The 126,957-nt window shown below is 44.9% G+C and overlaps 3 protein-coding genes and 1 non-coding gene across 5 annotated transcripts; 3 read left to right on the top strand and 1 right to left on the bottom strand.

Moving 5' to 3' along the window:
* Window positions 1-39,942: 39,942 nt before the first annotated feature.
* On the top strand, window positions 39,943-40,227 carry SMIM36 (small integral membrane protein 36). The gene has a single exon (XM_064728621.1). It carries the CDS (start codon window positions 39,943-39,945, stop codon window positions 40,225-40,227), a length of 285 nt encoding a protein of 94 aa, XP_064584691.1.
* MMD (monocyte to macrophage differentiation associated) lies at window positions 40,058-83,585 on the top strand. 2 transcript variants are annotated; one of them, XM_064728618.1, is made up of 7 exons: window positions 40,058-40,306; window positions 72,120-72,201; window positions 78,403-78,563; window positions 79,652-79,726; window positions 80,125-80,226; window positions 80,615-80,684; window positions 81,422-83,585. In XM_064728618.1, exons 1-7 carry the CDS (start codon window positions 40,266-40,268, stop codon window positions 81,620-81,622), a joined length of 732 nt encoding a protein of 243 aa, XP_064584688.1. In that variant the 5' UTR covers window positions 40,058-40,265; the 3' UTR covers window positions 81,623-83,585. The 2 variants fall into 2 exon arrangements, with proteins under 2 accessions (XP_064584688.1, XP_064584690.1); XM_064728620.1 differs by lacking the exon at window positions 40,058-40,306 and adding an exon at window positions 65,928-66,091.
* TRNAE-CUC (transfer RNA glutamic acid (anticodon CUC)) lies at window positions 62,532-62,603 on the top strand. The gene has a single exon. It is a non-coding gene; the product is annotated as a tRNA-Glu (tRNA).
* Window positions 83,586-90,934: 7,349 nt separating the features above from the next.
* Window positions 90,935-126,624, bottom strand: HLF (HLF transcription factor, PAR bZIP family member). The gene is made up of 4 exons (XM_064728460.1): window positions 126,308-126,624; window positions 124,771-125,106; window positions 97,921-98,141; window positions 90,935-95,038 (listed from the first exon to the last, which is right to left on the bottom strand). The coding sequence occupies exons 1-4, from the start codon at window positions 126,411-126,413 to the stop codon at window positions 94,823-94,825; spliced, it is 879 nt and encodes a 292-aa protein (XP_064584530.1). The 5' UTR covers window positions 126,414-126,624; the 3' UTR covers window positions 90,935-94,822.
* Between the last annotated feature and the right edge of the window lie 333 nt (window positions 126,625-126,957).

The raw sequence follows: 126,957 nt of genomic DNA, 5'->3' as shown, positions 1-126,957 counted from the left end.
ACTGTTTCTCTATAAACAGTTTTCTCCAGAAAGTCTAATGAAGTCTGGAAGTAAATTGTTTCCTAATCTGGAGCAAAAAGCAGTACAGCAGAAGTTTAATGAAATGCAGGCTTGAAGCAAAGCATCCTGTTGCCCCTTTCCCTTTTTATCCCCAAAGGCAGAACTGCTGAAGTGAGTAACTCATGTGAAAGATCATAAAGGTGGTCAAGTTATTGCTGATGTTTAAGCTCTTGCAAAATGAGCAACTAAATGCATGTAGGACCAACACCTCATTAGTTTTTTATAAGAAAAACCCCCAAAAACTTGGAGGGCAAGCTGTTCTTCCTCTGGCAAAACCCTCAAGTTCCTCCATTGCAGCAGCTGGGCCATGATAGGTGTGGTAGCCTCAGCTGCCACCAGCTCCAAGTGTTGTGAAAAACACAAACCATCGGTGTTGAGCTCAGCATTCACATCACAGTCACTGCTTTGCTCATCTCCTGCCCCTCTGGGAGCTGCCATCAGTGGGGCTGAGGTGGCTTTTCTGACATCAGTGGGGCTGAGGTGGCTTTTCTGAGCTGCCACCTCTTCCTCAGTGCAGCCTGGGCTGCCCCATGCCAAGCAGGACTAGAGGGACCACAGACACAGGCACAGAAAAGCGCAGTTGGTCTATAAAGTGACCAGAAGTGAAAGCATGAAGCCTGGAGCTCAGGATGGGACAGAAAAACCAGGGAGGATCCACAGGCCCATGTGTGTTTTGCTCACACTAGTGCTGAAGCAGAGATAAGTACTGCAGAGGAGGACTGAAGCACGTTGGCAACCAGCCTGGGGAGGCTTCTCTTCCCTGGCTGTGTGAAGGGCTTTGTTTCCCTCTGCACAAAGAGAGGACAGCCAGGAGCTCCACACTGAGCATTGCCACCCCAGAGCTGTGTCCCTGGAGTGGCTGAGGCCCTTCTGGCAGTGGCTTTGTGGCTCTGCAGAGGAATTAACTGGCCATGGGCTCATTTCCCGTGGGCCACCAACCAGGGACTCAATCAGATGGGATCAACTTTCACTCTGGTCTTTGGTCAGAATGGTCAATAAAAACCATTCCCCTGGTGGTGGTAAAACCAATTGTGCTTCTGTGGAACAATTACTACTCAACAGCCTTTGAAATACAACAGGCTCCTTGCAGAGCTACAGAATTTAAAAGTGACCCCAGAACTGGCCATTACTGAACAACAGGACTGCACAGGGACTGACAGCCAGACAATCCCCTGCCTGGAAAGTCACGTTCTACAACTGCCCTGCTTCCCAACATTTCTCCAAAACTTTGCTGTGTTTTTACAGGACCCAGCTCTCTTAATGCACTTGCTTTTGGTGTATTTTCTGTGTTCCAGCCATTGCCTGAGCCCACCCTTGTTACAGCTCTGAGCATCCCCTGGCTCTGAGTGATGGTGAGGGGGCTGCCCAGGGCTGCTGGCAGAGCTGCCTCCCCCAGGCCTTTGCACGGCACCAGCCGAGCAGGGACACAAATTTGGGATATTTTTGAGCGCCATCTACTGGAGTTTTATCTGTTTTCTAATTGCACAGTTTGAGTGTTTATATTCACACACCGATTCAATAATTTAACGCTCTGCGTTCAGATTTAGGAGAGATTTAAAATTGCAAAGAATGAGAAAGGAACCTGGTGCACCCACCACTGAGAGCATCCCTCAGCCTCACCACAACAAACACTTAGTTGTGCTCCTGTGGTTCTGGTAATCCTTCATTTCCTAGGATGACAGATGTATTCCAAATGCTGCAGTTACAGCTGGTCAGAAACTCCCAAGGGAATAGTCTTCCACTGGAAAACTATGATCTTGTTAAGTCAAAACATTTCACAGAAATGTAAACTTTATTGCTTATTCATTTTTACAGGAAGTTGTAATCATTGGATTACCACATTTAATTTTCAACTGCATTGTATTTAAAAAATCAGAAAGAGCAGGATAACATGAAAGATTTTCACTTTGCTGAAATGAAATATGCACAAGTATGAAAGCTCTGTACCTAAATCCATGCACAGATAAATTCCTGAGGCTGAGATTTTCATCCTTATTTAGGAAAATAAGAAAATAAGAATAACCTTGGAGCTCTTCATGCAATGAAATTCCAGACTGTGAAGAGCTCTGATCACTGAATTTTATTTCTCTATTCTACTTGGTTTTGAGAGAAAATAGCCTGACTTGGGAAATTTTTTCCCTCCATTTCTGTCCCACTGCTGATACCTTGCTAAACCCTAATTCTGCCGACGCACTCAGTTCAGCAAGACTGTTGGCAGTTCCAGCTTCCTGTAGCAAAGGCAAACCTTTTGTACTTTCTCCCTTTGGGCAGTTTTCTTTTTTCCCAGTAATAGGAGTGTGTGAGGCCTTTCCAGCTGGGAAATGCACGTTGCAGGCGGCAGGGCCAAGTGCACAAAGAGAAAGGAGGCTCGGGACAAGTTACGCCACCGACATCTGGCAGATCGATTTGACGTCTCTGTCACCTCCTCTGCTGGACAATGCTCTTATCCCCAGAGTGAAGCCTTTGTTAAACACTGGAACTCTGAAAATGTGACTGGCATCAGCTTTGCAGAGCACTTGGAGAGCTCTCATCTGTGCAGATCTGTATTTGAAAGAAATAAATGCTCTGCCAGTCTCCCCAGCTTCGTGTCCTCAATGAATATCAGGTTTTGGGGAGCCAGCCTCTGTTGCAGGAGGCCGCAGTGTGGTCACAGGGCAGCAGACCTCCAGCTGGGCTGAGGAATGATTTGGAGAGACTGAAGCACAGAAGGGCTTGGGGGAGGAGCTGCAGTCCCAGCTTGTTCTCCAAATAACTTGCAAAAGTGGCCAGTTTTGCCCAGGAGTTAGGGGGCTGCTCTTCAGACCCCAGCCCTGCTAGCCCCTGATGTTGACACACCACCTGTGGGGGATGGCTGCTATTTCCCTCTCACTCAGCCACTCTTTTTAGCTGCTTTTGGATGGGCTTTGTGCAGAGGGGTCATTTCATCACAGGGACAAGACTGATCAGGAGCTGTGTGAAGGACATCCTGCAAAGTGACTCTTCACTCTCTCCCCAGCTCAAAGGTGGCAGTGGGAGGGTTGTTCTGTGGGTATGACAGTGCTTGGGGATTTGGATTTAGTTTCTAGATCTCCCAGTCTTTGTGGGGTGTGTGGAACACAGCCCAGGTGGTGATTTTTGATCTGCCTTGCTGGTGAGTGGCTCACTGAGGTTGGCAAAGCCCTTCTGCATCCCCTGCACATCACAGACAGAATGAACAACAGTGTAAATTATATTAAGTAGTCTAAATAGATTTTTCTTTTTTTCCAACGAAGTTTAAATCCACCTTGAAACAAAGTTTTCCTTTTGGGCCATTGGAGCAGTTCAGCTGAACATAAGAGATGCTATTAAGCAATTTTTGGCAGGGAAGAGATTAAGTACCATGAAGCCTGAACCAAAAGCTTGCAGTTCAGCAACACACATAGCATGAAATCACATTCCTGAACATGTGAACTGTGTCATGGTCAGGACCCAGGGCCATCTGACAACTGCCTTGGGAAGTTTTATATTAAAGCCCCATAAAGCATTACAAGTGTCCTCAAGTGATGATGGAATGAGAGATTAGAGAGGGGCCTGTGGCAGAGCTGGCAGCTGCTAATGGAAGGCCTTGAAGTGTAGAAAAACACCCCAGGCTCCCCTCAGAGGAAGGACACGTGCTAGAACATCAGCTCATTTATAGGGTTTGTAAGTCTGTTTGTAAATGAACATGTACAGCCACAGAGTGGCCTCCTCCCCTGTGATACTGAACAACCTCCATGCCAGAAAAGGGAAAAACAAAAAGGAAAAAGCTGTGTTGGTTGTTTGAAGGGAAATGGTGATTGTGCACCCAAAAAGAGAACTCAGCTCCCATCTCTGAGTTTGCTCTTTGTTGTGGAAAATGGTTAAAGAAGACTCTATGTTTTAACAGCAGCTCTTAAATACTGGTTTATTTCCATCATCTTTTTTAATTTATGAAGCATGAATAGGCAACTTTCTCATGCATAGTCTGTGTTTGTATATGATATTTATATGAACCATATGTATTATACCATATGATGTTGGAACATTTTGGCAGTGTTTGTCAAATACAAGTTTGTGTCTCAGGTTTCTGGATAATTTAAAAATTTCCAAGATGGGCTTATTAGCTATACTTTCCATGAGACACTTTTTCCTAATGGATTAAGTTAATTTAGTTTGATTTTGTTTTGTCAGAGTTATTTTTACAGACAATATTTGTCTTTATTGTTTGTTTTTCACATCTGTTCAATTGAACTTATTAAACTTATACATATAAGCAGTCATCCTGTTATGCCTTACTCTTCACTAAAGTAGGTGATCTGTAAATATTAATTCTCAAAATTTAGAAATGTGCTCTGAGCAACACAGCTAAAAATTATATAATATAAATAAACTACTTTTTAAGAAAAGCACTTACTTTTTCCTTAATGCACCAAATTATGTCTTTGTCTCACTGGTGATAGTAACCCAACCTTCAGATTTCCATAAACCCAAGATTGTACTCACAGTTGTTTAAGTGTCGACAACTGCTTTTTAATTCTAAAAGGAGTTTAACTTCATAACAACATTATGGAACTGAGAAAAGAAATGTATCCCTATTCTCTAAATTAAAATAGAAAACAGAATCTGTCGCTGGATCTTTCCATGCTTTCTATACGTTGTACCCACAGTACATAAGGAAAGAAGGTTCATTTGCCACAAGCATGAAATGGCACTAGAGGCTGTTAAACCTGCTCAGTGTCAAGGAATTCAAGTTTCAGGTTTTTTTTCTTTCTGGTGAAAGACATTTGGTTTGGGGCCATCAATTAAGGCATCAAGAAATCCAGCAGAGCCACAGTTTGATTACAATCTAATCACATTGCAGGGGAACTGCACAGCAATCACACTTGTCATTGCACAACACAAAAGGTTGCTGTGAGCTGTCAATCTTCCTATCACCAACAGGAAACTCAACTTCCATGCTGTTTACAAGCCTCTCTTAGGAGCTTTTGGGCCTAAATCCTAAACAAACTTCCTCAATAATTGCCAGCAGAATAGCACAGCATGGAGACTTTACCACTGGAGGTCCATTATTCTTTCAATTGCCCTCTCACAGAGCCAGCCCTGGCGTCTTCAACACTTCTTTTGTTTGTTCCCATGCCAGAGGTTCTTGGTAGTATCACAATGAGCTGCAGAAGCAGCCTTTCCAAAAACTAGTATTTGAGTGCATCCAAAGAGCAGCAGTCAGCTCAGTATCCAATCCCCTTATTCCCTGGCCTACGTATTTGATTTGGAAATCACTGAATACATTTCTTGGGATAAAAGCCACAGAAGGAACTGGACTTTGGGACTTTCTGCTCTTGTTGTGGATTAAGCAAAGAATCCAGAGATGGGTAAGGCTGAGCTGGGTTCTGATGTTCTGCTGGACCAAACCTGAGCTAATGCACATCATTCCTGAACCAACCCCTGTGTATACCCTTGTACCCCTGCCCTTCAGTGACAGGGCAGAAGGATGCAATGAGGTGTCTTTCCAACCACTGTGCTTTGTCCAGTGAAGGCTTCACAGCTCTTGGTCTCTCTGATTAATTTCTGCTGCAGCCCAGGGAAAGGATTTGCACGCAATGAGAATATTTTTTCTAAGTTAAACCAAAATACACTCTTATTTCAAGGAAGGTTTGGAGGACAGCCATATACATTTTGAAATCCCTGGCCCAGAATTGAGCCATTAAAGCAGATATTGCAAGATGCAGGGCTTTTTACAAGGAGGGGAGGGAATGAATCTCTGGTTCATTTTGGGCCCTAAGAGTAATGTTTCATTACTTTCTTTCCAAAACAAAAGTGGAACTAATTGATTGCTTAAAGTTGCTTATTCAGGAACATTCCAATAACATCCCACCTTATGCTTTGGCTTCTGTTATGGCTTTTCCCTGAGCTCCTTACAGCAGGGTTCTGCCTTTTGCTGAGTTAACAAGAAGCTCTCCAGAGTATTGATCCTGGAGGCTACAAGAAAACTGTAAAAGGGGACCTGGACACAAGACACAGCACGCTTGAGACCTCAGCCAGACTGCTGGCTATTTGCCAGTCCTGTATTTCATGGTGAAGACTACAGAATCAGCACTCAGAATCCCACTGTGCCCATTGGAAAGGTCCTTCTACAATTCCCCATGAGAAAAATTCTCCTGGGCTTTTATTCACATGTCTATGTGTTAATGTGTACCTGTGTTTGTGTATAGATACATACAAATCTCAACCTTTAATGTTCTTTCCTTTAAGAAATCAAATAGTCTTTAAAAGTAATTTGTAATAAGAAGCATAACTTTCTTTGCACTTTAGAACTAGCAATTGATTAACTGCCTGTGGTGGGTTCAGTTTCAGAAGCCAGTTCAGTCCTTGATTGATTTCTAATGAGCCCAAGTGCTTTATTAATGTAATTTCAAGTCAGCCTGAACTCCCAGTAAGCTGAAGGCTCCTACTGATCCCAGTGGGATATGCAGGTTTGTGAGACTATGGTACCTTTAATTCTTGTTGACTGAAAGAGCTGTTTCTATAATTGTGTAGTGAACTAAGAAAAACAATGGGTTGTGAAGGATTGAGAAGGAAAGTCAGGAAAATGAAGGTGGGTTCTGTGGCTGGGCTGGTGTCTGTATCAGGTTTGCATGTTAATAGATCTGGAAGAATGTCACTGAGTATCTTGTTGCCTGGCCAAAGCAATTATTGGGTTTTTTTGTATTTATTAAACATCTTGGTGCACTTGGAGCTTGATTTCTAATTCAATTATCTACTGAAGAAGAGAAAAGCGGATTAGAAAATATGCTTTACCTACAGTGTGATGTTTTCTTTTATAAAGATAAGCATACAGGGCACTTAGCTTTTATGCTAAGTAATTTTTCCTATAGGATCCCTTATTTGCATAACAGGTTTTAGTTTTACATTTTAGTATCAGAAAGCCCAAATAATTCTGGTTTTCCCAGGGAACTGGTACCTGTAATGCACTGTGCTCTGGGCTGAGGAAGCCAATGTGTTGCTTATAAAATCTCCAAATTATTCTGTATCTTTGAAGTGTTCTGGGAGGATTACATCCTCCTCAGCCATACCTATACGTGGGAAAGAGAAATGTAACCAATTCCCCTGCTGACCTTTATCTTATTGTGTCTGTTTAAAACAGGAAAAGCGTGCCCATTGGCTCAGCTAATACCTTAAATAACTAAAAGACACCCTGCTATTCCCCATTCCTGACCACTTCCTTGCTTGTTTCCCTCCTGGCTAGCAGCAGCCTGTATATATATTGATATATGCATGCAAATTTTCAATGCCACCCAGGGCTTACCCAAGAAAACAAAACAATCTGTAGCTCTTCCAAATCCCTGTCTGAGACTCCTCACCTGGGTTCTGTTGGATACTTTTATTTACCTTATCGAGTTGTTCTCTTTTGATAAGACACTCTCTTGCTACCTTTTATTTTAAGCTAGATAGAAATATGTTTTATGTGTTTGGGTTTTTTTTTTAAATGTACATATATATAATCACTTCTGGACTTTTCCAGCATTATATGCAGAACTTCAGTGTAAACCTAGATTTATTAACCAAGTTGTGACCTTGAGCAGTGTTCTCAGTGTAAGGAAACTGGAAAGCTAAGGCAGCTAGTGGAGATCTTGAGGGAAAATATTGATGTTTTAGGTCTGTCCTTTTGAAGTAAAGGCCTATAGTGCCTTGATTGCTTACACCAACATACCTCCCACTTTCAAAGGTACTTTAATGTACATAAAAGACCTTTAAGGATTTAAAACTTAAAAAGAAAATATTTTTTTCTAAAGCCCTTTAGGAACCTGGTGCTGTTTTGAGCATCTGGATCCTCAAGCCCTTCTGTGAAATCTGCAGTTTGCCTGAGGGATCTGAGTGAAGAGGTAAAATGAGCTGAGCCTGGAACAGCTGAACATCCTGATGGATGGCTGGAGTTTATTCCAAAATGCTTAAGTCAGATGGTCTTTGGTCAATTCCTGGCACACCAGGGAGTAAATATGGTCACCTACAGGAACTGAATTGATAAGACCCACATGCCAATGGATCTGGGAGTCCCTGGCACAGCTTCTCAAAGAAGAGCTGGGGCAGATACTGAGTGCAGGGGCAGGGAGCAGCACTCCCTGTGCTTCATTAGCTGCCTTTGGTGCTCGTCCATTTGGCTCCTGTGGAGATCCAGCTGCTTTCCAGGGGTGAGCAGCTGCCTGGAGAGATGGAATGGCAGCTCCACTGCAGGAGCCTGCGCAGCTGGCTGTTACTGCAAATGGAAATGTTTGGGGTTTATTTATCAAGTGTGTTCGTGAGCAGACGAAAGGACAATTCCAGTTGTTTGTAGTGAGGCTTGAGCCCTGTTTACTGAGGAAGGGAGGGCTGAGCAGGGACTTGGTTATCACACAAAGCAGGCCAGGAGGGATGGCTGGAGCATTTGGTTTTGCCTTGGCTGATGGTTGTGGGGCTGTTCTGTGACTCCACAGGTGCTGTTGTACCTGTGCTTGTCTGCCCCAGGGTGTGGGGACAAATGCTGCCTCCAGGATGCTTTGCCTCCTCTTCCAAGGACAGCACCTGCAGGGAGTAGCTGGGGAAGGGCAGATGCCAAGCAAAAACAAAGCTTTTCCTATTTTCCACCCATAAAGAAGGTGAACCCAGCCCTTCATCCCTTCTTTTGCTGCATCTCCTCTCTCACTGCCCTCTTACAGGACTTGTCAGCCACCCCTTAACTACCACAGGCTGCAGAAGTGCTGGCCAACAGCAGCCCCTGAGCCTCCTGAGCTGCTGGCTCTCATGGCAGGGCCCAGGGTGGGTTTTGGCATGTCCCACAGAGCCTGGACCTCTCCTGAAGATGGTAGCAAACAATGTGTGTGGCTTGCCAGGCAAACATGTGGTGGAACTGCCATTATGAAACACAGGGTTTTGGGAAAGGAACTTACTTTCCAGAGTGACTGTTTGGGAGTGAGTCAGTAGATCAGCCCAGATGTGAGGCCAGTGGAAAGGAGAATCCTTCCATTTTTGGGTAAAATCTCAGTGCAATTCCTGTTAGAAATACCCAAAACTTGCAAAGGCACTTACAGAGCTACAGTCCCTGTGCTCTAAGGAAAGGCTGGGAAAAAAGTGATTGTGGAGTTAAAAAATCATCTGCCACCTTTACTACATGAAGGAAACATGGCAGGGGATGAAAGGAAGAGCTTTATTTGCTGTTGAAGATGTTAGATTCCATGTGGCAGACAACATCCAAAAATATGAAATCACTTCCAAAAAACACAGCTGTTCTGTGGGAGCTATGATTTCCATATGCCTGGGCTGTCTGAGAACATCTTGGTGGCAGTCTCGGGACAGGAATGTCGTCATGAGCACTGCTGAACTTTAGAGAGGACTGGATTGTTTTCCTGGTAGTGCCTGGTGACACTATTTTGTAACGCTAGCCTTTCGGAAAAAAGATATTCCCCGAATTAGCACATTACGAGCTCATTTAATGAATGTTCTGCCTCTCCGAGAGATTAAACCCACTGGGGTACTGCTCTAAGGCTTTTATTGGTTTGATTATCTGTAAAGTTACATTCTATCTTAGGCCTTTGGAAAACTGAAGAAATTGCTGGATGAAACCCTGGGAATGGGGTTGTGCCCCATCTTAGAGGGGTGTGTTACCCTCCCGAGGGATCATTGCTGTGGGAGGAACAATCTGCCTCTGCTGCAGAGCTACTGCAAGTCATTAGGGTTTGGCATTGTCTTTACCTTCTCCTGTGTGTTTTTGTAGCTGCACACTGGAATCTCACTCCGAGGTGGAAGGCAGTGTCCTCTTCCACTTGCAAGCTAAATTCTGTAATCACAACTTTCATGTTTTCTATAATTTGAAACAGGCCTGGTATTCGGGTAGGTAGAAAAAAAGTCCCCTTTAACTTTTGCAATAGAAGAGCAGTAGGATTTTTTGGTTAGAGACTTGGGTTAAAACAAATTTGTCAGCCACTGTTCTGAAAGATTGATTGATATCTCATAGATCCAGCTGCCTGTGAGGTCTGAGCAAACCCCAAAAGAGCCTAAGCACACTCTGTGTGTGGGAGAGGAGCTCTGCTGCTGTGCAATCACTTACGGCAGCTGACACGGGATATTCAGCCTTGGGCAAATAAATACACCCAAAATGAGTGACCTAGAGAGGTGAAGTGGCAGCTCTGGGGTGAAGGTGGTGAACCTGTTGGGATGGAGCACACACACTGCAGGGCTGGGGAGGAGCAGGGTTTGGGCTCTCTGGTGTCAGCAACGTGCGGGTCGAGAGGGCTTGGAAGGGGGAAGAATGGCCACAGTGTTCTCGTGGGGATGGAGCCAGCCCAATTTAATATGGTTTGCTAAACTGCTGACAAGCCTGGATAAACAAAGTTTGTGTGGACAGGTCTGAAGCTTAGAAGAGGTCGTTGACTTCAATTATGGTTCAGCAGAATAAAAATCTGAGCTGAAGAAAAATCTGAGCTGAAGAAAAATCTGAGCTAGGGGTACTGGAAAGGTTGAAGCTGGATGCTCCCAGCCCGGGGGGATATTTGGACTCTCTGGATGCCACAAAGCAGCTGTCCCTGCCTGCAGTGTCCATCAGGTCACAGCCCATGCTGGGCTGTCTGGGCTCTGTGCACTTCCCCTGGAGTTATGTGTGGGCAGGCAGGTAACACAGAAAATAACATTGCCCAGTAAACTTACAGTCACATCACCCAGCCACTCCTGAGTAATTTTGATGTAGTCCCTTCTGAGGGCAGGGCTTCAGAGGAAGCTTTTTGCAAGCACTGTGGGATGTTCTTTGATTTGCATCTACATACCAAATAGAAATGGTTTAAGTGTTCCGGAGCCATTAACAGCCATTTCAAACATTCCATTGGTGGACCAGGTCAGTTTTCTGACTGTGTTTAACTTGTCTCCATCCTCCCTTGTTCAGATCCTGTTTGTTAGCAAGGCCTCCAAGCTGCTGGGCTTGTATCAATATTCATATTTTTCCCTTCATGCAAACAATGGAGAATTTGAGCAAAAGCCCATCCAAGATCCTGGGAATTTCCTACAGAGTTCAAAGGACTTTGGAACTAGCTTATAAATTATCAAACTGTTTCAATTAGAAAAGTTATTTTATTAATGTAATCTGTGCAGGGCTAGGAACAACTTGCTTCACACAAATCCCTGAGCTGCTTCTGTTTTCTTGACTCCTCCTCAAGCTGCTAGAGAACTTTCCAGCATGGGATTAGCTTCTCAGAGAACAGCCTGTATCTAAATATTTTTATTTTTTAATTGTGGATTTGCCCCATCAGATCTAGAAACTGAAATGATTCCGAGAGGTGTGGACAGGGGTGTGCTGTGCTCTGCAGCCCCGAGTGCTGCGTGTTCAGTAGCAAGCCTTGGCTCACAAACTCCCCCAGCAGGAAGCTCATAATGAAAGAGTTATTGAGCAAGAAACAGAAAGATTTAAACTAAAGTCACTCCTGACTGAACAGCTGTCTTTGTTTTTAATTTGTGCTATCATGAAGGGATGGGGCAGTGGGGAGGCAGCTTTCCCTCCTCCTCACCGAGGCCATCCCTGACCTTCAGGTGCTTAATCACAGCCTTTTACTGCTCCCTTCTAACACTCCCCAATCTGCAGCATCTCTCTTCTAGAGAAATGCTTTAAAATTGTGATTAATTGTGAATTTAATTGCCATCCCCTCCCCTAAGAAAGCTAACCACAGCCAAAGCAGACAGAAGAAATGACTGGCCCTGGGAAGGCTGGAGATTGGAGCTCAGTGCTGGGAGGCAGAGCTGGAACCCAGAACAGAGAACTCCTCCTCACTTTCTTTGCTGATGAGAGTATATTTCTTGGAGGCAGAATGTGTGTGTCAGGATGGACAGGAAGGGTGGAAATCTGGTCCTGGAATTGTACTTTGCCAGCTCTTACCATGAATTAATTGCATTTGGCTTGCCCAGCAAGTACTCATTGCCTTGAGAAAATACAAATAGAATTTTGCAAGACTGGACTATCCCAGCCCCAGCTGTGACACTTCCTACCCAGCACTCCAGCAGAAATCTGTGCTCTACTCCCTTTTTTTTTTAAAGCACTAATGATTTTGCACTTGATGCATGCTGGTGCCACTGTCCCCATCCCTGACTTCTCTCATCTGCAGCATGCCTGATGCTGGCTGATTAACTCCTTCCCCTCCAGATCTGCCTGGGGTGTAAAGTTCATTAAAAGAAGCGTGGAGCTCTTTAACATGAAAGCCCCTCTCTTGGTGTTATGTGGATCATTAATGTTGCAGCTCATACCGAGTGCTGCTGCACTTCTCATATTCTCAGCATTGCCTTGAATTCCTGCCCTGCAGAAAGGTCAGCATTTCCCCACTGCTTGGCTGGGCAAAGGCTCCAAGTCTGCAGGCAGTGCCCAAAGCAGCTGCCTGCCCTCCCCAGGCTGGGAAGGGCATCCTGGCTCTGCTGCCCCTTGCAGATGATGACAGTTCAAGGAGGAGAAAAGAAATTCTTTCTATCTTGCATCAAAACTGGGTGGTAACTGTGTCTTCTCCCCACTGTACCCTGTACTACAAGTAGCTTCAAATAGAAAAGCTAAAAATCCCACCAAAAATCCAACAGAGGATTTTCAGACTGGTTTAGAAAAAGGAGAGGGAACTCTTCAGGCTTCAGGCTGGTAGAAATCCTTGGTTTATCAAAAGAATCAGAAAAGCTGTTGCTCCCCTTTGAGAGTCCTCTGTAGCTGGGAGTTGCTGCAGGCTCAAAGCTTCCCCTGCTCCTGCACTGGCATCTCTGCCCCAGAACAGCTCACCTGGGGCAGGGCTTTGGTTTCAGCAGCTCTCAGCTGGGAGCAGATTTCCTCAGTCCTCCTCATATCTGTGTGGCTTTCAGAAAATCTCATTTGAATGGGCATCTCCCAAAAAGCATGCATTACTTTGCTTCTCTTTGCCCCTTTTTTTCGAGGAATGGTGTTTAAAATGTACCTTTTCTGTTCAGGAAGACTTCTCCTTCCTCCTTTGTCTCTCAGACTCCCTTTTGATGCCCTGAATGCAGCAGTGCATGCTTGGCATGTAGTGCCTGCTCTTCAAATCCTTCATGCACATAGGCATTCCTATGGGATGCAGCATTCCCTCTGAGTTTTACACCTGGAAAATGTGGAAGACCCTTGAAAGTTAAACCCAGTAAGGGGGAAGTGCCTGTGCTCCCTCCTGTGCCACCCATATCTGATAAGAGATGATTTCTTGGCAGCCCCTGTGTCCCTGGGATTGCCTTCCAGAGCTTCCTCGGGAGCAAAACCAAAATCCAGGGACCAAAAGCAGAAAGGAGGGCAGAGCTGTGTCTGGCTAAGCAAACTTGGGCCATGGGGTCCCCAGGAGCTCAGACTTTCCTGCTGGGCAGGCTCCTGTAGAAGATAGGGGCTGAGGCCATGCTGTGTGTGACTCCTGACCCTGCTGTGTGACACCTGTGCTGCTGCCACACTCCAGCACTGTGGCTTTAACCTCTGATCTGGGTGACTTTTACTGTCCAGACTATCTGTTCTTGTCTCTAGAGGTCCTACAGTCTCCTGGGGCAGGTCTGTCCCCTCTTAATGTCTGTGCTCACATCCAGAGCCTTGAGCCTTCTTGCCTGACTCCCCCAGCCCCTCCAGAGTCCAGGCTGCTTCTATATAATAAATAAATCTCTTTTCTTTTGCCTCGAAAGGAAAAGGGCTGAGGGCTTCCTAAACCCAATTGGGCAAATTGTTTATTGTGCAGATTTCAATAAGGGTTTTGAAAAGGAAGTGGTCTGTAAGCCCTGATAAACATTGTGCAGTAGATAGCAGTGGGGAAGGGTTGTGGTTCCATCTGGATGTACACACAGCCCTGGGCCTCTCCTGGGTCTGTGAGAACAATGAATTATATATATCATGAGCTACAGGGCTGGCTCCTGGGCTGCTGACATCAAACCCCACAGCCACTGGTACCAGGGATGGGTTCTGGGCTGGCAGGACCTGTGTCTGACCTGGCACAGCAAGGATGGCAGCTCTGGTGGGCACGGGGCACACTCAGTGATGCTGTGGCTGGCTCACCCCAGACTCCTTAACTCTGTGAAAAAAGGTGAGCATTGAAAGGGGAATAACAACTACAGCCAAATGTTGGCCCCCCAGCCCAAGGTTGGATTGTGTCTCTTGCCCTGTTGCCTGTGCAGGCTCCCTCCTAGCACAGCCACAGCAGATTGGGGATCTTCGCTCACAGCCGACAAATCCTGAGGACAAGATTTTCTCTTTTTTGCCTGGCCAAGAACTGTTTACATAATTATGTGCTTGAAGAGTGGGGCTCCAAATAAAGACATGATTTTGGATATAAACACACATTATCTTCAGAGCATTAAAAACTCCCACAAAGTAACTTTCTAACTGTAATAGCTTGAGTTACTGTGTGTTTAGAGAATTAATAACCAGTGGAGGCAAGATGGCACAAGTGAAGTGAACAGGAAAAGTTCAGTATTAAAATTACATTTAATGTTTTCAACAAATAATTGCCCTTTTTTCTCTTGTTAAGAAGGATCATCAGACTTAGCATAGTGGTTATACTCTAGGACTAGTAGATGCTTCTTTCAGCAATTGTTTTTCTACCAAAACTGTAGGTAATTCCTTGCTTTAACAAGCATCTTAAAAGGAAAAAAAATCCCAACATTAAAAAAAAACAACTAGAACTGATGTGGCCAGAGCAGAAACTCATCTGGAAAATATATGAGAACCTCATAGGATGTTGACTTGTATTGGCTCTGAAGTCCTTTATGTAATAGTTTCACTCTTGTATTGAAAATTATACATCATCTGTATTCCAGAGGTTTTTTCCAAGTCTTTCTGGGGAAATCCCTGGATATTGGTCAAGTTCTCTTGACAGAGGAAGAGAAAATATTTAGTGTGCTAAGGTTTTGCTGGGATAGCTTAAACCATGAAGTGCCTGTTCCTGTAAACCCATATTAAAGTACTGCCCTTCACTGTGTGCAGCCCCATTAATTCTGGTGAAACAGAATGAGCAGAAATTACTCCTGTGAGTAAAGCTGGAGTTGGGCACAAGAGTTGCTTTTGGAGGAGGCTGAAGGTGTGTCTGGTGCAGCTGCAGAGGGTCACGGTGTGGATCACAATGAGCTCATAGGAAGCTCTGTAGTTTCTCTTGGTGCACATGAGAAGTGTTTGTTTAGGAGTGTCCTCTCCAGAGCTGGGGAGCCACAGAGGCAGAATGCTTAACTTGCATTTTGGAGGCAGAGCTGCAGCTCTCCTGGGGTAGGGCTGGGAGCTCTGCAATCAGCACTCCTGCCCTCAGCGTGATAGGAGAGGCGGAGGGGAAATGATTTTCCAAGTCACTCCTAGGAGCTCCCATTTCCATGTGAGAGAGGCAGGCTTGGCAGGTCCTGCTGCCAGAGCGTGGGCTGGAGCACAAAACCCCTCCTTGGCCTGTTCTGCACACAGGGGGTACTGGGGGGCTGCAGGGGCTGCTTTGAGGTAATGGGGGGCTGCAGGAGCTGCTTCGGGGTATAGCTTTTTCTCCTTCACAAGCCCAGTGTTCTGAGGATGCATCAGGACACTTCAGTGGAGCCCCACAGAAGCTGTCACAGTCCAGAGATGGGGCAGCTCAAGGGCCCAGCCAGCACAGTGAGAAATGCTCTGTTAAATGGGAGCATGGATGAGCGTCCTCTTGTTCAAGGAGCTCACAGGAAAGGCTGGAAGGGTTGGGGAGGCCATTTTACTGTCACAAATGGAAAAACAGGACTGAGAGACTGAACATGTTACTAGGGGGCAAAGGAAATTGTGGCCAAGTGGTTTCCATGTCCCTCCCTGAGTGCCAGCCCAGCAGTGTGGGCCCAGGGCAGCAGCAGAAGGAGCAGAGCTGTGCCAGGACCATGTCCCAAACGCCAGGGGTGGCTGCAGCCCCGCACAGTGTTTGTTGTGGGGTTGCTACTGGAGTCTGTGGTCCAAGGGAGTTTCTCAGGCATGTTGGTGAGTCATCTGATACAGGAGGAGCCTGAGACAGGAGCTCCACGTTGCCCTCACCCAGCAATGGATCCTGGCCGGTGGCTGCTATTTAAATCAGGAGCAGAAGTGTCAATGTATCTGTGACATTTTTTTCAAGATGGCTGAGGAGACCAGGAGCTGACAAATGATTCTTCCACTTCTCCTGGCTAATTTTGGATTAGCTGCATTTACAAACAGGTGCAGAAACATCCACAGGTCCCAAAATTCCTCAGTGTGTATCTCTGGGGTTTGCAGCACCCAAAGCTGCGGAGGGCAGAGCAGTGAGCTCAGGAGTGTGGGTGTTCCATCCTGTGCAGGTGTGTCACACATCATTGGGTGGGGTTTCAAATGCCACCTTGGCTGATCTTTACAAGGAAGCAAAGCACCTTCTGCCCTTTCTTGCTGTGAGCTGTGGATTTTGCTCAGTTTTGGCCTGGTGCTTTATGTCAAGGTGCCAAAGTGGGTTTGTGCTGGCCAGAGCAGCACAGCTCCCAGCACAGCCTGTGGGCCCAGAGGAGATGACCCTTGATACAGCCTGTGTCCTGCTGGGGGAAAGCTTGGTGTGGTGAAATGGATTTTACCATGATGACACATGTCCAGGAGCAGGAAATCTTCTGGTACAGACTCACAGGACCCTGTTGGTCTGTGTTTGCTGCCAGGAGAGAGGAGGCCAGCACGCACTGAGAGCTTGGCTGCCCCATCAGGTGAGGCCTGTGAGGCCTTGCCCCAGCATGGAGCAGGAGCGGAGCAAGCTTGGGGACATTCAGCTGCTCCCTCAGCCCTCTGCTGAGCTGTGTGTGTGAAAGGTGCCATAGCTGCAGCACTTTCTGAGAGCCTGGTTATCTCTGAGACATTTCCAAAGAAAATACTCGATTTCCCCAGCTTTGTGCTGGCACAACTTCTGTGGAAAGGGAAAATTAAAACAAACAGAGCTCCTTTTCAGAGGGCTTGCTGCAGACCACAGTGCTGTCCCATGCTGCTCACATGGCTGTCACTGAGGACCAGACAGCATTTACTGAATGGCTGCAATTTAACTTGGGGTTTTTCCCCACAAACTCTGTGCCAGTGCTTTCAATCCCTACCTGCTTGAGGGAAGAGGCAGTTTGGCTTCTTGGATATCCCTGAACCTCATCTCAAATCAATGAGAGAAACATCATTTCCTCAGGGATAAGCAGTCTGATAATTTTTCATCTTTTATCATGATTTCCATGGACCCTATTTTTTGGTAGTTTTTTAATGTTTTAATTTTAAGTTCCTATAGATCCACAGCACCTACAGTCTCTTCAGGTGTGTGAGCCCTTTCTCACCAGGGTAGGAGCCCTGAATAGCATCTCTTCCCCAGCATCCTCCCTGGGCTCCTGGTGCTCTTCTGTCCCTCAGCACATAGCACGAATTCAGTCCCTGAGTGAATGTCACCAGTGTAAATGGCAGGGGAAAGGTTCATCAGTGGCTCTTCTAAAGAAATGTAATTGGTGAAATGAGGCACTGTGAGGACACTACTAGAGGGTTATGCATGTGGTACTGAGGAAGGGCTGTTGGTCAGTCTGACCTCCTGTACCTCAGCTGTACATGTGTTTGGGGCAAGGCAAAAAGCACAAAATACTCTGCAATCAGGTCTAGCCTGAAGCCTCAAGATTTAATGTCAAAGGTGAGGATGTTGACTTCAGAATTTTGGGGTGAATACAATGCCTTTGACTAGCTTGTTTTCCATACTCCTCTACTGGGTATTGATTGAAGGAGTCTGAAGGAAGCCAGTGCCCTAAAATCAACATGCTGTCAAGTAACAGCACCATGAGAACAGAGCTCCTCAGAGCTGCTGCAGGCCTGGGCTGCCCTGGGAACTGTACAAGCCTAAGAAGTCAAAAGTATTGACCTGAATAAGAATGAGACCATTTTTGGCAGCTGAAATTTAATGTGGAGCCTGGATAAAAGACTTTCCAGTTCACTGGGCGTAAATGTGAATAACTTACTGTTTCTTGGCTGAAATCATGGTGTTAAGAGCAGGGAGCAGCATTACACAGCACACTTTTCAGTGCTGATTTCAATTTTGATACAGTCCCAGTGGGACTATAGAAAACTCTGCCCCATTATGTTTCAGAACAATGGGATCACTGCAAAAGAAAGACATCAAGTGTGAACGTGCCAAGCTGATTCCTTTCCAACCTCAGCTTGAGCAAAAACATTCAGGAGCAAACATCCACAGATCTTGAGGTGGGCAGAACCAATATTCAGATCTGTGTGGTGTGACTTTTTTTTGCCTTTCTTTACGTTTGTAACCTAATTTTTGCAAGGATGACACATGACTTTCTTGGCTTCTGAAATGCCATGAATGCCATGACACATCTGCCAGAGCCCTGAGCTGCTGTGTGAGCACTGAGTCCCTGCAGCACCTTGGGGAGGGGTTGTGGGCTGGAATACTGATCCACCAGGTCCTGTCTCCAGTTCTGACCACTGTTGTGAAGGTATAAATTAACTTTTAAAAGTTATAAATTATCTTTTAATGAAGATGTGCATTTATACCTCCATGGACTCTTTCTGTACTGATGTCTCACTGCCCTGGCTTCCAATAGCTGAGGTGTCACTCAGTGGTAGCTTTGTCACTAAAAGTCAGATTCCTCTTCCTGTATCCATTTTCAGAGAAGTTAACAGGGAACAAACAGGACATTATAGGAAGATGTTCAATAACACTTTTTAACTCACAGTTACTCACAACTCAGAGATTAAAAACTTTTAACTCACAGTTAAATTAAAAAATTTTAACTCACAGTTACTCGCAACTCACATTAAAATGTGTTCAATAACTCTGGGACAGGTACTGACAATCTCTGACAGCAAGAGAGAAACCAATGGGAAAGATGTAGAAGCTTTCTGAGTACAAGCCATCCTCACTGGATTATATCAGGAAGGTAATAAATGCTTTGGACTGGTGAAGCATTAGGGAGAAAGAACTGTTTAAACAGGGCAACATTGGCACAAGAACAAATGAGTGTAGGCTGGCCATAAATATTCTTGGTGGAATATTCTTGGAAGAAGGTCTCTCTAGCCATCAGAGAGTATTTCTTTCATTCAAGAAGTGTGGGAAAGGAACTGTTGGTTGGGGGTTTTGCCCCCCTAAGATGAAGTTTACTAGGTGGATATGAACAATTATGTCTGCAGTGCTGAGGATCCCTTCCTGAGCTGTGCCCCTATTTCAAAGGATAAAGGCAGATTTTTGTCAGTTAATTTTTATAAACAACTCCTTGTGCAGTTCCTTGAAAACCCAAATTATAGTAATTCCAGCTTTGAACAAAAGTCTTTAGATTTCCAATAAGTTTTTGAATCTATTCAGAAGAACTGAGAGCAGCAGCCAGAGAGTCATGTACAGCACATCTAGCAGAGCTCACTGGCATCATTCTGCACTTTGCTTTTCCAGTGTTAATACTAGCAAGTCATTGGAAACTGAAATTTGCAAAGAAAGCCATGTCAATAGACAATAAGCTGAGGGGGGAGAAGGTAGTAAATCTATCATGTCTATCTCTATGAACACAATTCACAGGTGTGTCCATGTGCCCCAGTGGTACTGGAATGACTCAACAGGAGGCACACAAGAGACAGCTGTCCCTGCTTGCTGCTCCCTTCTCCTCAGTGTTTGCAGAAGCTTCTTCCCTCAGCATCCTCCATGAGCTCCTCTCCTCACAGGAACAGCACCAAGCTCAGCAGACACATCTCAGAGTGCATGACTCTGTCTCTAGGTCACCTTGTGCTCCACATCCTCCTAGTTCAGGCCCAGGGACACGTCCACATCTCCCTCTGGACCAGCCTCTTTCTTTCTTGGCTTTTGTAACCCATAATTGGCTTCCGGGCTTTTGGCAGAGCAGTTGCTGAAGGGGTCTCCCAATGTTCCCTCTGTGCCTTGCCCTGCCTGCCCAGATAACAGCCCAGACATGGCTTGCACTTGTTTTTTCCTCAAAAGATGCCTTTGGACTTAGGCTAGAACAGGCCAGGACTTTGACAAAACTAGTCTTTCATGAGGAGGGGAAAAGTTTTCCACTTGCTGAAGCTGAACTTGTGTGCAGGAAAATGCTGTTTCCAACTAAACTTTCACTGTAGCTCTTTGATCCAGAATGGAATTTCTGGACAAAATTAAAGTTCACGTGAGGCCAGTTCTTTTGTTTTCTTTCCTCAAGATGTTTGGCTCCTTTGAACCCTTTGTTGCATCGTGGAGGCACCACTGTGCCTGGGGATGTCTCCTTCAATCTGCTCTCAGCTGCTTTTTCTCTTTCTTTGGCTGGCAGTTCTCATTCCTCTCATTGGGATGAGCTTACCTTCGTCTGAAATTTTCTTCATTCTCTAATTCTTCTAATCTCAGCTTTAGGAAGTACCTGCTTTAAGACAGGGTGAACAAATGGTTTGGAACAGAGGATGTGGAAACTAAAATGTCTTGAGGTAAAATCAAAGATTGCAGACTTCCACCCCAAATACCTCTCTGCTCCATCCTAAACAACTAAGGCTCAGTAGATTTTCCTCCTCTTTATCTCAGTAACATATTTGGAATTCCCATTAAAGTTCATAATTTCTCTGCATGTAGTCCAGCAGCATAATTATATCAACACCACACAACTATCTAAACTAAAATATCAGAAGTACACAAAGAATTATAAACAGGCAGGTTTAAATTAATTTAAGCAATCTCTACTCCAGATAACTGGATGTACAAGCCACTGCAAGCTTTCAGGAAGGCTGATACATTGGAAGATATTTTGGTGTGCCTTTACAATCAGATTTCTTCCCACAATGAGACCGATTTTACTTCAATTCCTGCCTCTTTGTATACTTTCTTGTAATGATAAATTACCCAGCCTTGGAGATGTTTACAGTTCTCAGTTCACTGAGGGTGGAACAGATGGCAGCACTCACATCTTCCAGTTGTTCTGAAAATGCTCTGACTGGCTGTGGGGAAACATTGTCAGGAGGGGATCTGTGCTAATAAATATTTTTAGGATGGAGATGGATTTTAATGAATTTTTGTAGCCATGTTCCCTCTTCCTCTCTCCTTTTATTTTCTTGCTTCTTTTTAAAAATTCTTTTTCCAAATGTGCTGAAAGAATAAACCAAAAGGCACTATACAAGCTATAAGCACATAAGGAAATGAGCCAGAAAGTGATAGGATAAGTCTGAGTTATTAAAATCAGGTCATACCCTGAAGGAGATTACAGCAAGATGAGCCAACATAAATATACACTATATTTCTGCATACGTCTTTGTTACCCTGGGTGGCCTGCAGTCAATTAACAGGGCAAGGAGAGAGAAGTAGAATACATGAGTGTTACAGGACCCTAATCCAGCTGGTTGGAATCCAGTTCTTATTAACCAACTAATTTATATTCCTTCTCTGAAGCAGAGGTTGATGTTAGTCTGCTGTGACTCTGGAGGAACAACTATAATTCTGTGTTTTACTGTTTTACTGACTTCAAGTCCCACAGCCATCAGCCCCTTCTCCTCCTCTCTTGTTGAACGTTCCTAATCCCCTAAATAACAAAGGGAGGTTTTCAGTGAAACAAGATAAGAAAAGCCATGTTAAATTAAATGCAAATCTTGCACAACCCATGTATTTTATGGATTTTCAGACCTTGATCCCTGGATAACCTATAAAGGAAGGCTTGCAAGGGTTTTGGAGGGAGATGCACAATGCTGGAAGACATTCATATATTGGCCACAAGTACAGAGAGTGTTATCTCTTAAGATGTAGAGCCAAATTCTGGTTTTCATTAAACTGGTGAAAATATGGAAAACACTTTTTGCAGTGCCATCACTCAAGATTTGCTCTTGATTTAATAAGAAACAGAATTGGTTCCAACATTGAGCCATCAGCCCACACAGAGTTAAGCTCTCTTGTTAGTCTGTGTTAATGAAGGTGTAAGCCTGAATTTTGCTTGGGGCAAAAATAAGGGCTGAACATGATCTCCTCTGTGTTTATCTTCTGATAAACTTTCCTCACAGGAAAACATTCTGAAAACTCCAAAGATGTTGCCCCTAATGTGGCACCTTTTAGCATCCTGTGGGAAGCAGGGTTGTTCAGCAGAGGAATAAACCAGGGATGCATCACCCTCTGCAAGGCTGTGTTCCACAGCAGCTCAGGGCTCTGGGAACAGCACCACTCACCCGGGCATGGCTGCCAGACCTTCTCCAGGAGGGACACTTCGCTTGTCCCAGGGCAGCTCCAGTTCAGGAGGGACTTCTCAGTTCAGGGATTTCAGAGTTTGCACCTGAGAGCAGCCTGAGGTGAGCATGTCCTGCAGGGGGGGGTTGGATGCTGACACAAACCAGGGCTGAAAGGGAGCAAAGTCTGCCTTCCCAGAGCGGGGGAAATGCCCTGCAAACATGGGTGTTTTATCTCAGCTTGTAAGTGCTGTGTGGGATGGGGCTGGGAGCTGCAGCCTGCAGGGTTCCCCTTGAAAGAGCAGGAATTACAGCTGTGATGAGAGGTGAAGGCTTCTTTCATCCTCCATTGCAAATGCCAGCATGTTGGCAGCACAGTTTCCTGTTTGAATCCTGGCAGATCTGGCAAAAGCTGTTTTAATGAGCCCAGTAGGAGTTTGGGGCCACAACAAGCCTCATGCACAAGGTGCAGCTCTGTTCTCCCAGGGAATTTGCTCTGCAGCACTGAGGGCTGGCTCTGGACAGGAGCAGGACAGTGGGCAAGGGGAGGCTCTGCACTCATCCTGCTCCATTCTGTGGCTGTGAAAATAAACAAACACGTGGGGTTGGGGGAGAACCCTCCAAAAACATCACTCCCTTGTTTTGCTTTGCCTATCACAAATCTAAACACAATATTTTCTCATTCTTGGGCCTGTATGAATTTTTGACAGTACAATTGGGGGCTGGAGCACATTGTCTGGAGGAGCTTTCCAAGGAAATCGAGAGTTTGGTCAGCAATTGTAAATATCCTCCCCTAATTGAGTTTGTTTGTTCTGCAGCGTGCACCGGCGTCATGGGCTGTGGGACACCCTGGCACCAGGTTACTGGTGGGAAAGATCCACTGCTCAGATAAGGATGGGAATAAACTCCACCCACAGAAATGCCACAGAAAAATCCGTGATTTATCCATTAATTGCTTTAAGGGGTGGTGAGAGTGAGCACAACAATGGGGTATTGACAATAAAGTGCCTCGTTGGCAGGAAAAGGGCTTTCCCCTTGCTCTGAGGCTTTAATGTGCTTGTTCTTGGAATTACAAAATGTTTGCAAGTCCTGCACTAGCTCAGGGATGCAGAATGAAAGACAAGCACCCAGCAAAGAAAGCAAATGCTGGAATCAGTGTTTCCTGCTTGGAATGAAGCAAAATGCTCTTCTTGCTGTGAAATGCATCCAGCACCACAGGCTGGGAGTCTGTTTGTCATGGAGTGACACCAGGGATTATTTAGGGGGCTTTAAGGTTCTTTTTGTGTCCTGCTTCTTATTGGTGATACCCTAAGTACTCAGCACATGGAAAAAAATCAGTTTGTGAGAGAAGAATATTTTCAAAACCCAGACATTTTCTAAAAATTGCCCATAAAGAGTAGCAGCAGCTGAGTTTCAGACAGCAGGGGCTGTGGGGAGAGCAGGTCTGGCTGCTCCCCCTTGGGGTGCCAAGGGAATGGAGAAACAGTTGGGAATACCTGAGACACAGTGACTGCTGGGGCTCAGACAAGAACAAGTGCTAAAAAAATTGCTTGAGCCTCTTTTAAGTCTTTTGAGAGATGTTCCTCAGTCACAGGTTTTCACTCCATTCTGTTCTCACACACTTCCATGATGCTCTACACTGTCTGCTGCAGAGGATGGGAAATTGAGGTATGGTTCAAGATGACAAAGATCCCAAAGGATCAAAATCCTCAGCAATGGACAAGTCTTGGGATTTAAGTGATCATGGGCCAGTTAGTGCTGCACTGCAGAAATCCAGGCTGAGCCCCCCTGCTTGGGCATTCCCAACAGCACCTCCTGCTTGTGCTGGCAGCATGGGATTGCTTTGCCTGTGGGAGAAAAGGAACTTCTTTCTGTGCTCTGTGTCTTCAGGTGCTTGCAGAAGATGTGGGTGCTGCAGGGCAGGGCATGCCTGGCAGCCAGCAAGGAGCCACCTGCCCCACACATGGCCAACCCATGGCAGCAAACCCCTCTCTGAAGGGTTTTCTTCCCACAATCCTATGTAAACAGTTCCCATGCTGATGAATACATTAACAAATCAAACCCAGCTTCAGCAGAGTCACTAGGGAGAGCCAGGAGGGATGCACCACGAGAAATATCCCTGAGGCTCTTGGAGCAAGTGCTGTGCCATCCCTTTGGGGCCATCAGGGTGCTCCTGCTCCCAGGGAAAGGATGTCAGGGCTTTGCATTAAGTCTGAAATGGCTTTTAAAGAGATTTGCTCCATTTCACCGTCAAGCAGGAGATAAACTTTTCAGTGCTACAGAAGTTGCCCTTTGCATGCAGTGGGTGTCAGGCTGCAGTTCAGTGCTAAGTCACACTGTTTCCACAACCAGGGCAAGAATAAATTGTGCTCAAGAGATGTTTACCTATTGGGAGCTAAATTTCAATGTACGGTCCCTTGCTGAAGAGTCAGACGTCCAAGTCTGTTCCCTATTACACAGCATGAACCTAGAATGCACAGCAGATGCTGCTCTCCAGTAAACCAGGTTATGCTGTGAAAGTGAAGTTGTTCCAAATTTGCCAAATTTATATAATTGAGAGCAGAATAGGGCCAGGCAGCTGAGCTGGCAGCAGTTGACTCAGTGCATCTTAACCAAGGAGGAGACTGTGAGCAACTGGCTGGGTGTTTGACAACCACTGGAAATGTTCTCCACAAGGTGACTGGAAGATGCTTCAGTCCTGTGGTTTCTTCAAAGCCCTCTAGAGAGACTTTGCTATGATGTCATGTACATGTGCTTGATCCCAAAACAGGGATGGGAACCTATGAAAGGGGAGCTGCAGAAAGCCCTGGAGCCATTGCCATGGGCAGGACTGGCTGGTGGGTTCCTGTGCTCAGTGAGCAAACGTGGAGACACCTGAGCTCCCAAAAGCTGCAGCATCCACAGGGTGGGCAGAGGCGCAGGACAGAGCCTGCTCTGCTCCCTGCAGCACTGGTGGGACTCTCACAAACAGGAAATAGATGCTGATGCAGATGTGATCCCATGGTGCTGTGCTGAGAGCAGATAGCTGAGGGCTGGGGGAGAAGAGGCTGGGCACGTTGTGTATCCACAGCTCCAGAGGCAGGGCTCTATTGTTCTGTGCTCTGCAGAGGCTGTTCCCTGGAGGATATCCTGTCTGGACAGCTCTGTGCCAGTCTGCTCCATGGTGGTGGAGGGGCTGGATGGCCAGCCTGGAAAGAATTCAATAATGCCTTGTAAAAGCAGAGATTTATCTGCAGCAGTGGTGAGCGAGCAGAGTCTGAGATTTTGCCCCTCTTGCTGGTTTCTATCAGTGTTCCCATTATCCCTCTCCTTGGACATTCCGACATGCTCCAGGCACTCACAGTGCCAGGTAAGTGTGCAAGGATGTTCCATTGTGTCCATCCTCAGTGTCTCCTTTGGGAACACGGCCCCAGAGGGAAGCACCCAACAGCAGCAGAGTGAGGAACCCCAGCCCAGGCTCTCCCTGAGCTCTGGTGCAGTTTGGAAAATGCTCTGGGAAGAGCTGTTTATTCCAATGGAACTGACTTGTGAATTCCCTAGCTCTGACTCACCTGCTCTGCCTTGCTGGATATGAAAAAAACCCAGAATATTTAGTGTATCATTTAAGCTAAATAACACACCAGTTGTTTTGGACATGGAATTCACAGAAGACAGGATGGTTTTGCTCCTGCTGGCTGCTTCCAAAAGCGGTTTCAAGGATGTGCTCTGCTGTGAGCCAGTGTGGCCCTCAGAGAGAGCAGCTGGTGGGACTCTGGGCAATCTGAGCTCCTTGCTATTCCTCTAAGTCATCCCTTTGACTCTGGTGCTGCCATTTGTACCATGAGGGGCTCTGGGGGTTCCCAGTTTGGAAGTGATGGTTGAGATGGGATGGGTTGGGATGGGATGGGACAGGCCCTTGTGGGGTAGCAGCAACCAGACTCTTCCCATCAGCTCTCTGTAAACACAGGCAATAGTTTCTCATGCATCTTTTTCCAGTGAAAAGTACAGATTTGTAGATATTAGGATGTTTCTGAGCCTATGTTGTATTTTGCTGAAGCTTTTGTTTACATTTTCAGATTTTCCTCTAAGAATAACTTCAATGACCTCTTCTGACATTCTCAAAACTAAGGTGATGCCCCATCTTAGAACAGAGGTGGAAATAGTTCAAGCTCTTCCTCCAAATGAGAAATAAACTGTAAAAAAAATTAAAAATTGGAACCTCAAAAATGTGAAAAAAAAATTATTTGGAGCTATGTTTTCAGTCAATCAAAAATAAAATTTCAATCTTGCCTCCTCTTTTCAAGTGGAGATGCTGAAACTGCCAGGATGGAGCTGCTGTGGCTGTTGGTGCCAGCAATGCCTCTGGGATGGGAAGGGGAGGGATGAGCCCTGCCATCTGCAGTTTAAGCCTTGTTTTGTCACTCAGGTCACCAGGACAGTGCCCACCACACCATCCCATCTGTCAGCTGTAGAGCTGCAGTCAGCTGCAGGGATTTTGGACCAAGGGCAGCAATTTATCTGCCTTTCCACACCTTCCCAAGTCAGTGCTCATTAAACCCGAGTGACCTGAGCCTGCTCTGTGAGCTGGACTCTGGTTCCTGAGCAATGCCAGGGCAGTTGGAGAGGATTGCTGTATTTGCAGTTATAAACCACAGCCCGGAGCTGAGCTGCCCCACCAGAACTTTCCTTGTGGCTCCTTCCCTCTCCCATCCAGAAAAACAGATGGCCACAGCCCTCCCCTGCACTGCAGAGTAGCACCACAAATTACACAGGGGTGTGAGTGGGGAAGCCAGGCTTGTTCAGCTTCCAGATTTTACAAGAATTGTCAAGAATTTATCTTAGACTTCCCACAGAAGTCTAAAAATCCATTATTTGCTGCAGTTTGGCAAAAGGAGAGAGGAAGGGGCACATGGGCCAGGGCTGTGATCTTCCCCTGGGGCTGCAGCAACAAGGATGTTGCTCCCACAAAAGTTATAAAAGAAACTGCCGGTTTCAGCACTTCATTTGGCTTCAAGTTCCTTTGGAATTGGCTTCTCTGTTTTTTAATGAGCTGAGAAGACTTGAGGTCTTCTGCACCCAGGCTTGACACTCACCAGAAATGCAGCTCTTATTTGTTGTAAGCATCATGAACAAATGAAAGATTTTAAGTTCCCAGTTGGGGAATTTGATGGTGCAGAGCCGCAGGACCACGGGGACAGTGCTGGGGATGGCCACTTCTGTGGTCTGAGGAGCAAGGGGACATCTCCTCCCAGCTGGTGTGGCCAGGGCACCCCAGGGCTCAGGGCTGTGAGCAGGATGCTGCAGGGCTGACTCATCTGGCAGCTGGACACGGCCCCTGAGTCACACCCGCTGCACCTCAGGGTGCATCCCTGCCCCTGCAGCCTTTGATGGGAGCCATGGGTAGCATTCCTTGGAAAATGCTTCTTCCTAATTAAATCAAAGGAAAAGCATCACTTCAGTCAGTACCTCAATTAGCAGGAGAAGCAGACTCTGAGCACAAGAATATCAGCTCCTTTCTGGAGGGGGACAGTGAGCTCTGCTCCATGCAACCAGAAGTTTCCAAAAGGCATTGAGTGTGGCAAGTGGCAGGAGGAAACTGGTCCCTAAAATTACATCAGTATAGCTTAGAGATGACCAGAGAGGAGCATCCAAGCTCAGCTTCTTCTCACACAGCAGCTCCTCAGGACAGGACTGCCACAGAAGTGTGGTCAGGGAGGGTAATTTGGGACCTGTGCTCTGTCCCAGGGGCCATCCAAGACATTCATCAAAATCCCAGGGCTTCCAATTGGCTTTTGAAGAGATTGCAGACAAGTAAATATGCTAATTCACTAATTCAGCACTTAAGCACATACTTGAAGCTAGACAGCTTTTTAAGTGCCTTTATGAGTGGGAGCCAAGACCACGAGGGAACACAGCAGGTCCGATCATTCTTCCCTGGCCTGAAATCAACAACGACTTCAGCACATCCAAGGCAACAGCCATCTTCGGATTCCTGCTCTTCCTTCCCCTCCCATGTGAGCCAGAGCCACCAAATTCACTGCACTTGTCACTGCTGGTGCTGGTGGCACGTGTCTGCAGCCTGGCCCTGTCACCCTGCATTTACCCATGCCATTGAATGAATGCATTCATGGATACAGAAAGGAGGGAGTGACACATCTCAGTGAGAAGATGAAAAGAACATTTTCCTCTTGGATATTTAATTATCAATTATTGGTTTCATTGAGAAGAACCTGAACTTTTTCCTTCTCAGGCTCTTGACTCGGTGATTTTTTAAGTGATGATTTATTTTGCACAGCAGCTGCTGGGAGGCAGCAGAGCTGTGAACCCTGCCATAAATCCAGTCCATCTATGGTCCCCAGTTATGAAAACAGAAAAAAAAATAAATAATATGCTGGCTGCTTCATTGGCTCCATTTTCCTTCATTTGAGGCAGTTTCCTTGTACAGTTGAGTGAAGCCTCCCAGGGAGATGGCTGCAGAAAGAGGAGCTGTGCATTAACTGAGATCAGCTCAGATCCTGACACTGTGTTTGGTGAGCAGGAGAAGTGGAACAATTCATTGCCAGCCAGTAGAAAAACAACCCTCTCCATGCTTTTTCCAGAGAGACAGACACATTGTAGGACACGGTGGCATGTGAGCCCTGCCAGAGCTGGTGTGGGTTGTGTGGCTGTCTCCTGGCCGGCTGGAAAAGTCACTTGCAATATGTCTGTCTGTGAGGATGTGTAAATTTTGGCAGGGAAGACAGCTTGGTCTCATTCTCAGCCCTGATTCAAATGAAATGATGTTATTTCCTACTCTGCTGGAATCCCTCTCATTACCACTGGTAAAATACTCTTAACTGTTGGTGCTCAGGCTGTATTTTCTGTGTGAATCTGGGAACTCAGAGCAGCCCCTCCACCCACCCTGGGCTGAGAGAGGCCCTACCTGCTGTTCTTATCAGACTGCAATTACATGAACATCTTGATGGCTGAATTTAGGATTTCCTGATAATAAAAGTGTGGTGATGTTAATGGATTTGTGATCAGGAGATGGGATCTGATTTCCTGTATATTTCCCACTTGTTTCTGCATGTCCTGGGAACAGAATCCCAGGCTGGTGGTGCTGTGGGACAGTCCCTGCTGACACGGGCAGTGCTGCAGGGACATTTTGTCCTGTGCTCCTTGACAGGGCAGGGCTCGTCCTTCATGAGCCTCTCTTCATCCTCTGGCTACACCAGGCAGGCTACACCTCTGCAATAGGATGGGCTGAGAAGCAGATGTGACTTTCAAAAACATAATCAGCACTTTAGACTCAGCCTACACATGGGTATTGTTTGGGGTTACAGTGAGGGGTGTGCTTGAGGCAGGGCAGCTGCACTGGATTTTATTCTGGGCTCAGGAGGACACCAGACCCACTTTGGTGAAATCCATGAACCTTGTTGCAGGATCAATGCCAAAGAGAAACACCAACAGGTCTGAGGCTGCCATGCTAACAGCCACTGTCATCTGCTCAGGAACAAATGTTTAGCACAGAATACATAGTTTTTATGTGTGTGCATGGAATTACCAAAAACAAAACCATCCATTTTTCCTTTTTTGACATTTCCAAATGTTTTTGCTGCCTAATTTGCTGCAAAGTGCTGGTGCTGCAAGTTCAGTCTCTCTGGGGTTAAAAGGAATGAGTGCCTTGCACAGGCTGTTGTACTCTCAGTTTGTGGTTGTTGAGTTCAGCATTTTTGGTGTATGTGTTTGAAAGAGTGATTCACTCATTTTTGCTTAGGGCAATCTCAATTTCAGCCAGGAGCAGGCCAAGGAGAATATGGGTTTGGTTTTGCAAAACCTCATCTGTGACTTTTAATTTGCTAATCCAAACCCAGAACTAAAGGGTGGCTGAGGTCCAGCTTGCAATTTATCTAAAATGATTGAAAACCAAAGCTGAGGTTTGAGAATGTGGATATTCTTTTAACCCTCTCTTGCTCCATCATTTTGTCTTCTCTTTGAAAAAAGAATAAGCAGGAGACAATCTAAATGACCATCAAACACTAGAAAACTTCTGATGGCTTCTTTTTTGATGACATGCCCTTTTCCTGGTGATTTATTTCCAGCTGGCTTCAGTCTTGCAGAGCTCAGGGAGATATAACTTCTGAGAGTCTCAGCCTGGAGCAGATATGCATCCAGAGCAACACAGGGGTGCTGGGTCTGTGGTGCTGGTACTGTTTTCTTCTTGGCTCTTCTCAAGGAAGAGCCTGGGCTGTCCCAGGGGACAGGAGGGAGCACTCCTAATCCAAGCCTGCAGCCTCTCCCCAGCCCTGCCCCTGATAAACACAGGATGTAATTGGGCAAAGGGACATTGTCCTGTTTTGTGCCTGGGAAAACAAGGCTGAGAGGCAGGAACAGAGTGCCCAAGGGGACGTGGCAGAGCCAAATCCCCAGTTCAGGCCTTCTGGCTCTTTCTTTTGGTCTCAGGGCCACAGTTTGGAGGGGCTGGAAGGGAAGGCTGTGATTTCATCCCTGGCAGTGGCAGGGGAGCAGCAGTGTGTCCTTTACCCTCCCACACAGGCAGGCAAAGCACAGTGTGATCCTGCTGCGTGTGCTCCCTCCTCTCCTGGGCACACTCCTGCTGAGCAGAGCCCTCTGTGCAGCCATCCCCATGGCAGGGAGCAGCTCAAACAAAAGGGTTCCTGTCACAGGATTTTATTTCAGCTTTCCAAGAGCCTCCCAAACACAGAGCTGCAGTGTCTGCGAGGGAGCAGGAATTGAACATCTGGTAAAGGTTAGGGTCAAACATATAAATGGGGGAAGCACAGCACATTTCATTAAAATACCCAATCTGTGACGTCAATTAAACTGATCAAGCCCTTCTGCCTTGCAGTTAGGGAACCATTAACTTTATCCAGTGAAGAGTGTTTATATGGAAAATATGAGGCCAGGAAGTCTCTCCTGATTGTGATATTGAGGCTATCAAAGGAGCTCGCTCTCCCTTTTTTATTTTTAATCTCTACATGTTGCTTTTCCACCCTGTTACAGTAAGAGCAGCCTCTTGCCTGGCCCCTGTGGGGTGACATTCACCATCCCCTCTCCAGCCAAGCTGCTGCTGCTGCCTTCTGCCTCTCCCGGGCTCAGATGCCACAGGAGCCTGTGCAGCCACTCTCCCTGGTCCCTTTTGCACAGAGCTGTGCCAGGCAGCTTCCTACCACACGTGCACAGCTTGGCCACTGTCCAAAGTACCCTTGGAAGTATTAAGACTAGGTTTAGGAGAGTAATAAAAAAATTAGCTTCCATGGGAACAAAATTTCTGTCCTTGCAGTTGTTTAAAATGCAAGATACTCTGTCTGCACGGGCATAAAATGTCAGTGATTGATGTATGACACCCCAATGGGCTCACAGACAATTGGAGTTGTGGGGTTTGCATATATAAAATGAAAGAGTTAATGTTTTTTTCTAGTAATTCTGGTTCATTGAAAGCCTGTTCAGTTCCTGCCAGGCAAGTAGAAATCTTGATCTCTGTGCTCCAGGAACAAAAGGAAGCTGCCATTGAGGACAGGGTCTGGTTCTTGGAAATCTGACCAAGGGTAAAACTGGCAGCATTTGTTGTGTGCCCAGGGAAACCTGCCCCTCTCAGCTCCCCAGCATTATTGCCCTGCAGCCCTGCTGTGCTGAGCTTGGGCTGCCCTGGTACCCTCAGTCAGGCTGGGATTTCACCCTCACAGGGGCTGTGTTCAAACACAGTCCATGGCTGTGCTGGGAGCTGCTCTGCTCTGCATCCATCCATCCATGGCTGTGCTGGGAGCTGCTCTGCCCTGCATCCATCCATGGCTGTGCTGGGAGCTCCTCTGCTCTGCATCCATCCATCCATGGCTGTGCTGGGAGCTTCTCTGCCCTGCATCCATCCATGGCTGTGCTGGGAGCTGAGCTCCTCTGCTCTGCATCCATCCATGGCTGTGCTGGGAGCTGCTCTGCCCTGCATCCATCCATGCTTGCTGGAGCTTCTCTTCCTGCATCCATCATCCTGGCTGGGAGCTTCTCTGCCCTGCATCCATCCATCTCAGGTTTTGATCTTCTACCCTTCTATCCTCCTTGGTTTTTCTGATGGCTGCCTATCAAGAAGGAGTTTTTATCCCTTATCTTAAATCCTGGGTATGTATTTTTGTTGTTGAAGTCTTTTCACAGAATCTCAGAATTAACTAGGTTGGAAAAGACCTTTAAGATCATCTAGTCCAACCTATGACCTAAAATATTCAGATTTCCTGAAATTCTCTTTCTTTACAGAGATAATCAAATCTCAGCCACCTTGCACACCTTGGCAGTGCTTGTCATGGGTCAAGTTAGCCTTGGTTTTCCTGCAGAAAAGCCTCCAAATCAAACTCCCTCATTGGAGAAGGGGTCTCCCTGCAAGTGGGTTTTTTTCTTTCTTTCTTCTTTTTAAATTTGAAAGAGCTTTTGTTTAAATTCTGACCAAGCCCTTTGCTTTCTGTGACCTGATCTCAGGCAAACCAGCTGGGAAAACAAAAGAGCTGTAAAAGCTGCAAAACACATAAAGTATGGACAAAACCATGAGGAAAAAATGGTTTTCTTGCCATGCAGCTGGGTGGTCCACATGGAACCGGGGAATTGACTGAGTCTTGTGAAACTTAACACACCTCTGAGCACAAATACCTTCTGTACAGGATCAGGCACCTCATTCACCTCCTGTTACACCCCCAGATTTTCCTAAAGGCATGTGGTGCTGCTTTAAAACTCTGCCCTTTGTGAAGCTGAAGGACAAGTACAGGAGGACAGGTACCAATGTCCACCTGAGCTGTGAGAATTGGTGTCTTCTTAGGAAATTTCAGCACTGGATCTGAAAAACACACTTTGGTGTGAATCCAGCCCAAAGGAATGGCTTTGTTCTGTCAATCCCTGAAGGCAGCACCCTCAGGATTGAGTGAGTATTGCCATGGAAGACTCAGGGGTGTAAAACCCTTTAAATCCTTGCACTGCCAGACACACTTATAGAGGTGAGCTGTTCCCTTCCTTGCTGAGGAGCTGTCTGTGTCTGCTGGGGGTTTCTTGCACCTTTGTGGTCCAGGGAGTCAGGACTGATGTTAGGCCTGGGATAACACATGTGGGTCACTCCAGACCTCTGTGTGTCTCTCTCGAAACATCACCAAGGGCAGATGGGCAGCTCCTCTCCCCTCACTGCAGCTTGAACATCCATTTAACAGGACAAGGCACAAACCTCATTTTCAAAAACAAGTTTGTGAACGTCTTGAGGTCGTGATCCAGGATGGGTCAGCCAATGTGCTGTGTTTAAAAAGCATTACGGTATTCAAAATGAAATAATTTTTCTCCTTTGAATCATGGCAGTTAACTGAAGTGCTTCCAGACCAGAGCCAACTGTTTGTAATTGGATATTAAATTTGTTTTGTGTAGTTTAGCACTGAGTCTCCATGTTGTCTGAGCAAGAAAAACCAAAATAAATTTTAAAATCTTTCAAAGTCAAAAGGATTTGCCAAGCCTGCGAATATTATTTTGTACTCTAATTAGCTGATTTGTCAGAATAAGAATGAAAACAACTCTTGGCTGCACTCAGTTTATTGAGGTGTTGCCCAAACCAGGGCAGTGCTGATGGGGGGTTCCCACTGGTGACTGTCAGGAGGCTCAGCCTGCCCTGCCCAGGTGTGAACTGAAGTGTGGGCAGGGAAGGGGAGGTTGGCATGGCCCAGTCTCATATGACACAAAGCTTTCATTTTGTGTTGGCTGCAGCTGCTGGGCTGCTGGAAAATGTCATTGACTCATGGCCAGAGATGGCACATTGCTGACAGTCTGACCAGAACACCTCTGTCCCTAGGGATTATTGATCATTTGAGCATAGCTGTGACAAGAACTGCTGAACATTTGCCAAAAGACAGGTTTGTTAAATTAAACTGAAAATAGATGTCCCTGTACAGTGAGGCACTCAGCCCAAGAGCATAAATTGTTGTATCACCCTCCCTTTTCACAGGGTGACACAAATGGTGGTTTAAAGCTTAAACTTTTAACATTTCCTCTTTGGCCACTTTTGCTGCATAAGCTTCTAAAAGTGTTGGAACTGTTCTCAAAATATCATGTATTTATGTCAATTTTGCTGCTTATTTGTCCTCAGTGAGTGACTCAAGGTATAGTTAAATGCTTACCAGATAGGTAGGTAGTTACTTACCTGGGAGCATGAAGTAATTTCATTACCATGTGCATCAAGTTGCCCATTTGTGTGGAGATTGTCAAACCAGGGCCTCAGCAGTCACATGGAGACAGGAAACTCGTGATTCTTCAGCAAATCATTTAAAACCCTAAGCAGTGCCTGCTTTCAGAACAGAACTGTATTTTAGCAGAGTTCACACAGGTCTGTAGAGCATTTCAGGGGTTTTGGCCAGCTGGGCTCAGCTCATTTCACCTTGTGCTTGTGAACATTTTCATGGGCACCTTCACAGCATCCTGCCTTCCCCTTCGGCTCAGGCCTTTTTGGATAGCCTGGACTTGAGTTCAATTTGGATACACTGGACCAAGATTTCACTCAGAGAGGCTGAAATACATGGAATGCATTCACAAGAGCAGAGAGAAACCAGAATGCTGAGACAAGTAATAACAAGATGTCCAATGAATGACATGAAAACTTGACTGAAGCTAAGCCTAAAGATACACACAGAGCCAGCAGACAGATGGGAACCACAGAGGAAGCCAGGAGGGAACAGTGAAGAGATGATAGGACAGTGGCCAGGAAAGAACAATGCAAAAATTATTTGGATTAAATTTGTAGCAGAAAACCAAGTCTGGCGCCAGGAAAGAAACCTGAGGAATATGGCAGGACACTGCAGTGCAACTGCTGGGTCTGGACAAGAGGGAGAGCCCAAGTGTCAGAAGGAGGAGATCAGAGGCCTAAATGTCTCCACAACAGGAGGACAGAGTTCCTGCCTGGTCAGAGGGAAAATCTCCCAGGAAAGGCCCTTGCTGCAGGCTGGAGTCCTGCTGCTGTCCAAAGGAACACAGAGTAACTGGCGGGTGTGGAGGGAGCAGAGACAAAACAAAAATTCCTGCTGGTAAACAGAGTGGAAGTGGGTGAGGCAGGGGACAGGAGTGACATCAGTTATTTATGGCTGTTTGTGTCCCCATATCTTTTATCTCCCAAGGAAGGCAGAGGCTCTGTCGTCAGGGGCCGGCTGTCCCCGCCCGAGGGCAGCAGGGACAGGGACCATGTCCCTGGGATGGAGCTGGAGCACAATGACCCTGTGCAGGGATGGGATGGCAGCTTGGGGTGTTGGAATGGGGACAGTCTGCTGTCACATCCAGCCTTTCCCTGGGGGCAAATGAACCAACTCACAGAAATGTGTGTTGCTGTGAAGAAGGAAAACCAGAGGTGACAGCGAGAACGCGGTTTGAGCACAGTGGGGATGGAGCAGTTCAAGGAGCCCATCTCTACTCAACAAAACACTTTGGGATGTGCCCACTTGGGCATCAAACAAGTCCTGCTGCCTTGACTGAGGTTTAGGTAGAAGCTTTTTCTCTTTTTCTGAATCAAGCCAATGCTGTAAAAACTTTGCAAACTTGAAATGAGGGAGAGCAAAGCCAGTCTTGCTCTATTTTTCATATTTGTTCCCAGAGGCTTGTTGACAAAATTGTGATCTGTACTGTTACAAAAGAACTCTGGGACAGAATTATTTGAATAGAGAGCTATAAGTGATAAAAATCTGTTTATACCACAACATCTCCAGCCAAATGATTGACGTATACATTTCTGTCCTTCCATTGATGTAACTTTTCAATTTCCTGTTGGTGTCTAAGCTTGATTTATTTTTCCATTTATTTGGGTTTTACAAAGAGCACTAAAGAGCTTGGCACTTGGGGCTCTTTTTTTTTTCAGTTCAACCCTCTTAGTTCTCGATCACTTCATTGTTTCTGCAAACAATGAAAAAGAGAGATGGAAAGAACAGCTGAGAAAAGCTGGGTTGCTCACCAGGTGTCTGACTGGTATTCAAGTATCCTCTTTTGAGGGAGGCCTGTATTCCCTGAAAAAAAAAAAAAACACAACAAAACCAAAATTAATTAACAGTCACAATCAGTTCATAGCCCCTGTTCAGCTAAACACACACACCTGGGCAGAGCCCTGTGTGCACCTTAACCCATCCCTGCTCAGCAAGGCATCTCAGCATGGACTTCAGGGCCAGGGAAAGAAGGGAAGTTTATCCTTGAAGTCATTTGTGCAGCTCCAAGTCAGAGCAATGGAAAGGACAGGATAGTTTATATGGAGTAATTTTGAGTTTGATAGAAAACTCAGTGGGGTAAGCAAAATGGTTTCATTGAATTTGGTGCAAGCATGTCTACATCATTAATTTTATATCTGCATCCTCTTGATGAGCTCTTGAGTTATGGGACACAAGACAAATCAAGCAAACAGCCCAGCTACAGAAAAATTGAAATCCAGTTTGAGTCAGCTTTGCCCATTCCAGGACACCTGCATCCAATATCAAGCATTTCAGACAGAGAAATATTCCCTGTGCCCTGGGTTTCACATTTTCACTGCTCTTTGCTGCTGCAGAGATGGAACACAGAACAAATGAAGCTGTAAATAGGAAGGAGTTTAACCACTGTGACAACACTTCCCGGAGCGGGCACGGCGGGGCCTGCGCTCCCCCTGCAGGCGCCGGCACAGCGCTGGCACCAGCGAGCAGAGGAGGTTAAAGGCAGAGCGGAGTGGTAAAAGCAGAAGATGTTAAAGAGCAAAAGAGGTTAAAAGCAGAGGTTTCCCTTCTGGCAGGCGCTGTCGGCTCTCTCGGGGCGTTCGGACCACTGTTGGTGCCCCGGTGCCACCTGCCGGGCCCGGCCGGCTCCGCGAGGCTCCATCAGGAGAGCAACAGCTCCTACGTGTGGCCGGCCGGGATCAGGGCTGGGAGCTCTGGGAGCTTCAAACCCGAGCTGGAAAAGCCTGCAGGGAAAAGCAGCGAACCCGGCCGGAAAGTCGCGCTGTCACCTTGTTCATTTTGGGTTCTGTGAGTTCAGGTCTGTGGTGCTGCCGGCTGCTGTCTGTGCCTCACCTTCTGTTATTTTTTTCTGGTGAATTTCAGCTTCCTTTCCCTAAACTTCTCAGATCTATTGCATTATTCTTGCTCTAGGGAAATACATAGGCAATAGGAGACAGGGGAGAGTAGGGGAAGGGGTCAGGTGCTTCTCGACCCTGGCAGGGTTTGTGCGTGACCTCAGAAGCCTGGGCTACACAGACACACACACACCCTCATGTAAGGCCCCTCTCACTCAGCCTGCCCTGCTCAAACTGGCATTTGGGCACCCCAAGGGCTCAGTGGCTCTGCCCTTGGTGGCTGCACATGAGTGGGTAACAGATTTGCTTTCCCTGGATATGCTCTGGGCACTCGGTTTGGACTGTAGGTACTGGGGTAACTGTGGCTCCTGATCACACCAGGTTTCTTCCTGTGGTCCTGGAATCTCTGCAATTTCCCTCTTAAATTATGACTTGTATGAGGAAGGCAATGGGCTGGGCAGCTGCCTGTAACCTCTAAGTGTCCACCTTTCCTGTCCTGAGCAGCAGGGACTTGGCAGGACAAGGTGTTATGCTGGTGTTGTCCTTTCTGACACTCCATCTCAGCCTGTTCACTCTTCTGTCAGCATATGCTGCTATTGCTGCCATCCCTGTTCCCATCTTTCTCACTGCTGCTGGATTGAAGTGATTTCTTTTTGAAGGGCTGTTTTTTAGCAATGACACCATGGTTAAGTCAATCAGGGCAGGCAGTGGTGACTCTCCCCTGGCTGGAATGGGCTCAGCCGTGCCAGCGCTTCCCACAGCACACAAGGCTCTGCTGCCACCTCAGCCTTCAGCTCAGGAGCACAAGGAGGGGAAATGATCTTGGCTTCCATGTGTCTGAGTCTAGCAGAGCCTGAATATTCTGCTCTGGGCATCCCTCTGATGCCTCGTGTGCTGGTCACCCTCCTGAGCTTCAGTCCTCCAGCCAAAAGTGCCTGTGGAGCAGCCCTGAGCTGCTCTGCAGAGATGGCACAGCAGGGACCTAGTGCTGAACTCCTCTCTGGGGTCAGACAATGGAGTTTCCTGCAGACTGATTTATCCTCTTCAGCCATTGCCTGCAACTCCTCTGCAACTTGTGCTGTTGTTGCTCTCCAAATAGAGCTTTTATAGCTCCCTCCTAACAGAACCTTTTTGTAAAATCTTTTTTTCTTTCTGATTGTAGGGAGGTTCTTTGCTGTTTCACTAACATCCAAGACAGAGCCTTTGTTATGATTTCTTTCCTATTCTATTCTTAGCTAGCCTTCTGAGGAAATCCTTTCTTCTATTCTTTTATTATAGTTTTAATGTAATATATATCATAAAATAATAAATCAAGCCTTCTGAAACATAGAGTCAAATCCTTGTCTCTTCCCTCAACCTGAGACCCCCGTGAACACTGTCACAACATCTGACAGCCAAACGCTGAGCCTCAGACCCAGCATGTGGTGTGTGACAGGCATAGAAGAGCAGGGACACACAAATGTGCATCCTGGGTGCCATGGGGCTCCCTCCCTCTGCCAAAGGTGCCACTGGCAGTGCCAGCCTCTGGTACAAACTTCTCCTCAGCTAAAGAGCCGTCAGAGAGGGCAGATGGTGGGTGGGGGATGCAGCCCTGTTGACCTCACGGCGAGTGCCATGTGTGAGGCCCGGGCGGCAGGATGGCCCCATGACATATTTCTTACAGCTTAGACGCGCCAGATCGGATCCTGCTGACACGTAAAGCCCTTTTCCACAGCTCTGCCACTGCTCAGAGCTGGGACAGCCTAATCTCTTCCTAAAGACTCCTGTGCTGTAACCAAAACCTTGGGGTTTTGCATGGAGAGGTGAATGTGCTGATGTCTGTGGTGCTCCTGGCACCATCCCTTTGTGCTGCCTCCCTGGTGTCCTGGACCTCTCTGCCTTCCACCAGCCGGGGTGGTCTCTCTCCAAGCACTGTGTGGGTGACAAGTGGCAGCTCTCTATGTCCCTAGTCCCTTGTCAGCTTCAGAGACATAAATCTGGAAGGTGCAAAAGGCACTTGAAGGGTTTGTGGTCAGGAGTCTGGCGCTGCTGCCAGGCACTCACAGACTTTGCCCTCTTCCCAGCCGAGGTTCCACACAGGAGAAAGAAATTGGCAGCCCCCTGGCTGCAGAAATGCTGCAGTTTTGTTGTACCCTCTCACACGTGGGAGACTCAAATGAGACAGAGCAACCTGTGGGAAGCAGGATCCTACAGAGGGATTTGTGCAAGGACTGGCTGGGCAGTGTGTGACAGCAGTGTGACGTGTCCTTGTAATACTGACAGTGACCTGGGCAATAAACATCTTTAATTCACTTTAAAACACTGCTGTAGCACAAGCCCAGGGCAGAAAGAATTTAGTCAAAATCAGGATCAGGCTTGTGAGATTTTGAGAAAAGTTACCTTGCAAATAACTTCCTAATTATTTCTGTATTCATTTACTAATTACACAACTCAGTTTTTTTCAGCCCATGAGTCCAAACTCACCTGAGGAAGGGAGGCTCTGCAAAATGCCCTTAGAGAAAACCCAGTTTGGTACCTGCCCACCAAGGAAAAAGGTGGTCCCTGGGGAAGGGGCATGTTTTCCTATCAATATAGCAATCAAATTTAGCTTCTGCCACTGTAGGCAACGTGGCATTAAAAGAAGGAGCTTAAGTTATTAAACTGAGCTGCTTTAATCGTCCCGTTCGGGGAAATCCATTGCTACAGGAGACCTGAGGATTAGTGTATTTTTACCACAAAGCCAATACATCTATTCTGATCAGTTAGCACTTGCTCATTCGTGCATATGAAACTTCATTCTCCAGGTTTGCCCTCTCTAGTATGGGTCCAAATGGATTTTTATTTGGAGATTGACCCCGTTACCTTGAATCTCATCATTCTGGTATCTAGCTATGTCATTCTGCTTCTGGTTTTCCTGATCTCCTGCGTGCTCTATGACTGCAGAGGGAAGGATCCCAGCAAGGAATATGCTCCCGAGGTCCCTGCAGACAGCCAGCCCCCGATCCGGCTGGTGGTGATGCAGCAGGGCTCCCCTGGCACTCGCTGGGCAAAGGGGCTCGTCTCTGCCTACGAGAACCCTGCTGATCTGCCTGGGAAAAGGACTACAGTGGTGTGAGGGACCCTGCCTGCAGCTCCAGCCCCTGCCTCTCTGCTATGTTTACTCCCCGTGTGCAGAAGGATCGCGGGATCCCCAGGTACGTTCAGATTTATTTGATGTGGTGCCATTGCTCAGGGGACCATTTAGTGTTGAGCTGTGCTCTGCATCGATATGAGCTCACAGTTCTGCCTGCCAGCCATAAAGAGACTAATTTCCATTTCTGCTGCTGCCTTGCAGCCCACTGGCAGCCGGCAGCAGTGACGCTGTTATCCCCTCAGGCTCTGATGAGGGGCCTTGGTTTAATCTTGAGTTGTGCCCAGTGCAGTTATTTTGGCAGGGACACAGTGTTGTGTACCCCAATGGGCTGAGCTCTGCTGCCCCACAGCCTTGGCACATCTTCCTCAGTCGTGCAAATGACCTTGGAAGGCTGTTCCCACCTCCCCAGGGAGAGCAGAAACACCGAGGGTTTTCAAAGGATGGGGATTGTGCCTTTCCTGTGGAAGCCAGCTGCTGCTCCCATCAGAATTCAACACTTCCCATGTTGGCTGTGTGCTCCTCTGAGGGCAGTGCCAAGCCTGTCTTGGCACTTATTTTCTGTAGGTAGAACACAAGCTCTGCTCTTAGGGAGCCGAGCAGCCCTTGCCCTGCACAGATCCCCTGGCAGGGTACAGTGCTATTCTTCCTGGAAAAGCTGAGTGCAATGCCTCCTGCCCAAGGGGAAGTGGGAACTGAGGTGAATTCACCAGTAATGTGAAACGTGTGTCACCACTGTCCACTGGAACAGGAATTTCTGACCCCACATTTCTGATTTTAGTGTCCATCTCCACGTGTCTGACCCTGCTTCTTGCCCTGAGCCTTTCTTCAGCTCTATCAGGTTCCTGCTGGACCACATCAAGGCTGGACCACATTGTATCTCCAGTAAATCAAATACTATCTGCATCAAGTCCTGCTATTCTCATGATTCCAGAGCTATAAGCTAAAGGCGTTTTTGGTTAACAAGTTTCTTCTGCATCTTGCTGGTTTTCTGCCTCTCAGTGCTCCAGGGGATATTTAACACTAGGTTGTTTTGTCCCTCTAAATAGTGCTCAAGTTCCTATATGTGATATTATTTAAGTGGCGGATTTTAGCTGGGTATTAAGGGAAAATTAGCACTGGACCCAGACTGTTGCAGGTGCCTGTCCCAGAGGCTATTTTACATCATGTTAATGTGAAGTTCCCACAGAGTCCTACAGAAAGCTTTAGTAAATACAGTGAGATTTATTACCTGTGTCAGGTGTCATGGATGACTCACTGGATGCAGTGGTCCCAATGTCTTCAGGACAGGCATTTTAAATACTTCCAGAAATAAACTGCAGTGAATTTGAACCACAATTGAACAAAACTGTTGCCTGGATTGCATGATTTGTACTCCAGCTGGGTAGGAACAGTCTGCCTGTGCTACATCCCCAGACATGCTGGGGGTTTCTGAATCAGCCACAGAGCATCCTGGCTCTGGCAAAGAAATCTCAAGAGTACCTTTTATTTAACTGTATTTTAAGAAAAGGAGCCAGAATGGTTAGTGGTTTTTCTTTTGGTTTCTAAATTCTTGTGGGTGAACCCTGGCTTTGTTTTCAAGGCTTTTTCATGGATATGCCTGGTTTGGGAAGGAAGCCTGAATTGGAAGGAAGGTTTCTGATGGGTGGGTTTAAACTGGAGTAAAACCCTTGATGATGAAACTGCTAAATCAGAAGTTGGTGCCATGATCCTCTTCCATGTATCATGCTGAAATAACTCTGTTGAATGTTTTCTTTTGGTTATTTAGCACTGGAAAAGTGCAATTCGTTGCAGCTGCTTTGGCAAAATGTGGCAGTGACTGAGCTGCTTGTATGCTGTGGCTGCTGTCACCCACCCAGGGTGGGTTATCTCTCCTTGGGCTCTCCCATCTGCCTTCCCTTCAGCCTCTAAGCTCTTTAAAGCTTTTTGTGTGTCCATGTATCATTTAACATTCCAGGAGCCTCCTTGGTGATAAGGGATCCCTGGCATTGGAGAACAGAAATAATAACCTTTGTTAATAAGACCTTGGGAGAGGTCTTGAGGGACTAAAAAGAGCTCAAAAATATCGCAAAGAGCATGGCACAGCTCGTGTGACACCAAATGCCACAGTGCCAGCAAATAAGCTGTGGTTCTTTGCTGAAGGTCATGCAAATAATGTAATGACACCATGTCACCATTTCATTGCCACTGTGTTTGTTTCTGTAGGTAAAACAAACTTGCAAGGCTGTGTTAATAAATACTTTTAGATAGCTGAAATGCTCCAGATATGGAGTTTTGTGTGCATTAACCACAGATCCCTGGCTCCTTGAAGCTTGATGGCAAAGCTGCTGATTTTGGCAGGGTAATTTTTCTGGCTTAAGCTTTAGGAAGTTGTGCCTGGGGAGGCTGCAGGCACAGGAGCAGTTTCCATTGTTCTCTCATGAGGACATTTGTCAGCTGTGATAGTTGGTGGACTCTGATCCAAAACGTGGAGGTAAAAGCAGCAAATGATACTTTCCTTCTGATAGCAGAAAGGTAAACAAAGGGCAAATCCCTTTCTGGAAAATGAAAAACTAAAGTGCATCAGGACTTTGTCTTCCCAACAGGAATAAAATGGCTTTCTTATATACTAAATAAATATTGGAGTAATTTGTCTTACTAGGCCAATATTGGAGTATTGTTTATACTAGAGCAGGATTAGGATATTATTAGTGGGAGAGAGTCCTTGAGTGTGTAACGAGAATTCCAAGTAATCAAGGCCCTGTGAGTGAAATTACTGCTTTGGGGAGGTCTCTGCTGCCACGCTTTACTTAATGACTGTGTCAAGATTAATACATGCAAATGGGCTTTTATCAGGCCAGGCTTGCCAGAAATCAGCCTTGAAGCTGTGTTCCTTGGAGTGCTTGCAGTCCTCTGCCATGCCATTGGCATCACTGTGAGAAAACAGGGATGAGAACTCCCACAGCAGGGCTGCTGTTTGCATAAATTGTGTGTAAGATGTGAATCCCTTGCTGGAATTCACACAGTACAAACCATCCTGGACCAGAGGAGCTCTGCAGGGACTGAGCTATCCCTTTGGGACACCTGCAGCATCTTCCAAGCCCTGTCCACGAGGGGAAGCACCAGGATGTGGCTGGGGATCCATGGATTCAGGGAAAGAGCCCCTGAACCTGACTCTTCCATCCCTGCTCAGTTGAGGATGGGTTTGTGCCTTGCTTAATCCTGCCCGTGCCTATGGAGACGTGCTTTGCCCAGAGGATTAGACAGGATTTTAAGGCCAGGATATCCAGCACAGAAATCCTGTCCTGCAGCAGGTGCCCTTTGCAAATGAGTGAGATGAGGGTAAAATTGTATTAACATTTATTCATAAACAACATGAGTGACAAGGATTTAGGAAATATGCTCTATTCCCAATTCTGCCCTTGGATTATGGGGCATCCCTGGGCAGCTCTTGTCCCCTCTGTGCTTTGCTCCATGTGTCTCTGGTTAGTTTTCTCTGCTCTTCTGCCCTCTGCACTGAGATTTCTCTCTTCTGAGTCATTTTTGCAGTTCATAAGGGGGTTATCGCTACAAAACTGGCACACAGGGGCTGCACTTGAATTTCAGCCCATGGACCAGGAGAACAAAATCAAATATTGTCCCACAACAATGCAGATGGGTCAGAGAAGTCGCTGAACAAGCCACATTAAATCTGGGCAAACCCTGGGCACAGCCTTTCAACACCTGCTTTGGTGAGCTGTGGTCACCTTGGCACCCTGATATCTGTAGCTCTGTGATTTGAAGTGAACTCAGGGGTGCTGGGAGGATTTATTGCTGTTGTGCAGGAAGCAGGAATTCAGTCTGCACTGGCTCTCTTACAATTGGCTTAGTGTGCTTTAAGAGTCACAAATTACTGCTTCTGTAAAGCCTTTATTAAAGGGTTTTACAGAAACAACAGGAAAAAAAGATTTCCAGAGTTCTCCAATATTAATTCAAGTCAAACATGTCATTAAATTCACTGAAAATTCATCTTTCATGTGAGGTTGTTCCACTGTAAACATACTGTCTAAGCCTTTAGATTTCTTTCTAAAATCCCTAATAAGCCACTACATATGAGTAGAGGATTAGTCCAGACAGACTAACCCATATTTGCCAGGAAGAATTCCTTCCCATGCAGTGATTGTTTTGAATTTGAAAAGGGGTTAATCTTGTCTCATTTTTTTTTATCAGCACATTTTTTATCCTCTGATAGTGCTGAGTGTAGAAGCACAGTGACATGTCCCAGTCAAACCCCTTGGCTGTAAGAACTTGAGAATAATTTTTACTGCCTAGAACTGCACCACCTTGAGTCATCAGTCATTCAGCTTGTGTGATGTTGGTGCTTTGGTGGCAATGCCAGGAGGTAAGAATTGGTGTTGGGAGTTTAATTGGAAATACTGTTCTTCCAACCATAAGCCAGTGCTGCTTTGGGGAGCCCATTTGTCATCTTTTAGAGGTTTCAAACCCCACAGCCCCAAGTGTCCTGAGCTCCCTGTGTACCTTTGCTATGGCAAAGCACTGCCCTCGTGTCCTGGCCCTGCTCCAGCCCAAATGACTTTGTGGCTCTGACTCCCCGTGCAGGGTCTGTTCTGCCAGGTGGGCTCTGGGGGTTGAGCTGGATCCCCATGTCCTGCTGGGGTCCCTGAGGGGCTCCTGCATGAGATGACAGCTGGAGCCTCAGCAAGGGTGGGGTGTGAGCAGCATGGGAGGCATGTACGTGTGCTGGAGTCTGCTGGTGGCTGCTGCCCCCAGAGAAAGCAGGTGGGCTCCTGGGGCAGCTCTCAGGGCTCTGAGGTGAAGGTCTGGCTCTTCATGCTACAGTGGGTGGTGGAAAGCTAAATTAATTGTTTATAAATAAATTGCTCTGACATCCACAGCAAAAAGCTATCTGAATTAACTAGAGAAAATCATAGCAGAATGATAAAAACCAGAAAAATCTGAACAGATGCCTTCTCAAGCTTCTGTTCTGCTCCTGCTTTAGTTTCCTTACTTCCTCCTCACATATGCTGGTTTCCTTGGAGACACTGCTCCTTGGTATCCCTGTCTAACACTGACACTGTTTGACATTCATGTTTCAAAGAGGCATTTCCACCCCAATGTGACAAATCAGGGGCAGTTTTTGGAGGCAGATCCTTGTCACAAGGCATCTGAATCCAGAATCTGATGCTTCAGCCCTGGCTGGGGATGGGTCAGTCTCATCTCAGATCTGCAGCAGATGCTCTGTGTGGGCAATGAAGCTGTGCCCTAGTTTCTCCATCTGTTAATGTCAGTAATAATTGTTACACAAGTGGGGTGTAGGGTTGATTTAATTAATATTTATGAAGGAACATGAGATCCTTTCACGGGTGGTGCTATGGAGAAATTGTTAATTATGAATGATTATATATTTGTGTCTCTTCCTGAATGCCTAGAAGACTTGGACATATTGTTTAAACACTCTCATTTTGCACTCCTTCAGTATTTGAAGCTGATTGGGCCCACGGTATAGCTCTTTATTACTCTAAAAATACACTGAATTTAACTGCTATTGACTTCTTCATGAGCAAGGAATATAGGCTTAGTATCCACCTTTATTTGTAATAATTATATTGCCTAAGTAATCAATATCCTTTTATCACTTCATTATGTAATATTCTGCGCATTCTATTTTTATCTCTGCCACTTCTTTCATGGAAAATAAATATACAAATTCAGCTCAATTCTAGGGCTAAACCTTTCAAGAAAGAGGAGGGCAGGGAGGGATTGGGCATATCCACCTTTGCCTTCTTCAAATGACAAACCCCCTGAATTTCTGAGAGATTAATGGGAGTTGTCTTAAGTTTATTGCTGGAAACTGGGCACACATAAAGGTAATATAATGAGCATAAAAGGTGGATTGAAAAAATCCAGTAGTAGCAGCAGATGATTTAATGTCTGTAGGTGCTCTGTCCATTGGGTACAGCCACTGCACCTCATACCCTCCCCAACAACAACCAAAAAAAGACAATACTTGATGGAGGGATATTAATAGTGCTTATTACAGGTGATTTCTTTCCCATTCTCTGCATTCCTCCTGTTTCAGAAGCGTTTTAAGCACAGATTTGACGTAAGTCACACTTGTTTCCTCAAAAAGCGGAAACCCACCCTTTTTCCTTCCAAAAGAAGAGCAGACAAGCAGCAGCCTGGGCTTGCTGAAGGACAAACACTGCACCTGCCCTGAGCCTGAAGGACATGTCCCTTAGTGAGACAGAATCTTCCCCAGTTCCTGCTGTGCCCCGCGGGGAGCAGTGCAGGGCTGTGCTTTGCTCTCTGCAGGGTTCACAGCAACGCTTCCTTTCAATCATTTCTCATCAGCCACCAGCAGCTCTGCAATTTCCAGCCCTCCAGGCAAAGCAGGCAGGTCACCAGGGCAGGGGAGGTGTTGTGAGCCCAGGGACGCTGCAGGGAAAGAAAAGCTTTTTTACTGAGATGGGAATGGTATTTTATCACTTTTCATGGCTTTTGTTTTAGACCAGGTTTACACTGGAAGCAGGGTGGTTTAATAATGGGTGGGTGTTTTTATTACTAGCAAAAACTCCGATGCTGACATGATTACACCAGCAAAAAGTAATTTGACAATAAGCCTTATTTTCCTTGCTGAAGCAATGTGTACTAACTTGGCAGATAATCTCATTAATTAATTGAAGCTCTATTTACAGTTGATGGAGAGAGACAGCTTGTTAGGGGCACGCCATCTTTTCTAGTGCAGACAAGGCTCTGGAAAGCTGCATTTTTATTTATGTACACATGCTGAATTGAAAATCGGGGCATCGCTTGTAAAGCCAAGTGTTCAATCCCTGGAGAAATGAATAGAAGGCAAATCTTTGGCATCAGGAGGCTCCCTGTTTGTTTTGGGAAGGAAAACTGGCAGGGATCCCAATGCTAACTCTGAACATCTGAGGAAAAGGCTGCTGGAAAGAATTATGTCGTGACGCAGACAGGGGAAAGCCAGGAAATTTGAAGCCAGGACAGAGACTCCTACCTTAACTCATTCTGGCATGGAAAAAAATCATTGTGAAGTATTAACACCACAGCTTTGGGATGTATATTTACTAAAGGTGCTGGTGTTTGAGTTCCCTGGGAGGAGGGAGGTTTTCAGCAATTCTTGGTGGTAGAGATTAGAGAACTGCTGGGACAGGTGGGAGTGTTGAGCCATGACTGGAGGAGGAGATAGGGATCATCATTGTCACATCCATGTCTTTTTGTAGCTGCCTTGGCAGGGTTTTTGGCCTGGGAGGGGACATGCTGCTCCCCCATTATTGCCTCTGGAGAGCTGAAGGGACAAAGGACCCTTTTTGTTTCCCCTCCAGCCAACTCTGGAGGTCATGAGATGCCGGGGCTTCCCTCCTCTTGTGAATCTGTGCTCTCAGTATTGCAAAAGTCCATCTGTTTGTTGGGGTGACAGTTCAACTGCCATTGGGAGAGTGTGAGATATTATCATGGGCTGGTTAATGGGAAACTGTTTTGCAGATGGACTCGCTGCTCTTCCCCTTTTGCAAACAGAAAATGCTTTGCCTTCTTCAGCTGCTGAAGGTGAACCTGTGCTTTTATTTTGTTGCCTGTTTGCTCGTCATGTACAGGGAAAAGAGAGGATGCCCCAATGTGGGACAGAGCTCCCAGAGGGGAGGGCAGTCATGTTTGAGGCAAGAAGGCAAAGAGAGGTCCCACACCAGCAGGGAGGTGGGTGATGGTGCTGTTTAAACTTCCCCCAAGGTGGCCAAAGCCTGGCCCACAGGGCACAGCTTCAAAGCACAGTCGTGCTGTAGGGCTGCCTTTTCCTGTTTTGTTTAACAGCTGCTAGGGAGGAGATGACCATGTTTTTTCTGTGCCCTCTCTGCTGGGAAGCATTCAGGGTAATCTGGAGTCGCAGATGTTACAGAGGCCAGATCATTTCCATTTTTTTTGAGCAGAAGAAGCCAAGGCATACTTATTGGATGAAATGGATGAAGGCAAAAGGCTCAAGCCCAGGCTGTGCTCTCATCACATGAGGGTGAAGCACCTCTTTTTGTTTCTATACACAGCAAACTTTTGCCCTTACCTGGACTGGAGCAGGGCCAGCCTTTTGCTGTGAGTTCTTTCCAGGCATGTGTGCAGCAGCACTCACCTGCCTGCAATGAGCAGGGTACCCTTGGATCTCCAGGTACTTCCCATCCTGTGCAGATGGCTGGAAGAGGAAGCTGGGTCTCAGCAGCTCCCTGCCCATCCTCAGAGGCCAGTTCCCCCAGGATGGGCACCAGGACCTGGCTGGATGGCAGGAATGCCTGTCCTGAGCAGGGCCAGGTGGGATGTGTGCCACCAGTGTGTAACAGTGCTGTCAGCATGGGCAGCTCCTGTCACTGCATCCTGGCAGTGCAGAGCTCAAGAGCATCCTCTTGGGTCAGAAGCATTTTGCCACTCTTTGACTGAAGTGCCAGCCAGTCAGATTAGCTGTGCTCCTACAGGGCACAGCTTTTCTGTCTTAGCAGATAAACCTCTGCTGGCCAGATCACAGCGTCTCAAACCCCCAGCACAACCTGCCAGAAGGCACCGAGGGCTCAGAGCAGCCCTGAGTTCAAAGGGGCACTTTGGGCTAAGAACTCCCAGTGAGCCTGATCATGACTTCAACCTGGGAGATGGGGACAGCAAGTGCCCCAGATGACCAGAGCAGGGCAAGGCTGCAGAGAGATAATTGGGTTTGTAGGTGCAGCCCTGGCTGCTGGCACAGCACAGGCTGCTCCTGTGTGTGGTACAGTCAGGAAACACTTTAATGTTTGGATTTTAAAAATGGAACCATCATAATGTGTGTCTCCTAATAAAAGATAATAAAATATGCAATAGCAACCCTATTGGCTTCTGTGGTTGCTAGCCCCATGTTAATGTATAGTGCACACAGCTCCACATGCTGAGACCTGTCTTTGTGCACATAATTACAGGTTCTTGCATAAAGAACCTGTAATTGCTGCAGGTGCTTCTATTTTAACCCTGTACTACAATGTCTTAAATTCAATACAGAAGTCACCCCAGCTCAATTCTCAATCTTCACCTCATCTTGGGTCACTCCTTGTCTCCAGAAGCTCAAGAGACAGGGCAGGTTGTTTGACATTGACATGCACCTGCTGTCCTAAGCATCAGCTTTACAAAAAGCACATTCTGGGATGCAGGTGCAGCACATGATGTGCACTTGGTGTCTCCCAACAAACCAGTGGTCTTTCCATGCTCCAGTTTTTGGATTTGCAGGGGCCACATTCTGTTGCTCAGGATGGGATGTGACCCTGGACAGGTCTGAAGCCCATGTGCTGTGCTCTGTTCTCCCTGTCCCTGCTGCAGGCAGGAGCTCACTCAAGGCAATTCAACAGGATTTCAGTGGAAATACCTGAGGGTGACACGAGTGCAACTGTAATGCAGGAGAGGGGCCCAAATCTGCACAGGTACAACCGTGATTTCTATTTGGCTGTCACATCAGATGTGCTGCCCCCCAGCTTTCTGCCATTCCACCCTGCTTTCAGATCCAGCTGCTCTCTTACCGTTGGTTTTCACACATTTTGTCACACTTTGCACAATGTGACCACTAATTGTGCAGCTAATTAACTGTTAAAAGACAGTATCTTGGTGTTCAGATCCAACCCATGGATCTGAGCAAAGCTTTCCTGAGGGACAAAGGCACCTACAGCTCTGACCACCCCAAACTTGTTCATTAGAGCTGCACCTGGGAGATTCAGCTCCTCCCTTTCTTTTCCCTTTGAGGGCCTCAAGCAATGTTTTTTGCTTAGTTGGACGTCAGGATGCCTTTTAGTGGACAGATGGCATTTTTCAAGTGAAGATGGGATTAATAAAATCAAATATTTGTTTCAATTTGAACAAAAGTAATTTGTCTGATCAGACTGTCGTCCTCTGGCATCTATCCATGGAAATAAAAACCACAAAGCAACAAGCAACAGCTCTGGATTTTACACTGGAGTGCCTCCCTAGGAGACTGAGTGTCCTGTTCAGCACAGATTTCACTGGGATCCCAGGGCTTGCTTTCTTTACTTGAGGTTTGGTGCAACAGCAAAAAATTTCTGCTTCGTTTCTTTTGAGGACTGTAGAACATTCTTTGAGTAACTGAATCTTCAGAACTGGGGTTCTGTGAATGTGTCCCCAGAAAACCTCCTGTGCAGAGGGGATGTGTGACACCACTGATCCAGCCAGGACCAGCTGCTCCAAACCAGACCCTTGTTTTTGTCAGCCCAAGACCCCATTTCAGACAGACCTGTGTACAAGCTATAAATCATCAGGTCTTTTGTTTCACTCCCTTTTGTATAATGGCAGTCCTACTTTCCTTTGACAGTGCAGTAATTTAGAATTTGATGGTGGTTTAATGAAAATCCTGCAGTTCTTCTCCCTGGAATTTGAGAATCGACATTACAAAGAAGTCCTTCCTTGACCTTTCCCTCTTGGCCACTCCTGGAAATTAAAGTGTCTTCATTTTAATGAGTTCAGAGGATTAGGGAGTTGCAAGAAAAGAAAAATCAACTTCAAAAATACCTAACCTCCTCTTGTGAATATGTCAGGACATGTTTTCAGATGCAGAGCTCTTACCTGAACAGGCTTGTTCTCTCCTCATTCTGTGGCTTCTCCAGCTGAGCTGTTTCCTGGCTCCAGCCTGTGCTTGATGATGCAAGGCCATGTTGACTTTGCATGAGGTTTGCTGCAATGTATAGAGCAGATTTGTAAATCTCCCCAGCCTTTGCTCCCCTGTCTGTCCCTCCTGCAGTCCAGTCCAGCTGGCAAACCAGGGCTGACCTGCCTCTGTCTGTGTGTATAAATACATATAAGACTGTATATAATGCATAAGAATATATCATTATATAGGATGCAATATAAAAACATCTCTGCAAGGCTTCAGGAGCTGTGTCTAACCTGGCAGGGCCATCCTAGAAGTGAAGTGGAAGAAAATGAACCAAATAGAAATGGTTAAGAATGGGAAGAGTTCAGGAAATGCTGGGCTTGGGGCTCTCCCCTTCTTGGCCGTGTGGGTCTGAACGGAACCCGGGGAAGGTTTGAAATTTGGGACATGTGGAGACAGAGCCCAGCAGCTGCAGCACTCACCCTGGATGGGAATGGGACAGGACTGCTGCCTTAGAGCCAGACTGATGCTGCTCTGGGAGTGGTTTGGGACTATGTACCCACAGGAGTTTGTAAATGAAAATAAAATATTTGTCAGCAGTTGATGAAACTCAGCTGTATTTTTTTTTTTTAGCAAAAAGCTTCAAAACTGTCCAGGCATCTTGTTGTCTTTCAGGGTATTGAAAAATTTCTTTCTGTTACCCTTTTTGTTGGGTGAGATGATTTCTTCCAGAACCAGTGTTATGAGGTCAATCAGATTTCAAGCCCAAGCTCATGGCTATGGAATTGCTCCTCTTTTACCTACGTGAGTGCCAGATTAAATATTCAGTTTGCTTTCACAGCCAAAGGAGAGGGTTGGGTACCTCCAGAGGAAATTCAGCTCCCACGTGTATTTTGTTTCCCCTGAGGTAAGAAGACATTTCATTTGGGTTCAGTGAAAAAACCACAGGTTTGGTATCTACTGTGCATTTTGGGTTTGTGGTCCTGTAGGTGGTGTAAGCACAGCTGTGGAAGATCCTCTGCAGCTCCATGCCTTAGAACAAGTTTGCTGTGTGAAAAAATAGAATTTGTATAGGTTTGAAAGCTGTATAAATAATAGTGTTTTCCTAGTACTACACCAGGGCTATCTTGCATACATATTTATTTAGTAGTAAGACCAAAAGCTTGGAAGAGAACTGTGTTTGCAAAGGGCTGTGATGGCAAAGGTTTCCTTCCCATGCCCATGTGCAGCACAAAATGGAAGCAGATATATAATGGAAAGTATGTGGGAAAGGTAATTTATTCTATCAATGTCAAATACCCACACAAACCAGTCTGGCTTGATATTTATATTTGCAGAGTTTATTAGCATAAAATAAAAAAATAAACCATAGTGAACATAAAATAAACCACACTGCCATATGGGAAGAGTGTCACCAAAGCTGTTCTTGCTGCTGCTTCAGTGCATTTATCCAACACCGGATAAATGTGTTTTTATCACTCCCAGACCTGCACTGAACAGTTTGGCTTTGAGGTGAGTCAAGGAGGAAATGACAGGGATTGTTGGTTGGGAAATCAGGGTAAAATCTGGATCAGCCATATGTAAACATGGACATGGTTATGTGAAGGATGAATGTGCAAACAGAAAATACCCTCAGGCCTTAAATCATGAGAGTCTTGTAGTGATGCTGCCCCAGGCCAGCATTGCTCTGCAGGGCAGGACCTGCCATCAGCCAAGGGCTTCTTTGATTGAGGATGGCTTTTTCCTACACTGGTTTTAGCCCATTTTTTAATAAAAAAAAGAGATGAGCTTCACTGCCTTACCTGCAGGATAGCAGAAGACAGGGCTCACTCCTTCAATGCTGCCTCAAGTTCCAGTATAAGCAAAGTGACTGCAATTTCCTTGATCCCAAAAGAAAAATTTGCTATAGCTGATGGTCTCAGTTCTCCCTGTGGCCTCTCTAGGGAGCTGGGAGGTATTTTTCAAGTGGAATGGTTAGTGGATACCAGCTTTGGCACTATAAATGAGGAAAGCAGCTGCAGTTTTTGCAGTCAGGTGAGTCCTGAGCCTGAGCACAGTCATGCCCGAGTAGGGGCCTGGTGCTGTGCTCACCTGGCTGTGGCACAGAACAAATTAGACATGCCCCATCTCCCCAGGGATTTTACAGCTGTGGAGCTGAGGCTCATTAATCATCCTGCCATCAAAACAAACCCTCCTCCTGTGCTGAGGACAGAGCTCTGCTCAGAGCTGCACTCAGAGCTGCAATAACAGGGGCTGTGTGAGGTCAGGGTGGAGGTGAGCTGGCACAGCTCCCTGGGCAGGCATGCAGAGTGGCTGCCACATTCCCACAGGCTTAGCTCAGGCTGTGGCCCCTGTTAGCTTGTCCATTTTTGACAACAAATACAAGTAGCTTTGCCACCTCCTCTGTGAGACTGCCAGCAGAAGGATGGGCTTTGTCCCATTCCCCTCCAAGCTGGGAACTGTGCAGAAATTCCCAGCTGGAGCAGACACAAATTCATGATGCTGTTCTCCAGCCCTCCTCCAGCAACCCCTTGCTGCAGTGGGTAAATTGTGATCAAAGCAGAGACTCTGAGCTGCTTGGCTTGGGTTTTCACATTTAGGGATAAAAAGCAGGATTTGGGATGTAAAGCTATGCAGCTAATCAGCTGGAATAAAGGTCCAGAGAGCATCCCTGGCTGCACTGGAGGCAGAGCTCCCAAGAAAGGCTGAGGATGTGCCCTCCAAGCCAGTCAGAACAGCTGGATCACTCCTGCCAGGCTGTGTTCAGTCTCGAGGACAGGACTGCTTTTGGAGGCAGCCACATTCATCACCCACAGCAAACTTTAATGAACAGCCAATCTTTTTTGGCAGCTTTTTATTGCAGGGAGGGCAGAGGGTTTATGTGAACTGGATTTGTGAAGGCAGTTGTACAAATATTTGTTCTCTGCTCCTTAGCAGCAAAGGGATGAGTACAAACAACATACCCATTTAAGGTCCCACTCACTTGTTACAAAAGAATTAATCCAGTTTTGGTTGTGTTATGGGCCTCCAGCTTGGTCTGCAGGTTGTGTAAGGTGTAGCTCAGCCCCATTCCATAGCCTGGAACAGAAAGTCATGACAGAGCAATGCTGCAAGGATGGAAATCCTCCTGCACAGGGATGGAAATCCTCCTGCACAGGGAAGAGCTTTGGCCTGGGAAGTGGCTGTAAAAAGAGCACCTTTGGGATCTCCAGTCAGTGGAGACAACACCATCTATAGCTCAGGTTTTCCCAAGCATCCATCTGCTCCCTGGGAAGGCAGGATCAAGCCATGGTTGTTTACTCAGTGAGGCAGCTCCCTCCTGCAGGCACTGCAGCAGGTGATTTGTTCTTACTGTAGGGACAGAAAATTCTAAAGACAAAAAGAATCACAGAAAAATTTTAGCATTCAGTGCCCAGGTTAGATTAGGGCTGGTCTGTAAATGACTGAGGATCAGATCAGATTATCAAGACTTGTGTAAGACCTGTCCCTCCCAGCTTGGATTAAACCCTATCCCACACATGGAAAATGAAATACTGTGTAGCTACTCCCAAAGTGAACATAGTCCATTCAATTGTGTGATTCTTCCCACAGGAAAAATACTGCTTGATTATGGCATTAAATAGTGTGCAATATTAGACAGAGAGAGGCTAAGACGGACTTGACTTGAATTCTGGTGCTCCCTAATATTAAGATCTTTGATTTTGAAAATTCAATGCTGCTCTTTTATAAGTGGAGAGATTTTGTGCTTAAAAGTGTTTAATTTTAAACCCCTCCTTATGCTGAAGAGAATCGGTCTCTGCTGTGACTATAGAAAAACTGTGAGAAAAAGAGCAGTTTGAACAAACTACCTTGGATTATTCCAAAACCATTCAGCCTTGATTCCCTTTAGTGATCTCATACTGGTCTTTTACCATCACTGTAATTTGATATTAATATTTTTTAATTAAAGTGCAGGAACATTTCTGGCAGTTGTTTTTGGTAGGTTCCCATTAATATCTACTTAACTGGAGACAGAAAGAGTTGAGCACACATTTAATTATGGAGATGTCTGCATGACAGCATAAAATCTCAAATGAAAAAGAAACACTTTTAATATGAATAATCATCAGACTTAAAAATCTCAGTCATCTTTAAATAGCAATATATTGATGGCTAAAAGCAGCACTAATGTGTCATGCACTATACAGCCTGGAGTTGAACAACCATTTATTTTAACCTTCCATGTTGCAGGAGCTGCAAGTGAGGCACAGCCCATTGCTCAGTTTGTGTGGGATTAATGTCACCATCCAAAAGTTGAGCCTTTGCTCCCCTCAGAACTCAAGAACAAAAGGGAAGAGATTAACTCCTCTAGAGTATCTCCTCTCCTCTGTTAAGGGGCATCTTTCCTCAAAGGAAGCATTCTCCTTTTTGTCTCTAATAGCACTAAGGAGCTTTTAAATGGCTAATGTTAGTGCAAATGTACCCAGTACAGGTCTACTGCCAAAATCTGGGAATTTTGGACTTTTCCACTGAAAAACTGAAAATTTATAAATTTTGGATAGTGACTTTTGTCATTTTGACTAAACCTCCACAGAGGTTTTTCCGGTGCCAGGTTGCTAATAGCTTTGGGGTTGTTTTCTAGAATTAAGCAAAATGCTATTACAAGACTCCTGCAAAGTTCCAAAGAATTGGAGGCAGTTCAGAAACCACCATTCCTACTTCTGTCAGATGTGAGGCTGTTTGAAATGAGCCTTGGGCAGTTGGTAGCAGCAGGACAGGGCACAGATGCCACCACGCTGGTTTGTCTGGGACACTGCAGCCCTACGCCCTCCCCAGCCCCACTCTCACACCAGGGCTGCATCTTGCCCTGTCATTTATAAAACTGATCCTGCTGAAACCATACAGAAAGGAGGAGAGTGCTGTGACCCCAGGCAGGAGGAACAGCAGGAGCACAGCACAGAATTCCTGGGCTTTGATCCCCTGCCAGCACCATGGCCCCAGCGCTGGGGAAGCGACTGAGGAAACAGAGATTGAAGGCATGGCCTTCCTCCAAGGCTCTGGGTTCTGCTCCCAAAAATGTGGCCTTGCAATTTGGCCCCCACAAGCAACAGATAAGAGGTTGTAACACCCAGTGCAGCAGAACAAGGTTAGGCCCTGGTGAGGCTCCCCACTCCCCTCTGTGGGCAACCAGAAGCAGCTCAGGCGTTACAGCCCCTGGGAAGGAACAGTTTCTGGAAAAACATGATCTGTGCCCACAAAAATCTCTATTTCAGCTCTTCATCAGGGGCATTCTCTGTTTATTTCTTGATTTTGTTCAACCAGCCTCTCCTTACAAATACTGCACTGAGCCTCAAGACCCAGGAATCTGGAGGACAGGAATTTGCTGTCTGAGGAATTTTAAAAACATATTGAGGGACTTCTGTGCCCCCTCTGGATTGTTGTTCACCCGATCGCTTACCAAATGGCTCCTAAAAACTTCCCAAGTATTAGGGATTTTTTTCCCCTTTAGTCCTTCCAGCAATTATGTGAGGGGTCAGAGTCTCATTTGTGTGAATCCAATTCCTCAGTAATATCACTGGAATGCTGTAGACTTTCATCCACCACAGCAGAAAGAGAAGTCAGGTCAGAGTCTGTCTGAAAATTCATCTCTTCCATCGAAGATAACACAATTTATAACTCATTTATAACTCAAGGACAGACAGAACTAAGTGGATGGTGGATGCGAGGCCTCACAAAGCTTGCTAGCAGCAGTAACACTTGTTTTGCAATCACTGTTTGGAGCAGAGTAGATAAATTTGCACTGAAATCAAACTTCTTGATGTCTCTGTTTCTTGCAAGTCTTCTGACCTCTCAGCAACTTGGCCTGGCCATCAGCAACTAAATGATATATCCCAAGAGTTCCCTGCTGTTCAGAAGGGACATGGTGAAACAGAACTCCCTTTACTCTTTGTAACACACCATAACCAAGAAACAGAACATTTTGACTTTTGTCCTTAAATAACAGTCTGCAGAAACACTGCAGAAAGTCTCTAAACTTATCAGGGGAATTGGAAGTTAGACAATCACTCAGATCCTCTTGTCCCTGCCAGGCACTCTGCTCCCTCTTCCCAAGGCTAACAAGCCTTATTCAGACTGGGAGATATAGTAGGGACAGTGTGTCTGATGTTTGCTGGGCTATATTAAAGAACATGTTCGTTTTGCTTCTGAATGATATTTCTAAACATTTGCAAGCAAGAGAGAAAAATGGATTCATATTTTATTAAGTCTGTTTACAAAACCTAGAAGACCTGAGGCAGCGCTATGCGTTGGAATACAGATGTTTTCTCCCTCTCCAAATGCATTTAGGAAACCTAAAATAAACAACACTGAGCGGTTGTCAGCTAGCTGGCTGGAAGGGCAGGGTGAGTGCACAGGCCCTGCCAGCAGGGCTGAGCTCCTGTGCAGATGATGCTTCATGACCTGCACAGGGCACTCAGGCACCTCTTCAGTTTCACTGACTTACACTCACCTTGATCTTTCTCTCCTATATTTGGGTTTTTTTTTTTTAGTATTGAGAGAACTAAGTATCATTTTAAACTGAGAGACTATCCAACCAGAGTAAAATTTCAACCATTTAACAACTGACAAGAAATCAATGTTTCCTTTTGCTAAATATGTTTAAAATCTCTAAGCAGTCCAAGTGGGATGTAGGAATCATTTCCTCTCAGATGACAAATGACAGGCTAAATTCCACCCACTCTGTTCACTCTGGCCTGACCTAGGGCTGATAGGAAACAATGAGCGTCTTTCCGTTAACTTAAATGGATTTTGTGTCAGCCCCATTAGGTAACAGCTTATTTCCCTTCATTGACTGTGAAGTCAAAGATGAGGAATTAAGAGTGATTGGCACACTAAGAGTGGACGGCAGACATTCACAGAGCAAAATCCCAGTGATGGGGAGAAGAAAGGAGGGGAAAAGATTTTGTGTACGGATGTTATAAACATCAGTTAAAGATGCTCCACTCTGTACCAGGATTCAAACAAAGAACTGCTTTATTTTGGCTTTGGTACAAGGGTGAACATTTTTCATTTACTTCTGTTAAAGAATTTGAGGATATATTAAAATATTGGGTCCAAAGAGAAATAATTTAGTTCTGCATGGATAACACATGCTAAAAAAATCTTCAGAAGCCTCCACTTCTGGGTGCTAAAATCCTATATCTGAGGGAGGGCAAAAATGGTCTTTTTTTTCCCCCAAGAATGGGGTACAGCTGGGGCTTTTCTTTGCAGGCCACGGAGGATGGGGTGAGAGACCTCATCTCCTAGGATCTAATGACACTGAGAGGATATACTGTTACAATAGAGTAATTCTTTATTCTCTCTTGTAGACTTCCTAAATGCAGGCTACAACACAGATCCTCATGACTCTTATCCCTTTGGTTTAAGAAACTGAATTGTGATTTTTCAGGTGTTCTCCAGTCTGAAGCTGAAGGCAATGGCAGCTGCTTAGCTCCTGAGTCAGGTTGTCCTGATTTGGCCTTTCATATAAAATTCTCTTTATGAGTGAATTTTACCTTTAATAACTCGCTCTTTGCCTGTCAGCCAAGATTCCATACTGATTTCTGCTAGAGAAACTGATAGATGTTCCAAGGGCTGTGGGCCACCATCTTTTTTATGGTACAATTATTAAAAGCCAAACCCTTCTCACATTTTTTATTTCTAAAAAAGCCTTGAAATCTGGCACCTTTATGACTAAAGCCTCCCAAAGGAAGCACTACAGAATCAATATCTGAAAGCAGGATGCTTCTGCATTTTTTGAAGTAAAAGTTCTCTGCAGTCATTAACAGACTTGATTCATCTGATGACTCAGAATTTGTGCAGCTGGTCCAAGGCCATTTCAGAGACTGAAAAGTGCTGCTTTTCTCTCCTTCTCTAAAAAAGTGATCTTTTCTCAGTTACATGAAGAAGCACCTCCTGCCCTCGTGTCAACTTCATTTAAGCAGAAGGTTATATTCAGAACATACGACAGTAAGGAATTTGATAGAAAAGATGAATTAATATAAAATTTGACCTTCATCGGTTTTCCCAATAAGCATTTTGAAATCTTTGAAATGTCCTTTTGTTTACTGGAAATGCAATACATGGTAGGATTATTGCAATAGACAGGCCAAATAGAAGAACAGACTGTGAAGATAGAACAAATAGAACAGACTGCAAAATAATGTTTCTCCATTATTTAACTGTAATTAAATTTCATTAGTCACATAGATAATCATATTATAATTTCATGTTTGTCACATGTTTTTGGGAGCTTCATGCTTATTGATTTGAAGTTCCTGAATCAGATACATTCTCTTTACATCTTGGTTCAAGTTTTTTAAACAATCAGAGCTTACATTTTCTGTGATGCATTTAGGTTTTATTTTCGTTATAAAACTCCAGTCTCACACCAGATTTTAAATGTTAATAATTCAGCCATTGGTTTTGAAGGGGTTCTATGGCTCCATTCACTGATGATTTAAATAGTCAATTTTCAATCATGACTCTCTTTTGAGAGTTTATAGCTGTGCTATTCCCTTCCCATTAAATGCTGTCACAGTAAAGATTCCTATCGACTGGAAGTACTTCGATTTTATTCCCCATGGTAACTGTTTATTATCCTCACAAAATCTTGTGGGTTTGTGGGACATGAAAAATACACTTTCCTCAGAAATAGTGACAAAAGAGAAACCTTCAGCAGAATTTGACATTTCATTATCCAGAATAATGTAATCTAATACAAGGCCCATCCCTCTAAAATCCCTTGTTTCACTTGCAAGTCTTTCTACAATGTGAGTAGCAATGCTGTAATCCCATTTCAGGTTTAGTGCTGGCAGCAAGAGCTGGGACATCAGGTAAATGTTTACATTTCAACATTTCCTGCTGTAAGTGGCTGTCTATGTCAAGGAGCAAGCTTTTCTTCGATACCTGTGTCACCCTGGAAAAGTTGTCCAGGCCAGAACTAATTCCATTAGTGCTTGGAAAGCTATTTATAAGCCTGCCTTCAGTGGGATGACCTTATTAATTAGATTGGGGGAAGGCTGAGGGAGGGAGAGACGCTCATTTCACAAGACTATTGACATGCATTTCCAGAAGCAATGCCTCTCCTTCACACTATGCTCAAAAAGACTGTCAAATAAAAGCAGAAATCTGGGTCAGTTTGCAGCAAGGAAAAAAAAAGCTATATCCATGCTGTCTGCAGGACACAAAGCATAAACTTTTCACAGGGTAGTTCTGCTGCCATATGTCCTTGAACATGCTAACAAAGCCCAAACCCTGTATTCCCTAAATCCAAAAACAGGAAAGAGCTTTACCACTAAAGCTTCTAAATCAAACCTTTCTCAAACCACCACCTTCCTCCATTATCATGCACATCCCTAAGACAAGAAGGCTAAATCCTCATATTCTGTTTGTTCTGAAGTCAAAAGAAAGCAGAAGAGTACTTTTCTCCCCTTTATTTACCCCACATGCTTGATTTACTCTCCAGTTTAGATTGAGAGTGGGTTCGGAGTTTCACGTGCCAAACCCATTTCCTGTGCCCCACTAAGGCTGTGCTGCTCTGCTCCCTCCCCACTGCATTTAACTGGCTCCCTGAGCCATGGTGTCCTGCTCTCTGCCCCTGAAGCCAGCCCATCACACTGCCAGCTCCAAAAAGTGAGCAGCTGGGAGCATGAGCCGTGTCTTGTCACTGATACATCCATGTTGGCAACTGAGGAACTGCTGCTCTGTTATCTGTTTAACCAATCAGGGGACTGGTTATTGTGCAGGCTTGCAATAAGAACTCATCTGTGCAAAGCAGCCAAAAGAAACTCAGCTTTTGTGCAGGATGTTTACTTTTATCAATATAACCTCCTGACAGAATCTCATTCACCTCTGGCATCCCAGTGGCAATTCCATTTTTCATCTTGGGTGGGGAAAAGGAAGTTTTCAGAGCCTGCCTATTCATTTGATGGATTTGTACAACCCAGGACAATTTTGCAATGCAGGGAAAACTACAGACCCTGTTTCTGTGTCCCTCTTTGCATAATCCTATACAGATAGTCAATGTCTCTTTCAGAATTCAGTATGTCTTTATGTGACAGTTTAATGCTCATCAAACTCCTCCACCTCCAGACAAGCAGACAGTGCTTGTGAAGGGTGGGCAGGAGATTGTACATGGGCACAATTTGACCTAAAAATAATAAGGGCGAACCACACAGCTCATGTACTCCTGAGTGTCAAGAATTGTAATGAGTAACAGATTTGCTATGCAAACACCTATGTGGTACCAAATGGGTGCCTGCTGGGTATCAGACTGGGATTGCCTGGTTCATTTTGGAAACCCATTTTACAAATACCTTACAGAACTAAAGTCTCTTTGTCCCATGAAAAAATAATAGGTTAAATGTCTTATTAATCAACCCTTGGCTGTTCATGTTCAGCATGTTGCTCCTTCCAAGCACACTACATGACTGGGCCCCAAAACAGGGATGCATTCAGTAAGAAAAGTTCTTTCATCCTTCTTGTAACCCTGACTCATTTATTAAAATGCATTTCTGGCTGAGTGCACAATGACATATTTCTAGTCTTAAGAACATTTAAAATCAAAACTACTTAAGGTATTTGAAGGATCTGGTTTTCCTTACTTTGTAAATATGAGTAACCAAACTAACATGGTTTTTGCTTCCTTAATCTTGTATACTGAATGCCAATTTTTAGGATTTAGACTTAATGGTTCCTTGGTCCATAATTAGGGCTTTATTTTATTGCCATGTTTTTAGAGCACTCTGATTCATTCTATCATCAAAAACAATTACAGAGATGAGTTCAACAAGAGTCACTGGTACTAAAAATATGTTATTGGTCAGGACTGCTCTAACAATACCTGTGCTGAGTAATTTAGTGCTCTCCTTAATAAACACTGACTTCCAGTAAAAAATCTTTCAGTTTCATCACCACTGTCATGATGGTTGGGGCATTCTTACCCTGGTTCCACTCAGCCAAGCTTCATGATATGAATGTTCTTGTTTTCATTCAAAGTAAACAAGTCTGAACAGTATTTATTTTTTTTACTGTATCTTGAATTTGTTTATCTTTGATGCTCCAGCAACAGGAAGTTACACTGGTTTCAGATCTGTGTCTACAGAACAAAGGTGGAAAAACAGGCTTTGAAAAGTGTAAGGAGAATGTCATGGTTTGACCAGGAAGAAGTGGGAATTCTGGGAAGCTGTGGTCAAACCAATGAAGGTTTTGGGTTTCATACTGACACCTGGTGTAGCCAGTGGGGTTTGGACACACCTCCGAGAATACACAGGGGTTAAAAGCAGGGCACTGCCCTGGCACTTCCTCTTTGGACCTCGTCGGGCGAGGAGTTCAGATCTCTCCCCCGTCCGGCCCGCTGCTGCTGGGCGGGGGAGGGGCCAGCCATGCGGTAGGCCTGGGGCCTGGACAGAGGTGGTGTTGAGGGGGCTTCGAGGATGGAAGGGTGGGGGAGCCCCAAGAGACATCGGGCAGCCAGCCCCCCCCCTCCCCCCCCCAGGAGAGCAGCCAGCGAGAAGGGGGAGGAAGACTGCCCGGCCGCAGCGGCAGCGTGTGGGCAGCATGCGTGGGAGCCGTTCCGGGACCGACAGACAGAGACTGAAAACTTTTAACCCTTTCTTGCATGATTGGGGCCTTACAATCATGGGGCCTTACAATCAGGAGGATTGGGACCTCCCTGGTGGTCTAGTGGTTAGGATTCGGCGCTCTCACCGCCGCGGCCCGGGTTCGATTCCCGGTCAGGGAACCAAAAAATGTCATGGTTTGAGCCTGGCACAGAGCCAGTGCCCCCATGAAAATGCCTCACCCTGGTGTCTGCTGTGAGATGTGACCAGGAATAAGCAAAACAGGCTCTAACTTAAACATAAAGACCACTTTATTACTTAAACTACAGGGAAATAGGGAGAGACTATAAAGAAAAGAAAAAAAATTGAAAACCTTACAAAACCACTTTTCCTCCTCCCCACTCCCTGACTTTCCCAATCCAATACATTCTCTCAAAAATACCAACTGCCCAGCCCGGCACGACACTTTAGTATACTCAAACTGCAGTTCATGAAGAGGAAAAGGAGTCCTTCTTGTTCCATAGGCTTCTGGAAACACACTGAAATCCCGGATGCTTCCTTGTCACTTCGGCACCGCCCGGAAAGTCCATTTGCCGCTTGTGACATGTTCCTTCCATGCTCAGTGCTCTCACCACCGAGACATGGCCAGAGCTGCTTTTAGGGTGGTCTTTCAAGGATGCCTTGTCTCACTCCAAAAAGGCACAGTCTCTGCTTTTGGGACAACTGTCCCCCCCATATTTTTCCAACCCCCTGGGGCCGGGGGGTCCTCACAAATGAACCCTCCTGGTTTTGAGGCACTGCCTCCCCTAAATGCAGTCTGTGTCACAGGAACAACTGAGTCCATGGCTACAAGAAAAAGTCCAGCCAAAAGGCCACTCCAAATCATCTCTCCCCATCCAATCATCTCCACAATCTCCGAGCCAAGTCATCTCATCTCTCATCTCCCTTCTTATTCAGCTTCGAGGAGGATTAGCATTTTTGTAAGGCCCCAATCATGCAAGAAAGGGTTAAAAGTTTTCAGTCTCTGTCTGTCGGTCCCGGAACGGCTCCCACGCATGCTGCCCACACGCTGCCGCTGCGGCCGGGCAGTCTTCCTCCCCCTTCTCGCTGGCTGCTCTCCTGGGGGGGGGAGGGGGGGGCTGGCTGCCCGATGTCTCTTGGGGCTCCCCCACCCTTCCATCCTCGAAGCCCCCTCAACACCATCTCTGTCCAGGCCCCAGGCCTTACCGCATGGCTGGCCCCTCCCCCGCCCAGCAGCAGCGGGCCGGACGGGGGAGAGATCTGAACTCCTCGCCCGACGAGGTCCAAAGAGGAAGTGCCAGGGCAGTGCCCTGCTTTTAACCCCTGTGTATTCTCGGAGGTGTGTCCAAACCCCACTGGCTACACCAGTGTCAGTATGAACCCAAACCTTCATTGGTTTGACCACGCTTCCAGAATTACCACTTCTTCTGTCAAAATGACAGAGAAGAACTCTGACACATTTGTGAGTCTAGATCAAATGTCCAAGGCAGCAGGGAAGGAAATTAAAACGACAGTGGCTTGGGAGAAGGCAGAAGAAAGAGTCAAAGAGGAGCAGAGGGAATGAGAGGAGATGGAGACAAGATGCAACACCTCTATGTGTACCTTTGAAGGTGTCAGTGCACTGTTTTTACAGGAGTCAGCCCAGTTTTTTGCCAGAACCACAAAGCAGCCAGCCTTCCAGTCATGGTGTACACATCACATGTTCCAGAACATTTCTACAACCTGAAAGTGCAAATTACTGGGGAGTTACAGAGGAATGCAAGGATGGGTGTGTGGTACTGAGCAGGAAGGCAGCTGCATCACCACAAGCCCTACCTCAATATAAAGCCAGGACAGTGCTGGCACTTCAGCTGTTGAAATGCAGCTGTGTGCAGGTCTGGGCTCTTCAGCAGCGTCCTCAAACTTTGCTCCTTTTGAATTAACAGATAACATAGGCAATATGAAACTTTATTACCAGTGACACTGCAAAATCAGATGACAGATTATACCAACATATTAACAGTGATACCTCACTGAAATTAATGGCAGTATTTCTCAGGGAACTAGCTTGGCTCTGCATTTCAGGAGCTCTCCTTTCCAGCATCAAGCTCTGCCCTCCTTTTTCAGAAAAGCTGAGCAGCTGTCTGCAAAAGTCTTCTGGCCCAGCCTCACCTGTCCTAGCACAACCAAGCCCCTGTTGGAGAACAAAATCTGCAATTTGTATCAGAAGAGCTTATTCTTTACTGGAACTACAGAAGCTGAGGGGCAAGTCTTGCCATGGCAGTTTACAAAACTGTTACCACCTAATCCTTTGCTCACTGCTGGCACCAGGGAACAGCTGGTAAAGGGAGAGAGCCATGAACAGTCAGATTGAGCCTGACATGCAGCCAAGCCATGACGCTGATACTTCCTTGTGCTGGAGGTGGTTACCTGGCAGAGGTGACACGTTCAGCTTGGGAGATGACTTACAAACCATGGCACAGCTGCCAGCAGATCCTGTCTGCATCAGTCCTACCACAAAAGATGTTGACACTGAGTATGGTTTATTTGTCTAAACCCGTGCATGGCTTTGGTGTGCCTCTACTAATCGCTTTTGTTGAGGGCTGGAACTGTTCAAAATCCCCCTGTAAACAAGATATTAGATTAGAAAAATAGCATAAATAGAATTCTAATAATAATAATATTCTCCTAATTCATGCCCTGTTTGTATTGTACAAGGCAACGCCACGTTCGCCTTACAGAAATAAGCTTGACATGATCCCTTCACTCAGTGAAATAACCCTTGCTTGGCAAAGTTAGGTTTGAGTAGGTAAGATTAGGGCACAGAGACGGGAACCCGCCAGCCAGTTTCTCTCTGCCAAACAGTCTGGCCACTGTAACCCCGATTTGGAGTGGAGTTAATAATCCCACGTGCAGGTTTATGTGACAGCAAAGCCACGGCGTTTTCTGTGCTCTCCTGTGCCACGCCGGGATGGACCCCACGGGCGGGTGGGTGAAGTCACCCGGGTCAGTCCGTGCCGAATCCGTCGCAGAAAGGCTCCCACAGCTCCCACACTGGGAAGAGGAAGCGTGCTGCCACCGCCAAGCCCTCCTCTCTGCTGAACGAGCTGAGACAATGGCGATTAAACCGCTGTCCCCAGCAGCGCCCCGGGGCTGCTCCATCCCCTGCGAGGCCGCGGGACGAGCTGCAGCCGGGCCCCGGGCACCGCCAGCCCCGGCCCCGCCGCGGCCGCTGCCTCCCACTGCTGCCCGGAGCCCCGGCCCAGCCGGGCCACCCTCGGGAGCCAGGCCGCGGCTCCCGCTCCCACCAGGGCGCTCCTCCAGCCCCATTCCCCGCTCCCACCGCGGGGCTCCCCCGGCCCCGTTCCGCGGTGCGCCGGCCCCACCTCGCAGCGGCGATGCCGCGGAAGCCCGCGCCGGGCCGGGCCGGCTCCTCCCGCGCTCGGCGGCGGGGCCGGGCCGCGGTGGGCGGGCCGGGGCGGGGGCTGCGCGGAGCCAGGGCCGGTTAAAGCGGCCGCCGCCCGCCCGGCCCCGCGCTCAGCTCGCCCGGCGCCCGCCGTCCTGCGCGCCGCGGCCGCGCGCTCGCCAATGCGGGCCCGGAGCCCGGCCCGAGCCGCCCGTAGCCCCCCGGCCCGACCCCCAGCCCCGGACCCATGCGGCGGTTCCGGAGGTGAGATCGCCGCGACCCCCGGCGGGGATGGGATCCTCTTTCCTGCCCGGGGCGCTCCCCGCGGGATGGAACCCCCGGGCGGGGTGAGGGGTGGATGGGGGAGCCGAGGTTTTCTCTCCGGTGCCGGGTGGGGAGGGCATCGAGGTCCCGGGGGCGCGAGTGGGCGGGGGTGAGGAGGGTCTTTTGTTTGTGTTTGTTTGTTCATCGCCGCTGTTCAGTGGGCGAGGGTTCGCGCATCCGGCCCTGTGTCACAGCCGCGCATCGCGGCGCTCCCGCGGGGCCCGACCTGTGGCTCCTGGGCCGGGCTGGGTCAGCGCCCGCCGGCCCCGTGTGGCCCCGCGGGGCCATGGAGCTCCTTGTTCTGCTGCCTTCGAGGGCGCATTGAGTATCATGGAATCGCAGAATGCTCCGGGTTGGAAGCGCCTTAAAGCTCATCTCGTTCCAGCTCTCTGCCATGGGCAGGGATACCTTGCATTAGACCAGGTTCCTCCAAGCCCTGTCCAACTTGGGCTTGTGTGCTTCCAGGGACGGGACAGCCGCAGCTTTTCTCTGACAGGGCCTCAGCACCCTCACAGGGAAGAATTACTTCCTAGTATCCAATCTAAATCAATGCTTTTTTAGCTTGAAAATCAGCCTTCATTCAGCTTTAAGATGCTGCTCATGTTCACGGGGAGGTTGATCGGGTAACTGCAATCGTGGTTCTTGGATAAGCATCTGTGGGCTTGGGTTCCTCATTGTGCCCGTGCCAGGCCAGTAACTGTTGATGGACAGCCCGTCCTGGGTGAGGCCGGTTGCACAGGGCTTCCCTGGCCAGCTACCTGCCATGGGCCTGCCTTGCTCTCCTTTCATCAGCTTGCTCCAAGAACTGAAACCTAAGTATTAAAAGAGAAATAAAACTGAAAGAGAAAAATATTAATGCGGTTGGACGCTGTTTCTGTGCTAGCTCACACCTCGGCTGGCTGGTCCCTTGCCCCTGAGCTCAGATGTGCTGCAGCACCTGGGGTGACTTGTGATTGCTGCCCACTCTTTGCTTGAATTGCTGCCTTTCATACTTGCCAGAAGGCTGGGGAGGCTTTGGGGAGGTCAGTGGGATGCACAGACACTTTTTTCCATGACACAATCTATGTGTGATAGCAGAGTTGTTTGTGGGTTCTCAGAGTATTGCAGATTTCCTTTTATCTTTAGTATCGTGCTGTAAGTACATGAACCTTCACACAGCGTGGGATTTCACTGATATTTCCAAATAAGGGAACTGCTTCTGCACTGATCTGAATTATTTCTGTGCCTCAGATGTTGAGAGATAGTAAAGATTATGTGAGCAGTTACAAACCACAGCTAGATACTGTCAAATCCAGGAAGGAAGGTGCCTACTGTGGAGGAAGATGGGTCTACTTTTAACTGAATGAATTTGGTCAAAGCCAAATTTGGTCCAAGCAAGCTTTTAATAAATCGTTTTGTTTCTCTTCAAAATCTAATCTGAATGGTCATCAGATCTGTTCTGACCTGCTGTATTTTTTTTTTTTTGTTTTCCTCTTGAAAACAAAGAGCTTAGGTAACATCCTAGGTACTGAAGCATATATTTAGATAATGAAGCAATTTTTAACCCCATTTGATTTATGCTCCTGCCGGTTTTGTGGAGTTACGCCCACGTTGTTGCAGTTTCTCATATGCTGTTATTTGTGGCTTATTAGGTCTAAATGGCTTCTCTTGCTGCTGGAAAGCACAAAGAAAGAAAGGCACAAAAAGAGGGAATGTGCTTTTAAGCTGGTGAAAGGAAGTATGAGGTCTTTTGAGCTGAATAAAGGAAAAATACTTCCTGAAAAGACTAAAAAATTCAGATATTTGAGGCCATTATCGGTGCTTGCTGTTTTTACTGACAATTTGCTTTATGCTTAAAACAATAATTCATTCAGCAGATGGGAATCATCAATAGGGCAAGATTTTATTTTCCCTTCTGCAGTCTGGGGTCTAAGCTTGTTGTAATGCCAGACAAATGTCATACAGATATGTGCAATGGATTTGGGGTTTTGTAATTTATTTTTCTAAGCTGGCTTTGCATGCAGAGACAAAGCATTAAGAGCCCTCGGACTTTCCTTCTGCTTTGTCTCTGAGATACTATCTTCTCTTAATTCTGGAATCTCTGGGAAACATACAGCATCTGTTCCTTGGAAATGAATAGGGGCTTGAGATTAGGGTCTGTCACACAGGATGGATCAGTCTGTATGTTTAGAATTTAAAATATTTAAAGTATTTCAAGATCAAAGATCAAGTAGCATGAAGGGAGGGGTGTGAGTTTCTTCCCTCTTGTTTTAAATTGCTGTATCTCTCTCTCAGTACCTTTTGTCTGCTTATATTGGGAGTATGTCCATCAAAAGTTGTTTGTTTGCTATGAAATTCTGAGTCTTGAACTTCCTTGGTCTTGAGCAGGTTCTGAGCATTGAGAATTTAAATTGTGAAAAGGAACTCACAGCTCAGTTCAGTGTGAAAGCATTCTGCTCTCCTGGCTGGCTACAAGCCTTTCTCAGTCTCTTAATTTCAGAAATTTCTTACTCTGGTATTGAAGGCATTAATATTTTATCTTGGATATCTTGGATTGTCAATATCTTAAATGGACAAGTACTTGTGCATCCTTGTGAGATGTGCTGCATATCTTCTGATTAAATGATTCTGGTTTCACTAGATCTGCTAGTAAAAAATACATTAGAGATTTGCTAGAGAATCAAAAAGGCTTCAATTAAAGACATTTCCTGTAAACTGTAGCCCAGTTCAGTGGGGCATTGTCAGTCTGTCCTGCATTTGATAATAACCTTAATGACTGTGTTACAGAGAGCCTTTGTTTAGGAGTGAACAGCATCTGAATGCTCTTTACTGAGCTTCCACTTTTAGGAAGGTGAGATTATAATTCCCACAATTATCTTTTACAGAAGAGGCAAACGTGACCTGTAGATAGGAGGAAGAGCAATGTCCCTGTGCTGCTGTATTCACAAGGCAGGAAACAAACATCCATTGTTGGTGGTGGCATGGGGTTTGTTTGCTTATTTATTTATCTTTAAGAAAGAGCAGAGCTGTTTTGCCTCTAGAATGTGAATAAACAACCACATTCTTCTGCCTTTGTGTTGCAATATCATATGTGTCTATAACTGCAGGAGTATATGACTGGCTTTAACTGTGTGTGTCAGAATAATTTTCCTGATTTTGAGGAGCACATCAGTAAAATCACAGAGCAGCTCTTTTCAAAATCCACATCTGTTTCTTAAGACATTAAGCCTAAACTGTCAGGCTGGAAATGAAACGAACTCGTGAGAAGCTCTGGCTGGCATTTTTGCCCTTCCAGCCACCTCGTCAATGATCCTTCCTCTGAAGTTGTTCCTGATAACATTTATAAATAGTTAATGATCAAAAGGCAAGGAGGAATAATTCAAAGTTTGCTTTACTAAGACTGCTGCCTGTGAGTAGTGACCTGAGCAGATGTTCCCAGGGTGTGCAGCCTGTTGGATGGAGGCAATCCCTCTCAGGAGGGAGCGGTGCAGGTCTGTCAGGTGTGCAGCAGAGTTGGTGCTGGGGCATTTCTGTGAGGAGAGGTAAAACTGAGCCCTTCCCCTCCTGCCAAAACACACCGGGGGTGTTGTGTTATTGGTGTAAACACTGAGGTGAAGGGGATGGGTGAGGTGGTGCTGATGCTGGAGCTCTGGTACAGAGGATTTGCATCATTCCTGTGCTGCCACAAACAAAACAGGGAAAAAGCCCAGCTCTGTGTGTAGGTAACAGAGCAAGGATAGGTTGGTTACTGTCGTTGTGTTCTGTTCTACAGCTAATAAATGTCTTTAAATTAGTGACAGTAAGAGGTCCTCATTTCTAAAGTGTTAGTGCATAATTCTAAAATCTAACATTACCTCTAGATCCAATGTGATTGCTTTAGAAAGATGCAGTGTATTTCCTACTGAAAAAAAGGGGGAAAAAATTAAAAGTAGGCTAATGTTGGATAATAGAAGATCCCATTAGGAGGCATCAATTATTTATAGATTTGTATATGATAATAGTATCGAACATAGAAATTTGGAGCACCAGAAATTATAAAGCTGCTGCAGAGTATAAAATTATTCCTTTTGGTTCTTCAGGTTTGAGTTTGACTTTTTAAATTTTTTTTTACTTCTTGAGAGACTTCCAAGGTACCACCACAGAGAAAAGCAATAATATTCTAGATGTGATAAGTGAAAAGTTTCCCATGACTTTGAATTTATGGAGTTGGACAAGGGCAGTCCAAGCCTGGCCACTCACTGAGCCAACAGATGCTTTTATTTTTAAACATTTTCCTGACTTGGAAGCAGAACTGAGCAAACTGAATGTTCCATCTTTAGAGGATACAGAGATGGTGTTCAGCAGCTGTTGAAGACATACAAGCACTGGCAATAAAGTAATTTTCCAAATATTCTGCAAGCCTTTGTGATGACAGTGTCATTGTCTTCTTGGAGAGGAGAACAAGGTGCCATTTCTCACTGACAAAAGAATTGCCATTTTTAACCATACATTAACTCCTGCAGGGTTATTAATGTGCTAACAACCATTTATGTTCTGTGTCTGTGAATTAAATCCACATTTTTCTTAGCCTTTGTATTAGTACCAATGAAACTGTTTCTTGAAATTGCCATGGTTTGGGAAGGGAGGGATCATGACACTGTTATTTTCCCAATGCTGCTACATTTTCATCTATCAGTTTAGAAAAAATGGTTCCCAAGTCACTTAATAAATCAGTCAAGAAAACCAAGTGAAATATTCCAGAAATCTGGTACTGCTTATGCCAACTGTAACATTTGGGTTGGATTTTTTTTTTTTAGTTGTTTGTTTGTTTTCTCCTGTTTTGAGGTTGGGCAGTATTTTATAGATGTCATAAAAATAAGACTCATTTTGATTTAAACCAGGGGGACATGGGGAAGGACCAAAGTTTGTCTAACAAGCTTTTTGTATAAATCCAGGTAACAAAGCTGCTCTTGGTTCTGAGTATACAAACATGGTCTTTATTTCTTGTGAAGCTGTTCCTGGCTGCTTGGATACCTGACTGATTGTCAGTGCATAGTTTTAGAAAAATCTGGAGTAAACTGGAATTATTGGTGAAAGATAATCACTTTTGTAGGACACTCAGCAGTGCTGGGATAACAGACTGGAGCTGGAGAAATTCACAGCTTTCATTTGACTGTTGCATATAGGTGTGTGCTGTCTTTTACAGGTGTTCCTGCAGAGATTTAAGTTGTTGAGTTTCACAGGAAACAGCTCAAGTGTTTGGGTTTTTTAATACACTTAAAACGTTTGCATTGGCAAATTCTTCCAAAACTTTCTAGGGTTTCATCATATTCTATTCAGCTTGCATGGACTGCATTTGATGTGCTTGTTTGTTTGTTAGAATGTTTGAAAATTCCTAGATAAAAAGATGGAATGTCTGTGGCAAACATCTTGAAATGTTTCCTCTGACCATTAGAGTCTCCTTTCATCATGCCCATGTAGGAGATGTTTGGATCTCAGTTACAGACATAGGATTAAAAAATGAGCCACCTCATGCTCCAGAGATGCAAATACTGCTTGCTATAGGAGTCAAAAATCAGTGTTCAAGTGCTCCAAAATGGAATATTGCTGCAGGTTCAAGAACTTCTTAAAACAAGAAGCTATGATGACAGCTATGATGAACTCCATATTTCAAGAATAATTTGAGTTCTTGCCATGTAATTTAAATAGGAAATGTTTCATTCTTCCTCTGACCAAACTGTCAGAAAAGAGAGTGTCTGACTGCTTTGTGAACTCCTGATTAAAGAGTTTATCATCCTGCATCAGGCAGTCACAGGAATTTATTTAACATGTGTGTCTGGTAAGAGACTTTACTTGGGAGAACTTGCAATTCAAATCACAGTTACTTTGAACATGTCTGTACTTAAAATTTTTAACACTACCAAGTTTGGAAGTATTCCTTCATTTCCTTCATGACACTCAGAGAGATGTTTTAGTAACTTTCCTGAAAGTATTCTTAATTATTCCACAGGTTCATGAACCACCCAGCCCCAGCCAACAGCCGCTACAAACCCACTTGCTATGAACATGCTGCTAACTGTTACACACATGCAGTAAGTACACTTCTGCCTTCTTTAACCAGATTTTCAATAAATTTTTGTCTGTTTGGATTGCTAAATGCTTACCTTTGCCTTGCTGTGTTCATATCTACAGCCTCTCTCTGGTTTTGTGCATATAAGCATTAACTGTAACAGTTCAGAAAATTAGATGTTTGGTAATATTCTGAATCTCTTAGAGCTCCAGACACTTCACAAGATTCATTTTCACCAGTGTTACAGATCTTTAACTTGATATTTTCCCTCTGTTCCAGTCAAAGGATGCCTGCAGTAAAGGGGATATAGGCCACTACTAGTCAGCCTGCAAGGTGGATTTTCCAGGTCTGCCCTGACATAATATTGTGCAAATTGTAAACTGGAAGTAAAAGAAAGATTTATCCGTGTGAGAAATGGGAAGGCCTCATCAGACTGTCTGTGGGGCAACAAGAGCTGGAATGTTTTAATCAATCCTGATACCTACTGACTCTTCAAGAAATCTGCTGTTTTGCAAGAGACCCTGATAATGCTGACAGCCCTTCTGAAATTTCAAGCTTTCCTTATTTTTGTAATGTAAGGACTTATTCTAGAATTGAATATATGGTATTCACATAAAGAAGAACAAAAGCAGTCCCCTTTGATTTTTTTTTTTTCTTTTAGTAATTAGGAAGTTTAATTTGCTGTCTGGCACTTTGAAAAGGACTTAAAAATGTGTTTGTTTGCTTTTTAAGATAGCATTTGCCCTTTTACAAAATCAGCTTGTGTGTCTCCTCAACCCCTCAGCTCCAAACATCTGAAGTATGTTTGACTTTGTCCTCAGTCTCTTATCTCCAGTGTGTCTGAGTGAGCTGCAGATAGGAAAGCTCAAAGTGGTGCCCAGGACTCTTCAGTTGTTAAGGAGCTCTGTTCTTAAGGATCCCTTGTGTGTATTTCATAAATAACCAACATACAGCTCCGTGGTGCTGGTAAAAGCAGAATCACCTTGGTTTTGCATGTGGACATAAAGTTGACTGAAGCTTCTGTGTTCTTAAGCCAAAGGTCTCATGTACAGCATTATGTAAATATATGCTTGTTTGCCTAGGGAATGAAGCAACGTTCTGTTAGTTAACACAAATACGTAGTTTATCTCATAATCCTTGTGCAAATCTTGTTTACTCTGGCCAAAAAGTTAGATTTCAAAATATCTGGCAGATGTTGCTGTGCTCCTAAGCAATTTCAGCTTTCACCTAGTTGAAAACCAGGCATGATTTACTCCTGCCTGTTAGCAGGACGTGACAGCCAGGGTGGATCAGTGTTTTCTGGTAGGCTGCAGTTTGTGCTGGAGCTCTCTGGTTACTTTCTGAGCAATCTACCTGCTAAAACCTACAATAAACTGTTAAAATAAATATGCCGTATTTTTTCATCAGTATTTAAAGTCTTGAAATGGGAGTCTAAGCTGGGAGAGCACAGAAAAGCTAGGGGGGATGTTTTCATCTCCGTTGTGTTGCAGACTTACTAAATGTTAGATGGTCAAGTGGCTGAGTCTTTGCTGCTAGATTGCAATGCAAGTTTTCTATTAGACATTGATAATTCTATAGAACAGAATCCAACAATGGTTCTCCAATATATTTTTATTCCAAACTTTTATGAATGAATTCCTGAATTCATAATTCAGGAAGCAGTCAACTTCTACTTTGAGTGTGGCTGTACTTCTCAATAGGTATCCCATCTGGTTTTGAACTTAAAAATACACAGGAATCAGTTTATGGCAGCTGCTTAATAAAAAACAAGCAACAAAAAAATAAGGACAAAGGATGGTATAGAATCCCAGGTACAACCTTTTGGTACAAGACTTAAAAGGTAGTAAGGTATCTTCACATTTCTTACTTGTAAGGCTATTTTAAATGTCTTGCTTTTTTTTTTTTTTTTTAAGCTTTAAATGAAGCGTTGACTTGCCTTCAGACACTGGGAGAGGAATGGCAGCAAAGTAGTTGAAAATAGACAGAAAAACTGTTCTCTGTGTTCAACAGGAAGGAAACAGTGCATGAGAAAAGCAGGGGTTGTGAGAATTGGAGGGGAGAGATGACTTTCATAACAAAGCTTTCTGGTGTATGTAAGGTTTATCAGACCTTGTTGTGTTAAAACCTCAGGATTTAGACATGCCTTGCTTTATACTACTTTAAATGTTTCTTCTAACTGCCTTAAAAGGAGTAACTATTCTTAAAATTAGTTATAATCTGTATTCCAGGTTGGGTTAGTGAAGTGCATGGAAGAACAGAAGTAGTATAAATATTTAAAAAGTGAGACTTGGAGCATTTAGGCGGCCATTTGAGCAGGGAAGAAGGGGTGATCAAAATTTCAGAAGGACTCTTCTGATGAAAATGTCTCCATTCCCACTGATTGGTATAAGCAGTTTCTCTGTTCTCTGTGAGTTGCACAACCCAAGTTGCTTGTGGGCCTCTCACTCTGTTACTGGTCTCCTAAAATAAGGGGAAAATTGCAAAGTTGGGAGAGATGGTAACAGGAGTGCACTCATGGAGCAGGCAGCTGGGGATGGGCACAGCCCTTCATGGGTCCCTCTAAGTGTCACATTTTTTGGGGTCAGGGCTGGCAGCTTTGTTGCTGTTTCTGCTGCCTTCCTTTCCAAAAAGGAACTGCATGGACCATTTTTGTGCCCTCAGTGTTTCCCTCCCAGTGAGAGGCTCGTGAGATTGCAGCAGTGACACCAACACTGCTGCAGTGGCTCGTGCATGAAAAGTTGTTGCTGCCTGCATGATGTGCAAGGAGAACAACTTCATTTTCCAGGGATGTTAGATACAAAAGCAAAACTTCCAACAGGTTTTTAAAGCTGTCTGTGACAGAGATTATTTGGAGAAATATGGAAAGAATGCAGGTAAAATGCTGACCAGTGGAGCAGTATCCTAAGCAGCCCCAGACAGGTGGAAGGCACTGGGTGTTTTGCTGTAAGTTGGTAACCAGAGAGTGTCATTTCACTCAAGTGACCCTGATCAGGTTCACAGCTTATTGTGTCAGCCTCTTCCCTTGTGCCTTAAGGGTTTTTACTTGCTGTGACAGCAGGGTTTGTGGTAGTTGGTTTCCCAAAATGCACCACACAGAGATTGTGCTGAAAACTATTCTGACAGATTACCACCTGTAGATGTAAATGAACATATTTTAATCCTTTATCGTCCTCCTTATTGCAAAGAGCTTTTAACTTCATTCTCTTATTTTGTTCTGACATTTTTCTAGAAAGCTTAGGAAACTGTTGCCTTCTCTCCTGTTCTGCAGATCTTCCTTCCAGCCCCACTTCTGATGCAGCCAGGATTAATCACGGTGCTAAAATTAGTAAATTTGCACATCACAGCTCTGGGTTTGCTCACAGTACATTAAGTTACTGGGTTTGATGATATTCACTTGGAAGACTTGCACTCCATGATGAAATAAGCAAAGATTTTGTGACTTGTAGCTGGAGGTTTTTTTCAAGGAATATTGGCAACTAAGAAATGCTTTGTCATGCTGTAAAATGACACAGCACAATCCCACTCATTCTGTTAGTTCTGATTCTCTGACTGCTTTTTTGGTGAACTCCCCACCTTTTTAAAGAAGTGATTAATGGCTTTTCCATTCTGAAAACTGGAGATTAAAATGCAGTTCTTGTGCTTGTGATTTTTTTCAAATGAACGTGGGAAAATTTGCCTTTTTTTGTGAGCTGAAGTTTCATATTTCTTTTGTAAGATGGGTAAAGCCCATTGTACCATATATTACCTGTTATGACATTGCCATCTGAAGAACTTTAATCGAGTTGGCTGGAGCAGCAGTGTATCACTTCTGGAATTTGTATTTAATCTAGCTATTTTTGGCCATAAAAAAAAAGAGTAATAAAACTTCTCTTGTTTTGTCTGACTGTTCCCATGGTGCCTACCAAGCATGGAGAGGAAAATGGTTCCAAAAAGAATACTTAGAAAAAACAATCAGTCCTTTTCATGGAATACAGTGCTCTTCCCTGTGAGAGATAGAATTGTTCTTTAAAGCAGGACAAGGCAAAAAGGGGATTAAAGTCTTCATTCATGTGCTGTACTCTTGATTCTGAAGGTGCAAATAAAGAGGTGATCATAGAGTTGCTTCTTTGTTTTAACTGTATCACTTTGTACACAATAATTACTGGAACGAGTGATTGACACTGAATTTTGTTTTGGCCCATTTGGGCATCCCATGTCACAGCTTAGCTTGTGAAATATTTATTTGAGGAGATTAATGAAAAGCTGGGGTCTCTGTAAGAAAGGTGGGTTATTCTGTGGATCTAAAGCCCAAAGAGGGCTCTTTTCCTGTGAAGTGGTCTCTGTCAGAGTCCCTGAGCAGCTCATGCCTAGGCTGTTACAGGGAATTAGTAGGAATTTGCTGTTTTACCTGGTATTTATAGGTATTTAATCTCTGAAACCTTTTAGTGCTCTGTCAAGTTTAGTCAAAACTAGAATTTGCACCAAAATTGGGAAGGAATCTGAGGGTGCAGTGGGACTGTACAGCTTAGAGCCATGGCTACACCTCCATTTCTGGGGCTATGTGTCCTCCTGTCCCCTGCAAAAACAAAATGAAACAATTGTCACATCTCATCAGTTCCTGGCTGTGCCAGGGGCTCCAGCCACACTTCATTCACACTGTGTCTCATGTGTGGAGAGCAGGAGTGGCTGATCTCCTGAGCAGTGACACATTTCAACCTTCCCTGAATTTGGGGGCTATCCAGGATGTGTGCAGGAAATTTAGGGTTGATGATAAACGGGAAGCCAGGCTAGCAGACTGTTTCTGGCCTTAAAGTGCACCAGGTCAACTTCCATAGCTCCATTACAAAGCTCAGGAAGTGTTTTCACCTCCAGTCCCAATGCTGTGAATGTATCAATGCCATGCTTTTAATTTCCATTTGGCACAAATACACTGAATTTTGCAAAACATAAGGAAATTGAATAGTAATGAAGCTACAGCTGATATACTTCAAAGTCAGAAGGAAATTGTTATTCTCAGATCCATTCATGTTATTGTTGTTCTCAGATCCATTCAGTTTGCTCTGCATCCTCTGCACTGAGCAGAACCTCGATTTCCTCTGGTCTGTAATTAGATAAAGGACAGATAGGTCAGGCTAGACTAGAACTCTGCAGTCTGAGCTATCAGACCTGTAATGCAAAGTGGCCAGATTTGTTTAAACATTGCTTGTTCCTGGCTTTATTGTTTAACATATGAGACTTGGGTTAAATGACCAAGAATTTAACCCTAAGGAGCTTATTTGCAATTCAAGGGAGCAAATTAGCATTTTAGACATGCTGTAGGGCCTGGAAGAGAATTTGTGCAGTGTTTGTAAAAATTAGAAGGCTGACTTGATAGTGGATGGAGATGGGTAGAAATAGCTGAGTCAGTGAGCTCTCTTCTTCAAATACTTGTTGGATTTAGGGTGTTTTTTAGGGTTTTTGGTTTGTTTTTTTTTTTCTCCTTCTCTCTCTCTTCTTTTTGCCTTTTCCTGAAGGAGATAGAGGTACATCAGGTATTTTATTCTGGAAGGGAGTTTGGTTTTAAATGTATGCATTTAAAGCCTGCATCACTTCTTGGATGCTTCATGCAAGCATAATTTTATAATGATGTTTGAACAGGGCCTGTTTTGGAGGAAGTGAATTAGAAATGCTTTGAGAGGGAGGTGGGAAGGAAAACAGAGTTGGATATGCTGCATTAGAAGAACATCTTTGTGCATTAAAAATCTATTCATGAGAGAAGTTTGCAGCTAATTTATTAATGGTAGCTTAAACCCAAGTTCTGCAAAACTATTGCTTAATTCTTGCAACTGTACTTTGCTAAATGCTTTGTTTTTTTCATTTGGGATTTGAGTTTATTTTGGTCTATCTTGTGCTCTGTGTCTATGCACAAGATGTGGCTTAAATTGAAGCCTAGCGTAAGATCAATTTGGTTTTAAAACATGAAGCTGTATGTGAAAATAAAACCTGCTAATATTTAGAAAATTAGACAAAAGAATTTGCTGTCATGGCTAGAGGAGTTGGTAACCCTCCCTGGTACCATGGGGGGAGAAATTTAGTAAAACCAGACATAGCTTTATGCCTGAGACATTGATGAATTTCTGGTGCTGTCGTGTCAACTTAAAACTAAATGACAAAGCTCTGGCTGGGGCTGAGCTCTCTGCCTGCTGGTGCTGCTCTGTGGGTGGCACCACGGCACAAAGCTGACAATGTCCTTTTGTTGTGGCAGCTCCTGATCGTCCCTGCCATCGTGGGCAGCGCCCTCCTGCACCGGCTCTCGGACGACCGCTGGGAGAAGATCACGGCATGGATGTACGGCGTGGGGCTCTGCGCCCTCTTCATCGTCTCCACCGTCTTCCACATCGTCTCCTGGAAGAAGAGTCACCTAAGGTAGCAGCAGAGAGTGCTGCCCTTCCTTGTTTGCCCTTTGTGCTTCTCAGTCAAACCAATTTTACAGCAGGTCGGAGTGGTACTTTGTACTGAACCATGGTAAAAACACCTGTGGGATTCGCGTTCTCTGAACCTGAGAGAAGCAGAGAAAAGAATGATCAAAACAAATCTTATCACTCGCTGTGCCTGTGTTGTGCCAAAGTAGAATGCAATATGGAGGTTGTTTGCCCAAAGTGATGGTGTTTTGTTTCCTTGGCCTGTCAGGGCCAGGTGTGTGTGTGTGTGTGTCAGGACTGTCAGCTGACAGCCACGGGATTCTGGGTGCTTGTGCAGATTCAGTTTAATACAATGCAATAGAATATAGAATAATATAGTATAATAAAGTAATTAATTAACCTTCTGATATCAGTGGGGTCAGATGCATAATTTCTCCCTGCCACAGGGGTTGCCTTGGTTCCTATAAACACCCTTGATTTTTTTGGAAGGAATAGTGAACCAAGCTCATGTACCAGTGAACTTGAATGTCTGCTGCCTTGTCACAAAGAAAATGTGTTTTGGTAGCCCTAGTGGCTCTTAATCCAGAAGCAGAATGAGAAAAACATAATGTAGGTGGTTGATGGATAATATCTGATTGCAGATGTGAAGACACTGTGTGGGACTGTGGCATGCTCAAGTGCTTTGAGGAGCACAGCTTTTGCCAGTGCCCAGCTAACCAGCAGGAAACCTCCTTGGGACCAAGGCAGCAATAGCAGAACTGACATAGGATTTATTATTTTAATTTTATTTTATTTATCCATCCCTTGTAAGACTCCCTAAATAATTCTGGGCCATAAATTGGATATAGCCAGTAGTCAGTAAATAGTAACAGTGTCTGGATTAGGCAGGGATGCAAGGTGGGGGTGGAGAAGGGGAGAGGACTGGAGAAGTGCTCAGCTCTTACGTGTCTCAGTTCCTCCACATGGTTGTAAGCGGGATGGAGGTGATGGTATTTTCCCCAGAGTAATTCCAAAGCATGTCAGGAAAGTGAGGTGATGCAAAAATCTTCCCAAAATGTGTCATGGTGACCTGTTCTGTCTCTCTGTCCCTAGGACAATGGAGCATTGCTTTCACATGTGTGACAGAATGATGATCTATGTCTTCATTGCATCATCCTACGCACCATGGTAAGAAATGGGCACCACAGCTGCAGAATCAAAGCTTTTCCAAAGTAAGGAGTTCATCATTGCAGCTTTCCAAAATCTATTCATGGCTTCTTGGATGCAACTGAGCACATTATGTGTTGTGACAGACATTGCAATGTCCTTTCCTGGGCCTTGCTGAGCAGAAAGTGATGCTAGGAAACATCAGAAAGTAGTTTATTTATACTCCACATACCTCAGTTCATGCTTTCCAGCCATCAATGCAAGCACCTTCTGCCTTCCTGTGGGTAGAATGTCCCAGTGTTTGTTCCCTCATCATTCTGTAGTTAAAGCTCTGAGTATTTATTTGTTTTTATTAACCCCCACTGCTATTGTGTTAGTTTACTCATCACTTTTGTCTCTTGGAACCTTTATGCCTCCAGGTTAAATCTCCGTGAGCTGGGACCTCTGGCATCTCACATGAGATGGTTTATCTGGCTGATGGCTGCTGGAGGAACCCTTTATGTATTTCTCTACCATGAAAAGTAAGAATTTTTCTTTGCATTTAACTTTAAACTGAAAATTATCATCAGAGAACAAGACCAATCTTTTTTTGTTTTGGAGATGAGCTACCAAGGTTCTCATCAAACATGAAAATTTAAGTTGCCTGAGTGTTTTATTCTCACTGGTACTTACTGCAAGTGAAAGTGTCTGGGCAGTATTTAGGGAAGGTATTGCCTGCAACTCTACAATGCAGAGATAAATGCTAGTTTTAATTTTGTCATAAAACACTATAACCTATCTATCTGCATGAAAGCTTTTTTTGTAATGATCCAATACCAACAGATAATTTAAAATATTCATTTTTGCTGTTGAAGGAAATGTTCACCCTTTTGTACACCACCTTAAATTGCTCAAATCATTCCTTTTTAGGCATAAGATCGTTGAACTCTTTTTCTATTTAGCGATGGGATTTTCTCCTGCTCTGGTAGTGACATCCATGGTAAGGAATGTGACTATTAACAGTGCAAACAAACAAAACTTGCCTTTTATAACCAGCTTAAATTCCAGTGCAGCTCTTTCCTCTGCAGAGATGTTCATTTTAGTACACTATACTTATAAATGTTCTTGGCAGAGCAACCAAATACAACCTGTCATAGTTTGGATTTATAGTTCACATTTCAGTGAAATGCTGCCTTGTTTTGTTCAATCTGGGCTGCATTGTGTAGATAAAGAGAGCCTGGGTTTCTTGGTGCATCTGAAAAGCATCCTACTCCAAACTGTTTTATAGTTACACATTTTAAATAATGTTGATTAACCATCTCTGCTGCTAATATAAATGTGACACATTTTCAGGTTAGTGCCTTAACTGGCTGTGTCAAAGTCTTGCTGGGAGGAGCTGCATTAAACTCACACTTCACAGAGTAATGTGGTTTTCTTTGTCTCCATGATTGTCTGTTCTGCTGATGAAGCAAACCATCAATCTTGTTTTAGTTCTTGAGTTGTCCCAGTATAAGTTCTCTAGTGCTATGGGGACATGGTATATGAGCACATTATTGTGCATTTCACAAAGTGTAATATAAATACACTGCATTTCTCACTTGTCCATCTGTCCCAACCAAACATTTTCAGAGTTGTCACAGCCAGCTCCCTTTGCCTGGGGGAGGAAAGCTCTGTGTATTCTGTCCATAAATACTCTTTGCCCCCTTTACAGCCTGACCTGTGCTTGTTCCCTGGCAGAGCAACACGGAGGGGCTGCAGGAGGTGGCCTGGGGAGGTTTGATCTATTGCCTGGGCGTGGTGTTCTTCAAGAGTGATGGAGTGATCCCCTTTGCCCACGCCATCTGGCACCTCTTCGTGGCCACAGCAGCTGCTGTCCATTACTATGCCATTTGGAAGTACCTTTACAGAAGTCCTGCAGACATCATCCGTCACTTATGAGATCTTAGAAAAAAAAAATAATTAATCTGCACTTGGCCTCTGTAGCAGTATTATTTGACTTAAAGAATTGGGGGGAATTGGAAAAATTGCACAGCAAAACTGCACTGACTTTGGTAGTTCTGTGAACACAATTACTGTGAACTGATGTTTGTGTCCTGCCATTTCCCATCACATGGCAAGTGCTGTAAATAACCAAGATACTGTACTGCAGTAACCAAGAGTCCATTCCACGTTAGCAGAACTGGCTACCTGATGTTTACAAACAAATTTTGTATGCTAGTTTGATTTTACAGTTTTTAACTACGTGAATTTTTCTAAATTAGTGATTCTAATAGTGAAGTCAGTGCAATAGTGGAAATGTAATGCTCTTGACATGAAATTGGTTTCTATCACCTTTCCACGAGTCATTTCTTAAACATGAATCAGAGACAACTAATCTACTTTTACCACCCATTATCTTGGTATAATGTGACTTTTATAGAAACTTTTCTGTGTTTTTTGTAAAGTTTAAAAGTACATTTATTGAACTGAAGACACACAACTGTCATCTATGCAGTTATTCATGTTGCAAACTCTTGCAAGAAATGGTTACATTCCACACCCTGTTCCGAGGAGCAAACATTGTACCTCTTCTGAAGTTTGTGTTGCAGCTGTAATTGTAATAACCACTTTTACAAACTAAAACCTAAATGTGATCCTGCCGAGTTCTAACATGGCAGCATTCTGCTCATTTCCAGTACCACTGAACCAGACCTTAAGCTGGCTTTCTTTGTGATGAAGAGCTGAGGTGATTTTTCTCCTCCAAGTTCCCAGCTTGTCCCCATGCTGCCCAGGGTGGGGGCTGATGGGGAATGTCCCCCATCCCCGCCAGGGCCCCTCATTTCCCCAGCCCCTGTACACACACACACACACACACACACGTGGCACTGAGACCTGGGGTTCCAAAGGGGCTTAAACTGACTGGGCCCACCAGGTTTGGTGGGGTGGTTCTGCTGGGAAACCCAGGTGGAAGCAGCAGGCAGAGCAGTGCTGAGCTCCTGAGCTCAGGGACCTTCACAGGCACAGCTGGGAGGATGTGGTAAGTGTCACTTGTCATCTGGGGCTTCACACAGAGCCTGGCTGGGCTTTGTCACTGTCTGTCTGTCCAGGAAATCCAGCTGTGGTAGCAAGGCATGGTTGTAGGATGTGCTCAGGTGACCAGTGTAGAAGAGTCATTGTAATCCTGTTTGTCCAATAATTGTATCCTGTCCCACTACGTAATGAATGTCTTATATTAAGATTGACTTTATCCTTTTTCTAATTTAGTCAGTTTTACATGTCAGTATTTAAAAACAAAACCAAAATGTGTTGCCTTTTTCAGATTTTGTTCTGGATATTGCCTGTCTGCAAACAATAAATAGCAAGATAGGGATGTTTCAAAGGTCCTGTTTCACTCAGATTTGCCAGAGGGCCACAGTTTTACAATATTAACATTTGTATAGGGAATTTACCAGAGGGACAAACTTTAAATTCAAGACATTGAAGAATTGCTCTGTGGTGGTAGCAGGTGATCAGAGAGGTGGCAGCACCACAGCAAACTCAAACTGCCCCAAAAGAGAGCAAAGGGAACAGCTGGGCAGGTGATTCTGCCACAACAGTCTTGCAGATCTGGATGCCTCAGTTTTTTAACATTGTGTCTATTTTAATATTTTCCACTTTTTGTGAGTCCATATATTTTGTTGAAATGCAGTACTGCTAAAACCACTAAAATACATGTAAAGGTTTTTTGTAGTCGAAAGTTAAACTATTGCTTGAATATGTTTGTTTTAATTTTAAGTTAATTTTTCATGGCATTTGCTTTTCGGAGTGTTTGAAATGGTTTTTAAAGTTTCAATTCGCCAAAAACATTTTGAATTACTGTATTCTAGTCAATATGATATTGAATGTACTAGACTAACAATAAACATTTGGTGCAATTTGGAAACTCTTGTTTTCCTGGTGGTTGTTTTTTTCCCTCTCCATCATTTGGGCAGGGCAGTCAGAGACTGACACTGTGGCCACTCCTGACAAAAGGGATCCTGAGTTGAACCTTAGGACCCTCATGTCTGCTCAGCCAATGCTTTAAAAACACTAAGACTGTAATCCAAAATACTCAATTTTTACTATGGAAAAGATATATTTCTGTCTAAATTTTGGTAAATAGTTAGAACTTGCTTTTCCCTTTTGCTGTTCTGGGATATAAGAATATATTGGATTTTTTTTTTCAGCTTAGAACATTGAAATACATAATTTTGCTCTTATCCCTGGAGGAGTATCATTGCATAAAATATAGACAAGCTGAACTAAAAACGTGTTTCTGTCTGGAAAGCAAGCATATCAATTAGTCTTTTCTTTTTTCCCTCCATCTAATTGGAGCTCTTGAGGCTGATTCCTCTCAGGAGTAAGGATAGTGCTTTTTCCAGTAATGCATGCTGCAGAACAGAGATGGGATTTCTTTGTCTTCCCAAGGCAAATGTTTTTAAAAGCATTTGCTTCTGTATTTTCTATGCCTCTAGGTTTTAAAAGTGCAACAAGTAGGCTGAATCTAAATAAAGCAGAGATAGCAAACATTTCAGAAGATGTCTGGGATGCAGCAGGTACTTTGAATACTGCATATATTCTTAGATCATGTTTTTATAACACAATATCCTGTGCATAAAAAAATAATTCTATTAAATGAAGGGCTGCCTTTAAGTATTTACATTAGACTGGTTGTTTGAATCGTATTGGTTTAAAATAAACAGTGAGGAATGCCCAAAGACAATATTAATTTTTCTTCCTGTTAACAAAAAGAGATCTAAAGGTAGGTGGGCTCCTGTTCCAATCCTGTCTGCTCCACATTCCTCTGAATTATTTGTGATTATGATAAGAATCTCCCAGTTCTGGGTGAGGAAGTCCTTTCCAAGGAGGCTTGAGTGGCCTTGTGGGTCCCTTCCAACTCAGGATATTCTGTAAAATGCACATTCCTGGGGCTGGAATGAGCAAGTTAAAGAGAAGATATTATTTTTCATAGTTTTTTTTTTCTTGCTTAAATGCCCCTCCTGCTCAGAACCTCTACACAATTCTTTACTTGGGTCTGGTGTGTTCAGCCACGAGATGTCCCTGAAGGCCAAGGCTGTCATGGTCACATCATGTGCTTGACTAAATCTTTTCTCCATGCTTTGCTATTTTTAAAGAGCACAGGATGTTGGGCTGTGCTGCTGATTGCTTTCACCCATCAATAGGTGCCATAAGGTTAAAGCTAAAAATAGTTGACAAAAGAGTGATCAGGATGGCACAGCAGAGCTGCCTGCAGGGTGTGGGTGCTCTCTGCCTTCCCCTTCTCAGCCGTGCCATTGACCACTGTGCTCCTCCATCCTGCTGCTTGGGGGTGTTTCAGTCATCATTTGTCTGAAAAAATTCACCAGCCACTCTCAGAGGGAAGGGAATGGACATGAGACACCTGAGATTTCTCAGCAGAACAGATCTCTCTGAGAGCACATGAGCTTCATTAGCCAGTGATGTGACTTAGGTTATGAAACTGGCCTCTCTGCCAGCCTTTTGCAACAGGATTTTGGTTCCCCAGCTTATCCTGGCTCTTGGAAGTGTTGGGATGCCTTTACCTCGGCATTGCCAGCACTGCCCAAGTGGCACAAGCAGCAGTGGGGTGGTGTCACTGTCCTGGGGCTGAACACCCAATTCAGCACAGAGCTGGACACACAGAGGAGCTCCACTCACAGGTCAAAGCCCCAGGGAGAGCAGGGCTCTCTTGGTAAAAGTTTTCAGATTCCTCTTTGGGTGGTGTTTTGGCTCTGAGCTGGGTGTCCATCGCTGGGTTGTTTCCAGCCCAGGCACACTCCTGCTGTCTGTGCCGTGCAGGAAGGGTGGCAGTGCTTGTTTCCCTTGCAGAAGCAGGGTGCTGCCTCCTGAGGATAAGCTGGGGAACCAAAATCCTGTTGCAAAAGGCTGGCACAGAGGCCAGTTTCATAACCTAAGTCACATCACTGGCTAATGAAGCTCATGTGCTCTCACAGGGATCTGGTCTGTGTTGCTCAGCAGCCCCAGCCCTGCTGGCATGGATTTGAGTGCCCAAATCCTCTAGGTACCTTTACAAATCTCCCTTAAATTTTCAGAGGTGCAAAGCTGTTGGTAGAGACTGAATGAGTGGCTTTAGCTGCAGCAGGCACCTCCTCACTGTCGGGTGGGTGGCCCAGATGTGTGACCAGATGTGGCATGTGGCTCCTGTGACACAGCCAGCGGCACTGAGCCATTCTCCAGCAGGACATTCAGAGCAGCCCACGGGATGTTTGGATGGAGAGCAGCAATTATTCTGGATGTTGAAACACTGAAACCCAACCCACAACACCCACTGAACATGGGGAACCTGTGGCACTGTTGGATTCAGCCAGCAAGGATTTTGTAGCATCTTAAATGCTGGAGGATTGAACATTGTTGCTGTGGGAAATCAACTGTCTTCTTTAATCAAAACCCATGAACATGGGAAGCTCAGGATTGGTCCAGGAGGGAAAGATTAAATTTTTTTTTAATATGTGTCTTAATATATGAGTATGTTTGAATGGAAACAGCTTTTGTCTTGAAGCTGATGCTGAGCAGCTTAATCTGCCTTCTGCTCAAACACTGAAAATAAAGATTGAAGGGACTGTGAGATATTTTTAACCCCTCCTCTGCCTGCAGGCAGGATGGGCTCTGCCTGTCAGTCCTGACAGGCTTGTTCTAAAAAGCCTCTAATAATGGGGATTTCACAATCCTCCCAGGCAGTTTATTTCGATGTTTCACCTGCTGCCCTTTTAATTTTGGGTTTTTTTCTGGCTGCCCAAGCACTGTTTTCTTTGCTGTACTTTAAGCTTGTTACTCCTTGTCCTGTGTGCAGCAGCTCAGAGAAGAGCCCTGCCAGGCAGGTTTTCTGTAGCTGCAGACTCACTTCTTCCCTTGCTTCCTTCTGCCCTGGACTTCAACAAACTCAGTCCCTTCAATCTTGCCCCGGTGTCTGACAGGGGCTCGGGCAGGGCGGTGGCACTGCTGGGGTGACACTGGCACTGTGTGACTGACACTGTGTGACACTGGCACTGTGGGACACTGATACTGTGAGACACTGGCACTGTTAGCGTTCAAAACCACATAATCATGGGGGATTATATGCAGTGCTTTTTATTAGAGCTCTGGGAATTGGGGTATATTCAACCCAAATCTGATTCCGACCATACATCCGAAACGATCATGTTTTATACTCTATGATTATACAACTTTCATGTTAATTATTAAACTTATATTGTTCTATTGCATACATAAATTTAGCCCCTCTCTGAATTTCCAGCATAGTTTCTCATTATTCTTCTTATGGTTATATAATAATTACATTTAATTACTAAACAATAAACATGTCTAACAATTATATAATTTATCATACTGCAGTTGATCTGGGAAAGCACAAAGCCTAACATTTTAGATTCTATCTTTAACTTTTTCCAGGGGTCCACTATCAACACTGTGTGTGACTGACACTGTGTGACACTGTGTGACACGGACACTGTGTGTGACTGACACTGTGTGTCACCGACACTGTGTGACACTGGCACTGTGTGACACGGACACTGTGTGTGACTGACGCTGTGTGTCACCGACACTGTGTGACACGGACACTCTGTGACACTGACACTGTGTGTCACTGACACTGTGTGACACCGACACTGTGTGTCACTGACACTGTGTGACACGGACACTGTTTGACACCGACACTGTGTGTGACTGACACTGTGTCACTGGCACTGTGTGACACTGGCACTGTGTGTGTCACTGACACCGTGTTGTCCCACCGGGGCTCAGATCTCCCCGGGTCCCACCTGCAGCGGCTGCAGCGAGGCGGGAGGATCAGGAACACCCGAGGGAGGATGCGGGGATGCTCCAGAGGAAAAGCCGGCGCTGCTTTGGAGCAATCCCAGCGCTCGGAGCCGCTCTCGGCTCTTGTGTGACCTCTGCTGTTGGCTCGGAGGGACTCTCAACATTCCCACCATGGATCTCTCCCATTCCCCACCCACTTTTGCATTTAGGAGCGATTACATATTTTAAAAAATCCCAATACGCCGCGGAAACGCACCGGTCACAGTCACAACGACAAATCCTATTTATTCCCCTTAAATGCAATATCAAGGATTCGTTTTTTGCCATCCGGATTTGCCGTGGGTATGGCTGTGTCTTTATTCGGCTCCGGATTAATTTCTTTTAAGCAGCTGGGCAAGGGTGATAGAGGATTTAAAGCATCTCAAAGATTCCTAAGTTCTCACAGGTTCCATGAAAATTGGGACTGGGGTGAAAGGAGTTAAAAAGAAACAGCAAAGCCAGACTAAGGCTGGGGCTGTGCCCGGCCAAGGGAACACCTCAGGACTTTCCCCGTTTTTTGGTTTTCTGGTTTTGTGGGGGTTTTTTTTGTTTATTGGTTTTTTGGGTTTTTTTTTTTTTTTTTTTTTTTTTAATAATGGATTTTCTGGGATAGTTATCCATTCTGGATAATAAATCCATGCATGACCCCAGAGATGTTAAATCCGCCAAATTTACCCTGAAGTCAAAGCAGGTGGGTTGAAACAAAAGCAAAAGCACTGGGACCCCAAAGTGGCAAAAACTCTGGAAAAGTACTCCAAATAAACACTTGGCTCCTCATAAAGATGTGTTTGGGATGTGCCTCCTGGGCTTGGGGTGGAGAGGAGATGGTTTATTTTAAATATTTACATATTAAAGTATATTTATGCTACTAACTATGCTGCATTAATAGTACCCCTTAAATTTTCTCTGAATATGTAAACGTGTACTAAAAAATACCTCATAATATATGAAAATCTGGTCATACAAAGTAAACAAGAAATAAAACATCTCCAAAAAATGTGTTTTATGTATCATCTGTTCTATACTTACTATAAAAATGTAATAATAAGGCTGCTAAAAGCACACACAGAGGCAGTCAAGTAGGTCTTGTGCGTTTCTGCATTATAACAACTATATTTTGTACATAATAAATAACATATATGGCAAATATAATCTTTGTAGCAATAAAATGTGGATACAAAAAGCTCTAAATCCATGTTAATGAAGAAAATGCTGTTGAGTTGGCAGTGTGAAATATAATTATTAAATGTCTCTAGTTGTGTGCATGTAAAGATAAATGTGCACAAACACCTAGACAGAGTGAGTGTGTGTATTAGAAGAAACGCATGCCATGTCCCATATAACATTTATTAATCTTCATCATAATAAAATCTACTTTATATATTTTTGAAAAAAAATCAAAAATGTAAATCTAGCCTTTAAAACAATATGAAAATATGAATTTTAACCTTTAAATCACATCGTTTTATACACGTGTCTCTGGGTGAAAATAAATCCCTTTTGTTTAAACCTGTGCTGAGTGTGTACATGGAAACCTCAGTATGTACACAGGGGCTGAGCACGAGAGCCACAGGAAGCGTTTCAGGGTTATTAAAACACATCTTGGTGCACAACATATACTTTATTTTTAAACTCAGATCTTTACCTGTTAATGATGGCAATTTTTAGAAGAATCTTCATGCAAAAATATTAGAAACCTTTTTTAATTTTTTTCCATATGCTATATGGAAATAAAAATTAAATTTCTGACTAGACAGAAATTCTGAGAGGGAGTGCACATGTGTGTGTATACATACGTGTGTGTGCATAATATAGAATGTGCAGTAAAATCAGACTTTTACAGTAATAAAATACATAATTTGGAATATAAAAATATTAACCTAGATTATTAAATTCTGCTAAGTATGCTGTATGAAAATATAACAGAGTTTATATCAGTGTATACAACAGTATATGGACATACTACATATATATATTTACATATATATATGTAGAGTGTATATATACATATAGATCTATATATTTTTATGTATATAAACTCTCTCTCTCTATATATATATATACACAGTTTATAGACACCCAGAGCTACATGGGCACACTGGTGAGTGTGTACATATATTAGGACATCTCTTATGCATAATTCAGACCTAACAATAAAATATTTTTGTGTATTAAAAAGTTTTATTCAAGTAGTAAATTGTGGCAGCCTAAATGAGATACAGTTATTAAACTAGTAAATATATAAAACATAGAGAGAAAGAGCTACAAGGATGTGTGTGCCCACGCTGAGTTTGTGTATTGTAGCAATATCAGTTTGTGCATAACATATATGGCAAAACCATCCTTTATAACAATCAATATGTATTTTTTAAAAAGTTATAAAGGTTTATTAATAAAATAAGTGCTGTTAAATGTTCTCTATGAAAGTATAATTAGCCAGTGCATACTCTATGGATGCACAGAGATGAATGTGCTTGTGTAGGTGCATGTATGTGTGGCTATTGGATCTAATACACTCTCTGTCTCATTAAAAACTTTTGTATTAATAAAGCTTATTGATATATTTATAAAGGTGTACAAAAGTAGGAAGCTAAAAGCAATTATTATAAACATGGCATAAGAAAATGAAATTTTAGTTTATATATTTATAAATTTATATACACACATATCTTTAATGTGGGTATTAAAATATACTAATTTATATTACAGCTATATATTTAAAACTAAGGAAAGCATGCACACAGAGGGGAGACTGAGTCAGTGTATTATTAAAACATACATTTTGTGCACAACAGGCACTGTGTATTTAAAATGCAGACTTTTATAGGTAGGTGTGCCTATATATCATGCTCTATACCCTGCTATAAATATACAAATACATATGCACACATGTTTAATAACCTGTATACAGGAAGGGTTAGTCCTGAATTATAGTTTTTCTCTCTCAGGCTGTATCTTTATATAAACTAGATATCTAAAAGCCTGTCGTATGTTATGTGGTCCATATAAAATATTACCTATAATGGAGAGTAAAATTAATAAGTTATGTTGCATACTACAATAAAAAGTTCTCCTTGATATGCAGCATTTTTATGAATTTACTGTATGAATTTACAGTGAATTAAAACACGATCACATCTCATAATATATAAAGTGTATAATGTATACATGGAAATGGTGCTTCCACTGTACCACTTTATTACTTTTATATATAAATATAAAATATTTTTGTTAAAATAGTAAACAGTACTAATTATGGTATAATTTGAATTATTTAATCTCCTGTAAATGCACATTTGCTGTGGTTATACCCAACCCTGGTGGCAGCTGGGATCCATCCCCTGGTGGGACAGACCAGAGGATGGGGGAGATAAATTCCCTCCCAAAAGCCCTGATACACCAAAACAAGCACACAGCTGAGAGAAGAAAAATTTAAAAGTTTATTAAACATTAAGAATAACAGACAAAAAAAAAAAGATTTGGGCTGAACAGCATACAGGATGCAAACCATTTCTTGTCATACAGATAATTTGATCTATTTGTTAAACTTGTATTTAATTCTGTCTTGTGGTGTTGCCAGAAATACGATGGTTGATCACATATAAGTTTTAATATAATTTTCTTTTCTTCACATAAAAAAGTCAACAAAATAAAAATAAACTGCACATCTCTATTGTAAAATTACCTGCAAAAATAATTTTAAAGCAATAATTGGGGGTATTACAAACCCACAGAGGCAAGATATTCAAATGAGAGGGGTCTGAACTGATCCCATCCCTGGTGCTTGCTCCGGCTCCTCCCCTGCATTCTGAATTTCTTGCTTTTGTGGATTCAAGTCAGAAATTATTTCCATGGTGCTTGGTTTAGTGACTTCACCCCCCCTCCTCTGCCACGGGCTTTCCACAGAGAGCCCCAAGGTGCTCGGATGCACAAATCCATCTCAGTCCCACTGATTTCTAGAGGGCATTCTTTTGTAAAAAGAAAAAATCCACTTCTAAGGTTCAGCAAAAAATGAAAGAGAAGACAAGCATTTTACCAATGCTTATAGTGTAATAGAGGTCAGTGAATTATTTAGATAAGCTATTAATTATTCTGCAAATATATATATTTCTATTTTTATAAAATTACAATTTCTTATACCTAAAAGCTCCTTCATGAGCAACGAAGCCATCAGAGGTGTGATGAGCCCAGCTGAGCTGTCCTTGGGGACTGAAAAATGAGCTGAACTTCCCCTTATTTATTTTCATTGTTATTTCAGGGAGACAACCCGGATAGTGAACTTGGGGATTTTCCAAATTTTAAGCCCACACATTCTGCCTTTTTTTTTTAATTTTTTTCCCAGGTGAGCTTTTCAGAGCAGCCAGAGTGCCCAAGTCCCACGGGAACTGGGGAGAGCCCAAGCCCCACGGGCTCCTCAGAAATTCCCCATCCCAGAGGAGAGGCTGTGGCAGCTGTGACACTGCAGGGCTGGGATGGGACAGTGAGGAGGCACCAAGGTGGCTCTGGGACAGCTGGGCAAGGCAGAGCCAGGAACCTTGTGCCTCAATAAACCTGACATCCAGCCTTCAACCGCTTCCCACCCCTTCCCTGCCCTAAGAAACAAAAGAATTCTCTTTTTCCTTTCCCAAGCTGCCATTTGCTCGTTACACAAAGTTTTGTGGTCACAACCCGCCCTAGCAGTGGCACCAGTGACCTCGCCCTGCTCTTGGGGCAAAATTCCCCTTTGTGGGGGTGACTGGAGCCTGCTGCAGTTTGCTGTGTGCTCACCTTCCCTTTCCAGAGGGAACACCAGGGCCATTCCCAAGGGGCTGCAGCAGAGACCCACCTGTGCCAGACCCTCCTGACCCTTCAGTGCCTCCTGCTGACCCTCAGGGGATCACTCACTGCCTTTCAGACCTTCTGCAGCACACGGAAACTCCATTTGCTGCACAAATGGGCAAGCACTGCACCTTACAGGACACCAACAAGCCAGGTATGTTTGTGGAAAAATACTGGAGAAATGCCATCCATGCAAGGGTGCTGTAATGCTGACCAAAATGCTGAGCTCTCTGCAGCCATCTCCTCCTGAAGCATGAATAATGATTTAATGGAATGAACAACGTTTGTGTTTGAAAATAAAGTCAGAACGCTTAGAAAACTGAGAGCAAAACGTAGCACCATATTTTCCTCACGTTACTAACTGTATGCAGTACACAGAGCTGTGTACAGGATCTGAGCTGTTTATAACAAAAAAATTCAGCTGGAAACAGATTCTAGCAGCAGCAGCAGACTGGAAATTACGATGAGTGGTTTTGTGTTATATATTATTTTTCTGCCATTACAAAATGTTGTAATGTCCAATCAATAGTTGACTAAAATCCATGTTGTGCTTTGTCCCTGTTAAACAGTTTCTTTATGTGTTTCTGATGAAAAATAAAAAAAAGTCTCTCTTTTTCAGTAATATGGAAAATCCTGGAAAGCCATATTACTTCCATAAAAATTTAATTTAAAGCACAGAACATGCCAGTGTGCCAGGCTTAAAATTATGGATTTAAAAAAAAAAGAAGAAAACGACAACCAACAAACCCCTAAGCATTTCCTTTCTATACAATAATGGAGAATATATATCTTTGCTATATATTTTAAACATGGAATAGCTTTTTCTTTTTGCTATATATATGTCTTTCAAAATACATTGTCAGTATTTGTACTTGAAAAATACTGTACAAAACGAACATACTATAATTATTCTGTATAAACTTTATACATTTTATAATATCTATCCTTTTGGTCTAGAGTAAACACTTAGATTGATCGGATTAACCACAGTATATGACAACACCATCCCCCTCTGAAATACACCAGTGTCTCTTACATTCATTTTTCAGAAGTCCACTTTATATTAGAACATACATGTTCAAAAGCAGTTTAAAACAATGAAGTTCAGAACCATCAGTTCATGTCACACTCAAAACAACAATCACTAAGAAAAAATGGGCTTTGCAAACCAGTGACTTCTTCTAACTGAATAAAAGTGATTTTTTTTTTAAACAGCAAGATATAATCCACAGAAAATATATTACAAAACGTGGGAAAAAACCAACTGAATTTAGGTATTTATTCAACTTTTAATCACAAAATGGAGTAACTAACTGAAAACAGAAAAGCCCCTCTGATTTCAACATCAGACCTGATTTGACGCTATTGAATTTTGTTCTCATTTTCAACCAACGATCCTGCTCCTCACACGTGCGCTCCCCCACGGCAGGGACACACCAGCATGGCAACGTGTCCCAGCTCATGGGAACGTGTCTGGGACTTTTGGGAACTCCTTGTTAAAGACATGGAGGCTGCTGTTGGGTAGGGAACCACCCCACGTCCACGGGGAACATCCGGGCAGCATGCACGCAGGATTATTGCTTCAGGTACAGGCAGTGCAAGGAACACACTCTGTGCTCTACCAACAACTCCTACCTACCTACCTGGGGTCCGTGGAGAGAAAAGGAACCTTAGCAGCTACAGAGAAGCCATTATGGGATCTATCATGAGTATAGCTAAACTCAGTCTAACAGCACTTTTTAAATCTGAAGACAATTATTACCAAAACTTAAAAATACAACGAAAGCGATCTATAAATTAATAGTTCTGCAGTGTAGTACTAAATTATTATTTGTGCACTTTATTAGCATGTTAACTCTTCTGATTAGACAGACTTAAAACGATAGCTTGTTACTCTCGAAAAAAAACTGAGATCTACCTTTTTTTTCTTTTTTCTTTTTTTTTTTCTTTTTTTTTTTTGTAATTTATGCTGGGATCTTTCCAAGTAAATCAGGAGGATGGAACTGATTACGAGAACATAAAACCCCTACTCTGAAGCAGCACTGAAGGAAAAAAAAAAAATATATATATAATAAAAAGCTTACTATGGCGGTTCTCAACAGTCCAGGTAAAAATGTGGCACCCTTTGAAGAGGGCTGATAAAAATGGGAAGTGCTGAGATGCGCACGCACACGCACAGCCACGCACATGCACACCCACAGACACAGACCTGGGCACACACGTGTGCACACACACACACGCAGGGACACATACACGCAAACAAAAAGAAAAAAAAAAAAACAAAAAAACCAACGTTAAGTCAGTTTTGTTTCTGCTTCTGGTAAAGTGCTGAAGACAGAAAGGTTGGTTTGGGTGCGGTGCTATCAAACAGGAAACACATTGTCCATCTAGTCAAATGCCAACCCGCAACAAAGAAAAAAAAAAGAAAAAAAGAAAAGAAAAAAGGGAAAAAAAACCCCGAAACACCCCACCTCCCCCACCTGGGATTTACAGGGGGCCGTGCCGAGCTTCGTACTTGGCCAGGACGTTCTTGCACTTGCCCAGCTCTTTCCGCAGGTCGGCCACCTCCTGGCGCAGGGCCGAGTTCTCCTTCTCCAGGAAGGAGGCGCGGATGGCGATCTGGTTCTCCTTCAGCCGCCGCGCGTCCCGCGAGCGCTTCGCCGCCATGTTGTTCTTTCTGCGCCGGGCCCAGTATTTGTCATCCTGCTCGTGAGACACACAGAGAGGCAAACAAAGGTGTTACACTTGGCTAGAGGCAGAGCTGCCCACCGGGAGCCGCTCCGGAGCGCGGTGGCCGCGGCGTCGCCCGTGGCACGGCGGGACCGGAGTTACGGCTTTGTGTGGCACAATCCGCCCTGGCAGCGCAGGTGCCCTCACATGCTTCTGTCAAAATGTTTACACTAACCCCCTCATCCTCCTGACGGGGAATTCCTCCCAGGAAAAGTGAAGCAATGTTCCGGAGGTACAATCCATCTCCCATCTAGGCTGACCTAGTTAGCGCATCCACCTCCGTGTGCCGTGACTCACCCTGAACAGCGGCTGCAGCAGCACCAAGTTACCTCTGGCCCTGCTCAGCGCTGCCAGCCAACACCTGGTCCACTCTCTGTGTTGCTATCACCCATTTCATCCACTGCTCTGCTCTTTTTTAATGTTCAAAGCACTCTACAGAGCCCCAAAATGTTCCTGTCTGCACCACTGTCGCCACAAGAGGATTCCTTGGCACAGTGATCATGGCTGTTCTGGGACCAACCACAGAGATTAGTGCAATAGGCTTTGGCTGTGGAAAAAAAAAACATTGGACAGAAATAGGTCCACTACTCCCTGAGGTTTCATAAGCTAACACATTTCCAAAGTGTTATCCCTGAAGACTTGCCTCTGGATTACCTTCCTGCATTGGTGTATCAAAGACTCGAAGTAAGGACTGAATTTCACCTGATTTTTCCACTCTTCCAATGAAGTGGCCTTCAGCAAAATGGCAGTTTTCATGTTGCTTCGTAACTGAATTAAGTTCTAGAATTTTGGAACAACTCAGGAAATACAAAGCAGGTAGAATCTCTTGTGAAAAGCGAAATTCTGTCCCTGCAGAGTATAAGTGATGCAGCCACTCAACCCTCAAACTCTGCCTGGCCAAGTCACAGAGTACAAACTCCCTCTTTCTCCATCCTAACATGCTTCCATTTCCCCGTGCAGCTCCCAAGGACCAGGGCAGGACACCCAGCTGCTCCTCTGCTGCACTGAGCAAACATCCATCACTCCTGGGTCCTTGTGGCCAGCCTAATCCTGCTGCTCTGCACCTTCTGCTGCTGCACAAGGCACAGCAGGAGCAAAACAACTGCTGGCAGGAGGGCTCTTGAACTGCTTTCTATCAGTTTGGCTCAATAAAGAGTGCAGGAATGCTGATCTGGAGCCAGCATTATCTCTAAATGGCTCTTCACCTGTACGTAGATGGGCCCCAGCAAAATCCTCCAAAAAAACAAGCATGGAGCAAAAAGCTGTGACCCAAATCTTGTTTATAATTTCCCATCTCAATTCACTCCATAAAAATCAGCTTTAAGCAATTTATTAGTGTGCCACCTAGGCTTCATCCCTCTTTATTTTAACAAATTGCTATAGCAAATCCCTTAATCCAGGCCTGAAAGAGGTAAGGCTGGCATTTCCAAATCACATGCAGCCCAGAGACGATTGACTGCTCTAATCTGCTTACCCTCCCCCAAAACCCAGAGGCTCCACATGCCAGGGCAGGAGCAGCACTTGGGTCAAGCACTCTGAAACAAGTCAAGGGCAAGTGATGGGATGATCCTGAGGGAATGAGAGACCCTGAGCTCCTGCTTCACTCCTGTGCTGCACTGCTGGGCTCCACCTCTGGCCAACAGCTTGCCAAAAGCTTGCTTTGATGAATAAGGGCACCTGGGAGACGTGACAAAGGGAGAAACTCCAGCCATTCCTGCAGCAATACCTCTCCTTTGGGCACTGCACCCCAACAGGGCATCACAGGCAGCAGAACCTGCCCAGGTAAGCAACGAGGTGCAGGCAAAGCTTTGAAAGGAAAGCTGAGTGACAGCAACCTGAACACGACTGCAATTGTGATTTCTGTGCTTTTAACTCGCACCACAGCATGCTTAGGGATAAAAATAGCTTCTTTCCCTAATGCTATCAATCTGGTGCAAACACATGGCATCCCAGGCTCCCTGCACATGCAGCCAGGGATTCCCACTGCCTCCAACAGGCTCTCAGGCTGCGTCCCTTGGGGGCAGTAGCAACAGCAGAATGAAATTCTGCCCTGACTGCCTCTGATAAGAGATCCTCTTGGAAAGCACATACCAGGAACACAACTTTGCAAATAATATTCAGAGTGTTTGATAACCTGGGTCAGTTGATTAATTTTCTTGCTATCTTCATGCACTTTGCTCTTCACATCTCAGAAGCAGTGAGTGGCACAGACTCTTTCTTCTAAAATATTGATGTCATGTTGTATTTTACATATTGTATTAAAACACACCTCTCAGCAGAAAAATTCTGTTTTCTTCTGTTTTCCTACCACTTGTCTAGATTCTTTCACCTGGATTAGTGAATATATATTAGTGAAATAGCTTTTACTATAGTGCTCTCATTCATTATTAAACACAGAACTACAGAAACTTCCCAATAAGACACAATATACTTCAGTATGTTATCAGGGTCCTCCATTCTCCTTGAAGGATTCACAGCCTGTGCTGAATAGACAGAGGATGAAGAAAAAGGAAACATGAATAGAGACAGGATGAAGAAAAAGGAAACATGATCAGGCTGTTTCATAAGTGGGAAATATGGGACAAAGCAAGCTTGTCCAAGGTCAAGCAGGAAGTTTCTGGCATACAAAGGAAATGAATACTGAGCTCATGAATTTCAACTGTTGCATAACTAATAAGGGACATCCTCCCTTCAGTCTCATCCAGAACCCTGAACACTTTTATTCTACAGCAAACTCAGATTTACACGGAAAGATTTCCCTTACATGACAAAACAGATTCATGTTCCAAATCTGTACCTCAGTGAGCAATGTCAGAGACCCTGCAGGAATCACCTCGTCACCAGCTCCCAATTACCTTCAGGTCATCTGGGATGAAGACTTTGCGAGCTTTCTTAATCATGGGCTGGGGTTTCAGCTCCTCCTCGGAGAACTTGCGCTTGCGAGGATCGAACATCTCCTGGCCAGGAATGCTGGACAGAGCAAGATCTGCAGGGTCAGGCTCGTAGCCCACAGGAACTTGGATAGTCTCAGGATCAATGGGGCTTGGTGTGTTCCGGTTTGCTGGCAAGATCTGACCTGCAGAAATACAGGACAAATACAGCTGGGTTAGGAAAATATGGTAATTGTAGCAAAGGGTTCTAGAAGATCTCTAGATATTTTACTAGCAGTAATTATTTCAGCTTTCCCTTCAGATTTGGTATCTATGCTTACTAAATATTAGGTTGTCCATTCTGCAAGGTGCATATTCTGACCCAGACGTGCTCATGGCCTTTATTTTCAGAATCTGTTCCTAACTCTGGTTGCTAATCTTGGATTCCAATGTAACATGACTGAATCCAACACTGAGCTGCACTGGACTGCAGGCAGAAGATATATTGCTCCAACCTGAGCCACTTCATTAGGATCCCATCCTCAGGAACAGATCAGAAGTTCTGTCATTTAGTTCAGATCTATCAGCACGCTGTAACCCCTCACAGTTATACCTCTGAGGGGATGTTTATTCTACAATCAAACAATGTACTGTACACGCCACGAATAGCATCTTATAAAAATGTACTTTTAGCTGTGCTGAAGCACTCCAAGGAGACAGCTATTTATTCTTTATTAAATCCTACCAGGGATATTCTAAAAGACAGTGAAGGAAACCAGTGATATGGAAGGCTACAATGATTCCTTAAAGATGCTCTGCAAAAATTAAAAAGACACTTATCGATGTTGCATTTCTCTTTTATGGTATATAAAATCTAATACAAAGGAGCATATCCCCAGAAAATGAGTGATATACCTCCCATTTTTCTCTTTTTGATTTTAGATAAAGCCTTCAAGATCCTACAGCACCAATTTGGGCACCATTCCCACTAAAAATCCAATTTAAAATCTCAACCAAAGGCTCCAAAAATAGGATCCTGAAGTCAGCTGCCTAAACATGGACTATCCCCGGGGGCAGAATTTTCAGAAGTTTTCACATGCCTCAGAAGTAGAAGCCTCACAGACTTCAGAGGGAGGCCTTCTGATTGAAGCAGATATTCTTTTATCATTTTGGCTATTTGCTAATTCACTTTGACTTTAGCAATATGACGGCTTTCATGATAACTACAAAAACATCCTGTGGCTGTGTAACGTTTCCTTACTTGTGCCCATGTCTGCAATATTTAGGGTGTAAAACAGTAAACATTACATGCCATTTCTAATTCCAAGGCCAGCATTAACAATGTAGTTTTTATTTTAATAATATGGGAACTGCACGGAAAACGCACCGGGGGAATTGCACCGCGCAGGGCTTGCTAAGGGAGAGCTTTTGTAACTCTAATATAAGAGCTGATAAAATCAGCTTCCAGGAAAGGCTGGTGAGGGCTAGGGAGAGGAGAAAAGGAGGATCAAAGTTACCAAAATATAGATGGAGAGGAGAGGGAGTGCGAGGGAAGGATGCTGCTGCTGCTCGCACGGTGCCGCTGCGGAGCGCTGCCGCCCCGGCTGGGCTGGGAACGGCGCTGCGCTGTGCCCCGTTAATGCAGCCGGGAACCGGGGTGCCAGGGCCGCTCCCGGGGCTAGCAACGTGCCGTTTCCAGGTGTCACCCCGTTAGAACAGCGGGGGACCGGGGTGCCAGCTCTGCTCCCCGCTCCCGGGGCTGGGAATGGGGCTGCGCTGTGCCCCGTTAATGCAGGCGGGAACCGGCGGTGCCAGGGCCACTCCCGGGGCTACGAACGTGCCGTTTCCAGCGGTCACCCCGTTAATGCAGCCGGGAACCGGGGTGCCAGGGCTGCTCCCCGCTCTCGGGGCCAGGAACGTGCCGTTTCCAGCTGTCACCCCGTTAGTACAGCCAGAAAGCGGCAGCGGCCTTTCCCCGGCCTGCCGGGCGCGTTCCCGGCGCAGCGCTCCGCGATAACCGGGACAGCCGCGGGGAGGGAGGCTCGGCCCGCACGGCTCTGGCCCCGAGCGGCTTCCCCCACGCTTCATCCCTCCTGGAGACGGCGGAGTGCGGGCCTGAATCACCTCCCCGCCCGCTGTCACCTCCCCGCCCGGGTCACCTCCTGTCCAGGGACGCGCACCCGGCCGTGGGGCCGATCCATCGCTGATGGATGGATGGGCTGCCACGGGCTCCTTTCAAGGACGAAACACAGGAAAATCTGCTGCTCCGGAGCAGCCAGGAATTCCTTAATGCAGACAAATACACAGATGGATGCACCTACAAATGGTGCACTTTCTGTAATACTGATAAAAATGAAGCAAGACACGAGCTCTGAGCACTTTTATAATATTTCTGGTGAGCCTGCAGGGTGTTTCTAAAAGTAAAATGGATTGTGAAATCTGGCCCAGCTTTCTAATTGTCCCACGTATTTAAATATTGCTAAAGTTCTTGATATACAGGATCAGTTTGCATATTATCATTTATCCATAACGTGCCATATTACACAATTACATGAGCTCTGTAGACACTGGCCGCAAGAAATTTTACAGTATCACCCTAAAAACAGGGCAAAAATGCTCCTTTTAGACATGGGAAATCGAGGCATTGCATTTTAGCAACACAAGAGCAAAACAAAGAGCGATGCACCTCCACAGCGGTCCGGGAGAAGACACGGCAGGCAAGGTCCTGCCTTGCTCCCTCCACGCACACATTTCCTCTCCCCTGCTTTAGGAAGCTCTCACAACTACAGACCTGGCCCTTCAGGTCCAAGATGTTCCAGTGCCAGTGAGAGGCTCGTTCAAAGGGAATGCTGTTCACCAAAGCCTGAACAAACCATGTGTCTGAACACCATCATGAGGAGCCCCAAGAGTGCAGCCCTGTGAGATCTCCTACACCCACATGGCACACACACCTCTGCCAGTCTCTGTTCCATCATGCTCCTGCAAACGATCAGCAATTCCGTCAAGAACAACAGACTTAACAAGGGTACCTCAAGCCCCAGGCAGAAAAACCAGAAACGCTTTGTCCAGCATTTTACATTGGGCAACTCCTGGCACCCAGGACCTTTTTATTTATTCTATCAAGTTTCGCCAATAGTGCAAGCCAGGAACCTGTCTTCGTTAGTTTGCTGGCCAGGGGCCATGACATCTCTGCGGTGCTGTCACAATCCAAGGGGACAGCGTGGGCTGCGCTGGCCCTGGCTCCGCTGTCGCTGCGGGAGCGCAGAGCGCGGCCTCGCCTCACATCGCTCCCCGGGCTCCTCTCCCCGCCTGTGCGCGGCACTTTCGCTCCGCATCCTCCTGCCAAATTTGTTCGGGCTGTTATTTTTATGCGCCGAATTCCTCGCAATCAGAGGTAGGTCAAATAAGCACAGCAATCTGAATGTCATGTGCCCAGCAGCCGACTAATCCTTGCATCAGCAAGTTTCCCAGCTGTCACAACAGCCACAAAGGGCTGCTCGGAGGCTCTGATGCACAAGGAATCGGCCAAGGAGGAAACCCACGCTGCAAGGTGAGGCCCCTCAGTGCCCAGCACGGGAGCCAGATGCCTCTGCCAGGCTCTGCATTATTTAAACACTCTGTGCTCACAAACAGCGGCCAAATTTTCACAACAGTGAAGTGGCTGGACTGTTTAATGTGCTTAAGCTTTGTTCTCAATGGGGGATGATGACTGCCAAGTGTTTTGGAAAGAACTTAGCCCCTCTATTTAAGTTGCTGAAATGAGAACTCTTGAGCATTAAGCTCTTTTGGAAATCCAGCTGCAGAGCTCCACGGTGGTGGTGGTGGTGGAAGCGAGCCGGGAACAATTGTTAATGGAAACTTCCCCTCATACCACCCTAGTGATGTGTCTCAACCATGGCCTGGAGAGACCACAACTGTGTCAACACTGGCCTTTTGTCTGGAGCCTTTCCCACTTATAGAGCTCCACTCAAGCAAGGAGGAGAATGCCAGGACAGACACAGCTCCAGGTGTCTCCTGGCAAAGGGACCAGCAGGTTTTGACAACCCCAGCAATTCTGCTGCCCTAACATCTTGCCCTTGCTAACGCTTTTGGTGTTTCTCTGGCAGATATTAGCATAGTGGAAAATTTTCCATAAAAAAGGACTTGAAAGAAAGTTTGCTGTTCTAATCCTTTCAGTCGTCGTCCTCCTCCTCCCAGCAGAGACTGCCAGTGAGAAGTCCAATGTAATGGCAATATTTTCAGTGTGATTCCTTTTTCAGAGAGAAGTGGACTGAGGCCATTCCCTTGTGTCATCTACGTGACCAGACTGCTGGTAAAAAAAAAAATAGAAGCTTTAAATTCCTTGCAATAATTAAAATTCCCCGTTCAAAAGTACAGCAGCATTTTTGTATACCTACAAAACCTCAAATGCTGATCTGGTATCATAGGGAGTTCAATCACCACATCCTGACTCTTAATTTCCCCTTTTTGAAACATCCCACCTACCAGCTGTGCCCAGGAGAGTGAGGACGGAAATAACCTCTTCAGCTGCACTACTGCTTGGCAGACTTCTTATCTGTACTGCGAGAGATCCCTGGTAAATTATGTGGAACACAATTCTGAATCATTCAACTCCCATAGAAATGTGTCTGATTTTCAGAAAATCTCCCTTCTCACAGCCCTTCTACACTCCTCATCAGCTCAACAGCTGGCTGGAGAACAGCACCGAGAGGAAGAAAAGGGAGTGAAAATGTTCTAATCAAAATATTTTTCCCTATTTTTTACACACATTGGAGGGAAATAAAAAGAGGAGTTTCCTACTCAATTTATTAGCAGCCCAGAGATAAAACATGTGTTTGCTAATCATTTTTCTTTATATAAACGGAAGGCACATTGTGTGTGTCAGTCAGGCTCTGCAGCACAGTGGTTAAACTGACAGATAATCCTCACCCAGAGCTACTCCAGAGCCCTCCCTGTATGTTTTCCAAGCCATCTATCCCCTTGGCAGCTGGCCAGCTATTTGGGATGTTCCCTTACTCCAAATCACAGCCTGTCCTGGACTGATCTGTCATCCAGCTCTGCATTAACTCCTTCAGCCTCCTGAAGTTCTCTCACTGCAGAACCCACAGCAAGAGCTCAGGGATCACGACAGGCAAAAATCCCCACAGGAGGTAAAGTAAAAGGGGCATTCTGGAGGTCAGGATTTATCTAAGGGCAGCACCATGTCATGCAATCATTCCTCACCTACAATATTATAAGCAACATTTTATCTATCCTATCTTGTTCTATGTAATTTCCCTGCTATTAGGATTGTAGTTGTTTTCCAGAAACCAAACAATTTAGGTGGATAGGACTAAAGCCACACACTGGAATCCTCCTACCCTCAAATGGAAGGACAAACCAAACCACTCTCTGCCTTGGGATGAAGAAGACACTTCACCTCTGGGTGTGTTTATGCAAGCAATTACAGGAGCTTTATTTTCTTCCCAAGCAACAGGAGATCTGTGTATTTTGACCAGAGTTCCAAGCTGGCATGGACATTCCCCTATTCCTTATCTTACACAAACTCGATTCTGCTGAACATGGGGTGACTGCAAACACTTCCTGCAGAAAGAAGGATCTCAACTCAGTGCAACCACAACATAATTCGCTGCTTTTAACACACGCTATAGGACTGGTACACAAAAGGGTTTATAAAATGTGTACTTTTTGAAGATATCAGCATTGTTTATAAACCTTGTGCATTTAATTATGAAAGAATTGTCATCTCCCCTCTCAGCATTGTGTGCCTCCTGCTCCAGGCCTCTACAGGACTGGGAGTCTTATTAAGACTGTCTAACACTTCCCATTAGAGGATGTAGTCTTCAGTTCCTTCAGCCTTCGCCAGATTTCAACCATTCTGTTTGGATTTCTTGTGCGCCAACTGCTTCTGCCAAAATGGTTCTACAGTTTCCCGAAAAAGGTTCCACAAAAAATACTTTGTTTTGAACCTGTTAAAAATTTCTGGCAGACTTCTCACTGCAGTGAGCTAGTGGCCTGTGCACTGGAAGAGAGGGCAGCCCCTGGGTCAGTGTTACTTCAGAGAACCACACAACAGTTTAGATTGGAAAAGCCCTCCAAGATCATCGAGTCTAAGCATAAACCCAGCACTGCCAACTCCACCACGAAACTATGACTTCAGTGCCACATCTCCATGTTTTTTAAAAACCTCCAGAGCTGTGATGCAACCACTTTTCTGGGCAACGTGTTCCAGCTGCGGGCATGCTCAGGCTGGAGGAGAAGGGGAGGATTTCATCGAGTGATTGGGACTCAAAGCTGAGAAGGGGGTGAGGAGGAGAGGAAGGTGAGGATGGCAGACTGGCAGATGAGAGGGAGAGAGCCTGGAAGGGGAAGGCTGTTCCAGCAAAGGCTGTGGTGAATGCACTCACTAGAAGAGCACTGTTGAAGGAAGCAGGGCAGGATGAGCCTGTGCTGATGGTACAAACACAGCCCCAGATTCCCTCCAGTGCCAGATTCTCTTCAACAAACAAAACACTGGCAAACCTCCCTGTCCTCCTTCAGCTCCTTACAGCAAGGGCCAGTTGTCATCCTCTACTCAGTCCCACCAGCAGGACACTGTGGGGTGCTGTCAGATCCATTTCTACTCATTTCCAATGTGCCTGTTGTGAGAGTGGGACATGAGAAAGTCTAGGTTGTCTTTTCAATTTGTTTTTAAAATTAAGTGCAAGAGCTGTGTCAGAAGTACAGTCATGGTTGCAACAATATTCCAAGTTTCACATACTACCTTCACCTGGATTTTCTCTTCTTTAAGGAGACACTTTCAGCCATTTTGATTTACTCAAATAAATCCATATAACATGTGCCATAAATTATTCCAACTTCCTTTAGAGAAACAATTTCAGGAGTTCCCTCCAGCACTGACAACCACTGCATCTGTGTGCTTCAGAAACAGCTTCTTCCCCACAAGACTCCATGAAAGAAGGGGCAACACTCACCCTTGCAGATGAAGCAGTACAGATATTTTAAATCAAATTATCATTCTCTCAGGTTAGCAAATATTGTAGGCATTGGCTGCATTTCAAATAGGACTCTCACGGGCTTCTGCAGCTGTGGGGCACAGGGGAGAGCCACCCAAGGTGTCACACTGGGCTCCTCACAGAAAGGGATGCAAACACATGGTGCGACACATCCACAAAATCAAATTAATTGCTCATAATTCTGCTGAAACTTTACGCAAAGTCCAGCCTCTCCAGACAAAATCCTTTGGTCCTTCCCGCCAGATTTTCCCTTCTTCTCCTGCTGTTCCCTGCATCCTCTCACATCTGCAGTAAATGAGGTCAAGATCCAAGATCCTACAGACAACCACTTCCTTCCTGAAATGGCCCAGATTCAGCCCAGAGCTGCTCTGAGCGCTGCAGGCAAAATGGGAGAAGGGGGAAGAAGAGGATATAATGTAATTAAAGCCTGCATTTCCAAGGGACAGGCTCTGCTGTCCAAGGCTGCACACGTGCCCTTCAGTCGTGTGCCTGCAGATCTTCGAGGGACTCACTGGCAAGCCCTGCCCGTGGTTACCATGGAGTGCCTGGAATACACTTTGCCTGCTGGCCCAGCAATGTTCTGCCCTTCAAAACAATAAACAAACAAATAGGAGGCACCAGCAGGTAAAATCAGCCACTAACATCTCCTGGAGTTCAGACTCCTGTCTTCTGTAAGACCCAAACTCTGAAAGCCTCCTCGGATTCAGCCAGCACTGATGAGCTCAACGAGGCCTCATCTCTGAAAACAACCAGGAAATCCAATTTTTATTCCTTTCCAAACTACCCCTGCAAGATGCCTGACAGGAGCTGCTCCTGCTCTGAACAACTCCCTTGCAGAATGGCTACGAGGAGGGTTTGATTCTGCTCCCAGGACACCCAACAGGGATTTTAAAATTCTTGAAATCATGAATTGATAAAATCTTGAAAGCATGAAATCCACAGCGTTCCTAAATACCTTTCTGATTTTTCTGTAGGATGCAGCCTTCCTTACAAAGATCAGCCAAGATGGAATTCAGTGGGGACAGGGCCTGAAGAAGAGCTGCAGGGAAGAACATTCACACTGGTATTTAATTTTAATTTACACTGGGCTTAGAAGCATGTCTCAGTTCAAGATGCTTATGTTCTCTGGTATCTTGGAGCTTCTTGACATCCTTTGGCATATTTTTGTTACCTGGTAATTCACATACAGCAAGATTCCTCAAGAAGTACAGTAATTCTTTTCTTAAAGGGAAGATTCCAGAGAAGCATCAGAATTGTCAACCTGCTCTGAAGGAGACAAAACCACCTAATTTCCTTTCCTTGGACAATTATGTACCCAACTTTAATAAACCAGCAGATTTGAGACAGAGCCCCTGGTTTAGGTAACAGCCTCATATAGCACAGAATCACAGAGGTTGGAAAAGATCTCCAAGACCATCCAGCCAAACCTGTGCCCAATCCCCACCTTGCCAGCAGTGCAGAGCACTGAGTGCCACATCCAGGCCTTCCTTGGACACCTCCAGGCTCTGGGACTCCAAACCTCCCTGGGCAGCCCCTTCCAATGCTAAACCACCCTCTCAAAGCAGAAACTCTCCTGGAATCCAGCAAGAACCTCCCCTGGTGTGGCTTGAGGCTGTTTGCTCTTGCCTTGCCCCTTGTTCCCTGGGAGACCCTTGCCATCCACAAATGTGCCCTCATGAGGAATTCTGCTCAAAACAAAGACAACACTTGTCCCCAGGATGTGTCTGTGCCACTGCCAATGCGCTTTTCAACGCTGCAGACCAAGTCAGTCCCTCTCCCATTGTTGTGTTTATTTGTCTATCTAGGACAGCACGCTCTCAGTAAACAGGTCTTGCAGAGAGCCCTCCTGTAGCTCTGACAGCACATGCCACCCATGACTCATGGATCTATTACCCAGTTCTGGTACCCAAGCCCTGCCTGCCTGGGTGTGTTATCAAAACACAGCCAAGGGAGATTTCAGCTGGCATGGAAAGGCCACGTGAAACAGGTACATTTCCTCTGCCTCCCAATCAGCAGCTAATGGGGAGCCTGAGAGACAGACAACAGATGCTATCAGCAGCACTGGAATACATCCCTGAAGGAAAAGAGGTCACTGGGCAGAGTTACAGAACTTGAAAATCTCCTCTTCTCTTTTGATCTGCTCCGTGCACACAAATCTGAACTATCTGTTGCAGTCACTTCTTACTTTTTTTACATTTTACATTTCACTAAAACAAAGCACACTTTTTATGTGACAATTTATTGAGGGTGATTTGTATAAAATAATCACGTTTTAAGAATTAGAGCTGCCAGAATGGGAACACACTGTTCCCATAATCTAAGGAAGGCTGAGTACATTTTATTTTCTCTCTGCCTTAAATTAGGATCCCCTAATATGTTTTGGGAGAAAAAAATTCCAAACAAACAGCAAAACCCGAAAAATTATACTTGGTTTGTTACAGCCCAACAACTGCAGAAGTCTAACTTGCTTTTATATATATACTACTTTATTGCCAAGGAGCCCACATAATGTCTGTGTGGTTGTAGATTTTTCTCTATTGATGCATTAATCTCAATTTTTAAGCCATACAGATGCATCAGCCTGGGTAGCCTGAAAAAGGGGGGCAGAGGAAGGAAGGCAACACGAAGCCACTTAGGGAAAATTCCAGGAAAACAGGCTGTTGAATATTGACACTACCCCTGTGTCTGCAAATACTTCTTTACTGCAGCTGCATAAGCCAGGTTTTGGTGCACTTCATACACAGGAAAATCAGGTAGCTTCAAAAAGCAGGCCTAATTAAAAGATATTACAGCACTGAACACTGGGCACTGATAAATTCACTTCTAAATGTGAGGGAGTCACTGAGCACCAGAAAATGGCAAGAAATGCTTTGCTGAGGAGCCTCCAATCCCAAAGTAATGCCTGCAGAGACTTCTGTGCCTCATAACAGCTCTCACATGGACCAGTCAGCTCAACATGCACCAAAACCTTCCCAGAGGCAGTGAAAAAGGCTGGTGATGGAATATCCCTTGAAGAAATCCTGGAATTCTGGTACTTACATTCCTTCTTGTGACCTCCTCTGCAAACTGCCCACAGCCCTGAACTAGGCCTCTGAACACACTACTATGCATGTCCTCAATGCAACAGGCATGCTGAACCTATGAAGATTGTGATCGATGTCAAAAATGAAATTAAAATGCCCCAAGACACAAAAATCAAAGCTCCCTTCATTTATTGTGCAGTGCATTTACTGTGATGCCTTCAGGAGGCATGTCAGCAAAAGGGATCCATATGAGATTGCCCTTTCTTCTAAACACTCTTCCCCCAATCCACAAGTAATACAGATTTTACTCCTGCTTTCACACACAGCATAGCTCTCCACTGCCAATTAATGACAAAAAAATCCCAATTAATATGTTAAATCAATACATTTTTAAAATTTCAATATATTAAAAATAATATATTTTAATGTAACCTTAAGGCCAGCATGCACTGGCAAATCATTGATCAGTTCTCTGCATACAGGAGCTTTTAAACATGGGAGTTGGCATTTTATAAACACAGAGGGATGGAGAACCACTATTTTAAGCTTATTTGGGAGGGGGGAAGTGCCCTTATCCCTGAGGCTTTCTATGTCTAAAACATTTAACAATTCACATTAAACACAGCAGTGCTTTACAAGCTGAGGTGCACAGAAGCAAACTGACTGCTTGCCTTCCTTTTTACACTGGGGGCTGTCCCACTGTCTGCAGAGACAGCACAGGCCTTACAGCATTCTGTGATCTGGGGCTTTTGGGAGATTTGGGGGGAGGACAGGACAAAATCCTTCATGGTCTTTCCCTCCTATTTCCAGGTCACCTGCAGAGTTCCCATGGTGTGCCCCTGCCCAGCACAGGATGGGGTCTGCAGGAGTTGGCCATGTGGAAAAAGGTGATTATTCTGTGTCCACATGGAAGGAGAAGCACTGGACAGCTGGAAAGCACTGCAGGCTGAGGGCAGCAGCAATTCATAGGCTTGGAAAATTATGTGGGCTTTACCTTTTACACTCCTGTTAACTCTGATTTTCATGAAGTAGGTGGTGTTGCTACAGCAACTGTCGTATCACATCATTTCTGCTGTCTCTGTCATAAGGATCATCTTATTTTATCTTAAACTCAGATATGCAGCTTTTCTTCAGCTATTCTAAAGCCCTCTGTATTTTGGATATGAAAAAATTATACAAAATAGAGCTGTGTCATATAAATGTGGTTCTTTTGGTTTTTTTAATGTAGCAAAGGTTATGGAACATTTTTATTTGTTCTCCTTTTACAAATGCATAAGGAATAAAGAAAATGGCACTGGCAGATTTATGGTGCTCCAGATTTTCAGAAATAAATTAAGATAAAGTCTCACAATGAAGATGTTTCATGCCACCTTTAATGTTCTCTCTACAGAAGCTAACCCTGTGCTCCTGTGCACCTCAGCAGAAGCAACTCATCTATTCACAGGTGAAAACATTTTGTTTCCTCATGCCCAGGCTATTTGTGCACCTGCATTCCACAGAACTCACACCCAGCTCAGATGCTGCTGCCCACCCACAACACAACCCCAGCCCTCACCTGCTTGACCTCCTGAAGCAGAAATCCCAACCCACCCTTACCTGGTCCAGAGGGTTTGTCCAAGCTGCTGGGACGAGGTGGTCACCCAGCTTTGCCTTGCTCAGTAACCCCAGAATTTGGCTCTACCTCTTTGGCCTCCATTTTGCTGCCTGGAAAATGCCTTTGAGGTTCAATGCACAAGCAAAATTCAATAAAATTCTGATTATGGAAAGGGTTTTTTCCATTTTTGTTATTAACATGCATTCCAATGCGTGCAGTCACAGATCTTCCTTTTAAAAATATAAAAAGCAATGTGGAACAGTAGTAAATATTCAGTTACACCCTTGGGCTACTCAGGAAACAAAAGAAAAGCCCTACCTATAGTCAAAGGTTATTTCACAGACCTCTCAGTCAGCACAGCTCAGACATCCACATCAATCTCTGCCACAGCCTAAGCTAAGGAGTATTTAGATCTGCTTCTTGCTAAGGAATATTTAGATCTTCTTCCTGATCATTTCCAGCCACCTCCAAAACAATCAGTGCAGTCACCAAATTACACTTCAGTGCTCCAGACAGGTCCTGGGCAGATAGAAATCTGCCAGTGTGGATCCTACCTGTGGGCAAGGACTGTATCTAGTGCACCTGGTTAATTGTCACGTACAGAATTAAGATATCAAACAGCCTTCAGCTCCTTCAATTGCTTTGCAAACTTCATTTCAGCACCCCTGGTACTTGACAACTGCTTTTGAGCTGATTTCAGAGAAATGAGTTTTCTGCAGTCCTGCTGTCCAGCCCCCTCCCAAAAGCTTGGGAAATTGTTGGCCAATTTCCAGCAAATTTGGCAGCAAGGCATCCCCAAGTGCTACCAACAAGCTTTGTGAAAACAATGTCAATGAAAGCAGCTCTTCCCTTCCTAGCCTCATTACACATCAGAGGACTGACAGAGGTTGTGCTGCTCATGGAGCCAATTCCTTGGGCAGGAGGCAGGAAGGAAAAACCAAAAAATATTCACCAAGTCACTGTTTGTTAACGGCAGTCATGAAAGCCATTTCATCCTCTTGCTCTCTACTGGAATTGAGAATATCTCTTCACTTTATCCTAGCCACTCATTTACTATTTTCAGTAATCAAGAGCAAAATTATTTGTTTCACAACTGCACTGTCACTTGACAATCCCTCTGAATTCCAAGTAGACACATCTGGTATTGATAGCCAGCAAACAGCCATGCACATGGTCTGTCTTAAAAATCAATGCAGAATACAGTCAGATGTGGACAGCCCAGCTGTCTGCTATCATCTGAGCACTTATTTATTCTTATAATATGTACTGAAAACCAGAACTCTACTAGAAAGAGCTTTTTTATATTATCCCCAGCACTTATTATGCAAGCAATTTAAGCCTTCCAACCAAGACACAGTAGGAGTGTTTGGGAATCAACAAATTTGCTCTGGCAGCAATGTAACATTCATTACTGGCTTTGAAGTAAGGAGGGGTTTGGTTGGAGAGGGGAATTTCTTTTATTTTCCTAAGAGTATGTTAAAATGTGGACAAAACACTGGTTGAGGTTGGCTGGGTAGGACTCAGCTGAGAATCAGAATGCTGCAGATTTATGCTGGAAGCTGCCTGTCTGTCCCAGCTGAGGGATGCAATCCTGCTGTGTTTTTAGTGGGTAAGAGATCCCCCCTGCTCCTATTGCCACGTTACACACCCACAACCACTCGGGCCTGGGGAAGAACGGGTTAAACTTAGCGAAGAAAAAAAATACAAGCAAGAGAAACACCTTTCCTCTTTCTGCTTAACTGGGTAATTGGTGAGCAGGAACCTGCTTGATGAGTTTCAGCAGCTCCTCCAGATCAGCCAGGGCTGTTTCTGAGAGGGGCTCAAGCTGCCAACTGGATAAACACCAGCAGGGCACCCCTTGCTAAGGCTTCTGATAAATAAAAATTTCCAGAAGGCAATGAAGCAGTTTGTATTCCAAAGATCCATCCAAACCCAGTAAGAGCAGGGAGCTGAAAAGGCAGAGTATTTTACAGATGTTATATACATCAAGCTGTCTAACAGTCAGAATAAATAGATGAGTTTAAAAGCAAAAAGAGGGGATTAAATAATTTTTACTGCAGTGGAGAGAGTGCAGCAGTAAAATTCAAATTACTAAATTAACAGGTTCTGTCCTAAGAATTTAAGGGGCCAAGAAAATTCTAGTCCTGCTCTGTACAATCCTCTGGGCTTATTACTTGATACCATTTATCTATGATGCAAAGATTTTATTTAAGTACTCAGTGATTTTGAGTCCACCTGGCTGAAATAAAAGCATGCATGGATTGATTTTCACATAAGGATTATCTTGTCCTACCTGTATCAGATGTGTGTGCAAGCACGTGAGTTAAAAAAACTAAAAACAAACGGAACCAAACCCTGCTAAAATCTTGCTGTAATTTCAAACCAGTCCCAGCTGTACAATGACCAAAGCAGCCCCTGTGGCAATCACTGTCCATATTATCATCTTCATTTCTATTTATTCACATCAGTGTTTCAATTAACTCAACACTACAACTGGAAAACAGAAATTTAGACACGCTGGGTTTTAAGATCAAGACTCAAAGCTCTCCCTTCCTGAAGCTCTGCCAGTTGACTCCAGATGAGAGCCTCTCCACTGGCTTTCTCCCAGGTTCCTCCTCTCTGAGGATGCAGAAGAGACTAAGAGGAAGCAAAAATGTATTTATACTCTAAACAACAACATACAGGATTTGGGGAAAAGCATTTCAGCTTTGCCAGTGGTGATCTGTTCAGACACAGCTCAAAGTTTTTATAAAGTAACCAAAACCCACAATTCAAGGCTCAATACCACCCATCTACACCAAACCAACCAAACACTGGAGGAGAGGTGTCCCTGTGGAAAATGACAGGAACTGCCCCTCAAACACTGCCCCTTGCCCTCATGCTTTTACCCCTTCCCAAGCATTTTGTCTTTTTGTACTGCTTTTTCATACAAGGGTGCCCATGGAGATGTTGGGGTTTCAAACCCAGAGCCAACTTTCCAAAACACACTGCATTTTGAAGAGCCCATTTTTGTTTCACAGAGAAATAAAGGACCTTGCATCATAAAGCCTTTATCCCCCCACCAAACTCAAAGCTTCCCATACAGTTAAAAATCAAATCCAGCTTTATTTTCCTACATGAGTCAGGCAGCATGCAAACAGCTTCTGAGGAAGGCAGCTTGGGGGGGAGAACTGAAGGAAGAAATCCAGAGAAAAGGAATTCTTCTAACAGCACACTCCTATTTTCCCAGGACATTTGTGAATATTTTCATTTTAAAGCTAGAGGAAAGCCACCCCCTTCCACCCCACAAGAAGTTTTAAATATTATAAAGACACACAAGGACACACTTTATTATTTTAACAATTACTGCTATTTTCAGGGCTCCAGCACAGTTACTTCCTTCCATAATTGGACTTCAATCAAACCCTAGTGAAGCTTTTGATCTTGGAAAGAGTAACAACACAGCTCTGTTATCAGCACAGAGGGGGAAAAGAGTAGGACATCCAGCATTTTTCAATAAAAGAAAGTTAATTGCTTTGACTTATATTTATCAAAGGTCACAGCTACAAGTTCTGAGTGCACACACATAACAGTGCACACTGACAAATCTCTTATAGACTGGGCAAAGTGTTGGGATTATCCTATCTGTGTGCATTTAAAAAAAAAGAAAAGAAAGAAAGAAGAAAAAAGCAGCAAAACAATGCTAGATTACTATCCAAATATACCCCAGTGGATGTCCTGCCAAAGAGCAAATATGTGGCTGTAAGCTCCAAACTGAAATAAAAGCTTGGCCAGCAGCCCAGAGCTTCACTGTATTTTGCTCAGCCAGCCATAATCTGGCAGAACAGAGTGAACACATTTGCAGCCACGTGATGGAGAAGCCCGTCGGGCCAAGCTGATTTCCTTGTGTTGGTTAAATGTGATCTTCAGACTGTACACACCAGCAGCTTGGGGAAACGTGAGAAAGTGGAAAACAACCAGCCACGGGCTGCAAACTGAAGGGCAGCAGGAAAAATTACTTGAGTTTGCTTAAAGGTTTGGGTTGCCAGTGGTGTATTTTAATGAGGTGCTAACTGGGCTCCCAGGGCTGAGCACTGGTTCAGCTGGATCTCCACTGGAGTTACACACCACCAGCTCCTGCAGGGATGACAGAACCCGGTTTGGAAAAGGCACTGGGAATTCATTGTTGGGACAGGATTGAGAGCTACCCATCAGTGTTTCACAAATGCACAATGCTGGGTGGCTTTGGAGTTCACCCTGAGGAGACTCAGAGGTGCTCAGGCCTGGCAGGATGGGGTCCAGGATGGAGGGTGCACAGCCCCCAGAGCTCAGACTGTGCCGACACCCCCTGATCAGCCACTCCTGAACACAGAGAAACGGCCAGCACGTGAGACACAACCTGGCCAAAGGATTCAACCTGAAAAACATACAGGACAACAGCTGCCCCCATGATCAGGTACTGTATTTTGACACCAGTGATAATAATGATTTTAAATAAATGAGTTAGGGACAGAAAAACAGCGTCCCTGGCCAGTGTCAGAGCTGCACGTGATCCCTGAGAGCAGATTACATGTGGGTGCAGAAAGTAAAGCCCCCAGATACAAAACCTCAGAAGCACATCCCTGCTGCAGATAAGAGCAACTTGGCTGAAGCAGCCACCAGAGCACGTAAGAAAAGTGAGATTTGTTTACTTTCTAACAGAAATAAATTGATAAACCAGACACGTGCAGCACCTGCTGAAATCAGAGACGCACACGAGTTGACAATTACACTTCCAGCTCTTTCCTTCTCCTTGGCTAATGACTCCTTTTCACGTGTCCAGAGCTGCTTCCAGACAGAGGCTACCACAATTTTCAACAATGACATCAACCGTATCGCACTGAGAAAATTGAGCAGATAAGAGACTCTGGAAAAGTGCTTCTTAAACCTGGTGATGAGCATGGTCCAAGTGAAAAATCAGCCTTTCTGAGAGCAGCCACGTGATTATGGATGGATCAACATCAGGCCTTGCAGCCTGGACAATCCATGCCCTGATTTTTTAAGTGCCAAGGCACCCACAGGCAAGGTGTTTCAAGCAGATACCCAAACCACAGCTGTCCCACACTGTTACTGAAGGCTTGTGGTTTAACCTCCTCAGAAGGCAGATATGCAGGTTAACTTTAAATATGCTGCACTCTTCCCTAATTGTCTCATGTAAGTATAGAGCTGAGTGATGCAGGTGTTCACAAGGTCAGCTTCCTGCTCCCTTTTAATCAATTGGTGTTAGTCTCAAAAAATGCTCTATCACTCCAGAAACAATTCAAAGAATGCTCTACCACTCCAGAAACACCTTCACCTGGTGAGCAAGCCCTGTGGTTTTTTGCCTTTATGAGTTAGTAGAGTAACACTCATTAACAACACATGGCTGAGGATCATGACACAATCTAGATATGTGATTTATTAACCTGATCTGTTATTTATGCTCTTCTCTTCCAAGAGAATCAATCTTCACCATGGGCTGAGATATAACTCCTCAGTTTTCAGTGTACAGCTCTTGATACAGAGGGCATAAAGGCCATGCTATGGTCAGTCCCTCATGACTGACCTGCTTGGGTGCCTCAAGTTCCTGGAAAAGTCTGGAAAACCAGAGCAGGAATTAAACAACAGTGCCCCAAGGTATGTGTAGTTTCACTTGCCAAAGTCTTCACATTCTTTATTAATCAGAGCAGTGATCACCCAGTTGGACAGGGTTGTGATTCTGTCCACCCTTTTTTAGTACTCCACCCTCACCCAGCAATAAGCAGAGAGAATTGGGCTGTCTCACAGGGCAAGCCCAGTGTATAAAAAGGATACACCAGATCAAATTACCTCAGGATGAATGCAGCACCAAAAACTAAACAAAAGCAAAAAGACAAAACCATTGAGCAAACATACTAGTGTGAAAATTTTACTTTGACATTGATATGCTGCTGTACTATACTTCAAACAACAGTGAGCTCAGCACCTGCAGTTATTTCAGATCTCTGCTTTTTCACTCTTCGAAAAAAAAGGCAGACAAAAAAAATTGCAGCATTTCCCAATAAACCTTCTCCAACTTAATCTTGAGGAAGCAGGAAGAAACTCTTTAGTGTATTTTTAAACAGTTTTTTTCTTTTTTAGAGACACAGCCACAGCCAGACCAAAGATTCTTAGAACTCAGGTAAATGCTACCTTACCAGAAATGGTACTAAAATGTCTTCATGCTGTGCTGGAAACAGATTGCAGGGACACAGAGAGGTTCTCTCAGGTTTGTAAATGCCCTACCAAGGATGTATTGGGGCAGAAAGAGCAGGGAGGTCCAGCCAGCAGCGCTGCATTACACCGAGAGCAGCTTGTGTCACTACAGCTCTATCCTGACACACCCATATTTTACAGCACAAAATGTACTGTACAATTCACAATGCCAACAAACTCAACATATCTAATCTGGCAGAAAAACAAAGTCATATCAGGTTAATCCAATTCTTAAATTGCACAACTTTGAAAAGCCAATAGCAAAACAAATCTTCCTCCTCACTTGTGCTCCCCCAGCCCTCCTCCCAGCGCACATACCCTGCCACGACCTACTTTTCCTCTTTGATCCCTCAACATTTTTAGCCCACTCTCACTCTCCTCTGCTCCTCTCTGACTCCTGACCTCGCTGCAGCCCAGACCCCGGTGGCAGGGTGGGAAATGTCCCAGATCAGAGGTGGCTCTTGTGCCACAGCCGGGTGTGCAGGGCGCGATGCGCACACGAGGTCGCTCGGACGCCCACCCGCGTGTGACACTGCACTAATTGTGATAAGAGCCATCAAATCTGAACTTGGATCACTGCAAGGGAGTTTCAAACGCGGCAGCAGAGCTGGGGTGACTCTGGGAAAGGATACAGCAAGGATGCTTAAAGTTGAGAAATTTTTTCAGTAAAATAACTGTGCTTGGCTTTCGAGAGGATCAAGACCATTCCATTGCATGGCATCACAACTTCACAACTTTCAAGATCTTGCTTACAAACCTGACAGCTCCTTTTCTAAACTCTCTTTATAAATGAAATACCAGAGTCTCATCTAATCACAAAATATGAGAAGCTGAGGAGTTCCAAGGAAGAAGAATGGCAGAAAAAGTTTGACTCCCCTCCCTCCAACACACACTAAACCAATTAAATTTGGTTTCTTGCAGATTCTTTTCTCAAAGTGAATTGACATTTCATGGTGTCTAAAAGGGTGTCAGCTTTTCTAAAAGCATTTCACACAGCTCAGGCATTTTAAAGGTCTTATTTACCTTTTCTGACGTAGCAAATGCACATTTGCATTACTCTTCATGCTCAGCAACACATTCCCATCTTATATGCCATCATACATCCACTCATTTATTTTCATGAAATTTCAGGACTGTAATCAATTCTTCAAAATCCCAACTTTCTTAATACGTTTGGTTAAAATCCGACTATATAATCAAAAACCACCAAGCAAGAAGCCATGCACTCCTAGCACGACCAGTTTTGGTTTGTTTTCATAGAAAAATGGTAACCAAAAAAATACCCCAATGCTCATCTCTCACAGCAAGCAAATGCTGCAGGAGTTTCGTGCCTGGAAGGGCCAGTGCCCCACCACAGGGCCACAGCTGCAGGGACTGCAGACATCACCAACATCCATATTTCCACTATGCAGCACAAAGAGAGGCAGCAGTTGAGGGCTGATTGCTGCAGGGCCCTTCAAATTCAGTTTAACCCTCTCTGCTGTGATGAGGAGGAGGATTTGGGTTTCAGTGCTCAGTTCCTACTTAATAACTTAATAACACAGCTGGTTTTTTTAAACAGATTTATTGGTGCAATAAGACAAATTTCCAAATGTTGCAATGGTGAGTTGCTAAAAATGACTGAATTGTTTTACGCCATTTTTGCTTCAGCGCAAGCCTTGAGCCTGTGCTTTACGTTCTGCAGCCTTGGTCTTCTACAAGAAGGTTTGGTGCTGTTATTGCAATAATCTTGCTGTCCTAAAAATATTGATTGCTCCATTAAACACATTTCTGCAGTACTGTGTGTTTTGAAGTTTCACATTACTGTTCCTTCATTTTTTCCACATGCAATTTACAGTTTCCTTCCTCTCCACATTTAATTTCTGTTGGAGTGCTTTCACCTGTGCCACGAGTGCTGCATGACCAGCTCACCTCAAAGGCAGCAGTAGTCACACAGACATTAAGTTAGCAGGAAGGCCTTGCAAGTGCTTTAAATAAAACTTAAGATCCAATCATTGCCACACAAATTAATTGATCTTGCTGTGGACAGAGAACCCTGGTTCATTCATTTGTTTATTAAATTCAGGAGAACCAACCAGTTCTGTAATGAATTACTTAATCTTTGACCTATTGTCCATAGCCATGTTCCAGAACAAAGAATTTACAGCAAGCTGAGCTCCCTAAGGCTAATTGGAAAAGAATGCTTTTTTTAAACCATTTTTTCTCCATCTTCAACAAATCTTCGTCAAACTCTGTATTTTTGCCTCTTTGCTTTATAACTACATATTTAAGGATGACAATTGGTTACAGGTGAGTTATTGCACCAGTCCACTGTTGCTTTTGCTTGTAGGAAACACATATTGATGAACTCATCTGTGGAATCTACATTTGTGTTCCAGTTAACAAGGAGCTGAGTTTTCTAGAACCCTAATGCAATTTGATTTTTTTATCTCCTCCTACAACAGCCATACACCAAAACAAAGAGCTCCAAGATGCTCAGTGCCTGTTTTCATTAAATTGAAAGTAATATGAACAAGAGAATAATGCCAGTGGGACAAAGAGCTAGAGCTGCTTCTCTCCATGTTGAGCAGAGAACCCTGAAGCAAGAGCTTGCCACATCAGAGGAGCTAAGCAATGGTGTTGGAGGGTGCACAACAAAAATCTGGCCCCAATTTAGCCCTGGCAAAACTTAGTTGAGAGAATGAGACAGGGAAGCAGAACTGTGCCACAGCTTCAAGCGTGTTAGAAATGTGAGAGGCTGAACAATATTTCGCATTTGTTTAAAACTTGATGGATAGCAACTCAGTCATGCAAAGCTGAAGTGCTATGAAGAGCACCAGAATAAAAGAAAAAAAAAGAAAAGAAATGTTGCAACACATGCTGCCTTACACACCTGTGTTAGCTCTCCACACTGCAACTCTCAAGCTCTCAGGACCAAATTCAGCTTTGTGATAAACACAGACCTTCTTTGTCACCATTTGTTCGCTTTTAAAAAAAGATTATACAAGCTGCAAAAACCCATTTGCCATAAATTCATTTTGACACAGTTGTGCATTTTACACTCATTTTCTATACCAAGTGATTATGTATAACTTAGTCCATTAAGTGGAATAGATTTGAGGTTTAAGTAAATGGTTTTTTACAGAGCTTTCATTATCTACTTAAGATCAACCCACAGCTTTTCTTGAAAATAACTTAGCTGAAATATTCTTTTTTGATCACCAGTCTTCTGTGAAATTCAGACAAAATATTTAAAATATATTATATTTGTTATGAAAGAAATACTAAACAAAAGGGAAAAAAAAAAACCTATGCTCAAGTTTTGCGTGATATAAATACTAAACACCTCCATAGTGTACTGCCAGGCAACCAAATGATTTCATAATGCATACAGTCCTTTCTACTGATGGTGACTAAGTCCTTTCATCCTGTGAAAACTCCACTGGCCACTGAGACCTGTTACCCCCCTTAAAAAAATTCCAGAAAGATGAATGACAAGAGAGTGAATGGTGACATTTTGCTGCTCCACCTGGGAGGTGACAGGAGAGCAGTCAACAAGCTGCCTACCTGCTGAGCAACAGAGAAATCAGGGAGACCACATGAGGAGCAAAGTACTTATTGCTGAGATTAATTGGCAGAACCTGGCCACTGCAGCTTCCACAATTGCCAATTTGCTGTCATAAAAATATGTAGAGCTTGAACAATTTAATGTGTTTCCTAGTAGCTTCATCTAATCAGATAATACTGGTGTCTTTGTATATGTCTCCTGATGAGGTCTTCTCTCTTGACTATAATATATTGTTTTATGAAAGACTTCAGGGTGTACTTGCTCCTTAAAAAAATCAAATCACTGCACTGAGAACCAATCAGTCTGCAATGCACTTTGAGACGGGAAGCAAAGCTCTGAAAAATATATTGTACTTTGCTAATTAATTGTAACAAGCTTGACACTCAAGACATCCTTGAAATATCTTTAGGGGGGCAAAAAAAACCCCCAATCCTAGATCTTCCCATGCTTTCTTCCTAAGTCTGGACAGCCCTTCCTTGCACAAGGACCTCTCCCTGTACACCCAAGACTATTTCATGCTGTTTACCGTTTGAACTCTGAACTAACTTCAAGTTCTTTCACGCAGTCAAGCAATTATTTAACCAATAATCAACATTTAACTGCGAATATTAAAATTAGCTCTCTTGAAGGAGACACAGTGTTCTTGCTTCCAGCATTAACAAGCCTGTGCGTTCAGCACTTTTCCCCCCCCCCCCGTTATCATGTGACAGGCTATTTTTAATATTTGCCTGAATATATTTCGAATCCTCCTTTGATCCGGAGAGCAGTTTAGCGAGGTTTGCCCGCGGATCGCACTGCCGTGGCAGCGGCGCAGGGCGCAGCGCTCCCACCGGGGCGGCGGCAGGAGCGGAGCCGGGCTGGGCTGGGCTGAGCCGGGCTGCACAGGGCAGGCACACGTGCCTGGAGCACATGGTCCTGCAGGCAGCCCGGCCTCACGTGAGGCTCAATGTGAAGCGCAGCTCCGGTACCAGCCCGGCCATGCTGGAGCTGCTCATTGCCACCCTCACGTGGGAGGCCAAAGGTCGGGAAATTCCCGCCGAGAGCCCTCGGCCTCAGGAGAGAAGGGGTTCCTGCAACGCGCGGGGACGGCTTGTAAACAATGATTAAAGCTCAGGAGAGGATTCCACACACAGGCTGGCAGCTGGGAATGCTGCCCTTGGCTCTGCCAAGCTGTGCTGGAGGAGGAGATCGCGTTAAGAAAGGCAGGGGAAGGAAGGCTGCAATCCAGGGAGTGCTGCACACACACCCTTTGGGGCTGCCCTGCAGTGAGTGCATGGAGCAAGAACGGCCTCTCCCAGCTGGCTGCGGTGCCCGGCACAAACACCAGCTCCAAAAGCACTGAAACCCACCCAGGTGGGTGCAGTGCCTGGCACAAACACCAACCCCAAAAACACTGAAACCCACCCAGCTGGCTGTAGTGCCCTGGCTGCAGTGCCCACCACAAACACCAGCTCCAAAAGCACTGAAACCCACCCAGCGGTGCCTGCTGTCAGTCACTGCAGCTCCGTGCCTGCCCAAGAAGCCAGAGGTAATAGATACTGTGCTCTAGCCAGAATATCTGGACTGAACAAATACACCACAGCACTTCCCAAAAATCTTTGGGGGGTGGGAGGTGTAAGTGCACTTCACATGGAAACAATTCTCAGCTTTTTGATTAATGTACCCCTAATTTTACTTTTTTTGCAGATATTGCACATAGGTATATTTCTGCAGTGGATTACAAAGCTTGTTTTTCTTTTTTTTTTCTTTCCTTAAATAATCTTTGGTAAGTAATCTAAGGCACCCAGCCATGCAGGCAACACAGACAGAAAACCATCATCAGAGAACACAAAAAGGGAGCTCTCTCAGAGCCCCCAACAACCCTGCTCTCCTTTGGAGCAAGGCAGAAACAACACCTGGTTATCACTGTGCCAGCAGCATCCCTGTGACACAGCCCCACATCCAAGGATTTTTGGTGGCAAACAGAAAATTCAGATCTAAACCACAAAATCCCAAAAACCTTCTAGTTCGTATTCTCTGCCAGATCTAGCTGATGCTTCTCTAATTCACACCTTTCAAACCCTTTGCAGTACCTGCCCCAATCACCTCCATCAGGGCTACACGGAGCAAAGAGCCAGGTGAAAAGCAACAACCAACTAGCTACTTGCAAAATATACACACTCCCTTTGCATACAAACAGCTAAAAATTACTCCAAATTTCCTTAAGGACTCTGCATTTAAAAATGGAGACTGACGTTCCGCTGCAAGACTACATAAGGTGTACAACATGAAGAACCACAAAAGTGTGTTTGCAGTAATGGGTTACTCTGAAAGCTTCATAAAAATCTGAAAACCTTTTTCTGAGGAGACCACAGATTTCAATCAACCTACCAGCATCCAATACCAACACAAAACAGGAGTTTTAAATGCATCTACACATGACAATGAATGTTGGTCTGCAATGCTAAAAATAAATTAAAATACTATTTTTTATTAACAAAATCAGCATTGTGAAAGATAAATACATGGTTTCACTCTTGCAAGTCATTATCCTGTGTCCCTCATCAAAACAAAGCCAGAAATTTCTGTAACTATATTCCCTGAGCAGAAATGTATGGGAAGTAAGTGGTGGCTCTGTTCTTTGTGGATGATAAACTGATGAGCCTAAATTTCCATCGACCAGACAATCTGAGCTGAAAATACAGAATCCTTTTTGTTGCCATTACATTTTTTAGCAGGGAGAAAGCAAATCCGTGAGGATTTTGGTAATGTCACGTCCACAGTCAGGGTCAGCAGAGCTTTGCTGAGCCTGATGACACTCAGGGAATGCCAGTGCAGATGCCCTGATCTCTTCCAGACACGGCACAAAACACGTTTGGGCGGCACCACTCACTCCTACAGACAGATGAGGCTTGTGCTGGAACACATGCACACATTAAATCTCCTCATGCTGCTCTGCCATGGACCATCCCCTGGGTCTCCACGTGCAGGGGGATGTGTCCCCCAGGGATGTCCCCCCCGGCAGGGCACAGCCAGGCTGGCAGCTGTGCCCACCTGCACGTGAGCCCGGTGCCAAGCCAGAGCCACGGACAGAGGGACAGGAGCAGCACAGGGCCCGACCCTCCCTCTGGCCCCACACGCTCAAACAGGCGCCCACTGCAAGGCAGAATTCAGAAAGCACACCAGTGAATATTCTAGAATTACTATCACCTAAAACATTCACTTTTCCTGGAGGTAGTAGGATCACATGGAATTAATCTGTATTGAAATGGTATACTTCCTACGACTTGTTCTTTGCTTTATTACAGTAACACAAATCACAACACTATACTGGAATGATAGCTCGCACCAACTAAAAACCTTTCTTTATGTGAAAATTCTAAAAATCTATTTTAAATGCTCTAAGATATATTAAGCAACAGGCTCCATTACAATGATTTTAACATTTACCTCCCTATTTCAAAGCAGCACATTTGCCTTGGCCCTTTTATGATAACTCTTAAATGTTCATTTTTACTTTTACTAAATTGTAAAAAAAATTTATGCTCCTATATTCTCAAACTTGCTCGAATGCTGAACTGTGAGATGGTCTTCTCTTCAGTACTGATTGTCAAAGAAAGGTTTTCACATGACAGCACATAAAAATTTCAACAATCTGATGATAAACCAGACTACTGTTAATGAAGCCACACTTCCTATCTGTAATGGGGGACAAGAAAATATTATTTAAGAAGTGAAATGAGCTCCGTTACAAAAAAAAAAAAAGCAACAAACCAAAACATTTAACGAAAAAATCTATTCTTGTTAAGGCAAGATGGTGTTGGGAAAAATACCTGCAAATTTAGATGTTTTATTCTACCCCAAGAGACATAATGTCCTTTACAACAGTAAAAAAGTGCACTGTGAGATAAGTTTGTAACCCCGAGCTGCAAAGGGCTCAGGATAAACTGAAAAAAATCAATGAGTTGAAAAGTCACACAGATAGCTGATTACAAATAAATTCTGACAGGTGATCATTAAAAGCCTGGCTCACTACTAGGCTCCTCTGAAAAAAAGAGAGAATGGGGACAGATTATCTGCTTTTAATTTTGTGCGTGCACAAGTGACAGAAAACGATGTAGCACATATGCACTATTTTTAAAGCTGGCTCAGAAAAAGCAATGGGTTTCATGTTCTGCTCTTGCCTACTCCAAATATATTTTAACTTTGGACACCCTTAAGTTATTAGTTAACCATGAAAAGCCTTGAAACTGAAACACAAAGCAAAGTCAAATCCACACAAAGTAAAAGTAAGTAAATGAAATCCATGACTAAACACAGTTCTGATGGGGGGGCCAAGGAGTATGTTGACAGGTTTGGGGAGCTTTGGGGAATATTTTATTTCTTTTTAACAAGATAGGAATGTTGCAGACTTATAAGACATTTCTATTTCATCCTGCTCCACAACTTTTGCCTCTCTATTTATTTATTTAGCCTCCTTATCAGATGATTCTGACAATGACTTCGCACACTGAGCATGGCAAACGATCAAGCAGAAGGGAGAGGAGTGGTTTCCTGCTGCCAAGAGCACACTTTGCTCCAGCACACCTCATGTGAGCAGAAGAGCACAATAAATAAGTCACTCTCTGTTTTTTTTTTTTTTTTTTAAGGAAAAAGGCAAAGCTCCATGTTTCCCAAACTTCAATGCTGACACTCTTCCACTGCCCATGATCTCAGCCATGCTGGTGTCAAGCCAGAGGAGTTACTCTGGATTCAAACTGGTGTCTCTAAAGGGATGATCTCAAGTGCTAATAAAATAATAAAAGACTTCCACTGACATCAGACAGGCTGGAATTGTGCATTACAACCAGGCCTTGGACTCCATGGTGTTTTCTTAAGCGTAAGGTGACTACAGATGCAAGTTATGAACTCAGGTCAGAGTTACACTCAGTTTATGCCAATTTAAGCAAGATTATAATGTTGTTCCAAAACTCAGTTCCTGTGGCAAATTTTACTTTGCTCAGTAGAGAGTAAGATTACGGCCAAAATTTCAAGTAAGAAGCATTAACCTTTAACTCCAGAGTAACTGCCCACTCCTGTGTCTCACATCAAATATTGGCTGAAGGCCAATAATTCTCTTTCACAGTCCTTTTCCCTGCACTTTTAACACTGTGGCATCTATGCCATTCTGTCTGTGGTCTTTTTACTTGCTAACAGCTAAGACACCAACTAAGATAGCCAAGTTTCCACGGAATTCCCAGAGCTTTCCTTCAATAATTTAAACAAAAATCCTGGTGGAGCAGCTTAGTGATAACTGGAGCTCTTGTTTTTATTTGCTGGAGTGTGAGTGACAGGAATCCTCTGGGCTCTAAGCTGCCTGTCAGCTGCCCAGGGAGAAGCAGTGATTTACAGAGGGGAGGAGGGTTCATGCCAGATTCCACAGGGGAGTTCTGAGGGCTGATTTACCTGGTCTGACCGGGCTCTGCATGCAGTTCTGCGACACCATGCCTGGATGGACTGAAGTAGAAGCCCTGCTGCTGAGGTCCATGACAGAAGGTGATGCTGAGGTAGCTTGCTGGAGACCTGACTGGTGTGGGCTAGGCTCGTGCTGGTTTGGGCTGGGTGGAATGCCATTTTCTGAGAGGAATTCTTCCAGGTCCATGTATTCCAACTGGAAAGTGTCTCCATCATATGGCAGTGTCTTGTCCCATAATGTTGGACCCAAGAAAGCTGACTGAGGGACTGTGGTACCAGTGCTGTCATCATCTAACTTCTTCTCTTTGTCTTTTTCTTTACCGAATGCTTAAACAAAAACATATAACAAACATGTAAGAATTCAGTAATTAAAGCATTAATTACTACTACTTCCATTATTTCTGCTGTAAGAAAGGTGTAAGAAGGGAATATTCCCTTCAAAAAAATAACTCCTTTGACTCACTCTGCTTGGAAGAGAACTGAGGGGTCATGTCACTGAGCACCTTTGTGGGAACCAACCACATTTTTAAAATTGCCCTTTGTTTTTAGTTAACAGTTCCACTCCATGCACAGCTTTGAATGTTAGCATCAAAAAGTACTCAACAGACTTAAAAGTGAGCATTTAAGTATTCCAGCAAACTGGAAGCTATTGATATATTCTGTTCTAAAGGAACAGTCTTACCCTGAAATCCCTGGGATCCTATCATTCTTCTAAACTAAGATCCCAATCTTGTTAGTCCTGGCACAAGCAAAATAGTCCCCAAATTTTGCACTTCTAAATGTTACTAACATACAGTGGCAAAGGCTGACAAAACACAGTTTTGATGTGCAGAAGACACAACAAAATATTCAAATGTAGAAGCAAAAAAAAAAAAAAGCTTAACTGAGGCTTCCTCATTTCTACAGCCCCCAATGATTTCAGTGCACGTTTTCTAAGGGAAATGCTTGATTTCTCTGCAAGATCTGCAAGAATCTGAACTCCTAAAGCTTCCTGTCAGCTACCAAGCCTTCGCAGCATTTTATTTTTAACCTCATACAACAGCCCCGGTGAAATCCTGCGAGTCGCTTGGCAGTGGAACTCGGAAAGACGAGGAGGCAGGAACTGCGAGACCTTCCCTGGCTTTCTGCTTTTCGTGCGCGCTCGATCCGCTCGCCATACGCGGTACGGGTATTCCCGAGCTGCCTCCCTTCCCGGGGAAACCACAACTTTCTCCCGGTGAACGGGGGGACGCGGGGCCGGGAGCGGTTTGTTGTGGGGCCTGGGATGGGGATGCCGGCCCCCTTTCCCCGAGGCACCGAGCGCCCTTGGCGTCCATCCACCGGGGCCAGCGATGGGAGCACCGAGCGCGTCCCGTTAGATGGAGCCGGGGCGGCCGCCACTCCCGCAGAGCGCCCCGAGCGAGCCGTCCCGGGGCTCCATCGCGGGGAGCACCCGGGGCGGGGGCGGCGCAGAGGGACGGGAGAAAGGGAAAGCCGTGGGGCGGCCCCGAGTGACAGCGGGACCGGGGCACACACGGGGAAGCCTCACCGTCTTCGTGAGCGAGCGGCAGCTTGAGCGGGTTTTCCAGCAGGGACTTCAGCACGCCGTAGGTGGGCGGCAGGAACGGGGGGTTCAGCGGGAGCGGCCGCGACATGGTCGGTGGGGGCTGCCCGCGGCGGCGGGGAGGGGGCAGCTGCGCGGCGAGCGGTTCCTTCCCCCTTGCTGTAGCCGCTGTCGCGGCGCGGGTGAGCCGGGCGTGGGGCCGGGCCGAGCGCCGGTGGCGAGGGGCGCTGGGGCCGCGGGACAGGGCGCGGACCGGGCGCGGGTCAGGCCCCTCCGCCGCGCAGCTGCTCCGCCGCCACCGCCGCTCCCGCCGCCCGCTCTGCGCCGCTCTGCGCCCGCCCGCTCCGCGCCCACGTGCAGCCGCCGCCGCCGCTGACGTCACGCCCGAGAGCGGCCCCGCCATTGGCGCGCCGGCCACGCCCCTCCCCGGTAGCGGCCCCGCCCCCCGTGCGCCCCGCCCCGGCACGCGTGCGGCCGGTACCGGGGGGGGGCACCCCGGGACACCCGCCCCGAACCCCCCGCGGGGCCGCAGCGCCTCCCCGGTAACCGGGAGGAATGTGTTAATGAGATGTTAATGAGCCTGAACGTTTGACCTCGCTCGGGACATCCGAGCGAGGCGGCTCCCCCGGGGCAGC

This window comes from Zonotrichia leucophrys, chromosome 18 (assembly GCF_028769735.1).
Source record: "Zonotrichia leucophrys gambelii isolate GWCS_2022_RI chromosome 18, RI_Zleu_2.0, whole genome shotgun sequence".
Classification (NCBI taxonomy): domain Eukaryota; kingdom Metazoa; phylum Chordata; class Aves; order Passeriformes; family Passerellidae; genus Zonotrichia; species Zonotrichia leucophrys.
The sequence above is the reverse complement of the archived record's forward strand: the minus strand, read 5'-3'. Positions and strand labels throughout refer to the sequence as shown.

Excerpts from the sequence above, each read along its gene's own strand:
- MMD (XM_064728618.1), top strand. The coding sequence starts at position 40,266 with ATGTTTACTCCCCGTGTGCAGAAGGATCGCGGGATCCCCAG. Across the intron at positions 72,202-78,402 it reads CTAACTGTTACACACATGCA|CTCCTGATCGTCCCTGCCAT; the intron begins GTAAGTACACTT and ends TTGTTGTGGCAG. Across the intron at positions 80,227-80,614 it reads GTATTTCTCTACCATGAAAA|GCATAAGATCGTTGAACTCT; the intron begins GTAAGAATTTTT and ends ATTCCTTTTTAG.
- SMIM36 (XM_064728621.1), top strand. The coding sequence starts at position 39,943 with ATGGATTTTTATTTGGAGATTGACCCCGTTACCTTGAATCTCATCATT.
- HLF (XM_064728460.1), bottom strand. The coding sequence starts at position 126,413 with ATGTCGCGGCCGCTCCCGCTGAACCCCCCGTTCCTGCCGCCCACCTAC. Across the intron at positions 98,142-124,770 it reads GCAGAGCCCGGTCAGACCAG|GTCAGATCTTGCCAGCAAAC; the intron begins GTAAATCAGCCC and ends GTATTTCTGCAG. Across the intron at positions 95,039-97,920 it reads TCATCCCAGATGACCTGAAG|GATGACAAATACTGGGCCCG; the intron begins GTAATTGGGAGC and ends TCTCACGAGCAG.